Source organism: Bufo gargarizans, chromosome 10 (assembly GCF_014858855.1).
Source record: "Bufo gargarizans isolate SCDJY-AF-19 chromosome 10, ASM1485885v1, whole genome shotgun sequence".
Lineage (NCBI taxonomy): Eukaryota > Metazoa > Chordata > Amphibia > Anura > Bufonidae > Bufo > Bufo gargarizans.
The window spans coordinates 31,478,935-31,623,113 of NC_058089.1; the positions used below are offsets into that span (position 1 = coordinate 31,478,935).

The window sequence follows — 144,179 nt, forward strand, 5'->3', positions numbered from 1 at the left end:
TCAGGTATGCTCTCCATTCACTGCGGGGCCTGGTTCTTGAGATAGGAGCATGTCCCACACCAGTCTGACATTTATAGCATAACCTAGCAATATGCCATACATATTCCAGATGGTAATACCTCTTTAATAACAGGAACAGAGATGTGTAGTGCCTACTGTCCCCCCTCCTCCCACCTGTATCTGTCAGAAGTTTTGCCTTGACATAGCTGCTAAGGCTACATTCGCACCTTCATTGTACCAGCAGAGGAACAGCCTTCCACAGTTCACCATATTGGCATAGCTTGCCAGCCTTCGGACGGACTAAAAGTCCTGCATGCACAACTTTTTGAGACGAAAGCCGGCATTACGGTGGAAAGCAGCAAGATTCCATTGTCAGTGGGAATCCCACAGTTTGCAGCATTATCCAGCTAGAGTTAAAAAGTTGCAGGTGTGACTTTAAAAAATGGTTGCATCTCCCCTTATTTGCTGTACTTGCCTCTTTTCTAAAAATGATGTGACAAGGGTGGGAAATGGGGCGTGGTCATATGCAGCGACAAATTTATCTTCATTTACGACAGTTTTCTGGGGTAAAAGAAGCCAGAAATCTACGGCAGCTCCGAGTGGTCGTAGATTTCTGGTTAGGGGCACGGACTGCAGGAGGATAGGCCTAAGGCTACTTTCACACTGGCGTTTTGGCTTTCCGTTTGCGAGATCCGTTCAGGGCTCTCACAAGCGGTCCAAAACGGATCAGTTTTGCCCTAATGCATTCTGAATGGAAAAGGATCCGCTCAGAACGCATCAGTTTGCCTCCGTTCCGTCTCCATTCCGCTTTGGAGGCCGGACACCAAAACGCTGCTGGCAACTGAGCCAAACGGATCAGTTCTGACACACAATGTAAGTCAATGGGCACGGATCCGTTTTCTATGACACAATCTAGCACAAAAGAAAAAGGATCCGTGTCCCCCATTGACTTTCAATGGTGTTCAAGACGGATCCGTCTTGGCTATGTTAGGCTACTTTCACACTGGCGTTTTTGGCTTTCCATTTGCAGGATCCGTCTAGGGCTCTCACAAGCGCTTTGCTGTCCGCTTGACAAAACTGAGCCAAACAGAACCGTCCTGGCACAATAGAAAATGGATCGTCTCCAATTGACTTTCAATGGAGTTCATGACGGATCCGTCTTGGCTATGTTACAGATAATACAAACGGATCCGTTCATGACGGATGCAGGCGGTTGTATTATTGTAACGGATCAGTTTTTGCAGATCCATGATGGATCCGCCCAAAACGCGAGTGTGAAAGTAGCCTTAAAGATAATACAAACAGATCTGTTTTGAACGGATGCAGACGTTTGTATTATCTGAACGGATCCGCACCAAACGCAAGTGTGAAAGTAGCCTAATTTGTGACAAGACGTGCACCTCGTTATAAATTATGTGCATCCTCCAGCGGCACAGGGGATATCAAGACAGGCATAGAAATCTCCCCCATTGTGTTCACCTATTTAAAGCACATCATTCTGACACTGGGAGTACCCCCTACAGACACGTGTAGCTCCTGCGCTACCGGTACCATAGGCTGAGAACCTATGAATTCTGATCCCAGCCTTTTACGCCATTGTAGAGACTGAACTCCGGTAGGATATGAAGACCAATAGATACACATTGTGTAAGTAATATTTATTTTCACTGAGATGACGAGGACCTGGCAGTGGGGGAAGATCACAAAGACTAGGATAATGGGGCCAGCATGATTTGGGTTTAAAACTGCTCAGAGAGCAGGTCACATAACCTCTGGGAAACTTCTTCTTTACTTGTGCGGATGGTGAGCCGGTACATCTGCGGAAAAAGAATACGTCTGGGTTATAAGAATACACTGCAGGTTCAATCATCACTGGGCTTACCATAACTGGTGTAAAGTAGAACTGGCTCAGTTGCCCATAGCAACCAATCAGATTCCACTTCCTTTGGAAAATTAAAGGTGGAATCTGATTGGTTGCTATGGGCAACTGAGTCAGGTCTACTTTACACCAGTTTGAAAAGTCTCCCCCAATAAGTACAGAATAAGGTCTACAAAGTGCTCCTACACAGGAGCAGCAGGAAGGTGTGCACCGCCTCATAGCAAAAGGGAAGTTGGCGAGGAGAGCTGATAAATGTTGATTGATGGAACAGCCCTTTAACTCCTTAAAGGGCTTCTGTCAGCCCACTAAACCGTTTTTTTTTTTTTTTTTTTTTTGGTTAATATTAATCCCTTCACTGCAAGCTCCCTGTACATAATGCTAAATATTAATTTTTGTTCAGTAGATTTTGTTAAAAATCAAGTTTTATAATATGTAAATTACCTTGCTACCAGCAAGTAGGGCGGCTACTTGCTGGTAGCAGCCGCATCCTCCTCTCATCATGACGCCCCCTCCGCCGTTTGATTGACAGGGCCAGGGAACGGGATCGTTCTCTGCTGGCCCTGTTTGAATTCAAAACATCGCGCCTGCGCCGTACCTGTCTTTAATCGGCGCAGGCGCACTGAGAGGCGGCCGCTCTCTCGGCCGCTCCATCCTCAATGCGCCTGCGCCGGGTGTAGATGTGACGTCATCAGCGCAGGCGCATTAAGGATGGAACGGCCGACAGAGCGGCCGCCTCTCAGTGCGCCTGCGCCGATGACGTCACATCTACACCCGGCGCAGGCGCATTGAGGATGGAGCGGCCGGGAGAGCGGCCTCCTCTCAGTGCCCCTGCACCGATTAAAGACAGGTACGGCGCAGGCGCGATATTTTGAATTCAAACAGGGCCAGCAGAGAACGATCCCGTTCCCTGGCCCTGTCAATCAAACGGCGGAGGGGGCGTCATGATGAGGAGGAGGAGGATGCGGCTGCTACCAGCAAGTAGCCGCCCTACTTGCTGGTAGCAAGGTAATTTACATATTATAAAACTTGATTTTTAACAAACTCTACTGAACAAAAATGAATATTTAGCATATGTACAGGGAGCTTGCAGTGTAGGGATTATTATTAACCAAAAAAAAAAAAAAAAAACGGTTTAGTGGGCTGACAGAAGCCCTTTAAGGCAACACCCTTTTTGGGTTTTAAAGACGTGGTGATTATTTTCACTTTTTCGCCTCTACATTCCAAAAGCTGTAACTTTTTTCTTAGTTTTTGCTGATGTACAGTAGCTGTATGAGAGGCTTTTGGGGTTGTATTTTTTACTGTCAGTTCCATCCCTTTTTTTTTTCTAACACACCATTCATTTCAGCTAACTTTTCAGAATAATCTGTGATGTGTATACAGGAGCGATCGCACAACATCTATTAGGCCTCATGCACATGGCCGTTTTGCTGTTCAAGAATTGCGGATCCGCTAAATACAGATGCAGTCCATGTGCTATCTGCACTTTTTTTGAAGTCCCACTGACATCAATGGTTCCGTGGTCTACATTTTGCGGACATGTTCTATCTTTTTGTAGAATGGACATACGGATGTTTTACTACTTTTTAATTTACAGTATTTTTGTGTCATAGTTTTATTTTTTTTGCAGCATCAGATAACTTTTTCATTGGAACTATTCTTGGCACTAAGGCTACATGTCTTCGTTTTATTCCGGCCGCCTCTCGGCATGTTTGTCAATGGGGCCAGAGCGAACCTCCGGCGGCACGTGTGCACTAGCGGCAGCACGGATCTGGCAGGCTGTTCACCCGCTGGAACAGTCTGCCGGAGAAGGCTGCCGCTAGTGTGAAGGACTATTTGATCACTATTATTATGTTATTTCGGAGGCAGGATAAAAAGCGCAGTTCTGGCATAGTTTTAATTCATTTTGTAGAGTTTTATTTCCATAATAAAGCCTTTTCTCTGGTTTAAAAATGTCGATTTTAGTTTTTTATATTTGAAGTCCCCCCCAAACTTATTTTTCATCATATATACTTTGCTTTATTAGTCTTACTAGGGGGCCTGTACATGTGATCCTTAGGCCTCTTTCACACGGGCGTCATGTTTTTGGCCCGGATAAGGATCTTGTGCGTTGCAGGAAAATGCACGATTTTTCAGCGAGAGTGCAAAACATTGTAATGCGTTTTGCACGCGCGTGAGAAAAATCGGCATTTTTGGTACCAAAACCCGAACTTCTTCACAGAAGTTCCGGTTTGGGATTGGTGTTGTGTAGATTTTATTATTTTCCCTTATAACATGGTTATAAGGGAAAATAATAGCATTCTGAATACAGCATGCATAGTACAATGGGGATGGAGGGGTAAAAAAATTATAATTTAACTCTCCTTAATCCACTTGCTCGTGCAGCCCGGCTTCTCTTCTGTCTTCTTCTTTGAGGAATAGGACCTTTGATGACGTCACTGCGCTCATCACATGGTCCATCACATGATCCATCACCATGGTAATGGATCATGTGATGGACCATGTGATGAGCGCAGTGACGTCACCACAGGTCCTTTTCCTGTGCACAGCAAAGATGAAGACAGAAGAGAAGCCGGGCAGCACGAGCAAGTGGATTAAGGAGAGTTAATTTTTTTATTTTTTTTTAACCCCTCTAGCCCTATTGTACTATGCATTCTGTATCAATAATGCTATTATTTTCCCTTATAACCATGTTATAAGGGGAAATAATAATGATCGGGTCCCCATCCCGATCGTCTCCTAGCAACCGTGCGTGAAAATCGCACCGCATCGGCACTTGCTGGTGGATGCTTGCGATTTTCACGCAACCCCATTCACTTCTACGGGGCCTGCGTTGCGTGGAAAACGCACAAAGAGGAGCATGCTGCAATTTTCACGCAACGCACAAGTGATGCGTGAAAATCACCGCTCAAGTGCACAACGCCATAGAAACTAATGGGTCCGTGCGGGTGCAATGCGTGAGGTGAACGCATTAATCCAGCCAGCAAAGGAAGCAATATGGACAATCACAATACGTTAGTAAGTGCCTTGTAGTAACTTTCTCTACATAATAAATGCTATTCAAAAAGCCTGTCAAAATAACGGTAGTTACATCTGTGTTTATCTCAGGAAGTCGGGACCCTCTATTATCGAGAGCCACTGTAAGGTGTTGCTTTCATTCAGTAGAACTTGGTGCAACAAAACAATTCATGATCAGCTAATAGTCTGTAATTTGGGGTGGCCAGCTAAACCGCACCCCCGCACGGACTTTTGCCAATTGACTGAATAGTAATGAGTCTATTTAAAAAAAGATGGGGTTCTGTTGATGAGACAACCTCATAAAAGCTCACTGACTGCTCTTCACCATCACAGTATAAAAAAAGTGTCCACTATATGCCAGCACTACATACCTGCGCCTGCATGTTTGGTTCCAGGCGTAGCAGACATCCCACTTGTCGAGATTTTGTCTGAATAATTCCAGCTGCCACAAAATTGGACGGGTTTGGGTCAACATTTTCTAAGAGAGCAGGCCCAAAACCAATGAGCTAAAAATAAAAAATAAAGGAAAAAAGTTGGATTTAGCAATACTATTTTATCCCCAAGTGCAGGGATATGCAGAATACCTCTGGAAAAAACTAAGAAAAATGTATAAAAAAACTGTATGTACTGTTTGAAAAGGTGTCGGCGACAGGCTATTAGGAGATAAACAGTGACACCTGCAGGACCCTGGTGGACACTACAAGCAATTCTACTCAGAACTACTGTATACAGTTATCTAAAGAGGAGCTGTCGCCTCTCCTGACATGTTTTTTTTTAGTAACTACGTGCATCACCATGTAATAAGAATTCTGGATCATCTTTTCATATAACTATGTTGTGCCATTTTTCAATTACTCCTACTAGAAGATAAATTGGCAGCAATCTGCAATAAAGGCCCATCTGGCTGTTACCAGCTGTGCGGAGTCTGAAAAGGGCAGCTCTGATTGGCTAGTGTCAGGTTGTGCAGGGACAACCCCAACTGGTAACACACAAGTTGGACCTTGATGGCAATTCTTAAACCTGTAGCAGGACTAATAGAGGAAAGGCACAACATAGTCCTAAAAATATAAGCCTAGAATTGGCCACACATTAGTAAATTATAGTAAATCACTTGCAGCGTGCATCTGAGAGAGCTCCCGTCCTGGCCTCTGTAGCACTGATAGGATTGCATAGCATTATACCGATTTATGATGCTATGTAACCCTAATAGTTCTGGAATGTATTGTATAACACTGACACATTATGTCAGTGTTAGGGCTCGTTCACACGAACGTGTGAAGCCCTGTGCCCCTGCTGTGGACCGCCAATTGCGGTCCGCAATGCACGGGCACCCTGCGTGGGGATCGTGGACCCATTCACTTGAATGGGTCCGCGATCCCTCCATTCCGCAAAAAGATAGAGCATGTTCTATATATTTTTGTGGAACAGAACCCCAGGAAGCACTCTGTAGTTCTTCCATAGTGTTCCATTCTGCATCTCCGGATTTGCGGACCCATTGAAGTGAATGGGTCCGCATCCGTGATGCGGAATGCACATGGAACGGTGCCCGTGTATTGCAGATCCGCAAATGTGGTCCGCAATACGGCAACGGGCAGCACATGTTCGTGTGAACGAGCCCTTATACAATACATTCCAGAACTCTAAGGGTTATATAGCATCATAAATCAGTAAAATGCTATGCGATCCTATCAGTCCTACATAGGCCAGGATGGGAGCTCTCACAGACACACGCTGCAAGTTCAACACATTGAACTCGCTCCTGTGAAACCAGACCAAAAGGGCTTCCATCATCAGATTTGTACCTATGACACTGGCTGACCTGTAACATGTACGCTTGGCATCTGTGTTAGGCCTCTTTCACACTACAGTATTTTGCGTTCCGTATACGGTCCGTTTTTTGCGTTCCGTATACGGTCCGTATACGGAACCATTCATTTCAATGGTTCCGCAAAAAAACGGAATGTGTTCCGTATGCATTCCGTTTCCGTATTTCCGTTTTTCCGTTCCGTTGAAAAGATAGAACATGTCCTATATTTGGCCGAGAATCACAGTCCGTGGCTCCATTCAAGTCAATGGGGCCGCAAAAAAAACGGAACACATACGGAAATGCATCCGTATGTCTTCCGTATCCGTTCCGTTTTTTGCGGAACCATCAATTGAAAATGTTATGCCCAGCCCAATTTTTAATATGAAATTACTGTATACTGTATTTGCCATACGGAAAAACGAAACGGAACGGAAACGGAACCACAACGGAAGCAAAAAAACGGAACAACGGATCCGTGAAAAACGGAACGCAAAACACTGAATGCAACATACTGTAGTGTGAAAGAGGCCTTAGTCCCATGTTCATATGTGCCCTCATTGCTGACAAAAGGTTATATGTTTTAACATATGCAAATGAGTCTCAAGGAGCAACAGGGGTGTTGCCATAAACCTAGAAGCTCTGCTCTCTCTGCAACTGCCACATACTCTGCACTTTTCTTGACAGGGCCAGACGTGTTGACGTTTACCCTGCCTGGCCCTGTCAAAGTGCAGAGGGCGCAGCAGTTGCCTCTAGGTGTAACGGTAACGCCCCCATTGCTCCTTGAGGCTCATTTGCATATATTAAAACATAATTTTTCTCAGCAATGTGGATACATATGAACATGGGACCAACACAGATGTCCTTAGCTGCCAAGTGCACATGTAACAGGTCAGCCAGTGTCATAGGTACAAAACTGCTGACAGATGCCCATTAAAAAAAAACACAAAAAAAACAAAAAAAAAACAGCTGGCTTCTCTCAGTCCTGGCAATCAGCTATTTTCATCAGGGGAAGCCACAGATCACTGAACAGGACCACCAGGGCATGGGTGGTATAGGCGACTATAAACAAACTTTTAATTGGCAGAAGATGTCTTCACCAACCTTTGCTTTCACAAGCTCTTGATCTATTGGATTTTTTGCCTTGAAAATATTCTGGACCTCCTGGTTAGGGCTGTTCATGAAACAAAAAAAAATATGGTAAACCAAATTCGGAAGAAATCTGATCCACTGCGAAATGGACCACATAATAAAGTCGGGGCTGACGCTTTCTCTAACTACCTGCTGAGCTGCTTCCAGCGCTGGAAAAAGTCTTGAGCTTCCATGTCAGTCGGCTGAAAGAACTTGTTGAGGGTTATGGGAAGCTTCACTGAGAAATTCTGGAGAGCGCCTCCATATCTAAAAGATGATAAATCATCATAAATTTAGGTAAATGGATGCAAGAAGTGGAAGATTATAGGGGAGGAGCATCCAGTCACATACGGGAAAAATCGGTTATTGACAACAGGTAAGCCTGGGGCTGATTGACAGCTTTCTCCTTAAGGCTACATGCAGACGACCTTGTTTGGGTCTGCATTTGGGTGCACATTTTTTGCGGCTTGGAGGCGAACCCATTCATTTCAATGGGGCCACAAAGGATGGGGACAGCACTCATTGTGCCCCTCGGCATCCGTTGCTGCATTTCTATAATGGGCGGCCCGTTCTGCAAATTGCAGAACACACATGGGTGGCATCTGTGTTTCGCGGATCCGCAATTTGCGGACTGCAAAACACAGCGCGCCCCTGTGCATGTGGCCCAAAACTGTGCCTAGGGTGAAAACTGTCAGTCAGTGGCGAGTGGGTGAGGGAGCTGGCAGCTGAGAAATAATGACTCCTCCAAAGCGTGAGCACATCATGGAGAAGACTGGGCAGTTGGCTTGTGCTGCACCTAATAAAATGTAGACTTCAAGGTGACCAGTAGGTGACACTCTGCTATTATCAGGGTGCCCGTCACTACTTTATGCTGCCCTCAAATAAGCCATCTTAAATCTGGTGACAGATCCACTTTCAACATTGCATTTCTTATGTGGAGCACAATAATGGGAACCCCTGGTAATACGACACATGCTTTTTTTAATACAATATTTTTCAGAACTGGTTCCTTAACCTAAAGAGAAAACGCCATACATATACATCAAATAGCCATGGGCTTTAATGACCACATAGGAACATATGTTCAAAAAAATGAAAACTGTACAAGTAAAAAAAAAAATATAATTATCACCCATCACTGGCACTCCAATTCCCTTCTCCTCCGCCTCCAGCTCCTCCAGGAGCAGAAGTGTGATGTGACTTGCACGTCACCACTGCTGGCCAATTAAAGGCCTCAGCAGTCATGTGATGTGCCTGCAGATGTCACCGCTGAGGCCAATGGCTGACCAGCCGCAGCAACGTGTTTGTAAGCAGCACAACACACATCCGGATCAGCTGGGACCAGAAGTTTAGTGAAGGAACTGGAGAAACCAGTGACTTGTCTTTTTTTGTTTCCCTGAACCCCACTTGGCCATAATAAAAGAGGATTTAGGTTTTCCCTGAGCAGGTTGGCGCTGACTGATTGCTATAGAAACTGAGGCCGTGAGACTCTTCTCTGTACAGACCGGTAACATACACCCCCCACAGACTTACTGAAGAATTCTAATATACAGTGGTAGCTCTCACCTGAACTGGATGCTCAGAAAGGGAACATCCACAAACTCCTGCAAACATTCTATATTGATCACCTGCTGCACCTGGGCTCCCCCGTCTACAGTGGTCTCCACCGGCTTAGACTGGAGATTCAGATATGGACATAACTGTCAAGGAGAAACTATTACATTTGTGTGTGTGTGGTGGTGGTTGTGGGGGGGGGGGGGGGGGGGCGAATTCATCAAAAGTAGTACAAGTCAAAAGAGGAGTCCCTCAGAATGACTTGAAAATCTAGAAGGCTACATACTCCCCCCAATCCCCGCCACTCCAATACCGATACTCCCCAGAATAGTGACTGGCTGAGCACATTTCCTGTGTCAAGAGGGAGGAGGAGGTTGAGACTGGTGGGGAAGCTGGAAAGGGAGATCAGGGAAGAGAGTATAAATTTATTTTAAGACATTCTGAGCCTTTTTTTATATGACCAACTGGACAACCCCTATAAAGGAAAACTAAACCTAAAAAATTATGCTAAAAGTAAACAGGAGATAATCTTGCCCCAACAGTTTATCATGTAAAATAGTAATGTAGAAAAACAGAGGGGAGGGGGGAATCTGCTGCAGCCAGTTGCCTTACACAGAAACGCAAGGATGCGGAGGAAGAGGGAGACTTGGCTGAGCATCTGAAGAACTTTTCTTTACATATTTCTCAGTTTTGCATTTTCTACGTTTAGTGTTCTTTTAAAGAAGTACGCCCAAAAAAAGGAGATTTTTGTATAACTTACCAGTTAAATCTCTTTCTCGCTCTTCCTTGGGGGACACAGACCTTGGGTATAGCTCAGCTCCCTAGGAGGCGTGACACTAAGTAAAACTGTTAAGCCCCTCCTCCATCAGCTATACCCTCAGCCTGGAGATAGAGGCTACCAGTTGCGTGTCCAAGTAGTGAAAGGATAACAACCAATAACGGAAACAACCAGCCAGCAACCCAACGGGGCGCCAGACCATAACCCTGTAACCAAACACAGAAGGGTGGGTGCTGTGTCCCCCAAGGAAGAGCGAGAAAGAGATTTAACTGGTAAGTTATACAAAAATCTCCTTTTCTCGCCCATTTTCCTTGGGGGACACAGACCTTGGGACGTTCAAGAGCAGTCCAAGAAGGGAGGGACCACAAACCCAAGGCGGAACACCACCAGAGCATCAGGAAACCGCTGCCTGCAAAACCAGGCGGCCCAAAGCAGCATCTGCTGATGCATGCGTATGCACCCTATAGAACTTTGTGAAAGTGTGCAGAGAGGACCAAGTGGCTGCTTTGCACAACTGTTCAGCCGAGGCCCGATGCCTCTGCGCTCAGGAAGCTCCGACTGCTCTGGTGGAATGAGCAGTGACGCCGAAAGGCGGAGGTCTGCCCTTGGCTCGATAAGCCTCAGACACCGCCAGTTTAATGAAACGGGCAATAGCCACCTTGGAGACCGCCAACCCTTTGCGCGAACCCTCCGGAACCACAAACAGGGAGTCCGTGCGCCGAAAGGACCCGGTGACCTCCAAGTAAATCCTCAACGCCCTGACCACATCCAGACGGTGCAGTTCCCGTTCTCTGGGGTGGGAAGGAGAGGGACAGAGCGACGGAAGGACGATGTCCTCATTGATGTGAAAGGCGGAGACCACCTTTGGCAGGAAAGTCGGGACAGGCCGAAGCACAACCTTATCCTGGTGGAAGATCAGGAAAGGTTCGGAGCAAGAAAGAGCCGCTAACTCCGACACCCGTCGGAGAGACGTGACGGCCACAAGAAAGATGACCTTGCAGGACAGAAGGCGAAGGGAGACCTCCCGTAAAGGCTCGAAGGGGGCTGATTGGAGCGACGAGAGCACCACATTCAGGTCCCAGGAAGGAACTGGAGGGCGGTACGGCGGAACAGAGTGAGCCACCCCTTGTAAAAAGGTCTTAATTGGCCCTAGAGGGGCCAGGGGACGCTGGAGAAGAATAGACAGCGCCGAAATCTGACCCTTCAGAGAACTGAGGCACAGCCCCAGGTCCAGACCCGACTGGAGGAAGGACAGGATTGTGGGAAGAGAAAACCGGAGAGGTGGGATGCTCCGGGACTCACAGAACCCCAGATAGGACCTCCAAACCCGATAGTAGATCCTAGAGGATACGGGCTTACGAGCCCGGATCATGGTGCGGACTACGTCCGCGGAGAAACCCCGTCGCGTTAAGACGGCGGTCTCAATAGCCACGCCGTCAAACGTAGCGAGCCTAAATGCTCGTGGAAGATCGGTCCCTGAGAGAGAAGGTCTTCCCTGGAGGGCAGTGGCCACGGTGCGTCTGCCAACAGCAACATTAGGTCGGCGTACCAAGACCGGCGGGGCCAATCCGGGGCGATTAGAATCGCGGGGACGCCCTCTGCCGCGATCCTCCGAAGAACCCGTGGCAGGAGGGGAAAAGGAGGAAAGACGTACAGAAGGGAGAATTCGCGCCACGGAAGGACGAGCGCGTCGGCGCCGTATGCCTTCGGGTCCCGTGCCCTGGCCAGGTATAGGGGGACCTTGTGGTTGAATTTGGAGGCCATGAGGTCCACGTCGGGGCGACCCCAGCGAAGACAAAGGGCTTCGAACACCTCTGGGTGCAGGGACCATTCTCCCGGGTCGATGGTGGATCGGCTGAGGAAATCCGCCGCCCAGTTGTCCACCCCCGGGATGTAAATCGCAGATAAGGCCGGCACGTGCGTCTCCGCCCAGAGGAGAATGAGGGTCACCTCTTGCATCGCTGCAGCGCTGCGAGTGCCTCCCTGATGGTTTATGTATGCCACAGCCGTGGCATTGTCCGATTGGATCCGAACAGGGTGGCCCCTCAGCAGATGGGTCCAGTGTCTGAGGGACAGAAGAATCGCCCTCAGTTCCAGAATATTGATTGGAAGTCTGGACTCCGATAGAGACCAAACGCCCTGGACGGACCGGGGAGGGAAAACCCCCCCCCACCCCCGTAAGCTGGCATCTGTGGTAATCACCAGCCAGTTCAGTGGAAGGAAGGACTTCCCCCTTAGAGGGATATGCAACCACCAGCCGAGGGAAGCCCGAGCCAGGGGAGGCAGAAGAAAGGTCCTGTCCAGACTCCTCGGTGATTTGTCCCAGGCCGACAGAATTGCCCTCTGAAAGGTGCGGGATCGGAATTGTGCGAACGGCACCGCTTCGAAACAGGCAACCATCTTTCCCAACAACCGCATGCTGGATCTGAGGGAAGGGCGGTGATGACGGAGGAGACTGCGAACCGACCCGCGAAGGGCCAGACGCTTGTCCGACGGAAGGCGGACCTCCGCCAACTCTGTATCCAGGAGCATCCCCAGGAAGATCAGCCGTCTGGAGGGGGTAAGGGAAGATTTGGGGTGGTTGATAATCCAACCGAACCGCGTCAGGGTCTCCAGAGTGAGTTCCACACTGCGGGATGTCTGAGAGAAGGAGGGTGCCTTGACCAGGATGTCGTCCAAGTATGGGAGAAGAAAACACTTCTTGAACGTAGAAGGGCCAAGACAGGGGCCAGGACCTTGGTGAACACTCGAGGAGCCGTCGCCAGACCAAAGGGAAGGGCGACGAATTGGAAGTGATCGTCCCCCACCGCGAAGCGCAGGAAGCGGTGATGACATGGAGCAACCGGAACGTGGAGGTATGCATCCTGAATGTCGATTGAGGCCATGAAATCCCCTCTTTCCAGGGAGGCCACTGCGGACCTGAGAGACTCCATCTGGAATCTCTGCAGTCGGAGAAAACGGTTCAGGCGTTTTAGGTCCAAGATCGGACGCACTGAGCCTTCCTTCTTGGGAACCACAAAGAGGTTCGAGTAGAACCCCCTGAACCTTTCCGTCGGAGGCACGGGGGCGACGACACCCTTGTCCATTAGAGAGTGAATGGCCGCGAAGAAGGCAGCCACTCGTACGGGATCTCTCGGAGGACGGGATCGGAAGAAACGGTCTGGCGGAATGGACGCAAATTCGATTTTGTATCCGCAAGATACAATCTCGAGCGCCCATGCGTCTGAGATGTGGGCCCGCCATACGTTCCTGAATAGGAGAAGGCGGCCCCCCACCCGGGTGGGTGGGGGCGCACCTTCAGGCAGAGGGCTGCTGGCCTGTGGGAGCCCGTGCAGGCTGGGACTTGCGCCAGGTAGGTTGCGTCCGAAAAAACGGCTTCTTGCGTCTATCCTGGGCTGGGCCAGAGGAAGAAGAACTGGCCGCGGGTCTAGACCCGGTGGGCTTGCGAAAGGACCGAAAACGGGACGAACCAGCGCGACCACGGGGGGCGCCCATTGCGGGGAACAAGCTCCGCCCCCTCCAGCGCTTGAAATGTCTCCTGTGAAGGAGAACGTAGCTCCGCCCCCAAAATGACGCACGCGTAAGCCCCGCCCCCTGCCGGGACCGCTAAGCCCCGCCCCCCGTTCTCGGCGGGAAGGGGGAGAGAGAGAAGAGAAAAATGGAGTCAGCCCCGAATGAGGGGGGGGGGGGGGGGGGGGGAGAAAGATAGCAGCGTGGGGGGGAACGGCGTGGGGGTGCTGAGGATGCTGCTGTGCTGCATTGTCCTGCAGATGAGCGCTCAGAATGAGCGACCACGGGTGCCCCCCTTACCCAGAGGGGTAGATGCTGCAGATAGGGACGGGGTATGGGCTGGAATAGCCATCTCACCGTCCGACGTCTTCACCCTCAGTCCTTTCCAGCAGGGTCGCCCCTTCAGCCACTGGCACCGCAGTGGCAGGAAGCTGGAAGAGGGGCTTGGCGTGCGGGCGACCCCCTAGCTGGCGGGATGTAGGGGAGCCATTGCTGCCCAGATCCTCCTATTGCTTCTGTGGGGGAGGCAGCAGTGCAGATAAGTTGGCACTGGCGCAGCTCAACCCCGGGAGAGCAGAGAGGTCTAATGCGTCTCTGGTATCCCTAGGAAAAAATAAAATAACAAAATTAGAAGAAAAAGTAAAAATAACAAGGAGAAAACAGCCCTGCAGTAGCAGGGAGTGTCTTGCCTCCTTGGACACTAAGCTAAAACTGGTAGCCTCTATCTCCAGGCTGAGGGTATAGCTGATGGAGGAGGGGCTTAACAGTTTTACTTAGTGTCACGCCTCCTAGGGAGCTGAGCTATACCCAAGGTCTGTGTCCCCCAAGGAAAATGGGCGAGAAATTATATTCTCTGATCTGTTAGAAAGGTTCATGATGTAAACTGTAGTGAAGGTAATCTTCATACCAGTGACTGTATTTGTGAGTTATAACCTCCCTTCTGATCCTCAGCTGTGACATGTGACCAGCACTCTGAATTTCCAAATAATACAACTTCTGATGTGTGGACAGGAAGTCTCTTTCTCTATGTATTCCTATGGGGGTGTCAATGTCAGTCTCATAGGAATGAATAGAGAAGTGGAGATCAAAGTGCTGGTCACATGACAAGGCAGAGACACAGAAGGGAGGCTATAACTAACAAATACAGTCTCTACAGTTTACATCATGCACCCTTCTAACAGGTCAAAGAATAAACATTTTGTGGAAGTGCTTCTTTAAGTGCCACATTTCTACATCAGAAAACCACAGAAACATGGTAGAATACTGAAAGGATATTAGCCTTTAGCTCGTCAGAGCACACTAGTGTCGGAGTGAAGTTCTGGAACTGGCTGGACAGCTTGTTGCCATAGAAGATAAACACGCGACCTATTAAAGGCAAAAGAAGAATTTGGAAACATGAAAAAAAAAAAATAATGTATGTCTCAAAATGCCTGTACTGTATGTTCATTCCACAATACCCAACAGCCCCACTTAAAGGGAACCTGTCACCTGGATTTTGTGTATAGAGCTGAGGACATGGGTTGCTAGATGGTAGCTAGCACATCCGTAATACCCAGTCCCCATAGCTCTGTGTGCTTTTATGGTGTAAAAAAAACGATTTGATACATATGCAAATTAACATAAAAGAGTCATATCTAACTTGTGTGACCAGAGAAGAGTCATATTTTCAAGCTCTGACTCATCTCAGGTTAATTTGCATATGTATCAAATAGTTTTTTATACACAATAAAAGCACACAGAGCTATGGGGACTGGGTATTGCGGATGTGCTAGCGGCGATCTAGCAACCCATGTCCTCAGCTCTATACCCCAAATCCCGGTGACAGGTTCCCTTTAAGCATTACCAGAATGCGGTGTTATTATGAAGAACGCATTAATAATACTACCAAAGGAACATGGGCCGCAAAGCACAGCCTTGTGCACCTCGATAGTTATGTATTTTGCCAGCCATGGACCACATGTAAAAATCTGTTCAAGCATGTAAAGGATTCACGAGAAGCAAATAATCATGGATACATTCTCATCCCAGATCAATGGTGCAAACGTGGCAAGCCCACAATGATGCCAGGGCACTCGGGAAGAAGAACTAGAATATACAGTACATGGCCGGAGGTGAAATCCTATGACAGAAATTCTGCATGCTGAAAAGCACATTCACGTACTCCCTTTGTTAATGTTCACTCATTCCAGCACTTTCTTGCAGCTCATTGATGTTACACTGTAGCAAAAAGAATCTTCAAAAATCCTGTTCAAAGAATGCTACAAATTTTTATATTTTTTTTAAAATGGCATCTATCAGCAGATTTGTACCTATGAAACCGGCTGACCTGTTAAGCTACTTTTACCGTAGCGTTTTTGCTGGATCCGGTAGGATTCAACAAAAACGCTTCCGTTACAGATAATACAACCGTCTGCATCCGTTATGAACGGATCCGGTTGTATTATCTTTAAGGTCCCTTTCACACGAGCGAGTTTTCCGCACGGGTGCAATGCGTGACGTGAACGCATAGCACCCGCACTGAATCCGGACACATTCATTTCAATGGGTCTGTGCACATGAGATTTGTTTTTCACGCATCAGTTCTGCGTTGCGTGAAAATTGCAGCATGTTCTATATTCTGCGTTTTTCACGCAGCCCTGGCCCCATAGAAGTGAATGGGGCTGCGTGAAAAACACATTGCATCCGCAAGCAAGTGCGGGTGCGATGCGTTTTTCACTGATGGTTGCTGAAGAGATGTTGTTTGTAAACCTTCAGTTTTTTTATCACGCGCGTGAAAAACGCATCAAAACGCATTGCACCCCCGCGGAAAAAACTGAACGCAATCGCAGACAAAACTGACTGAACTTGCTTGCAAAATAGTGTGAGTTTCACTGAACGCACCCTGAACGCATCCGGCCCCAATCCGCAATGCCCGTGTGAAAGGGGCCTAACATAGCCAAGACGGAACCGTTTTCTATTGTGGGTCATAACAGATCCATGTGGCTCCACATCCCAGGACAGAAAGCAAACCATAGCATGCTGCCGTTTGCTCTTCTGTATGAGAACGGAACGGAATGCATTTTGGAACACTCCATTCTGTTCAGTTACGTTTTGTCCCCATAGAAGACAATGAATGGGAACAAAACGGAAACTTTTTTTCTGGTATTGAGACCCTATGACGGATCTCAATAGAGGAAAATATTAATGCTAGTGTGAAAGCGGCCTTACATGTGCGCTTGGCAGTTGAATACATGCAAATGAGCCTCTAGGAGCAATGGGGGCCTTGTGGTTACACCTAGAGGATCTGCTCTCTGTGCAACTGCCAAGCCCTCTGCACTTTGATTGACAAGGCCAGGTGTGATGATTTTTTCACTGCATGGTCCTGTCAAAATGGAGTGAGCGGAGCTTCTAGGTGTAATGGCCACGCCCCCGTTGCTCCCAGAGGTTCATTCGCATATATTAAAACATCATGTTTCTCAGCAATGCAGGCACATATGAACATGGGAACCAACACAGATGCCTTCAGCTGCCAAGCGCACATGCCAGTGTCATAGGTACAAAGCTGCTGACAGATGCCCTTTAAGGGAGGTTTCACTTACATTTGGGGTCATTTATGAAACTGGTGTAAAGTACAGCTTGCGTAGTTGCCCATAGCAACCAATCAGATTCCACCTTTCATTTACCAAAAGAGCTGTCAAAAATGAGAAGTGGAATCTGATTGGTTGCTATGGGCAACTACACAAGCTGTACTTTACACCAGTTTCATAAATAATCCCCAATGTGTTTTTAGGAAAAAGACCACAGTTTTTAAGGCACTTTTTTTATGCAGTAGAGACAAAGTCAGAAGTGGATTCACAAGGCAATTTCCAGATTGAAGCAATTGTACCCAAGAACGAAAGTGCACAAAAAATAATAATAATAATGAATCGCTCACCAAGATTTTGTCGGTATTCTGACTTTAAGCCAATCTGTAGCAGTTGATTCTCAAAAAGGACACCATTATTTTTGCAGATGAACCTTTATTAAAAAACAAAACAAAAAAAAAAAAACTTTTACAGAGGAACGCTTTGCCTCGTCAGTCAATTGACTGCTAATGAAGATGAGAGCAGAGGTAAACCAGGCTACATTTACTAAAGTGCAATTTGGATAATCCATAAACTCCACCAAATCATGAAGATCTTCTCCAGCAGTCACCCCTCCATGAACAGCACTACATGTATCACAGCGGAAGACACATTCAGTATTGTCCAAGAAGCTGAAGACTTAAAGGGATCACCAACGAGCAGTGTCCCATTTGTTGACCCAAACCATACTTTAGTAAATCCACTCCAAACTGAGATAGTAGAGTACCGAAATAGGCGTTATACCAAGAGAAAGGGAAGAGACATCTTTGACCAGGTGGAAGTAATGCATCTACAAGAAAACCTTCGTAACGCAATGGGGTGGACAGTCATCCCACTTTTTTCTTTGATCGTCGGCAAACATGGGGGTTAAGCAATACTTTATTGCATGCAAAAATTATCATGTGCCCCAGGGGAACATGTGAGACCCCCAATGTTCGGGGATTGTTACATGGTTAGATGAAATACTTTTGCATGTAACAGTTGCCTGGTTAAAGCAGCAGTGACTTTTACCCAACCTAAATCACTGTGAATCCCCATGCTACCGCTAAGCAGCGCTCCTGGGTACCTACAGATTTATACAGGGAAGAGCACAGTGGATTTAAAAAGGCTTCATCCCGAAACCGCAAATGAAGATATTACTATGGTGGGGGGGAATTTGGCGTTCTAGAATGCCCTCCACCAGTACCTGTATTCCTCATGAAACAACAGTTCTGGAGCAGCTTTTCTGAAAACTCTGGGTTGTGCAGGTTCTCTGGTATGAACAAACTGACAACTTGGCGTTACCATTCCTGTTGTCGAAGGGTGTTGTCAATACAGGCTGACCGGTTAGTACTAAATGGACGCTCTCCATAGAGGGACACACTTCGCAACCGGTAACACTCCGTTTTCAATGTATTCATAAATGTCTAGGAGGAATAAGTGAGGAACAGCACAACGCAGAGTTATAAGGGCCCTCTTACACTGGCTGAGGAGCAGACCAATTATAAGGAATGAACATTCATACAAACAGTCATTCCTGATGACTGGTCCTTGCAGAGTTGCCTCGTGAAAAGCTCAGTTGTCGGGCGATCGTGTCTTTCATCAGTGGGTATCGCATTGCCCTATGTAAGGCTACTTTCACATCTGTGTTTTCCTTTCCGGTTTTGAGATCCAGCAAAGGATCTCAAAACCAGAGGAAGAACGCATCCGTTTGAATAATACAACCAACTGCATTTATGCAGAATGGATCCAGCTGTATTATATCGAAACTTAACATGCCACACCACTGAAAAAAAAACACACACCTGGCACCATTGACTTACACGGTTTTTGATGCCGGATCTGGCATGTTCATTTTTCCATGCCGCACAAAAGAACGCTGCTTGCATGGGGACGCAACAAAGAGGAACGGGATGCATTCTGGAGCACTCCTTTCCGGTTTGTTCAGTTTTGTCCCCATTGACAATGAATGGGGACATGGGGACAAGACTGAAGCGTTGTGCTGCGGTTTTAACAGCCTGTGCCAGATCTCAAAACCAGAAAGGAAAAAGCAGATGTGAAAGTAGCCTAAGCAAGGTGAATGCGGGATGAACTATCATAATAATAATAAATGGACATGTTTTTTTAAGCCCAAGGCTACATTCACATCTGCGTTTGAGGCTCCGTTCAGGGCTTTCACCACAGAATTTGTCAAAAATTGCGGAGACAAAAGTCGTGCGTACAGGACGTTTTTCTCCACTAAAACAATGTTCTCATAAATGGAAACCTAACGGATCCAATTATAATAAAGGGGATCCATTAGGCTCCATTTTTGTCCGTTATTTTAAGTCTTCTGCTCCTATAAGGAAGCAGAACGGAAATAACAGCGGTGATGTGAAAGCAGCCTTAGACTATGTTGGGTCTCCTCCTACAAACCGTCTACCCTTGACAGGCAGAACATAAACTTCTACAATCCATTTACCACTAAGACCACCGGCTGCTATAAACTACATGACTATCACATACCATCCCAGAAGTATGCCGATATCAGGGGTGGACTAGGAACTTAGTGGCCCCATTTTGTAGTTGGGTCAAAACTGATGGAAGGCAGGGCCAGCAATACCATATTGTGGCACATTATACCACCCCAACAGAGCCAAATACCACAGTCCATCACCAAATACTGCCAGCAGCACAAAGTATATCCCCAAAAATGTCCACTGGCCGGCCGTGAGGAGAGTTCAGGCGGCCCCTGGGCATCGGCTCACCAGGAAATTTCCCTGTATGGTCTATGGCCAATCTGCCGCTGGCTGATACAATCGCGAGTTATCAGTTAAGCCCGCATATGCTCACTTGCTGAGTCGCATTAGATTGGGGAGGGCATTTGGTGACCCTTGCTTGTATAAATCGGACCACTTCAAGACAGAGGCAACATACAGAGTTTGCAGAATACACAACACTGTCGTGAACAAGATACTGGAGGCCAAACTTGAAGGCATCATTTGCCTTGTGGTCGTGCACTTTACAGAAACACACACAATGGCAGCTTGTGCTATTGCCAAATAGAAGGTGCCTTGTGGTCGTGCACTTTACAGAAACACACACAATGGCAGCTTGTGCTATTGCCAAATAGAAGGCTTTTTAGTAAAATCTACAATGACTTGTTAAGACCCCTCTCTCTATAAGTAAATTTAGTTTTTTCTTGCCTCTGCTGCTTTAATACCAAAGAAACCAAAAAATGAGGAGGCAGACTGCAGCAGGGGAAGAGGAATGATACTGGATGGGTCTTTCTGATCAGGGTGATTTTGCTTACTTGTAGAAGAAATCATCCGCCTCCTGACCAGAAGGGTCTGGCTCTCCAGAAGCCCCTTCTGTGGACGTTGGGACATCGCTGTATCAGGCATCAGCAGGAAAGAAAAGAACCAAGGGAAAAGAGGCAGCAACACGGAGTACCATTAGTTCCCCTAAACCCAGCGTGCACACTAACAGAACTTATATTTACACCATAGGGGGTCATTGGTAATCCAGGGGGGGGGGGGCAATTATCCAAGAGATTCACATAGCTTATGATGTTTCAGTCACAAGAATGAATGCCTTACCTTTCAAAGTTCTCCTCCGACCCTGTAGCGTCACCGTCAACGGGAAGTGATGTATCGGCAAAGACATCCACAAGCAGGCTACCAGATGTAGCAGCAGCGGGGGCACCAGGGCTGGAAGTGGAGGGAGCTCCCAGGCCCAAGAGGTCGGCAGAAGGAGAAGGAGTAGACTGTGGAAGTAAAAACAACAGAATGAGAATTCGAGAGTAAACCGTGGCGGGTCAACAAGAACAATCTATGCAGTGTTATTAGTCACACTACAAAACCCATGCCACCATTAATATATACAAGGGCACATTTATCATGCCTTCACTCCAGAATTCTGGTTTAAAAAATCAAATTATTGCATTTTTACACCACTGTGGGTTTTCTTTATTTCATACTGCCCCCTGCTCTTGAACAATCTCTTTAATGGTCCACACTTTTCCCAGGTCTCACAACAATTGTTCTGCCCTGCACATCCAGCCCCTACCACCACCACCTCCTCAAAAAGATTTTCTATACTTGAAGTTAACAAAGATGCTAGTATACTGTATGTCATCTTTTGCATTGATTGCTGGAACGTCCTCTGGTGGCCTCCCATCTAAGGCTACTTTTACACCAGCGTTTCTCAATGGGGACAAAACTGAACTTTAGGGAACGGAGTGCACCAGAATGCATTGCGTTCCATTTCATTGCGTTCCCATGACGCACACAAAAGTGCTGCAAGCAGCGTTTTTGATTGTGTCCTGGGACGCGGAGCAAGACCAATCCCGTCATGACTCACAATGTAAGTCAATGGTGCCGGATCAGTTTTCTCTGACACAAAATGAAAATGAATAAGTCCCCCACCGACTTACAATGGTTTTTAGAGACTGATCCGTTATGGCTATTTTAGAGATCCATTCACAACCGGATCCATTCATAACCGATGCAGATGGTTGTATTATCATGATGGAAGTGTTTTTTGCTGATCCATAACAGATCCAGCAAAAACGCAGATGTGACAGTAGCCTAACACTCTTTCGCCTCTTTAATTCTACTGCCCAGTTAGGTCAGCTGTCCCCTTTGCCAATCCCCACTGTGCAAAATACAAGGCCGTCCAGAACCTGTACCCTGCATACGTCCCTGACCTACTCTCCTGAGACTTCTCTCCTCACAAGGCCTCCTTTGCCTTCCTTTTTCTGCTCCTCACACAGTCGTCTCCAAGATATCTCCCATGCATCCCCCATACTCTGGAACTCACTATCTCAACAGATCAGTCTCTCCCCGACCTTTAAAATCAACCTGAACACCCAGTTAGAAAAGGTTATAACCTACAACAACCCGGGAGCCACTACACAACCATACGGGCTACTTCTACCCTCACCGACATTTTCACTCCCCCATCCATTGAGGAAGGTAGGCCTTCACGGACAGGGTCTTCTCTCAATAAGCTGGCAGGTTTCCATGAAGGAAAGTAAATTACGAGACAGAATTAGAAAACGTGCATTTCATTCGGAATATCAGAAGCAGAAAGCAAAACCAAAATGCATGGACTGCAGTCAGACAGCCACATAGAATGGTTTGGCATAAATTCTATCCTCAAAACAGGCAAACAACTTTTCAAAAAGCCTGAAAGGCGTATTTAGTATCGCAATCCATTCCTACTATGAAAAGAGAACCTGGAATGAGAATAAGACATCTGGTGCAGGATGGCTCGCTGCAGAAGATGGGTACTGGCTGCAAGGTGTAAGGGGTGCCAGGAGAGATAATGGACGGGGGCGGACTGTGCACACAAGATGTTCTTCAAACACGTTCATGGATGAAAGAGGCTGCAGTTCAATAAGATAAGGTAAACTGGAAATGTACAGTACACAGATTAATAGCAGAAAGGTATACGTAACACCCGTCTAGCCTGTATTTCGATCTGTTATAATCGGGTACACCTTTTAGCTAAAGCATACCTGCGGTTATGATTGCCACTACCTCCCTGTCACAGCCAGGGGAGCAGACGGGTCCTGTCCTGCAAAGAAGCTTTGCAGCAGAGGACCCAAGTGCTTTAAGGAGGCAAAGGCGACCGGACATCCCGCCCTCCTGATCACATCTCCCACCATTATTTGAACCTTCTGGCTGGAGAAGCATCCACAACCATGAGATTAGATTGACTTCAACAAACAGAATACGGATTATTTTCCTGCAAACACTGGGAATTACAGTGTGACATACCGATGTGCTAACAGGGGCGGGCTCAGTGCCCCCATTTACGTCCGAGCTGTTCTTCTCCTTCTTAGTGTCTTCCAAGTCAGCGACTGTATTAGGACCCTTCTTCTTCTTTAACTTAGCCAGGATGGAGGACTCTCTCTCCGGGAAAGGCGGCATCTCCTCCAAAACTGTAGCCTGAAACGGGAGTCATTACTGTGGACTGAGGGAAGTATCAGCTACAACCCGTTCCCCAACCCTTTACATAACATACCAAGATGTCGTTGCTAGCTATGGAGCTCAGCCGCAGATATTCGACAGCTCTTTGCTGAAGCTCCACGTCGGCGTTCCTCAGCTGGCTGTCGCTTCGGAGCACATCCTGGATAGTGGGCTTAATTTCGGAAAACAGGTTGATAAACTTGATATAGGCTGAGAGGAGCAGTGCTCGAGTGGGGACACTGCATAGGTGAAACTTGGAGTGCAGCAAATTAAACTGGATGAGAGGGCTGCAGAGACAAGAGCAAGGATTAGCGCTTCTTTAGAGATCAGCATTATGCATGAAATCTACCTGCTTACCGCCGCAAACAACAGAAACATTACATGATGTACAAATACTAGTAATAGCAATGCAAAACACAATTCCTTAAGGGCTCAGGCACATGACCATATGTATTTTGCAGTTCGCAAAAAACAAACAAAACAAAAAACAGATGACATCCGTGTTGCATCCGTTTTTTTGTTGCGGATCCATTGTAACAATGCCTGTCCTTATCCGCAAAACAGACAAGAATATGACATATTCTATTTATATATTTATTTTCGGAACAGACATGCCCCATTGAAATGAATAGTTCCGCATACGGATCTGTAAAAAAACGGAATGGAAGAAAAATATATTTGTGTGCATGAGCCCTAAAATTTCATAATTAAAGTTTTGTTTTGTTACTATGCACAGCAATATCGATGTCTACAATGCACATATTCTATGACTAAGCGTGCGCACTTTCGGCTATCCATGCGCCTGGTGTAAAAACTACTCCAAATTTGTTGGGGCCAATGCCTCCCCAGTGGCAATGACGGGGTAAAAACACCCATTCCACAAAACTTTGCTACATAGGAGTTTACAAAGTCACAAAATTGAGTCCTGGACTTTTTTTACGCCCAAAACTGGCAAAGGGCTGCTAGAAAATGACCCCCTTAGGCCTCTTTCACACAAGCAAGTTTTCCGAACCAGTGCAATGCGTGAGGTGAACGCATTGCACCCGCACTGAATCCGGACCAATTAATTTCTATGGAGCTGCGCACACGAGTGGTGATTTTCACGCATCACTTGTGCGTTGCGTGAAAATCGCAGCATGATGGACCATGAGACGGACCATGTGATGAGCGCAGTGACGTCACCAAAGGTCCTTTTCCTCCCAGGTCATCAAAGAAAAAGAAAGAAGAGAAGCCGGACTGCACGAACAAGTGGATGAGAGGAGTTTAATTTAAAAAAATAATAATAATAAATATTTAACCCCTTGTGGTAATGTGAACAGTGCTGGAAGGTGTGTTGTCCCACTTCAGGTAGCTCAGATGGGTGAGACAGATAAAATCCAGAGAGTGGCAGTAGTCTCAGCAAAGCATAGTTTGCGGAGACATTTTTGTATACATTTTCTGGGCTGGATTTTACTTGGACTGGTGGCTAGGCTTGGTAGAGGGAGTTGCCAGTCCACACCCTTCCAGTACGGGTTTTCCTTTCTACCTGAGGTGATCGCAGGTGAGGCCTGCTGTAATCAGGCTGGCATAAAGCGCCTGAGAGTAGGTCAGTCTGAGGAGGGAGAAGTGTCTGTGTGGTCTCAGTCAGGAGGACTGAGGGGCCAGAAGGCTATGCAAAGCCCGATTTCTTCCCTGTGTGGACTGACACTTGATGAGCGGAACCTGCTAAGGCTTGGAGCCTGAGACCCTAACACTAAGCGGTACTTAGAGGTGAGTGAGGGAAACCTATGTGTTTAGGTAGAGCCCAGACAGGCAGGAGTTTATTTTGTACAACTGTTTATGTTTACGTGGATGTGCCGCAATAAAACACAGTTTTGGCCCTTAAATCCTGGTGTCTGAAGATGTCTGAGTGTGACCACCCTGAAAGAGAGACGATCCCTTACACCCTCCATCACTATTTTACTAAGCATTCTGTATTCAGAATGCTATTATTTTCCCTTATAACCATGTTATAAGGGAAAATAATAAAATCTACACAACACCTAACCCAAACCTGAACATGCCGATTTTTCTCACGCGAGTGCAAAACGCATTAAAACTCTTTGCACTCGCGTGGAAAAAATTGCGCATTTTCCTGCATCCTATCCGGCCCTCACAAGGGACGCCCAAGTGAAAGAGGCCTTAGACCTTCTTACACCCGTGTTGAGAGCAGCACTGCATCTAGTCAGTGTAGACCAGGCATGCTCAACCTGCGGCCCTCCAACTGTTACAAAACTACAACTCCCATCATTCCCGGACAGCCTACATCCATCAGCCTACAGCAGGGCATTGTGGGAGTTATAGTTTTACAACAGCTGGAGGGCCGCAGGTTGAGCATCCCTGGTGTAGATAAACACACTGCTGCTGCATCTGAGGATAGGGGTAGTGGTGTATAAGGCTGTCTGTTCTCATGAAGGAGCAAATATTTGATGACAGAACTGAGAGTGGAAGAACATGATCAGCATGCTTTAGGCCCAGTTCACACATCAGTTATTTGATCAGTATTATTTCCATCAGTTATTGAAAGCCAAAACCAATAGTGAAGCCTACTCATAGACAATGGAAAGAGTTCCTCCTGTTCTGTGTTTTTTACCCACACCTGTTTTTTGCGCACAATAACTGAATTAAATAACTGACCAAATAACTGAGTGTGTACTGGGCCTAAGTTGTTCATTACAACCAGGCTCAGAACAGTGGGCAAAGGTGCAGCGCTGTTGAGTGCGGGGAAAGATCATAGCAGACAGTGCACATCTCTTCATGAAAAGCTGACCAGTACACGAGGAGCCTGTAAGTGGGGAAAGCTGCCGACAAGTACATGATGCAGATGACATTATGGTAAGAAAGAGCATCACTACTCATGTACTGTACTGGAACAATAGGTACGCATTAAAGGGATTTCTAATAGGTCATCAGTATCAGATTGTGGGGGTCTGACACCCGGGACACCCGCCGACCAGCTGTTTCAGCAGGCACCGGCAGTAGCACCGCAGGGTCGTACATTGTATAGTGGCTGTGCATGGTATCGCACTCAGCCCCATTCACTTCAAAGGGGCTGAGCTGCTCTTACGCTGGGTTCAGACCTGAGCGTTCGCGATGGAGCGCTCTGTATGCGCGATTGTACGGGCGTTTGCAATCGCGCATACAGAGACAAGCGAACGCCAATTGTCGCGCGTTCCCGCTAAAGTCTATGTACGGGAACGCGCGTCAAGACGCCCCAAAGAAGCTCATGTACTTCTTGGGGCGTCGTGCGTTTTACAGCGTGATCGTACGCGCTGTAAAATGCTCAGGTGAGAACCATTCCCATAGGGAATCATTGGTTCTTGCCTGTTGCGCGTTTTACAGCGCGTAGGAACGCGCTGTAAAACGCTCAGGTGTGAACCCAGCCTTAGACCACGTGATGGATAAACGTGACGGCGTATGGCCTAGGAAAAGCAGAGAGAAGGCTGCGGTGCTCACAGGAGTGCTGCTGTCTTCTCAAACAGCTGATCAGCGGAGGTCCCGGGTGTCGGACTCCCCCCGATCAGATACTGATGACCCATCTAGCCTAAAGCAATAGGCACCTGAACTTCAAGCATCTATTTTGCTAAGAAAAGTAAAAAAATTAAAATAAATATAGCATAATACAAACATTTATTTTGTCACATTTAGAATAGGTTTCACTAAAGTTAATTTGTAAGTTTAGGTAGACTTTTATATAAAAGGTCTAGTAAGACCATATGTGAAACGTGCCCAAACTGTCTGTGATACAAAGCCTAAGGCTGGGTTCACACCTGAGCGTTGCGCAAACGCGCGTTTTTGTCGCGCGTTTATATGCGCGTTTTTTGTAATAGTAAACGCGCGTTTGACGCGCGTTTGGGTGATTGACAGCAGTGTTGCCCAAAGAGTCTATGGCCCAAACGCGCGTCAAACGCGCCAAAAAAAGCTCCTGTACTTGTTTGAGCATCGGGCGTTTTACAGCGCGATCGTACGCGCTGTAAAACGCCCAGGTGTGAACCATTCCCATAGGGAATCATTGGTTCTTGCCTGTTGTGCGTTTTACAGCGCGTAGGAACGCGCTGTAAAACGCTCAGGTGTGAACCCAGCCTAAAGAGCCCGTTGTACGGCCCTGGACATGAAATCAATCAGTGATGAGATTTTGACTGAATAAATGATGCTGGAACATGCCTGGCCGGTGTTGTGCTAATGATCAAAGGCCCACAAGTCACATGTAAGGGAAGCCATGTAGTGCTACAAACCTAGATCGTGGATCACCAGCAATAAGGTTTCCAAACTCGCCCAAAATATACCCTCCAACCTTGACCAAATTTTCGTGGCAGGCAGGAGCCTGCAAAGCCTGAAAATGACAAGAAAACCTATATGAATGAGTGAATGAACTAATACACTCCAGTTACACAAAATGTGCACTCTCTTAGGGCATATTCACATGCAGTAGAGATTTATCGCAGATGTTTCGACAACTTCCATTCATCTGAATGTTTGCAGAAACATATGCACACATTGCAGAAACAACCCCATACACAATAAGGATTTTTTTCAGTTGCAGGAATTTCTACAACAAATCAGCAATGTGTGAACATACCTTTAGGTTTATTCCAACACAGTAAAAGCTGCTTTCAGAGATTTTAAATGAGTTTTCTGGGGTTTTGATACTGATGAACTATCATCTGGATAGGTCATCAGTATATGATCAGTGTGAGTCCAACACCTGGGACCTCTGCCGATCAGCTGTTTGAGAAGGCACCTGTGCTCCTATGAGTGCCGCGGTCTTCTCGCAGCTTAATAAGCACAGCGCCATACATTGTATAGTGGCAGTGCTTGGTATCACAGCTCAGCCCCATTCACTTTAATGGGCAGAGCGTGATACCAAGCACAGCCACTACACAATGTATGGCGCTGTGCTTGGTAAGCAAAGAGAAGGCTGCGCCACTCACAGGAGCACAGGTGCCTTCTCAAACAGCTGATCGACAGAGGTCCCAGGTGTTAGACCCACACTGATCAGATACTGATGACCTATCCTGAGAATAGGTCACCAGTATCAAAATCCCAGAAAACCCCTTTAATACTAATGGATAGGTCATCAGTGTGTGATCAGTGGGAGTCTGAAAATAAAAAACCAAATGATCTTCAGTGCTGAAAGATTATGCGATATGTTATGTTGTTCCAAGGACTCAAAGTGTTTAATTTTTATGGGACTGGCAGAGATATAGCAATATATTCAGCTTCACTTCAGCAGTACCATAGGGTTACATGGAGCGACAGTTCCTCTGCGAGACCGTCCTTCCATTCACCACTCATGATCATTGCAGTCAGACCTCCACCAGATACTTATCACCTATCCTGTTGATAGGTGATAACGTGATATGGTGGGACAAACCCTATAATCATAGCAGTGGTTTAATGGCGTACAGCCAAGAAGCAAAAAGCAGAAAAGCCATTACCCAGCGAGATGGACCTTGAAATAATTTGTACAACTCGGTTGTAAACACCCATTGATATGTCTCACCTCAAAGACAGTCTTGGCTGCATAACCTTGCACATCATCTCTGTTGATGACAATCTGGATCACTCTGTACCAGACCTCTTCACTTACATAGTCCCCTGCTATACGAATGAGGTTGAGGATAGTGTCCACATACCACGTGTAGTCCACAGCATACTTCTCTGCTAGAATTGCCACCTTTAACACCTGCAATGGAAACAAATTTTAGGTCTTGCACTCCCATCCAAAAGGTGTTTGATTACACATTAACAGAACACACCCCATTCAATTGAGTAGTGTCACACAGGGTCACTCACAATCTCCTCCCGAATGGAGTAATCGGCGGTCTCCAAGTAGTTCAGCATCTCAGCTACAATCTGCTGGGCGTTGCTCCGGTCACACATGGCATAGAGGAGATCCACAGCTCGCTGCCGCACACTAACGTCCCTTTCTGTCTGTAGAGTAAAAGACTGATGATTAATCCCAGTGTAAGACACCCTTTAAAAAAAAAAACAACTAGGAACACAGAATATGCCAAAAATACCCAATAGGTGTGGGTCCGACCTCTGGGATCTGCTCGTATCTCGAGCATGGGGACATGTTTCACACTGCCGTTAATGGAGAGGTGGCAACATGTGCAGATCTCTGCATTCACTTCTATGGGAGTTCTAAATATAGTCAGGTAAGGGTGGGTTCACACTTGCGCTACATGGATCCAGCCTGCCCGAGTTCTCTGGATCAGGCCTAGCCAGATACTGCTGCTGACTATAATGGGATCCGGCAGCTTTCCGGCATAATTGCTGTTTTTTTGACCAAACAAAAACCATTGTCTACAACGTTTTTTGTCCTAAGAAAAGCTGGCATTTTGATGGAAAGTGCCCGATTCCTATTATAGTCAATAGGGTCCGGCGGTGAACTCGGCAATTTTGGGATTTCCCATAGAAGTGAATATGCATGCCTGACCACCTCTCCATTTACAGTGGCAGGAGATGGGTCCTGTTCTCAAGGTAGGAGCAGTTCTCAGTGGTGGGACTTGCACCTATCAGACGTTTATAGCATATCTGTCCAGATGGGAATACCCCCTTAACTATCATATCGGCTTCTAATTTACTTGAAAGATAACGTTCAGTCATCATTTTTTAGTTTATAAAACCTGTACCCATATAAAAAGGGTCCTCTAACTTCAGCAAATTGCATTTATCATGTAGAGAAAGTTAATACAAGGCACTTACTAATGTATTGTGATTGTCCCTTTGCTGGCTTGATTCATTTTTCCATCACATTATACACTGCTTGTTTCCATGGCTACGACCACCCTGCAATCCAGCAGTGGTGGCCGTGCTTGCACACTATAGCAAAATGCGCCGGCCTCTCTGGTGGCCGGAACTGTGGGAGCACACCTGGGCAGTGGTCGTAAACCCTGGAAACGAGCAGTGTATAATGTGATGGAAAAATGAATCCGGCCAGCAAAGGAGGCAATATGGACAATCACAATACATTAGTAGGTGACTTGTAGTAACTTTCTCTACACGATAAAAGCTATTTGCTGAAGTGACAAAACCCCTTTAAAGGGCACCTAACAAAAGAAAACATAGCAAAAACCCAACCCTTTAGCATACAAATGCTGCCAATACTGGGCTGACATGTGGTAATGCAGTAACATCCCCTCGTGGCATGGTTGCAGAAGGCCACAGAGCCATGTGAAGACCAAACCAACTGAATGGGGAACACTGCACTATAATGTAGTCTGCCTTCTGTAGGTGGGTCTTTACTGTGCTATACAGATATATAAATGTCAGTTTTTCCTGATCCATACACAGCAGAATAATGATAGATCTATTGCCCACTCACCTTTAGTGCATTGATTACAGTTTCAATATGGGTCTTGACAGCTTCGTGCGAGAACTCCGAACTAGCCAAGGTACACATGCTCTCCAATGCCAGGTAGCGCAGGTTGGTCTCCCGATGCTGCAGGAACTGGCCCAGCTGATTGCATGCCCGGACCAGCAGATTGGGCTCACTGGAGAACAGGACAGAAGAGACACATGGGCTATGTGTAATGATGGCCTGGTAGTCTGTAGTGCTGAAATCTCCCTTCGGAGCTGCAGAATTGGAAAGACCTGAATGCAGGTGGCATTTAAAGCTACAAGAGAGGTTGACTGCTATGGAGTAAGGTGGTCCTCATCAACCTCTCGCTCTGTAAATGCTGTTGTCCTCCTCCAGTAAGCCCCAATATACAATATCTAGACCACATCAATGTGGAGGGTGGGATCTGCTCTTTTCTTAAAAACTCAAATTAGATTGATTTCAATATATTATTATTGATTTCAATAATTTGGTGATGGGCAAAGGGAATGTTGTATATTCTTGTCAATGGTAGGAGCAGTATGCTAAGCCTACGAAATGCTGAATTGTCATCTGTGACCTAAACCTTCAAGTAAAAGTTTACCCAAAACCTGGCTTTACCTGTCATGGTAGATGATAAGGCTGATGGCCTCAAACAGCACAGCATTCTTGGCATTTGAGTGCTGCACCTTCTTGGATTTTGGAGGTTCCTGGGCCTTATTTAGAATGGTCTCCAAGCATTCAGTCAGACGTCCTCGGACTGCAGGATCCTCTGCAAGGCAGTTGTGTGTCAGCATCACTGAACATCCATCATACACAATCAATACTAAGAAGCTTCATCTTCGGCACCACGTTAGCTCTGAGCATGTTAGCTGGAGTTATGGAAGAGACTTGCTTCTATGAATTACATACAAAGCAGTAAAATACCATCACTTTCAGGGATTTCTCCATGAAAGATATTTATGGTATGCCAGTGTCTAACTGGAGAAGGGCCCAACTGCTCGAAGAGAAGTGGACAACTCTCCGAAAAAGGAGATGTCTCGGAGCTAACCTGATGGTGCTGTATATCTGAGCGCCATGACCGCATCGAACTGCTCAATGGTGGTGGTACTGGAGGTCAGACAGGCGTGTTAAGTCTTCCCCGAACTTCCGATCTCACAATAATACACACAGTTATAGAGGGACTCACTGTCAATCACTGATAGGACCACCTTTTTAACTTCAAAGCTCAGAATGAGAAGCAACTTAAATGAAAGAAAGTTTTACTGAGTCTTTTCCCATAAAACTATACATCGATCTTCCAGCCCCTTCTGCTCTAAAATATGCTGTATCTAGACTGTTTAGCATTTTTGGGGTCACAGGTTCCCTCTAAGGGAATATGAATTCCCCGCAGCTGCCATGCTCCATTTTTGATGGATCCACAGGATTTACTTTAAGCTGTTAAAAACAAAGCAGGGCGCACCATAGGGTAATACCGTTGGTAGACAGATAAAATAAATGGTTCCAGTACAGGGCTCACCTTTTGTGGTTGTGCTATTTGTAGGCACAACTCTAGTAAAAGCTTGTCAATGACTGCGATGGAGTCACGGTTCACTGGTGGATCTGCAGCCGCGGAGGGATGACTTCTTGTCGGAGATCCCTGAAGTCTCCAAGAAGTGGTAGGATACAGATATAAATAGATAAAATATCCCAGGGCGCAAGAATCCAGTCCAGATAGTAATAGTAAATAGAAACGTATTTATTGCAGAAGTACAACGCGTTTCGGGGAGTAGTATGAAGGGGAACTACTCCCCGAAACGCGTTGTACTTCTGCAATAAATACGTTTCTATTTACTATTACTATCTGGACTGGATTCTTGCGCCCTGGGATATTTTATCTATTTATATCTGTATGCTCCATTTTTGGACCCACTGCAGCTTATAGAAAACAGATCTATACCAAGGAATCACACACAAGGCCTGTACGATGTATACTGTATGTTCACATCCTCCAAAAGGTAACAGTTAAAGGGGTATTCTGTTTTTATTTGTTTATATAATAGAAAATAATAACATTTTCAAATAAACATGTATGTAAAATGTTGCTTACATACCTTTTTTATATCAGGTTGATGACCCCCTAGTTTTACAGCAGAATGATATACCCTATGAGTCAGTCAGTCCTGTAAAATGCACTCATAGCCTAACTAACACAGCACCACTCTGCGATGCCATCACACTGTGACACCCCATAGACATTCAGTAAGTAACAATCTTGCATGACATATGTGCTGGGTCAGCGTACAAGACACTTCCGTGGGATAACTGCATAGGACTAATGGTCCTTTGCGGCTAATATAACTACTTCACTGTATGTGTGTTTACAAGGCTGCCTGTTTCCAGGTGATTTGTAAAATGGCTGCCTGTCTCTAGGTGATGTGGTCATGTTGATTACAAACACATACAGGGCAGACAAGGAGGACAATGTTAGATGTTTTTCTACACTGACAGACATGAGCAGATGCTGTAGGCAATAAAATGGTATATATATATATATATATATATATATATATATATATATATGTATATATATATGCTGACTCTCAAATTACTATTCACCTCTTAGATATCTGGACAGTTAACTGAATGCCATAGGTCACATGACAGGCTTGAGGGTCACATGACTGACACCATCTTTGTTCCTATTCAAATCTTCTACAGATGCATTTTACAGGACTAAACTGGGCAGTCCCATTATTTTTTCTTTAGCGAGAGAGGCTATTGTGCTGATATAATAAAGGTCTGTGAGCAAAATTTTACATACATGTATATTAGAAAATGGTAAACTATTATCTAAACGAATAAATGTAATCATTAAAACCGGCATATCTTTTTAAAAGCAGAGGGAGGACTACTCTGCAATCACACGCAGCTTGCAGAGCCAAATCTTTGGAGTGTCTACAATATACACAAAGAGCAGATCAGACAAGAAGCAGATGACAGGTCAGAGGAGTTTTCAGAAAACAAAGATAAAAGAAAATATCGTACATTGCGCTTAATAAATATTTAGAGGTCACAGACGAGACGTGTAGTCCGAAAACTAAATTAAATGTTCCCTTCAACTTCTGCATTTTTTGGTAAAACGTGGCAAGGTTTCGCTTCAGACTGCAATCTATAGGTCTATTTCACACAAACTATATGGATTGTGTCCGGATCTGTTCACGGAAAAACTGATGGTTTTGCACGCTGGTGCAGTCAGTTTTGTCTGCGACTGCGTTCAGTGTTTCAGGTTGTTTTTTTTTTCGTGCTGATGCTATCAGTTTTGATGCATTTTTCACACGTGTGAAAAATTGAATAATTACAAACACCATCAGTAAAAAAAACTTTTTGCATCCAGATGCAAAGCGTTTTTCATGGGACCAGGGCTGCGTGAAAAACACAGAATATAGCACAAGCTGCAATTTTCACGTAACGCAGAGATGATGCGTGAAAAACAACGCTCATGTACGCAGACCCATAGAAATTAATGGGTCAGGATTCAGTGCGGGTGCTATGAGTTCACTTCACGCATTGCACCTGTACAGAAAACTTGCTCGTGTGAAAGGGGCCATATGTACACAAGCTTCATTGTATGAGGCAGGACTATGCAGACTTCTGCACGGACTGATATAAGTCAACACAAACTTGCCACAGCCTTCTCATTTCATAGTGATTAGAAGGAGTCTCACGGCCCAGACCATAATGATTGAGCACTGGTATGTCCCTACAACTAGAGATGCACAAAAAGGGGTATTCCGGTAAGAAGACGTTATCTTCCATCCACAGGGAAGATGAACTACTAGAGCTGTGGCGGTCCGAAGAACAAGAATCTTGAATGGTAGACATCCCCCCTCCAATCTGGTCAGAACTCCCTAAAAGGGTATCTGAATAGGGACTTAATTGGAAAAGCCTCAAACGTTGCAGTGTGATAAATAGGTTGGACAAGAATGGCGTATCAGCAATGCTTCGTTTCTGGTAACTATGAGATCATTAAACCAATCAACACTGCCTTTCCTAAATCAAAGAGGTAATGGGTCAATGGGTGTTTTCTCATTTAAAACAGCTATATGACCAAAATCTAAAATTAGGTACATACAGTCTGTAAAAAAAAAAAAAAAAAAATGATATATATATATATATATTATAAAAAATAAACCTCTCACATTCTGAAAATCCCGCCGCTCCTGTGCCATGGATCTGCCATTGCTATTCACGTGACTGCTACTGCCAATCATTAGCCTCAGCTGTCAAATGTGCAAGAACATCCCATCACTGCAGAGGCTGAGCCATCACCTACAGTTCTTACACATGTTACCTGCTGAGGCCAGGTACTAGCTGCAGCAGTCACATAAATAGCAATAGCATGTCATCACCACCTGTCCTGTTGAATCAGGAGCCGCGATGCTGGAATGGCAGAACTTTCATAAAGCGAGGAATTAATTCCCCGGCTTTTATGTAATTTTATTATTTATTTTTTATGGACAACCCCTATAAAAGGAATTTTGGAGAGAAAAAGACCTGGTATTGTTTTCTATCTGCAGACAGAATTTGAAGCGGTGTCTGCCTCGCAGAAATGTCTCACATACAATTAATAGGATACTGCTGCTATCTTGGGCAGCAAAATCAACACTAGTTCTCACCTGGGGGAGGGTAACACTGTAACAGCCTTAGCAATTTCACAGACAGCCAGGGAGCGGGAACAAAATAGTACGTATAATCCTGAAGATCTGTGGAGGCCGATGTGACAATCTGTGAAAACACATACAGGAAGTGAGAAAATGTGAGCGCGATGATCCATTTATACTTAAAAGATGCAGCTGAAGGCACAATTGTCAACGTAAAAGGTTCTCCAGGTTTGAAACCATTTTCAGCAGCAGACCGGTGGGGGGGAAAATACCTTCTCCTCCTCTCACAGTTCCAGCACTTTTGGGTTGGCCGTTCTCCAGTTCCCGGCTTGTCAGCTTGCAGAGTGGACAGAAGTCACGTGTGCCTCTGCAGCCAATGACCGGCCACAGCAGTGTTGTGTCCGCCAAACGGCACGTGACCCAGTGACACATCACTGCTGCAGCCAGTCATTGGCGTGAATGCTGCAGGGTCCGTGACAACAAAAACTCAAGTGCGAATTGCAGCATTTTTTTTTTTATCAGATCTTACTTATTGTTTTTCATATGAAAAAAATAAATAAAGGAAAGTATACAACAATCACAATTATGGCAAATGTACAAGTAGACATAACGTACAGAATAAAGATGACATTTATCACAATTGTACACTGTCATACATTGATCAGTATAAAATCCCAATACCTCTCCCTCCCCCCAGAATTTAAGCATTTTAATGGCTCCGTGTGCTATGCGGATGGAAATTCCTGCCATCTAAATCAGGCCTTAGTTATTATATAGTTAGTAGCCATGTTAGTGTTGTTGTGTTCCAAAACGCGGCAAACAGATAGTCATGAGTTTTTTCATGCTGCTAACATGTATTATGTTATGCCGTGAATACTCGTTTTATGCAATATTTTCAATAACGTTTTTATCAAGTTGGGTGGCACTGAATTTTGGAATTAGCTGTAAGAGGACATAGGCCCTCGCTAATACGCTGTGACACCTTCAGTCATCTGACGTGCCAGCAGTCACTCTTACCAATCTGATATTGAGAGCCTAAGGATGGGCCATCAATATTATAGGCCTAGAAATCCCCTTTAAGGGGTTGTCCCAAGTGGACATGTACAGCATATCAATCCTATCTGCTCTGGGACAAATTCCTATCTCAAGAAAGGGGCCTGCCATGAATGGAGAGCGTGCCGTGCTTTTCGTGGGACTTCCATAAATCGCCAACTCAGTGCCCGCCTATGTTTACAAGTCCCACAGCTGCAGAAAGCTGTGCGTGTGGGTGATGCTCTCCATTCACGGCAGTGCAAACACTGTGCCAATTTGAAGGAAGTTTACAAAGATGGCACCAAAAAGTTCCTCTGCAGAGTCTCAGATGTCAGCCATTGTTGCTGCGTGTTCCTCATCACCCCAGACGTCATAAACAGTGAGAAGAGATTTGTCGTTACCCTGCTCAGCCGGGACACTGCGAGGGAGACGGAGGTCTTGAACTCCTCAGGATTCTTCTGTGCCAAGGTAGTGATCAGACTGGTGGCTGCCGTTACTACACCCTGCAAGACAATGCAGAAAACCCCGGGTAATAGTTAGTGACCGTAATATATAGACACCCAGACCGCATCATATTTAGTTTTAGTCTTCTAGCCTTTAAAGTCTTGGTTTTACCATCTCACAGTGTTGGCATATTGCTAGGGTTTGGCAGTCAGGTCGACTGTTGGGACCCTAACCAATACTGAGAGTGAAGAGGTTGCAGACCTATGACCGGTTTCCCATGCATACCGGCGCTTCCTGCCACCAGTTGTCCAGCGGTCTGCAGCCAGCCACATTCCCTTGAATAAACCAGCGCTGATGCCCCTTTTATTCTCTGGATTAGAAAAGGAAAGAGAGTGGACCTGGCAGCTGGACCCCCACTAATCAGAAAGTGACGGTATATTACTAGGATATACTATCACTTTATGTGATGGGTTCCCCTTTAATATTTTTCCCCAGAATCTATGGCTATTGAAAGCTATTCTAGATCCATGATAAGGATGCCTCTCCCTGGGAAATCTTCAGGTATGTGAACAGACGCCATTGGAGGTTTCCATTTGACAAGCACGGCAGGAATGGAAATAAAACATAACAATAAATACATATAACATCTTTCCTAAAGGGGGTTCTTCAATTCTAAAAATGCACCCCCCCCCCCCCCCCCAACACCACCACAATGCTCGGGTCCCTCCCTTAGATCATACTTACCCTGCTCTCTGGCACCCACGTCATTCAGGATCCCTGCACGGCCGTCACTGCATCTTCCGGTCGCACAGATCAAAACATCTCATGATGGGGACGGGTATGATCTGAAGAAGGGGCCCGGGCATTGAGGGAGCCATTTTTTAGAATTGGATAATCCCTTTAAGGTTGTAGTGTCAACTGGAGCTGCTTGCATGGGGGTGGTCCCATCTGCAGGAACCCTTTGTGATTAGCTGTTGTAGATGGCGGGGGGAGCTGCTTGTGAGAATGTCTTATGGCACTGTGCCCGTGTCCACAGAAACAGGGGAATCTCAGAGTATTCCTCTGCTTTGACTTATAAGTTCACAGACTCTAGCAGGCTAATTATATCTTATCAGTTGAGATTGCTCAGATCACAACTTCTTAACACTCTATATGCCAGGAACCTCGCAGAACGGGCTCCCACTCTAGCAAAACTGACTCGTGCATGGATGACATGGGCAGCCATTTATTTAAAAAGCTGCCAAGTAACGCTAAATATCCCCTGACCCCAGAGAGTTAGAGAAGTCAATTTCGGGGTCTTTCCACTTCAGACGTTCCAAAAAATGTGCTTGGTGCCGACTAGGGGATATACAAAGCCTTGTATTGAGTGTAAAAGGGTATGGGGGTTGTGGGACATTTCATGTCATGTTTGTCAATGGAGCTGCATTGCAACATGCTGGGACTGCGATGCAAAAAATACAGACATGCTGGATTTTGTGTTGCAGGTCACACATGACTTTGAGAGTACGGCTACATTTCATATAATGTATTTCAATGGTGTTGCAATGCGAAAGTCGCAAAAAATCCATCCAAGTCGTATTTTTTGTGACCGCCGTGTTGCACGTCACATTGTGACACTATTGAAATACATTATATAAAAATATATATAACCAACTGGTTAAACACCCCCCTGTACCCTTACTGCAGACTGCTAGCAATTCATTCATATCTTCTGGTAGAAATAATACAGGAATGGCACAACATGGAGCCATGAGAATAGAGGCTTTAGAATTGTTATTATATGGGAAATGCATGGGGCTATTAAAACAGACATGTCAGGAGAGGGGACGGGTTCTCTTTAATATTTGTGACATACACTACATGTAGAAGTGCACAACGGGGTTAAAAAAAAAAGATTAAAAAAAAAAAGATTTTAAAAAAAAAAGATAAAAAAAAAAAAAGAAACGGGTCCAATTATCACAATAATCTTACCAGGTGCTGATCATTGAGAAGATGAACCACCCTAGAGGTCCACTCATTGGTGAGGACGAGATCTGGAGATGTGCGATAGAGGCGTAGCAGGCAAAGGGCAGCACTCTGTTTAACACTGTCCATCGTATCCCTATTGGGTGTAAGAGGCACATTAGTGATTTATTAGTAGTTGTACAATATAATATACTGCGGCAGCAACATAAACTGTACGGTATCGTCAATATTACTGACACAATCAGAAAACATGTCGCCTTCTGACCGCAGACACAGCGTTGTCCTGAAAGTCCTAGCGTGGATTCGAGCCAAATACAACATGGAGCGTACGATCTACCTGGCTTGTATTTGGTAATAAGAATCCACCTGACACAATACAGAACTGAATGGCAGTCCAGGCTGCGGACCTCTAATTTCATAAGTTATATGTCTGTCATGTGATGGGAGGGAATGTGGATGAAGGGGAAGGGTATGGCTAAACTTGAGACAGGAGAGGATGCCAGAGGTGGGACCTGCAGCTATCGGACATTTATGGCATTCCCTAGAGATATGCCACACATGTCCAGATGGATAAGCCCTTTAGGGTTATTCTGTTTTACAAAAGCTCTAAACTTTCTTAGTTTGCACAGGAGCCTCTTTCTTTGTCTTCCGGAAGGTCTCCTTTAATTTACCAGAAGAACAAAACTCACAATTTGGCACATACAAGTAAATCTTGGATCATAAAATAATACGTAAAAAACAAACCCCTTATACCCCATATATTTGACAACTGAAACAGTCAAAAGGCCACCTGCAGGTTACATTGACTGACACCTTCATTCAACTTTGCATCAAAGTTTAATGAGAAGATGTCAGTCTTCAGGTGCATTCACACAACCCTATGTACTTTGCGGTCTGTAAAAATATGGATGACGTCCATGTTGCATCCATAGTTTTATTTGCGGAAGACATCCGTGTGCTGTTCGCATCAATATATCCATTCCGTAAAAGACAGAACATGTCCTATTCCTTGGCCTCTTTCGGTTTTATTTCAACGGGTCCGCAAAAAAAATGGAATGTACTCCGTATGCATTCCGTTTCTGCATTTCCATTTTTCCATTCAAAGATAGAACATGTCGTATTCTTAGGCCTCTTGCACACAGACTTTTTTTTCCCCCCGTTTACATTGTTTTTTGCGTTCCGTATATGGAACCATTCATTTCAATGGGTCCGCCCAAAAAATGGAAAGTACTCAGTATGCATTCCGTTTCCGTTTTGCCGTTCAAAGATAGAACATGTCCTATTATTGTCCACATAATGGGCAAGGATAGTACTGTTCTATCAGGGGCTAGCTGTTCCGTTCTGCAAAAAACGGAATGCACACGGACGTCATCCGTATTTTTGGCGGACTGCAAAATACTGAAAAAGCCATACGGTCGTGTGCAAAAGGCCTTAGCTGTAAATGCAAACCACGGCCCCATTGAAAAAAAACAGATGCAACAGAGAGATCATTCACAGTGTGTGAATTAACCCTTATTTATTTTACTCACTTAGGGTACTTTCAGACTAGCGTTTTTCTTTTCTGGCGCTGAGTTCCGTCCTAGGGGCTCAAATCCGGAAAAAAACTGATCAGTTTTATCCTAATGCATTCTGAATGGAGAGTCCGTCCCTCAGGATGCATCAGGATGTCTTCTGTTCAGTCTTTTTGACTGATCAGGCTTTTCAGAAAAACGTAGCATGCAGTATTTTTACCTCCGGCCAAAAATCCTGAACACTGACTGAACACCGGATCCGGCCTTTTTCCCATTGACTTGCATTAACGCCGGATCCGGCGCCGTATGTTCAGTCAAACCGTATCCGGCTTTTGCATGTTAAACCCGAAAAATGTGAAAAAAAAAAGTTAAAGTCCATAAATGGCGGATCCGTTTTTGCCAATGCATTTTTTCATTGTGATCAAAATCCTGATCAGGATTCAAATGTAATCCGTTTTCACACGTTTTTCCGGATCCGGCGGGCAGTTCCAGTGTCGGAATTGAACGCCGGATTCAAACAACGCTAGTGTGAAAGTAGCCTTAAATAGCGCTGACATATTCCGCAGCATTTTACATACATTATCCCTATATCCCCATTGGGGCTTACAATCCAAGGTCCCTATCAGTAGGTCTTTGTAGTGTGGAAGGAAACCGGAGAACCCGGAGGAAACCCATCCAAACACGGGGAGAACATACAAACTCCATGCAGATGTTGTCCTTGGTCAGATTTGACCTCTCTCTTATTACTTGCTGCTTAAAGGGTTATACTATAAAAAGTACAGTATTACTGTACAATGTGCAAAAATAGGGCATTTCAAATGAGGTATTATAGGTAATCAGTATTAAAATCTCTGAAAAAACCCTTCTAACCGCTCCCCAGTAAGAAGATCTAAGGGACTCACCCTGCGACAAGTATCCTGGGAATCTCTCCAGCAAAGGCTTCCGCCATCTCTCGACTCCCCACATTGGCAATGCAGTGCAAGGCCAGTCCCATGAACGTGGGGTTGCGGCTGGACAGGTCATTCTTGATGGCATTGTTAATTAGGCGGATGAGTTCACTGTTGGAGTTCACCAGCACGGAGATGAAGAGGTAACCCTGAAAGAAGAAGGGGCACATGAAAACCACGAACATGGGATGAACTTACCAACGCCTCAAATCCAGTGTAAAGGATGACTAGAGTCCTCCAGAACGGGGTCACGCCAGAGAACGCTTGCCATCATTCACCATGGATGATCTGTATGTATGCACCACAGTAAGGCACACGGCTAAGGCCAATCCTAGACATGGAGGATGGGTTACAGATTTTTAGTGCAGTACAATGAACTTCCATTCACATACAGACTGGAGGTCATGCAGTGATTTGCAAATCTGCTGCGTTATTTTGCTAAATTGCAGCAAAATGGCAGAGCAACACATGGAGAGTTTCCAAGACACTCTTCATCTGAACTTACCCTAACCGTAAAATGAAAAATAAATAAAAAAATAAAAAACATAGAATCACTTAGAATTGCAGACAATCTACTTTTGCAATCCATAAAGTAGCCTCTAGGCCATCGGACAGCAAGTCCTCCCCACTATAATTTATCACATAATAATCAATAGATATTGGGTTTTTACATATTTCTTGTGCCAGTCCATCAGATAATCAATACCCGTTAACACTGGTAATATAATCGTCTGTACCCCCACACAACCACTGAAGCTCAAAAGATCCATAAACTATCAATATCAGATCAGCTGGTGTCTGACTACTAGCATCCCCAGTCTAATAGCCGACTCCATTAATGGGAATGTGTCATCAGAAAATGACCTATCGTTTCCCTTTTTTTTTAGGGTACTTTCACAGCGTTTTTCTTTTCTGGCATGGAGTTCAGTCCTAGGGGCTCAATACCGGAAAATAACTAATCAGTTTTATCCTAATGCATTCAGGATGCATCAGTTCAGTCTTTTTGCCTTTTTTAAGGACAGAGATAGTACCATAGCATGCTGTGGTTTTATCTCCATCCAAAATTCCAGAACACTTGCCGGAATGCCGAATCCAGCATTTTTTCCCATTGAAATGCACGATCCGGCCCGAGTGTTCCAGCAAAACGGATCCGGTATTGCGGGCTGCGCATGCTCAGACCGCAAATAAAATGCCGGATCCGTATTTCCAGATCACACCGGAGAGACGGATCCGGCATTTCAATGCATTTGCCATACGGATCAGGATCCTGATCAGTCTGACAAATGCCATCAGTTTGCATACGTTTTGACGGATCTGGCAGGCAGTTGCGTCGACTGAACTACCTGCCGGAATCCTCTGCCGCAGGTGTGAAAATAGCCTTAATTTCCACGTCTCAATCTGCATTTTTAGAAGTATATAATCCTGCAGCTTTCACACTGGCCACTAGGCCTAATAGGTCATGATTATCTGTTCTGTACAGGTAACTCTTCAGTAGCTAATATCATTATCATCGCAGCCAGAACTACAATGACAAGCAACACCTGACACAACCCAGGGGTTGCCCCCTATCCACACCACAGGGGACAACAAGCGTCTGATTCTCCCCCCCCCCCCCCTGATCACTGGTGCGCCACTGATCACAGGGCTAGTGTTTCCCAGTCTGAATGGAGTGGTAGACACACATTCCGCTCTATGACGCTGTTGGAGATAGCAGAGTACGAGCCCTTGGCCATCTCCTTCGGCACTTACAGAGTTGAATGCTGTGACAGCACACACTCCATTCTCTCCCCACCAGGGCCCCCAATGGTCAGACCTATCCCAATGAGAGGTTTAGGCCTCTTTCACACAAGCGAGTTTTCTGCGTTGGTGCGATGCATGATGTGAACACATAGCACCCGCACTGAATACGGACCCATTCACTTCAATGGGTCTTTGTGCATGAGCTTTTTTCACGCATAATTTCTGCGTTGTGTGAGAATCGCAGCGTGTTCTATATTCTGCGTTTTTCACGCAGCCCTGGCCCCATAGAAGTGAATGGGGCTTCAGTGGAAAACTCATTGCATCCGGATGCAATGCGTTTTTCACTGATAGTTGCTAGGAGATGTTGTTTGTAAACCTTCAGGTTTAATTTTTTTTTGCATGCTTGAAAAACGCATCAAAATGGATTGCACTCGTGTGGAAAAAACAAACACTGAACGCAAATGCAGACAAAACTGAACTTGCTGGCAAAATAGTGCGAGTTTCACGCAACACATCCTGAACGCATCCTGACACAATCCGTATAGTTTGTGTGAAAGAGTCTTTGTAATGGGAACACCCCTTTATAGGGTGCTGTCGCCCATAAAATCTGATTCAAAGAAAGCATAGCGCCATGTAGGATAGGTTCCACCCCAAACAAAACCATGCCCTTCTTTTGAGTCCACATGCGTTCCGCAATATTCGGAACTGGTGCGGACCCATTCATTCTCAATCGGGCAGGAATGGATGTGGAGAGCACACTAGGTGCTCTCCGCATCCGCATTTCCGGAGCGCGGCCCCGATCTTCCGGTCTGCAGTTTTGGAAAAAAATATTACATGTCCTATTCTTGTCCACAATTGCAGACAAGAATAGGCAGTTCTATGGGGGTACCGGCCGCGTGTATTGCGGATCCGGAATACACCACGGATAAATGGACCCTAAGAGATTATCATGAGAAAGGTAGAAAGGTCTGATTATGTTTCAAGGCGCTGACCCTACATGGCGGTATGCTTAGGCTAATTTCACACCAGAGTTGTGAGATCCGGCAGGCAGTTCTGGTAGGGAGCAGCCCGTCGGGTCTATCTGGATCTGGCATTGCTGGAAGCCACTGTGTTGCTGTAAAAAAAAAACGCTGGAACAGTCTGCCGGATCTCACAAGGCTGAAACTCATTTTGGAGGTGACAGACTCCCTCTAATGTATAAAGGCTGTGTTGGGGAGCTACACCACTGTATTAAATGTACAAAATACCATCAGTCAAGACATCTGGAATGTAATACAGTTCTTGGCAGCAGCTGTGAACCTCTGCCTCGGGCCCCCACAGATGCCCACCATCCCGGTGACGAGACAATGAAGGTATGAAACCGTCCTGCCATTTACCAGCCGCCTCGCCAACATCTAAGCAAAGAGGAAGAACTTACAATCTGCTTCTCTGTGTACTTGTTGGAGCTGAGCAGGTTTACCGCCTCCATGTGGCCGAAATCAATGTCATGGCCGAGTAGGAAGATGAACAGCAGCTTGCAGACATACTTCTTCTTGCTGTAGCCATCCAAAGCTTTGTCTCCTGCAGAAGAAACAGAAATAAAAATGAAGGGAACGCCATTAGTGCCGCCAGGGTTCAAGCCGCAGAGGGATCCGGAGAGGACCGCATACTGCCGCAGAGGGATCCGGAGAGGACCGCATACTGCCTCAGAGGGATCCGGAGAGGACCGCATACTGCCTCAGAGGGATCCGGAGAGGACCGCATACTGCCACAGAGGGATCCGGAGAGGACCGCATACTGCCACAGAGGGATCCGGAGAGGACCGCATACTGCCACAGAGGGATCCGGAGAGGACCGCATACTGCCACAGAGGGATCCGGAGAGGACCGCATACTGCCACAGAGGGATCCGGAGAGGACCGCATACTGCCACAGAGGGATCCGGAGAGGACCGCATACTGCCACAGAGGGATCCGGAGAGGACCGCATACTGCCACAGAGGGATCCGGAGAGGACCGCATACTGCCACAGAGGGATCCGGAGAGGACCGCATACTGCCACAGAGGGATCCGGAGAGGACCGCATACTGCCACAGAGGGATCCGGAGAGGACCGCATACTGCCACAGAGGGATCCGGAGAGGACCGCATACTGCCACAGAGGGATCCGGAGAGGACCGCATACTGCCACAGAGGGATCCGGAGAGGACCGCATACTGCCACAGAGGGATCCGGAGAGGACCGCATACTGCCACAGAGGGATCCGGAGAGGACCGCATACTGCCACAGAGGGATCCGGAGAGGACCGCATACTGCCACAGAGGGATCCGGAGAGGACCGCATACTGCCACAGAGGGATCCGGAGAGGACCGCATACTGCCACAGAGGGATCCGGAGAGGACCGCATACTGCCACAGAGGATTCCACTTAGTTGGATTCAATTCGCTCATCTCTAGTTATGGACATGGGACAGAATAATGCAAGTCACCTGTACATACTAAATGGTAAAACACTGGATAACACTGACATGGAAAAGGACTTTTAGTGGACAGCAAACTGAACTGTAAAAAACTGTGTCAGGAAGCTGCTGCCAAGTTATCATTATTAAAGATAATGATAACTTATCCTCAGGATAGGTCATCGTTATATTGGCGGGGGTCCAAGTCCCGGCACCCCCGCCAATCAGCTGTTTCAGGGAGAAGCCGCGCTCACCGGAGCTCTGGAAAGCATAGAGGCAGTGTTTGGTATTGCAGCTCAGCCCCACTGACTTGAATAGGGCTTAGCTACAACTAGGCCATGTGACCGTTGTACAGTGATGTCATTGACCTAGGAAGAGGCTGTGGCGCTCTTCTAACAGCTGATCAGCGGGGGTCCCGGGTATTGCACCCCTGCAGATCTGATACTGATGATATATCCTGAGGAAAAGTCAAATATTCTTTTCCTAGATAACCCCTTTAAAAAAAAAAAAAAAAAAGTCTGCCACCAGTGACCTCCCTATCTGGCCGTTTACATAGTTGTAGTTAACCAGATTCTTTTAGTTACTGACGAGGGGACATCCTCTGGGTCTGGAGGAAAGAAGTCTTCTACACAAACAGAAGAGGATTCTTTACGGTAAGAGCAGTGAGACTATGGAGCTCTCTGCCTGAGGAGGTGGTGATGGTGATTGGTGAGGTCACTAAAAGAGCTCAAGAGGGGCCTGGATGTATTTCTGGAGCGTAATAATATTACAGGTTATAGTTATTAGATTTCCAGAGAGGGGCTGGATGGATGCCGCTTGTAAACTTAGAAAAAGCAGAAAACAGCCCGGCATCTCTGGATCCAAAAATCAGGGATTTATTCGAGAAAACCCATACATAACAAGTAGTGAGAAAAAGATCCAAACAAAGCCTACGCGTTTCAGACAGCTTCTGTGTCCTTGTTCATTGCAGAAGGACACTGAAGCTGTCCGAAACGCGTAGGGTTTGTTTAAATCTTTTTGCAACCACTTGTTATAGATGTTTTTTATAAAGCCCTGCTTTCTGGATTCTGCGATGCTGGACTTTTTTCTACTTCCTCTCACGTGCGTACCTGGTTGTGTCGCTATCAAACTTCTCTTCCTGAAGAAGGAATTTCAATGAAAGTAAGAGGGTCATGGTTTAAAGGAAGGTACACAGTGCTCTGTGTAAAAGCGGGAAAGCTGATGACAGGACCCTTTAAGTATGATTAATTATTAAGCATTATAAAGCGTGTGCACATTACAGGCAGCACTGCGGCACGCTGGCGCTCTGACAGTGAGGACTCACATTCCAAGCAGCAGGGAGAGGTCAACTTGGTCACTGAAAAGAAAATAAAGCGCTGACTACTCCTAGAATAGTGAAAAACTGCACAAGTCTCCGACTTAGGCCTGGTTCACATCTCCGTTTTCAGATCCAGCAGGCCGTTGCGGCACAGAGCAGCCTGCCGGATCTCCATTGACTGCAACGCGGATCCGGCAGTCTTCTGTATTTCAGCCGGAAAGAAACCATTGCATGCAATGACTTTTGTGCCGGATCGAGCAGACGGATCTCCGAAGCCGAGAGGTGAACAAGGCCCCCCCCCCCCCCCTTTTTACATCCGAGGCGCCTTTATAAAGAATGTCTAAGGTACAAGTCCTAATGCAAGAGCTCTTATTAAAGGGGTCCTCTCACTTCAACCAATGGCATTTATCGTGTAAAAAAAGAATTCGAGGCACTTACTAATGTATTGTGATTGTCACGTTATACACTGTACAGGCATTGTTGCTGCTGAGATACGAGGTGGCCACCAGGTGGCACTTTGTTCCTAGAGTGTTCAAGTACGACCACCACTGCTGCATTGCAGGGTGGTCGTAACCCCTGGACACGAGCAGTGTATAACGTGATGGAAAAATGAATCCAGCCAGCGAAGGAAGCAATATGGACAATCACGATACATTAACTTTCTCTACTTGATAAATGCTCAAATACAGTAATTTACATCACTAGAAGTTCTACAATTACAGTATCTTGTATCAATTCCTCATGAATGTCAAGATCTCTGCTTGCAGTCTTCTCTGTTTAGCGGTCATGTGATGGGCACAGCTCGTTACCAGGGCGCTGCCTTGTGCTCCTTTTGGATCCATCCCATGATGACCAGGGCACATTTGTATCCACTGGGAGTATACAATGAAATCTCCTACTGAATGACAGCAAGCACAGATATTGAACACTAAAAGGAATTGAGAAAGAAGGTAATTCAGACAAATTTGTGACTTTTCATTACACAAAGAACAACTGAATCTAAATATAAATCTGAGCAGTGTCAACCCGAGGTCCATCTACAGGCAGTCTCAAGGACCTGCCTGACCTGAGACCACCGTGGCGTTGGGTAGGTGGGCACAGATGTGTGCTCATCAAAATATACTTGCTACAGCTGGGTTCACACGGGCGTTGCGGGTGCATTGCGGGAAAAAATGCGGGTGCGTTGCGGAAACATGTGAGATTTTTCCCCGCGAGTGCAAAGCGTTTTAATGCGTTTTGCACGCGTAGCGAGAAAAATCGGCATGTTTGGTACCCAGACCCTCACGCATTGCACCCGCGCGGAAAACTCACACGTGTGAACCCAGCCTAAGAGTCTCAGATTTTATCATTAGTGAGGGCTTAGTCCATATTTTATGTTTGCATCTATTGTTTTAGTGCGTTATTTTCCGTGACTTTGGCTAAAAAACCTGCAGGAAAAATCTGCCTCAAATCCTGCTCCAAAAAACTGTGTGTGAACCTACCCTTAGGCCCCTTTCACAAGAGTGAGTATTCCACTCAGGTGCAATGCGTGATGTGAATCAGGACCCATTCATTTCAATGGGGCTGTGTACATGTGCGTTGGTTTTCACTCGTCACTTGTGCGTTGCGTGAAAATAATGCAGCAGGTTCTATATTCTGCGTTTTTTCACGCAACGCTGGCCCCATAGAAGTGAATAGGGCTGCGTGAAAATCGCATCCGCAAGCGTGGATGCGATGCGTTTTTTTCACGGATGGTTGCTAAGAGATGCATGTATACCTTCAATTTATCATGCGTGAGCAAAACGCATTAAACCACATGCGATAAAAACTGAACGCGATCACAGACAAAACTGAATTAACTTGTTTGTGAAATCGCGCATTTTCAGTGAACGCATTCGAAACGCACCTGGACCTAATCTGCTCACGCTCGTCTACAAAGGGCCTTACTCAGAAATCCTACTTCAAAATCATATAAACCTATATATCACAGAGCTCGGCTGCTCTCCCTCCGTCCTGCTCTGAGGGCAGAAGAATTCACCTGACAGGGGCACTTTATACTGCTCTGGTAAAATGAAAGCAGAGCTCTGATTGGTTGCTATGGGCAACCAAAACAGTGCGTCATATATAAGCCTGCCCAGCCCGGTGTAGTGTGGTCTGACCTGCTGTACACGTGCTCCGCTCTCACAGAGTGTGACCACCATCAGAGGATGATAAAAAAAATGTCCGTCTGTGTAGAATAATGTGTGAAAAATGACCAGGCACAATGCTGCAATTATAGGCTGTAGGTATTACGTGGCGGGTAAAGCTCCTTTAGGACAACGTATACACCATTATATGAAGGAAGCGCTCCTGACAGGCGCACACATCTACTACAGACACCAACTTGTGGTTCCAAAGGTTAGGAGAGGGACATGAACTGCTCCCTGGTCTTATCACACGTCAGGCCTGGAGTCGCTCGCCTCTCACTGAGGGCAATTAGTGAATATTTAAAGAAAGTTTAAAGTACAGGTAAAAGATTAAAAATGACACACAGGCACAGGCAGACGGGTGCGGGGCGAGGGGAGGACAAATGGCTGGAGGAATTCAGAGCCACTTAAGACACCCCAGGAGATCTTCAGCAAGAACGTCCATAGACGAAAGAAAGCGAATAGTTAGGGGCCGTTCACACTGCGGGTTTTACCACAGAATTTTGGCTGAAAAGAAAAAAAAAAAAAAAGACACCGACGGCCGCGTCCTTTCTGCCTTCCATTCATTTTAATTGAAAGCAGCACTGAAAATCACAGAGCAGCCGCCTAAAGCTGTGGCATGTCTGTTCTCGGCGAACCTCCGCAAGCTGCCGAACCTCCGCACTGCCTTCAAAGGGAGGCAGAAATGATGCGCCTGCCAGTGGGTTTTCAGCGAAGCTTCTGCGGTAAAACCGGCCATGTCCACGGCCCCTTAGGAGCCGGCAGCGCATTTCAAGGCACATTGAGAGCCAGCTGCTACTATGGCCATGTTCACATCAGAGTCTCCGTCACAGATTCCGCCAAACAGAGAGGCAGCTGAATGGACCCCATTGCAGTCAATGGCTCCGGCACTTCCGTTTTTTTTTTCTCTTCTACGCTAACAGAACAGAAATAACTAGCGCAGATGTGACAGACAGTGAGCTTTTAGGGAAACGGTGGTGACCTGCTTCTCTGCAGGTTGGTATACCGCCTCGCGTGTGTCTTATCGGCTACACTTTTACATGGGCAGATATTCTGCCCCATAACAAGCGCTGACTAACCATAGCAGCACGTCGGCTGGCGCTCATTACCCACCAATCATCTCTAGTATGGGGACGAGCAATCGCTAATACAACTGTTCATCCACATAGGCTGTTCATTTGTTACGCCATACTGCTGACAAACTATTTTCGGTCCCACATACAGGATGAGAAACCCCCCCAAAAAATCAGCGCTGGGTCACGGGCTGCATGTTTACCTGGGACAATGACCAGGAACGAGCATTGTGCGCTCCCGATAGTCAGCTTGTGTACAAGGCGACCCAGACTAGCTATAGACTTTATATAACGCTCAGCCCAATGCTTGTTTTATCCAAGGGCTATTACTCCCCTTACACATGCATGCTGAGCTTAGCCGAGCATACATGTGTTCTCAATTAGAGAGGGGGGAAAACCCCTGCCAGACACCTCGGGGCATGTTGGAATCCAACAGCCTGATCTTTCTTTCTCCTAACATCAAGGCAAAGTCAGAAAAGCCCCACACACATGAGACAGTCGGATGTTTCCAATGAAATTGGGGGGTTTGGGCAACATTCTGTACATAGAAGGTGTTTGAGGATTGTATTATAGATGGACTCACCTTAGGACAGGCCATCAATATCAGACTGACTCTGCAGCCCGCCAAGCAGCGCTGTTCCTAGTCACGTCAATCTAACCAGCTCCGCTGACTACACAATGGATGGAGCTGTATAGTTTTGGCACCAAGGCTACCCCAAAGCATGGGGGTGTCGGACCCCTGCTGATCAGATATTGATGGCCTAACCTGAGGCAGGCAATCAATAATAAAATCCTGGAATACCCCTTTAAGACATACTGTGTTAGTGTCGCACAGACTTTCTTGCTGCAGTGGATGCATGTGCCCTTGTCTTGGTGGCTGCTCTCCATCTCCTGTCACCAGTAACTGCTCCACAAACGTGCATGCTCATGGTCAACGTTAGGTCTCATGGACACCACCCGCAAGTATGGACTCTTCCAGGGCACCCTTTAAAGGCCATCAGTCAGCAGATTTGTACCCTCTGCAACTGCCACGCCCTCTCCACTTTGATTGACAGGGCCAGGTGCGATCACGTTTACACTGCCCGGCCCTGTCAATCAAAGTGGAGAGGACGCGGCAGTCTAGAGGCTAATTTCCATATATTAAAACATCATTTTTCTCAGTAATGCGGACACATATGAACATGGGACCAACACAGATGTCTTCAGCTGCCAAGTGCACATGTAACAGGTCAGCCAGTGTCATAGGGAAAAACTGCTGACAGATGCCCTATATTGTGCATTCTTCCATGTGCTTCTGATTTCATCTTATCATCTCACATCATTCATCTCAGGCCAAGAGGAACGGTGAGGAAGGACATGTCTTTACACAGTACAGAGCCATATGGATGCACCATATGGCAGCACACTGAGCGCCTACGGTTCCGGAGCATTACACGGTACTGCCCAGGCTGCCATTAAACCATGAACAGCAAAACACGAAAACCCCAGGTTCTTTGGGATCACAGATAAATGAGCGGATCCCTCGCCCTGCTCTCAGCACGTCGCGTGGAGACAGACAACAGTTTGACTTCATAGGCACTTTCTTCTCAAAGGAAACCTTGGGTTATCTGGTAGCGCTTCCTGTTTTTTATGTTCGGAGGAACTTCTCTGCGTGTCCCTCTGATTTGCACAACCTCAGCTTTTTTTGGGTGGATGCCCTCTGACCCCCACCTTAGCAATTCCTGCACTCACAGCTTCCTACTTAGGAAAAGAGCAAATCAACAGAATTCTTATTTTCCTACTAGAAGCAAGGATAACCTCAGCACGGACCGGCTTTCTGGAGATTTTTCGCGGAAATCTGAGCGGTCTAATGACACTTTACAGTAAGGAGATTATCTGACATGTTCTACACCCCCGTGGGGTAAGCCTGTGCGGACCATGGATACGGTAGTCTCATATCAAAGCTGGGCAGAATCAGACCTAGCAGAGCCGAATTGGTCATTTAACTGCCTCTTATGTGCACTGCTATAACCAGGCACCCTCCCAATCCATTGCGCAATACGACAAACACGACTCTCCTACATCGGCAGTAAAGTGCAGTCCTGCTGGCAGTCAATTCTTCATGCAGATAACAAGCTAAGATACCAAGGAAGCCACCTGATGACTCAGAAGGGCACCTGAGGGTCTTATCTACTTGCAGCAACTAATAAGACGCCCATTTGATATTAATAGGTTGTGTCTGCCGAGTGCACTATGGAGAAGGAGCTTGTTCTGCCCGTGGTGGATGAGTACATGCTGCTGCGCCTCTGCCTGCTGCTGCGCCTCTGCCTGCTCATCCTCCCTTGTTGCTATGGCACTGAAATCTCTCGTCACGACTTCAGGATGCTGCTATTCTGGAATCAGATTAACTCCTCCATCTCCCAGAGCGCAGCACAAGCACTTTCCCTAATCATGAAGACAGCCGATGCAAATCTGCTTTTCTGGTGCACAACGCGTTTCACGTATATATTTACTATGCGGGGAGGAAAACAGCATGTGATGGGGACAGCGATACTTCATCGCGTTCGGCCGCAGTCTCATCGGGGGTGACACGTCAGGAGTCACAGCTACACCTCCACAGTACATACCCTTAAACTTCGAGCGGATGTTGGCCAGTTCCTTGTTTATCCTTTTTATTTCCGCTTCTTTGCTTTTACCTGAAACGAGAAAAGAAACGGGTTCATAAACTTTTCTGATTGCGATTTATCGTCATCGGTGGAGAACTCCTTTAAAGAAAATCGGTCATCTCACCCGACATGCCTATTTAGGAAATACTTGCATTTGCCAAGAAATAAGAATTCTGGAGCATTTTTTTCTCAGAACTCTACTTTGTGCCGTTCCTCTGCTATTCCTATGAGAAATGTATGAATACATGGACAACTTGGTGTCACCAGTTGACGATATGTCCATACATACTGTCCAATCAGAGCTAACAATGTCAGGTGGTATGGGAAAACACCTCTGTGAGAAGGGGAAAGGTGACATACCATGTTACTTGTACTAACTATACAGGAGGAATAACAGAGGAATGGCACATATGCTTCTCAGCTGATATATTATGGAGAATACAAGCTTTACTAAAACACACTGCCTCCATAGTTTGCATTCCCCACAAAAGAAAAATGCTGGTGCATCTTTTCTTAGAATTCTGCATTGCATTGGCCCTCTGTTATTCCTCTTGGAAATGGTTATCATTTTTCCTTTAAATAAGGTGACTCCCTGTACAGCCTGACACCTTTAGCACTGACTGGACAGTGTCAGGCTGTTTAGGGACACTCCATACTAACTAATGGTAACAACCAGTTGTCAATGTACTCATACATTTCCAGGAGGAACAACAAAAGAGAAGCATATGCTCCAGACTTTTATCAGGGAAAGCAAGTATTTACTAAAACAGAAATGTCCAGAGAAAGAACAAGTCCTCGTTACCCAAATATAACTGAACTAAAGCTGTGCCTGCCATCAGCGCCGCGCCAATCAGGACTCATGAATGGAAAACACGATAAAGACTAACTAATTGAGATCGGTGACTAGAGTCCGTTTCCGCAGCTCTCTGCTTTGGCCAATAACCCCCCGTCCGCCCGCGTCCTACGTGCTTCAGCATTACATAAGAGGCTGTGGCTACGTGAGATAAAATGAAGGCCACTGAAAGCTCCTGTAGATAACTGCAGGCAACTGTCAAATGGAAGAAAGCCAAAGAGACAAATACTGAACTGCCTGGGAGTGACAGGGCGGCTCGACAGAAATACAAACGGTTAAACCCAATGAACAGGCATAAAATATGAGACCACAGACCATACAAGCGCGCATCACTGAATATTATTAAAGGGATATTCCAGTTTGCAGTTTGTTTATATAATAGGGAATCATACAATGTCCTAATTTACAAGTCTTACATATACAAACCTTTCTTATATCAGACAGCTGATCCCTACATATTATATATACAGTAGTATAGCCCATGTATCAGTCCTGTGGAATGTATCCATGGTCTAAGGGTCCATTCAGACGGACGTAAGCGCTCTGTGCTGCAGACCGCAAGGCAGGGGCACCAGCCGTGTGCACTCCGTTTATGGACTCACTGATTGAATGGGCCGCAATACAGGCACGGAACCCTTACAGTCATCTAAATAGATGCATATTAGAAAATTCAACATCATATTCTCTAAAAACTAAAATAAATAAATGTAATCATTAAAACCGAAATACCTCTTTAAGAGTAAAAACCCAATATTCACTCTATAGCAGTTTCCGATGGCTGCCAGATTACCAAATAAACAGTTTCTACCCTTCTAAGGTCAAAGTTTATTTACACCAATTTCTCATTTTTCTTTGAGCCTTCAACAACCTTGAAAAACCCAAGACAATAGGGATAAACTCAGAGTAAGACCTCTTTCACACGAACGTAAGGGTTCCATTCCCGTGCTGCGGGCCGCATACGGCAGTTCTGCAATACACGGGTCACCAGCCGTGTGCATTACGCATCACGGATGCGGACCCATTCGCTTGAATGGGTCCGCAAATCTGAAGATGTGGTGCGGAATGGAACCCCACGGAGTGCTTCCGTGGTATTCCGTTCCGCAAAAATATAGAACTTGTTCTATCTTTTTGCAGAACGGACGTAACGCGGACCCCATTCAAGTCAATGGGTCTGTGATCCACATGCAGCTGCATCACGGTCGGTGCCCGTGCATTGTGGACCACAACTTGCGGTCGGCAGCACGGACACAGAGCCCTTACGTTCGTGTGAAAGAGGCCTAAGACCTGTATTACACCAACAGATTATCTGACCAATCATTGGTCAGATGGCCGCTTACACACACAGATCTTTTGTTATACTCACCAACTATTGGTGTGATCGGACAGAAATTGGTCAGATGATCTGTTGGTGTAAGCCTGCCCCCCATACACACGAGACGGCCCTTGGGGGAATGAGCAGTGGTCTATGAGCATGCAGCAGTTTCTGTGGGGGTGACATGCCAGACCATCTCCAACAGAGATGTGAACAAAGCCTTAGCTGCCACGTCCATTGTCCATGAACAGAAGTGGCGCTGTTTCTGGGGGAAAAAACTAAACATATCTAAACCTGGAAAACCACTAGCAGATAGGCATAATGAACACGTGGAAAGACTGTACAGGTCTTCCTGCCCATGTTTTATTTTTTTTATTATTTGTATTTGTTATTATTTGTATTTATTAGTTTGATCTTGATCTGTAGAAAACTTCCGCAGGCTCTTAGATAACCCACGATTTCTAACCAAAAAAGCTTGCAATGGGGTTTCTAAGCTTGATATAAATGGAACAGACACTGAACACAAACGGATTTCTCTAGGCCTATATGGCCCTAAGCGGTTCCTTCTGTATACCCTAATGCTGTCATTCATTGCATGAAAAAGCAAAGGGAGGGAGCGCAGGAAAGCAATGTCAACGGAGGCATCTGGGGCGGCACAGCAATGGTTACCCACTCTGAGGCCTCTTAGGAGATATTGTGGGAGCTGGCACTGGAGTGGGAGGAGAAGGCGGCCCGATGGATAGAAAACTGCTAAGATCGGCCACACAGGTCAAGATGGGTGAAATAAAGCAGTGATCATGGGGCAGGTACTAGTCTAGACTCTCACGGGAGCACCAGGCTCTCCTCAGCTTGGGAGCAATAGCTTGCATTCCAATCCACTGCAAAAACAGAAAAGACAGATGGACGTATTCGCTCCCAGGGACAGACTGAAGAGGAACATTGACGTATTGTGCCGCAACGCGCTGAAGCCACGTCTGATGACATTTATCACTGGTACAGCTACGAGGCGGCAGAGTGTAATTGCATTTTCTGCTCCGCAGCAATGTTAGCCCTAATGTGCTAAGGAGAAAGGGACATGCTGATCCTACTTTTCTGTCTATAGAAAATCAATGTTTGTCAGATGTGGGCTGTGGCTAACATAGATGAAACCTCCCTGGTCTTCAGAAGGGTCGGAGGGTACTTATCCATACAACAGACCCCTGAGGGTCTGGGAGTCATGTCGTTCTATTGAGTCTGGGACCCCAATCGATCATGGTGCCCCATACCCCCTGCTGCTCCTCTGAAATGACCGGTCGCACACGCTCCATTCATTTCTATGGGAGTTCTGGAGATCGGTGAGCGCTGTACTCGGATATCTCTGGATCAGCCACTTTGGTTATTTCAGGGGAGCGGCAGGGGGTCTGTAGGAGGTACAGAGCCCCCATTCTACTGATTAGTGGGGGTCCTAGCAGTAGGACCCCCACTGAGCTTCTACCTACCGGAATACCCCTTAAAGCCCTTGTAGCCATTTATTATTATTCTGTATTGCATCAGAAATACAAAATGAATAAACTTTCAGTGTAAACAGATGACTGCACATTTCCTATGTGTCTCCCTGGTTACAGACAACAAACGAACCTCGTGTAGTCTGACCCTGCAGTCGTATCCTATCTACCCCCTACTTCTTGCTGACCGACCAAATCTATGTTAACCAGAATTTAGGGGCAGATGGAAGTCAGTATGACCATGGCAGATCAGACTACACAGGGTTTCTTTGTAGTCTGTAACCATACCGATGCAGAGCAAAAAAAAGATACAAGACGAATACCTGGAAAGTTACAAAGTTACTTCATTTCTGACGTACAGGAGCAATTCTTAAATGCAGGATACAGCAGAACTTCCTAATCAGTGGGGGTCTCAATGCTGGGACCCTGGTCATCGGAACGGAGCAGGTTTGCCGTTTCCTTCACAGTGCGGCTAGGAGCATTGTTTTCAGGATCAGCAGGGGTTCTGACGTAGTACAGATGCAGCAGAGCTAATAACACGTTAGGCTACTTTCACACTCGCGTTTTGGGAGGATCAGTCATGGATCTGAAAAAACGGATCCGTTACAATAATACAACCGCATGCATCAGTCATGAACCGATCAGTTTGTATTATCTGTAAGTTAACATATGGATCCGTCATGAACTCTATTGAAAGTCAATAGAGGATGGGTCCGTTTTCTATTGTGCCCAATTGTGTCAGAGAAAACAGATCCGTCTCCATTGACTTAAATTGTGTGCCGGGACGGATCCGTTTGGCTCAGTTTCGTCAAGTGGACACCAAAACGCTGCAGGCAGCCTCCAGAGCGGAAGGGTGACTGATAGGAGGCAAACTGATGCATTCTGAGCGGATCCTTTTCCATTTAGAATGCATTAGGGCGAAACTGATCCGTTTTGGACCGCTTGTGAGAGCCCTGAACGGATCTCATAAACGGAAAGCCAAAACGCGAGTGTGAAAGTAGCCTTAAGTAGATCTGATAACTCACCCAGTGTGACTGTTAACTCTGCTAGATCTGTACTCATACTGAGCAGAATGTTATGACATATCACTCGGCTATACCAGGGGCGGATTGGCCACAGACCTTACAGGGACATTTCTGGTGTGCCAATGCCCACGGGGCTGCCCGAGTCCTCCTCACGGCCGGCCAGTGGAAGTTTTTGGGGGATGTATTTTGTGCTGCTGGTGGCAGTATTTTGTGATAGACTGTGGTATTTGGCTCTGTTGGGGTGGTATAATGTTCCCCAATATGGTATTTCTGACCCTGTACTACTTTTTTGCGGTGCGGACGGATAACGGAGCCATTCAAGTTGAATAGGTCTGGATCAGTTTGCAGAATCTGCAAATTGAGGTCCCCCATGCACTGAACGGCCATATGCATGAGCCCTTACACTGTTTGCTCTATTTCTATGACCCGACACAAAACAGAACGCTGCCTGAACAGAAGACGTCCTGATGCATCCGGGTCTCTTTCCATTCAGAATGCATGAGGACCGAACGGAAACGTTTCTCCGAGATCCTCTGCCGCATCTCAATACCAGAAAACTACAAAGCAAGTGTGAAAGTGGCCTTAGGGATAAGAATACCTTATTAATGGCCCTTGTTAAGCTGGATGGCAAGCAATATACCCCATGGATGCTGCACACAGTAGCCTGCTGTAATGGTCCTAACTTTCTATATTTCCTTCATCATAGCCACTTTTCACTCTATTTCGCCAGTCTCCACATCAGTGCTTACCATCTAGTAAACTGCTAAACATACAGCTGGCACCTCCACCAGGAAACGGTCAACGGGCGGCGCGACTGCTGGGGTTGCCATGCGCACGCAGCTCTGTGACCGTGCCGTCAGTGTCTACGGCTGTTTGGCCTTCTATCTGATCTACTGTAAAGTAGGACATGCTGTACTATATCTGCGATCAGCCTGGCTTCGTCATGGTACACCTGCCCTGGCACCCGGCATCAGCTAAGGCCACCCGACCACGCAAATGCCTCTCCAAAACAGGATAATGCTGCAAAGTGCTCTTCTAAATGACTACAATTATACTGTGTGCCATGTTATTCTCTGTTGCCAGAGGTCACATGGGAAAACTGAATTATGTTTTATGGGGAATTATGCAAATATCCTACAATTAGGCTCTAAGCAGCTGGTTAATGTCAGCGGCAGACCTGCTGAATGGCGGCTGTAACATTACATGTGCAGTCTATTGTATGGCCATGGTATCATTCTATTCTACACCAGTGTATCCAATTACTACAGGGCTGATAAGCAGCTATCCCATCACACAGGCTGCTTATCCATGGCTCATAATACTAATACAATGCGCGCGTGTGCGTGTGGTGTGTGTGTGTGTGTGTGTGTGTGTGTGTGTGTGTGTGTGTATATATATATATATATAATTTTTTTTTAAATTGCTGCGAAGTATTGCTACGTTCAGATCACTGTTTAGCTTTATGTTCTAATCCATCACAAGAACAGAAAAATATAAAACGGTTTGCATCACTTCAATCAGAAAAAGTCCTGCATACAAGGGGGGGGGGGGGGTCATTTATTAAGACCGACGTTTTACAAGCCGGTCTTAATAAAGACCTGCACTGGCCTCTACATAACTTCGGCAGATCCACCACCGCTTCTAAACGTAAGACGGCTTCCTGTCCTAAAACAAGTGTAGAAAATTATGAATGAGACGGACCTGAAGGCCCGCCCCCTTTCCCACCACGCCCCCTTTTTTTTTTAGACCTGGCGTGCGCGGGGAGAAGTTGCAGATTGCACTGAAAAAAATCTGAGCCAGAAATACGCCTAATGGAATGAACAGAAGAGAAATCTAAATCCAATCAATATTCGGTGACCGCCTTTTGCTTTTAAAAGAGCATCAGTTCTTCTAGGTATGTTTCCAAATGGTTTTTGAAGGAACTCGGCAGGGAGGTTGTTCCAAACATCTGGCAGAACTAACCACAGATCTTCTGCGGATGTAGGCTTGCTCAAATCCTTCTGTCTCTTCGTGTAATCCCAGGCAGACTGGAGGATGTTGAGATCAGGGTTTGGAAAGGCCATATCATTACTTCCAGGACTCCTTGTTCATCTTGACACTGAAGATAGTTCTTAATGACATTGACTTTATCTGTGAGGTTATTGTCCTGCTGCAGAATAAATTTGGAGGCAATCAGACGCCTCCCTGATGGTATCATATGATGGAGAAGTATCTGCCTATATTTCGGAATTCGAATGGAAGTAAGCATGATGTCTCATCCGCTGCACTAAGTGTCCCTGGCCAACCACTGCATCTATGGTCCTCAACCGTTGCTCGTTTCATTATGCTTCTTCAAAAGAGCTTGATACAGGCTTATCCATCATGCAATAAATTAGGGAGCCGTCTGATTGCCTTTAAATTTATTCTGCAGCAGGACAAGGACCTCACAGATAAAACCAATGTCATTCTTTAGCAGGAAAACAACCCCAAAGCCAATGTCATTAAGAACTATCATCAGTGTAAAGAAGTACAAGGAGTCCTGGAAGTTATGATATGGTTTCCACAGAGCCCTGATCACAACAGCGAGTCTGTCTGGGATTACATGAGGAGAAATAAGGATTTGAGCAAGCCTACTTTCAAACAAGATGTGCGATTAGTTCTCCCTGCCAAGTCCCTCCAAAAACAAGTGTACCTAGAAGAATTGATCCCACCAAATATGGATTGGATTTAGATTTTTCTCTTTAGTTTTTTTACTTTGCATGTTTTAATTGATGAAAGTAAACTATTAGTACTTCTATTTTTTCTACTCTGCAGCATTTTTTCCACACCTGCCTAAAACTTTTACACTGTACTGTATATCAGCAGCTAATTACAAGCTCCAAATACAGGTCAAAGTAAAGCACCTCAGGATATAACGACGCTCACCCTACAATTTGCATGCATCCCTTTGGCTATGAAGAGCTTGACTTGAAGATGTGAGCGAAGCGGTGTACAGATAGAAAGTATAGAGTCTGTACACCACTCTGCTTGTGCCTCAAAGGACCGGAGGGGATCACACCCATAGGGGAACCGCACTCCTCTGCAATCAGGGGGGCTCAGGAGACAATCCCCAAGGATGAAAACCTGCAGCATGTCAGAAGTAGGGCTGAAACGATTACTCGATTGAATTGAGAAATTTGACACACAAAAAAAATCATCAATGCAAATTTTTGGCATCGAGGATTCGTTAGTGTCATGTGACCATAGAGCGGGAGTGAAGCGCTTGCTATTACTCACCGCTCCATGGTCACCCGCCTGCCCGCACCGTGCTGCACTTTTCTCCATAGTGCCCATAGTTAGGACACAGTGCAAGTAAGTGCTGGTGGCACTGGGGGGGAGCTGGTGGCACCGGGGTGGGGGGGAAGCTGGTGGCACCGGGGGGGAAAGCTGGTGAGTTTTTATAAAGAAAAACGTTCCTTTTGTTATTAGAGTAGTCAAATAATCGTTGAATAAATGGATAGAATACTCGATTACAAAAATAATCTATAGCTGCAGCCCTAGTCATACCTTTTCTGAAACTACAGATGCACTTTAGGCTACCTGCACATGGAATGGGGTTTTCAAACAGATTATCTGCGCAGATTTCTCTGTGGTTCCACACCAAAATACACGTTAGGCCTCATGTACACGACCATGTGTAATTTGTGGTCCGCAAATTGCAGATTTGCAAAATATGAATACCATCAGTATTGCATCTGCATTTTTTGAAGACTTCAATGGGTCCATGGTCAGCATTTTGCAGCCAAGTATAGCACATGTTCCATCTTCAATGTGGAAAGCACACGGATTATGGGATTATGTGCTTTCTGCATCTGTATGAAGATAGGATATGTCCGCAAAATGAGGACCCATTAAAGTCAATGTGTTTGGGAAAAAAAATTACAGAAAGCATCCATATTTTGTGCATCCGGTCGTTTGCATGAGGCCTAACTTTAGGATTTTGTTGCGGCTTTGTCCAGATCCCACTCAGCAAAAAACTCTGCACAGCAGGTTAATTTCCACACAGATAAAAAAAAGGCACAAAGTGTACATGAGATGTCAAATCTCATTCACTTTGCTAGTATTGTATTAAGCAGCGATTTTTTGGCGCGGACAAAAACATTTGTAATCTGCAATGTGTGCATTTACCTTAAAGGGGTTCTGCACTTTCATTTAACTGATGATCTATCCTCTGGATAGATCATCAGCTTCTGATCGGCGGGGGTCCGACACCCGGGAGCCCCGCCGATCAGCTGTTTGAGAAGGCAGCGGCGCTCCAGCAGCGCCGTGGCCTTCTCACTGTTTACCGCCGGGCCGCCCGCCCGCCCACTGACGTCACGACTTGTATCAACTAAAGTGGGCGCGGCTAAGCTCCATTCAAGTGAACAGAGCTTAGCCGCGCCCACTCTAGTTGATACAAGTCGTGACGTCAGTGGGCGGGCGGCCCGGCGGTAAACAGTGAGAAGGCCACGGCGCTGCTGGAGCGCCGCTGCCTTCTCAAACAGCTGATCTGCAGGGGTCCCGGGTGTCGGACCCCGGCCGATTAGAAGCTGATGATTTATCCAGAGGATAGATCATCAGTTAAATGAAAGTGCAGAACCCCTTTAAGGGCTCTAGCAGACGACCGTATGTATGTTGCGTTCCGCATCTGCCAAAAATACGTGTGCATTTTGTATTTTACAGAACGGAACAGCTGGCCCCTAATAGAACAGTCCTATCCTTGTCCGTAATGCGGACAATAATAGGACATGTTCTATTTTTTGCGAAACGGACATAGAGTGGACACGGAACGGACACTGAAAGAAAATACGTTCGTGTGCATGAGCCCTAAAGGGGTTTTTCAACAGTTTTTTATTCCAACACCTAACATTTTCCATCAGCCGATTCTCAGCTGAAGATGGCACCAGAAACAGAACAGGACATGGGAGTCGGAAGCAGACGGCTCCATCCACTGTATAGAGGCCATGCAGTACTGCAGCTCTGGAGGCCTAGGAAAGCATAAAACATTTAAAGCAGTAAAAAAAAAAAAAAAAAATGTATGGCGCGTTTGTGCTACAAACAGAAAGTACTGAAACATTTCTGCCATTATAATTACTATTACACCTCTCATACCTGACCAGAGAAAAGTATATATGAGTGATTACAGTCCAGAGCTTCATTCATAATTCTGTTGGTTGTCACTCGAACAGGTATTCAAGCTGTGACTGATGATGGACACCAACAGCCCCCAAAGACATAAGTAACAGGATCTGTTCCAGTCCAATATTTTGTGGAGGGGAATGGTGCTGCATGCTGTGCTTTTTTTGTCAAATATGATGAAAACCGCAATTAAAGGCCTCATGCACATGACCTTTGTGTTTTGCGGTCGGCAAATTGCGGATATGCAAAACACAGAAGGTGTCCGTGCAAAACGGACAAGAATAGGAGAGGTTATATTTATTGGGTGGACCACGGAACAGAGCAACGGATGCCGACAGCACACGGAGTGCTGTCCGCATCTTTTGCGGCCCCATTTAAGTGAAAATACTGCGGCTCGGATGCGGACCAAAACAACGGTGGTGTGCATGAGGCCAAAGACAGGATCTCACAAATAGAGTTGAGCGAACCTGCTTTTTTGCAGGTTCGGGTTTTAAGTGAATTACGTAAAAGATTCAGTTCTTGAGGGAATCCATCACATACTTTAATGCCGGCATGCCAAACGGAATGCCTTTAGAGGCACGCCGTCATAATACAAGTGTGTGGCCAGCAGAACGGACCCCTCGGAGCTGGCCGTTCACTTGTATTATGCGGCATGCCGGCATTGAATTACATGATGGATTCTGATAGAACGGAATCCATTACGTAATTTACTTAAACCCCGAACCTGCCAAAAGGCAGGTTCGCTCAACTCTATTCACAAATGATTTATAGAAGGCTGTGTGACCCCGAGAGTCCTGGAATCTCCTAAATTACACTGACCTAAGGCGGTCTGTAATCCAGGACTCTCAGCAGATTGGGAATGCAGCTCTGGGATCATCACTCACACTTTTACGGTGACTTCGAACACTGCGGATTTTGTTGCAGAAAATTCCACGACTGAAAATCAGTTAATTCATTTGAATGGTGCAGCAAGCACAAGGAATTCTACAAGCCCCATTCAGGTGAACGGATATCTGCAGCGTGTGAAGGCAGCTTTAGGGTCCATTCCGCATCCGTTCCGCAAATTGCGGTCAAATTCCGGTCCGCGGCTCCAGAAGAAAAAACTAGAACATGTCCTATTCTTGTCCACGGACAAGAATAAGCAGTTGTATGGGGGTGCCGGCCGGGTGTATTGCGGATCCGTAATACACTACGGACGTGTGAATGGACCCTTAGTGTGGCAAGAAAAAAAAAAAACACCAATAGAGAGATTTACCAAAGCTGCTATAAAGCAGAACTGGCTTAGCTGCCCACAGCAACCAATCAGCTTTTACCTTTCATGTTTCAGAGCCCCTTTGGAAAATGAAAGATGGAATCTGACTGGTTGCTATGGGCAACTAAGCCAGTTCTACTTTACACCAGTTTTGATAAATTCCCCCCTCCCAAATGCCTCGAAAGGGTGTCTTTAGTTTATCTGTGAAGATATCTGTGGCCCATGTGTCCATATTTTTCCCCCTCTGTGTGTCATCTATACTCCACCGATACCACTAGGCTTAAAGGGGTTATCCAAACCCTATAAAAAACCCCTCCCCCCCCCCCCCCAATGCCTGGGCCCCTCATATAGATTATACTTACCCCGTATGTGTAGTTTCTGATCTCCGCACAGAGGTGACGAGGGTGCCGGGGAGTGGGGTAAGTATATACTGTATATGAGGGGCCCGCGCATTGGGGGAAGGGCATTATAGGGGCTGGATAACCCCCTTTAAAAAAAAAATTGCAGAGCATATCCTCGCAATGATCGGTGAAAATCATGGACCAAACACGGATGGCATTGTGGTTTTCACGGATCTCTAAACTATAATGTGCATGAGGGATCACAGACAAAAATAGTGTGTGCTTCCGTGGTGTTGCCATGGATCTACGGTCCGTGTAACACATTAGCCATTGTATATGTGTGCTGTCTGTGATCCACTGACCTGTAAAGATCTTACTGATGAGGATTTTGTGACATATTTGCAGATTTTGATGCAGAATTTCATATGGCATTGACAGTCTATGATAAAATTCTTCAAAATCCAAAATCGGCAACACGTGTATAAAACACTGCTGAGAAAGGACATATGTACCACATGTGGCTGACTGTCCCCATAAGAGTACATGGTGTGGTGTAGTTTACTATGCATGTACTTTGTACATATCTGTACTTTACTCCGTGTGTCGGAAAGATTATAGCAATACCAAATCTATATGGTTTTTACTTTTGTAATTACTGTAAGTTGTGTCACTGGAGTCAAACGGCCCAGAACATTATCATTTGTCAATCAGCGGCAGTGTGAGGGCTGGTTTTCTGCGGGACAAGTTTTCACGGGTCTCATTTTAGGGTAAATACTCTGACTTCTTGATTACTTTTTAGAATGCGTTTTACAGACGAGTAATGAAGACAAAATAGTAATTTGGGCTTTTTTATGGTATCAATAATGTGATCATTATACTCTACAGGTCGTTATGGTTGCGACAATATCAATTATGTCATTTTTTAAATTTTCTTTTAGGCAAGTATTGGCTAAATATTTTTTCACTTATTTTCTTTATAGTTTTGTAAATGCATTTTTTCCCCTTTTCCCTCAGTCCCATTAGGGAACTTAAACCTTTAGGCCCCTTGCAGACGAGCGTGTCTGGATTAGGTCCGGATGCGTCCCGGTGTATTGCGGCAAACCCACGCGAGTAGGAACACAATTGCAGTCAGTTTTGACTGCGATTGCGTTCCGATGTTCAGTTTTTATCGCGCGGGAGCAATGTGTTTTGCACGCGCGTGATAAAAAAACTGACTGTGGTACCCAGACCCGAACTTCTTCACAGAAGTTCAGGTTTCGGTTAGTTGTAGTGTAATTGTATTATTTCCCCTTATAACATGGTTATAAGGGAAAATAATAGCATTCTGAATACAGAATGCATAGTAAAATAGGGCTGGAGGGGTTAAAAAAAAAAAAAAAAAAAAAAAAAAAGTAACTCTCCTTAATCCACCTGTTCGCGCAGCCGGCATCTCTTCTGTCTTCATCTGTGAGCAATAGGACCTTTGATGACGTCACTACGTTCATCACATGGTTCACCAAGGTGATGGATCATGTGATAAGCGTAGTGACATCAAAAGGTCCTATTGCTCACAGACGAAGACAGAAGAGATGCCGGCTGCGCGAATAAGTGGATTAAGGCGAGTTACATATTTTATTTTTTAACCCCTCCAGCCCTATTGTACTATGCATGCTGTATTCAGAATGCTATTATTTTCCCTTATAACCATGTTATAAGGGGAAATAATAATGATCGGGTCCCCATCCCGATCGTCACCTAGCAACCCTGCGCGAAAATCGCACCGCATCCGCACTTGCTTGCGATTTTCACGCAGCCCCATTCACTTCTATGAGGCCTGCGCTGCGTTAAAAACACACAAAGAGGAACATGCTGCGATTTTCACGCAATGCACAAGTGATACGTGAAAAATCACCGCTCGTGTGCACAGCCCCATAGAAATGAATGGGTCAGGATTTAGTGCGGGTGCAATGCGTTCACCTGACGCATTGCACCCGCGCAGAAGACTCGCCCGTGGGAAAGGGGACTTATGTGCTCTCCGCATCCGAATACCTGTTACACAGACATGTCCTATTCTTGAGCGTCATTTCTACTGATGGATGTGAGAAAAATGCGGATTGCACAAGGACAGTGTCCATAGTTTGCAGATCCGTGGTTTGAGGACCACAGAACGGACATGGTCAGGTGCATGAAGCCTAAAGCAGAGCAGACCCTACTAACGCCAATGCAGGGAATTTATCATCGTGATACATTACAAGGGAAAGCCGAGCTCTCACCCACATCTCATACAGCATATCTGGGAGGACAGCCACGTCCTCAGGGCCACAGTTCGCCTAAGCTTTCCACACAGACAGGCCTCAGGTCAGCAAGGCCATAATGTGGTGAGGTTTAGAGTCGCCTAATCTGGGATTACGACATGCTTCATGAGTCACAATATTCAGTAGTACAGAACGGCCTTGTTACACCAGGGATATGTAATGCACTATCCTACACAGGAAAATGACCGATAATCCTTGGGAGTAAAGTGAACCCCCATACCCTGATGAAGCGAGGCTCTATTAACTCCTGAATGGCTGGACTACACTGTAGCAGTGAATCTCATTCACAATGCATGCTTTTTCAGTTAGGGGGCTGCCACACATCCAGGTTTTTTTATACAGTTTTGGAGCCAAAATCAGATAGAGATATAAGTTCTCTACTTTTTTTTGCAATCCACTCCTGGTTTTTGGCATGGTTTAGGCCTCGAGCACACGATCGTTGTTCCTTTGTGGTTCACAAATTGCGGATTCGCAAAACACGGATACAGGCCATGTGGATTCCAAATCTTGCAGAACGTAACAGCTGGCCCCTAATAAAACCTAGTACGTACTGTGGACAAAAATAGGACATGTTCTATTTATTTGCGGAATGGACAAAAAAAATGACGTTTGTGAGCACGAGCCTGTAGGAAGGCACAAGGGTCCATTGTTGACGGAAGGTACGTGTCACCGAGGTTTCTGGCCTCGGTGAAGTAAGAGTCGGTATTTTCAAGTGTCAGCGGCAGCTAGTGCTGGTTGACACGTTGCTATTTTAGTATGGCTGCAAGCTGATCCGGGCCGACTCTTACTGGGAGTAGCCAAAGTGCTGGGTGGGTGGCTGCTCCCCACGCTTCAGCCCAGGTCTTTACTGGCCTATATCAAACCCAGCCAGCAGTCTCAGCTGTGTGTGGATTACTCCTCTCTGACAGTGGAGTGCTGTCAGTCCCTGTGTGTTTTGGGATCTGAAAACTTGTGCCGTGCAAAAGGGCTGGGAGCCGTATGCTGAGAAACAGGCCCCTAAAGCCTGCCATGGACCAGCAGGTGGAGAAACTGCAAACCAGGTGCAGGTTTTTGTTCTGTGGACTTTCCATGGTATGAACAAACACCTAGACTGCAAAATGTAACTTTTTGTTTTTCCTCAGGCCTTACGCACACAACCGTGCCGTTATTTCCGGTCCGCAAACTGCGGACCCGCAAAAAACGGAAGCCGCCCGTGTTGCCTTCCGCAATTTGCGGAACGGAACGGGAGCCGGCAATATAAATGCCAATTCTTGTCCGCAAAGCGCGGACAAGAATAGGACATGTTATATTTTTTTAGCGGGGCCGAGTAACGGAGCCACGGATGCGGACAGCACACGGAGTGCTGTCCGCATCTTTTGTGGCCCCATTGAAGTGAATGGGTCCGCATCCGAGCCGCCATAACGGCGGCTCGGATGCGGACCCAAACAACGGTCCTGTGCATGAGGCTGAACTGTTTAAAGATTTTGTGGTTGCCTCTACACTGCATCCGCTAGCCTGTCTACCAGAGCAAATCCCCACAGCCCTTACAGTTTTATAGCACAGACTTAAAGGGGTATTCCCATCATATACAATGGGGGCATGAGAACTGAGAGGGAAGATGAATGGAGGGTGCACTGAGCATGCGCAGCCGCCTTCCATTAATTTCTATGGGGCCGTCGAAAATAGCCAAGCGCTGGCTCGGCTATTTCCATCTGCCCCATAGAAATGAATGGAAGCAGGAGCCGCGCGTGTGCGGTGCGTTCCCATTCACTTCTATGGGTGCAGCAGGGAGCAGCGCTTGGTGGTGGACGGGGTCCTCCAGCCACAGTTCTACCCGCTTCGTTCTCGGTGGGACCCGCACCTATCAGAAAATGGAGGCATATCCTAGCGATATGCCCCCATGTCTGTGATGGGAATACCCCTTTAATTGCGGAATTGAAGACAAGATTAGGGCTGCAACGATTAATCGATGTAATCGATTATATTCGATAACTGGATTCGTTGTCGACGAGTCCAGTTATCGAATAATCGCCGATTCGTTGCTATGCGGGCGGACGGTCGCTGCATCTTTATTTTACCTTTTTACAATGACGCTCCTGTAACAGCCAGGCAGAGCGGACGGCGGCGTAACGTCACTCACTCACGTGACACGCCTGCTCCGCCTCCTTCATTCATGAGGTGGGCGGAGCAGGTGCGTCACGTGAGTGAGTGACGTTACGCCGCCGTCCGCTCTGCCTGGCTGTTACAGGAGCGTCATTGTAAAAAGGTAAAATAAAGATGCAGACGTGATTAGTCCGACTTATAAGCATCGGGGCCGGGGCTGTTATGGGGAGGGGGGAGGATCTGTCTATGGCACTGCTATGGGGAGGGGGTCTGTGTATAGCACTGCTATGGGAGGAGGGGGGGGTCTGTGTATAGCACTGCTATGGGGAGGAGGGGGGTCTGTGTATAGCACTGCTATGGGGAGGAGGGGGGGGTCTGTGTATAGCACTGCTATGGGGAGGAGGGGGGGGTCTGTGTATAGCACTGCTATGGGGAGGAGGGGGGGTCTGTGTATAGCACTGCTATGGGGAGGAGGGGGGGGTCTGTGTATAGCACTGCTATGGGGAGGAGGGGGGGGTCTGTGTATAGCACCTGCTATGGGGAGGAGGGGGGGGTCTGTGTATAGCACTGCTATGGGGAGGAGGGGGGGGGTCTGTGTATAGCACTGCTATGGGGAGGAGGGGGGGGGTCTGTGTATAGCACTGCTATGGGGAGGAGGGGGGGGTCTGTGTATAGCACTGCTATGGGGAGGAGGGGGGGGTCTGTGTATAGCACTGCTATGGGAGGAGGGGGGGGTCTGTGTATAGCACTGCTATGGGGAGGAGGGGGGTCTGTGTATAGCACTGCTATGGGGAGGAGGGGGGTCTGTGTATAGCACTGCTATGGGGAGGAGGGGGGTCTGTGTATAGCACTGCTATGGGGAGGAGGGGGGTCTGTGTATAGCACTGCTATGGGGAGGAGGGGTGGTCTGTGTATAGCACTGCTATGGGGAGGAGGGGGGTCTGTGTATAGCACTGCTATGGGGAGGAGGGGGGTCTGTGTATAGCACTGCTATGGGGAGGAGGGGGGGTCTGTGTATGCACTGCTATGGGGAGGAGGGGGGGTCTGTGTATAGCACTGCTATGGGAGGAGGGGGGTCTGTGTATAGCACTGCTATGGGAGGAGGGGGGTCTGTGTATAGCACTGCTATGGGGAGGAGGGGGGTCTGTGTATAGCACTGCTATGGGGAGGAGGGGGGTCTGTGTATAGCACTGCTATGGGGAGGAGGGGGGTCTGTGTATAGCACTGCTATGGGGAGGAGGGGGGTCTGTGTATGGCACTGCTATGGGGAGGAGGGGGGGTCTGTGTATGGCACTGCTATGGAAAGGGGATCTGTGCACTGTTATGAGGAAAGGGATCTGTGCACTGTTATGCCCATAACAGTGCACATATCCCCCTCTCCATAACAGCGCCACCCACAGATCCCCCTCTCCATAACTGCGCCATCCACAGATCCCCCTCTCCATAACTGCGCCACCCACAGATCCCCCTCTCCATAACTACGCCGTCCACAGATCCCCCATAATAGTGTCGTCCACAATTTGTTTTAATATGGCCTTTGAACATATTTTTTCAAGTAAGATCATATAAACCTCTCTGTTTTGTAATTTTGTAGTTTTTGCCGATTAATCGATTAATCGTAGAAATTAATCGGCAACTAATCGATTATTCAAATAATCGTTAGCTGCAGCCCTAGACAAGATAGGCCTTTTACACAGACCGATGATCAGGCCAATTACCAGGGATGAGCGCTTGTATAAAATACTTCTTCCCAATAATTGCCCTGTGTGAAAGGTGCCGGCGACCACTCAATGAAAGAGCCAAAGCTGTCTGAACAGTGATCTGCTGTGCTGGAACAATGACTTTCTATGGGGACAAGCATTCGCTGGAATGATTGTTTGTCCTCATTTTTGGAGGCGATTGCTGCATGGAAATGCAGTCCTCATCTCCTGACAATCAGGAAATTATCAGGAACGTCTGGTTCATTTCCAATAGTTAATATATCGGTCCTTTTAAAAGGACCTTAAGGGGGTACTCCGGTTATGTAAAGTTAGCCCTTATCCACAGGATAGGGGATTACTAGATTACTGTTAGATCAGTGGGAAACCCAGAGAGAAAGGCAGCAATCCAATGACATAAAACTGTTGTTGGATCCTCTATAAACCAGAGAGATCGGCAAATACCGTACCTAAAGCCTGGTGGGCAACCCGTTGATTGGACTACCTGATGAATGCAGCAATTTAAACTAATTTCAAAGGGATCTTCGGCTATAGGAAGATGAAACCAGCTAGTTCTCCACTGCCATGAGTGCCCTGGGCCTATGCTAAACCAGATGGAACATGTCACAAAGGGAGGCAAGTGGAGTGAGGACTGACCCGGTCTACGTCAGGGAGGTGGTCCACAGAGCAACGAGGTGGGGGGCAAAGAGTTTGTAGATCAGCAACAGTAGAGCCAGACACGTCTCCCGACTCCTCCATACAAATACAGGCTTATCCTCTGGGAGAAGAGAAGGATGGGGCACTGAAATCTAGATGATGTCGGTGGACAGCCGGGAGCTCCTCATACATATAAGGCTTGTTGCAGACTAGTGTTAGCGATACGGCTGTTCCCTGCCGGACCTCTGCGCACTCCGGCATTTCCAGAGGTCTGTGAGGCTCTGTACGGCCCCATTTACCATAACATCCAATGGTCCCACCAAAAACGGGGATTTCAACTAACAGTATTCTAAGGCCTCAAGCACACAACCGTATTGTTGTTGGTCCACATTTTTTGCAAATTTCACAAGGGTTGTCCAGCTTTCAAACACTTTTGGGCAGCCCCTCCCTCCCCGCTGGACTCCCGGAGGGAAGCATACAGTACTTACCTGCCCTCCTCCACTCACTACCAGCTCCTTCGGTCCCCACACGCTGACCCCCACTCATCAACTTCCGGAAGGGGTGGGGGATCCCGTGTGCCACTACAGCCAATCACTGTACATGTCACAACCAGCCATTTCTGCATACCGGAGATGAACCTCCAGAACCATACACAACGCTCTGATGAAGTGAGGTTTACTATCCTCAGCCTCCACAGGCAACCTCAGGAATCAGCACACTGTGTGAACAAACCCCTATTTCACCATTTTTCTGTGGAATTCCCACACAAGGGCATTTTCATGAAGGGTCTCAACTAATCTTGAGTTTAAAGTTAACAAATCCCAGATTAAAAGTTTTTAGCCACAAGATCAGAAGGATGAAGCCAAGCGTGCAGGAAATTAGAGGCTTTAGAACGTAAGGCACATTTTGACATACATGTTACTTATGAAGAGACCCGATCAATGGATCCACACCGATACCTACAACTGGTTCCATCAGATCGGTGCGGACATCTTTAAATGGTCATTGTACTTTTATAGAACATTGTGTCAATGAATAGTACAGGCGAATATAAAAAAATATATATATAAAAACTTAGTAATATATCATATCAGAGAAAAATGCCTTGCTCTAAAGTTATTATCTCTCAACAGTTAATAGTTTTTGGTGATCTTTATCTACTTTTAGGTCTTTTGTGAAAAACATAGTTTTAGGTCAAATTTATGCAAATGTATAGAAAATTTCTGAAGGGTTCACAAACCACTGTACATGTCAGTGAAGAATGCATGAATAAACATAATGGGCTCTTTACTTTTAACTCCCCTGCACACATTTTCAGTGGGCATCTTGTGGTTTACTAATGTTAAAGAACTGCCACAAAACATTTTATTCTCTGACCTGCTAGAAAGGTACATGATGTAATCTGTAGTGAAGGTAATCTTCTTACCAGAGACTGTATTTGTAAGTTATAGCCTCCCTTCTGATCCTCAGCTGTGTCATGTGACCAACACTGACTTTCCAAATAACACAGCATCTGATGTGTGGACAGGAAGTCTCTTTCTCTATGTATTCCTATGGGGGCGTCTATGTCAGTCTCATAGGAATGAATGAGAAGTAACTGACCTTCTGTCCTGTGTCAGTTGGAGATCTGGTCACATGACACAGCTGAAGATCAGAAGGGAGGTTATGACTCACAAATACAGTCATAGGTAGGAAGATTACCTTCACTACAGTTTACAGAGAATACAGGTCAGAGACAAAAAAAAAAAATGTGTGGGAGTGATTCTTTAGGCTAGGTCTACACGACGACATGTGTCGCGCGATAATAAGCACGACAGATAGGGCACAACTACACTGCAACTTTTGTTGCACCAATGTCGCGCAACAATTTTTATAATGATAGTCTATGGTGTCGCAATGTGCCTTGCGACATGCTGCGACTGTGAAGCGACAGTCGCAGAAAAATACATCTCAAATAGATTTTTTGCGACTGTCGCGTTGCAGCATGTCACAGTGCGACACCATAGACTATCATTATAAAAATTGTCGCGCGACATTGGTGCAACAAAATGTTGCGCGACAAATGTCCTGTAGACCTAGCCTAAAGGGGTTGTGCAGTCCGACTCCTTTGCAGCAGTAGTGCAGTGGAACTACAACTGTTCATCACATTCACTTGAAAGGAATGGAGCAGTTGTAATGACATTGTGCCGCCTCTACAAAAGAAATGATGCGCAGGTAATTCTGAAGCAAAAGCAGCGCTTGTACAAGCACTGCTACCTCTTCAAACAGCTGACTGTGGGGTTACCGGGAGTTGGACCCCGCCAATCTGATATTGATTACCTTTCCTGAGACTAGGTCATGCACGGCACAATCCCTTTAAAGGAATCCTCTAAATTGAACAAAACAATTGTAATGAAATGTGACAGAACACTATAAGAAGCACCACTTAACCATTTATTCTTCCCCTACAGCTCCGGCATTGTTTACTCAACTGCAGCAGTGACATACCCGTAGACCAACGTGACCGCTGCAGCCAATCAATGGCCTCAGAAGTCCCATACCATATTTGAAGTATTAGAATGTATTGGCTCCTATGAGCCGAAGTTCTTACTTCGCGAAGTCTCGTGAGATTTCACATAATAACGTCATAAATCAATTTAACTGTAAAAAAAAAAAAACATTTACCAAACTTAGGTTTGGTTCCAAGGTACCGCTCATCCGTACCGTACACCGCTGAGACTGCATCACAGTAAGCAGTCACAGACGGAATGAGGGCGCACTCACACAATGTGGGTTTTGTTGAAAAAATTTTGGTGACTGAAAATCAGTTCCATTGACTTGGATGAGACGGCAAGCACATGGATTTCTGGAACTGATTTTCAGTCATGGAAATTTCTGCAACATAGGCTACATGCACACGACCGAATGTGGTTTGCGGTCCGCAAAAAAAAAAAACAACACACACAACACGGATGACATCCGTATGCCGTCCATTTTTTTGGGCGGATGCATTGTAACAATGCCTAAAACGGACAAGAATAGGACAGGTTATATTTTTTTGGCGGGGATACGGAACAGACATACAGATGCAGATAGCTGTCCAGACCCTTTGAAATTAATGGGACTGCATCCTATCCGCAAAAAAAAAAAGGAACAAAATACGTTTGTGTGCATGAGGCCAAAATCTGCAGCGTGTGAAGGCCCCCTAAGTGGGTAAAATATGGTATTTTTTTTTTTTTTCCTGACATTACTTGCTGTGGTCATCAGCGAAGGAACAATGGCCGCCATCCATTCACTGCTATGGGGGGTCCGAAAAAGCAGAGTGCTGGCTCCATTATTTTCGCAAGTATCTTAGTGGTGAATGGAGAGCGTACTGCACACGTTCACCAATATGGGACTGTCAAATAGTAGAGCCAGTGCTCAGATCTTTTTAAAACTCACATTACGGTAAATGCAGGGCGGTAGCGAATGCGCAGTGCGCTCTCCTTCAGTTCAGGGGGGCCCATTTTGGATATAGGAGTAGGTGCCTGAGGTGGTATCCATCTGACATTGATGGCATAGCCTAGCCATATGCCCCCAGTGGATGAGATGAGACAACCCCTTAAAAGGGCACCTTACTACTATGAGGGAAAGGAACGGTGTTACTACTCGGTACACTGCTGTCCCAACATCGTACAGTGTTACGTAAAAGGGGGCGGTGGAGCCGGAGCCAGTGCAAACGTACCAACTCTAACTCCGGCTGCAAAGTAAAAACGTATTAAAAGGGTTTTCCGGTAGTTAGATATTGATGGCCTAATCCTCAGGGTCTGACAGCCAGCACCCACACCATTCAACTACTTTGGGCAGCCACCGGTGTCATGAAACTGTACAGTAGATGGGACCGGAAGCAGAAGGCGCCGTACACTGTGAAGTGACCGCGTTGGGTGCTGTAGCTCCCATTCAAGTGCATAGATTACGGCGCAGACAACTGATCGGTGGGTGGGAATGACAGGTGGCGGATCACCAGCTATCATGAGGATAGGCCACCCAGATCACACATTTAAAGCCCATCTGTCAGCAGATTTGTCCCTATGACACTGGCTGACCTGTTACATGTGCACTTGGCGGCTGAAGGCATCCGTGTTGGTCCCATGTTCATATGTGCCCGCATTGCTGAGAAAAATTATGTTTTAATATATGCAAATGAGCCTCCAGGAGCAACGGGGGCGTGACCATTAGGCCTCTTTCACACGACCGTAGGGCTTTTTCAGTATTTTGCGGTCCGTTTTTCACAGATCCGTAGTTCTGTTTTTTGTTTCCATTTCTGTTCTTCCGTATGGCATATACAGTAATAACATAGAAAAAATTGGGCTGGGCATAACATTTTCAATGGATGGTTCCACAAAAACGGACCGGATACAGAAGCCATACGGAGTACATTCCGTATGTGTTCCGTTTTTTTTTTTTTTAAAGGACCCATTGACTTGAATGGAGCCACGGAACGTAATTTGCGGGCTATAGTAGGACATGTTCTATCTTTCAAAGGAACAGAAATACGGAAACGGAATGCATACGGAGTACATTCATTTTTTTTTTTGCGGAACCACTGAAATGAATGGTGCCGTATACAGAACGCAAAAAACAGCCCGCAAACGGGAACAAAAAAAACGGTTGTGTGAAAGAGGCCTTACACCTAGAGGCTCAGCTCTCTCTGCAACTGCCGCACCATCTCCATTTTGAATTATAGGGCCAGGTTTGAAATCATCATCACACCTGATCCTGTCAAAGTGCAGCAGTTGCAGAGAGAGCAGAGCCTCTAGGAGTAATGGTAACGCCCCCGTTGCTCCTAGAGGCTCATTTGCATATATTAAAACATCATATTTCTCAGCACTGCGGGCGCATATGAATATGGGACAAACACAGATGCCTTCAGCTGCCAAGCGCACATGTAACAGGTCAGCCAGTGTCATAGGGACAAAACTGCTGACAGATGCCCTGTAATATTGTAGAATAGTTTATTAAATGTACAGTTTGCTGCATATTTACTTTCACGGGAATGTAGGTAACCTTAGAAATGTTACTCATATACATACAGTATCTCTTATGTTCTATTAATCTAAGGGACTCATTTATGGAAATAAAAAATATAAATGCTACTTAGCGGGGCTCGGGGGTTGGAATTTGGTCAGATGTTTGGCTCACCAACTCCGCACCCTTGGTTAAAAACCATTAAAGGACATGTTCACAAAGTGGAATCTTCCTGTAGATTCCTGCGCATAATCTGTGCTGAAATGGATGCGAAATCCAGCGCTAGCCGTGCCTCATTGATTCGCACACCAATTCTCAGCTGCAAATTGGAGTGCAGGAAAAAGAAAAATTACCGAACTGTCACTTCCTGCCACGACAGGTGGCCACGTGGATTTATCCCATTGAATGGGGCTAACCCACCTGCCAAAACGCAGCAGGAATCTGATGGTCGGCTGAGGCTTTCTGCAGCTTTCAGACTGAAAAATCTGCCATCTGAACCCGGCCAAAGGGAGATTTGGAAAGGCAAATATCAAGGAACGCCCTTCTCCACCAAGATCTGATCGTCTTAGTGATGAAAGAAGACGTATGGTGGACTGTACCTCCCATCATTTACAAGGATGCTCCCTTCCCCCACCGCCGGGTCCTTCTGTCCATCCAGGGGTCCGCTACTCTGGATCCAGACCCTCAGCCATTGTTAGGACCAGAAGAGGTCTCCAATGAAACCAGTCCTTGAGATGTCTTCTTCTTCTTAGGTCTATCGGTTTCAGGAAAAGCTGGGTGGCCGACCAATAATCCTACCTGGTTATGGGACCTCAATGATGCATCACTGGACAGAACTGACAGTCGGGACTTTAGGAAAGATGGATGACACCCCAGGAGGTTACCCAGCTTTCCCGGAGACATACCTAATAACTGATACAATAGGGTGATTTTTCTCCAGCACACGATCAGCCCTGTGTGAATACAGAATTGATGTATGGGTCTTTGGGATGGATTTCGGCAGTGCACATCTCGTCTACCTGCATAGGACACACTGACGGGCGGCGACGGATGACGCTTGTGATGAAAAATCTGCATCGTTGTTGCAGAAATTACTTTGCATCAAAATATTGCAACATTGTAACAGATCAGATTGTGAATCAGCCATTTTTATATCCAGGATGCAAAGATCACCCCCCAAAAATCCCATTATAAAGCCTATAGGACAGGCCTGGATGTATGGATGGCACACTGGCCTGACCTTCACTGCATTCCCATAGGATACAATGGCCTTGACTGGTACAATGTAAGTGCCCCCTCAGCAGGGCCACCCGCAGAGCGCCCCCTGCCGGCTCCAGTGCCAGTAACGGTCCAGTGATGTCTCCCCTCAGCCCGTATCTGCCCCGCTCTCCCGAATACTCACAGTTCCTGATGTCTGAGATAAACACGGCCAGGCCCCGCATCCCATCTCCTTGGACACGGCGGGCATCTTCCCCACAGAGAAGGGGGGGCAACGCCCGGAGCCAACGAGAAGCTAAGGAGCCCCGGAGCCGGTGCGCTTAGCTGTAACGTGACCGGGTTTACAACTGGATGTGTCTCTTCTCCGGCCCCGGCGCGCCCCCGGCTACACCTAGCAGCGCGAGCAGGACACGGGACCGCGCACTGAGCCGGAGAGAGAGCACAGGAAGCGCGGTCACGGAGGAGGCGCGGGAGCAACGCCTTCTCCTCGGCTTATATAGAGGGGGCGTGGTCCTGCCAGGTGTTGACCGTCACGTCATTGGACGAGCAGCGGACATATTTGCATATCTGCATCTGGAATCAGGATGTTGGGCCCGGCGGCGGCGGCAGGAGAAGAGACGCGTTACCGCGGCGCATTGATACTCGGAATATTTACTGCCTAGGCTGTATGGGGCTGGGGATACAGAGGGGGTAGGGGGCTATAAAGGTGCACGTCACTTGTAATGTGAGAAACCGCACCGAGGCACTGGCTGCAATACACACAGCGCCATACCGCTATGCTTCACATGGGAACTCAATGAAAGCAAACCCAAAATCAGGGGAATACCTCCTGTCATGTCCATTGGCTGTTGTGCCAAGGACCACAGTGCTAGCATAGAGATGAATGGGGCCGCAGTGGGACTCGCACATTTGCCGTATTAAAGCAGTGTTGAATTTCTGGGGTGGCGTTGCAGCCCGCGGGCAAGTCGCGCTGAAATTCTGTTCGTTTCTATGCTAGCGCTGCTACACCGTTATTCTGGGGCCCACAGCCAAGATTGTCATGTGGCCAAACCCTTAGGGCTCATGTACACGACCGTATTTTCTTTCAGTTATTTTTGGGAGCCCGTATGCGGAACCGTTCACTTCAATAGGGCCGCAAAAAAAGGGGAAATGACTCAGTGTGCATTCCGTTTCTTGTTGTCCGCAAGTCCGTTCGGCATAAAAATAGAACATGTCCTATTCTTGTCCATTTTGTGGACAAAGACAGGCATTGTTACAATGGATCCGCAAAAAAACGGATGTTACACGGACCACAAAACACATACAGTCGTGTGCATGAGCCCTTCTCCATTTCCCAGAAATCTAGGAGATCCTCCTCTCTAGTGATAGTCGCTCTTACTGCAGCGTGTATCGGGTACACCTAGAGAAGCGCTGCGCAGGTAGATCCAGTATGGACCGGAGGACGCTGTAACATGGAGACTGCCTGTGATTGATCTGAGGCTGTTCTTTATCCGGACTCTGGTAAATGTCTGGGACCCCGGTCTAAGGGGTCAGATGGCGAGTGATTCTAAATCCTTTTCTGTGACTAACAGGGGGATGATTATATGCACAGAAGTCCATGTTAGCGTTTACCCACTTCTGTGCTGGAGGATCTGCAGAAGCTTCTGTTGCAGATTCCATCATAAATGCAGGAGAGAAGAGCGCCACAATGCTGTGTCCTTTTATACGGTAAAATACAGGGGTTTCTAATGGAAACCAAACCCTGCTACAGTCAGTGCGGTAGGTCAAGAGGCGCTCCTTTCTGTCATTAGTTAGGCCTCTTTCACACGGGCGTCATGGATTTGGGCCGGATAGGATGCGGGTGCGTTGCAAGGAAAATGTGCAATTTTTCCGCGCGGGTGCAAAACATTTTAATGTGTTTTGCACACGTGAGAAAAATTGGCATGTTTGGTACCCAATCCCGAAGTGTGGGTTTGGGTTAGGTGTTATGTAGATTTTATTATTTTCTCTTATAACATGGTTAGAAGGGAAAATAATAGCATTCTTAATACAGAATGCATAGTAAAATAGGACTGGAGGGGTTAAAAGAGATAATTTAACTCACCTCATCCACTTGTTCGCGCAGCCCGGCTTCTCTTCTGTCTTATTCTTTGCTGTCCAGGAGGAAAAGGACCTGCGGTGACGTCACGGCGCTGTCACGGCGCTCATCACATGGTCTGTCACATGATCCATCAACATGGGGGATGGATCATGCGATGGACCATGTGATGAGCGCAGTGATGTCACCACAGGTCCTTTTCCTCAAAGAAGAAGAAAGAAGAGAAGCCGGGCTGCACGAAGAAGTGGATGAGGTGAGTTAAATAATGTTTTGGTTTTTTTTAACCCCTCCATCCCTATTATACTATGCATTCTGTATTGAGAATGCTTTTATTTTCCCTTATAACCATGTTATAAGGGAAAATAATAATGATCGGCTCCCCATCCCGATCGTCTCCTAGCAACCCTGCGTGAAAATCGCACCGAATTCGCACTTGCTTGTGGTTGCTTGCGATTTTCACGCAGCCCCATTCACTTCTATGGGGCCTGCGTTGCATGAAAAACGCACAAAATAGAGCATGCACACAACGCACAACTGATGCCTGAAAATCACCGCTCATGTGCACAGCCCCATAGAAATGAATGGGTCCGGATTCAGTGCAGGTGCAATGCGTTCTACTCACGCATTGCACCCATACGGAAATCTCGCCCCCTGTGAAAGAGGCCTTAGGGCTGTTGTCACTGTGATTTCGTAGTAAAGAGGTCACAGAGAGGCACGGAGCATTATCAGTCATGTTAATGCTCCGTGCCTCTGCAGTCTGCATCGGGTTTTGGCACTCTTTCACGGAGCGGATGCCACGCACGGCATCCGCTCGCGTGAAACAGCCCTTAGAGATTGTCGCTTCCCTTATCTTAATCCCTTATTTTATTTTAAAGGGTTTCTGTCACCAGAATTAAAGGGGTATTCTCATCTTAATGATCACTGTTAAATCTGTTAATGATTTAACAGTGATCATTTTTCTAAATATATTTCATTAACAAATTCCCACCCCTCAGAAGTAAATAAACATATACTTACCTGACTGTTGTCTTCCGTCTCCCTTGGTTACGGCCACCGCTCTTCTCAGGAATCGCGGTGGCCGCGCGTGCGCAGACGACCTTTTCTCCCGGCCGGCTGTGCGCTGTACTGAACGCGTTCAGTACAGCGCGCGGCCGGCCGGGAGAAGACTTCAATCCAGATGGAGCCCGCCCCCTGCCGAGTGCCGAAACCAGGAAGTGGACAGCGCAGCGGGAGCAGGTAAGTATGAAATAGAGTCTTGAGAATACCCCTTTAACCCCATTAAACTGGCTGACATTAGCGATGTGTTAATGTCAGCTGAACCTAACTAGTCTATTCCTACTTTTATCTACGCCCTCGTTACTCCAGAAATATAACTTTTATAATATGCTAATTAGCCTCTAGGGGAAGGGGGGTGTTGCCCCTGCTCCTAGAGGCTCCGTTCTCCCACCTCTGGCCACGCTCTGCTACACTAGATTGACAGGGCCAGGCAGCCTTCATCTCCAACTGCCAGCCCTGTGCGCTGGGGAAATCTCGCGCCATTCAGTATTCGGCACAGTGAGGAAGCCAGCAGCCAGCCATACTGAACGGGACGGCGCAGGCGCAAGATTTACACTGCAGACAGGGCCGGCTGTAGGAGACCAAGGCTGCCTGGTCCTGTCAGTCTAGTGTAGCAGGGCGTGGCCAGATGTGGTAGAACGGAGCCTCTAGGAGCAGGGGCAATGCCCCCCCCCCCCCCACATTAGCTAATTAGCATATTATAAAAGTTAGATTTCTGGAGTAACAGGGGCATAGATAAAAGTAGGAATAGACTAGTTAGGTTCAGCTGACATTAGCACATCGCTAATGTCAGCTAGTTTAAAAGGGTTAATTCTGGTGACAGAAACCCTTTAATTATTTTAATTTACGGTAATTTATGGGAATATTTTTTCTTTTTTGCCAAAAAATATTCTGAACAAAAAAAAAAAACAACAACATACAATGTCTTGGTATACATATAGAGAGATGTACCTGGGATGCCATTACATTGGGCTTAGGAATACATCCTACATGGGGAGAGTACTATTGAGGTTTTAAGTCAGAGAAAATCCTCCAATTACTACCAGTGGGCTCTGCGGCTCACTGTTTAGATTGTCTGTCTCCAATACAGAAGGTCCTGGGTTCCAATCGAAAAAATGAGACAAATAAACGTAACATTTACAGGTGTGTCGCCAAGTGCTGTCAGGCAATTTGTGAGTTTCAACATAACCCTCTTCCTTTTCGTTGTGACGTACAGTACTGTAGTGTCGCCATGCTGCTATCTTTGGTGACTTGTGGTGTTTTGCGGCCAAGGTCACCATGTAGTCCCTCTTCTATACTACTGACCTATCTTTAAGTCAATCAGCTGTTTTCACAAGATCCAGCACAAGAACCACAGATTGTGAAAAGGTAGGTCATCAGTAAATCGTTTGAAGTTATCCTATTGCTGTTAGGATAGGTGGGGGTCCTACTGCTGGGACCCCACCAATCACAAGAACGGGGGGCCCATACTCCTGCAGCCCCTCTGAAATGACAGGAGCGGTCAGTCGTACATTTGCCTGGCCGCTCCTATTATTTCTATGGGAGGTCTGGAGATAGGCGAGTACAGCGCTCACCTATCTCAGGAATTTCCATACAAATTAATGGAGCGGCCGCATGGATGCACAACCGGCCACTCTATTAATTTCTGGGGGGGCTACAAGGTGGTACAGAGCCCCCATTCTCGTGATTGGTGGGGGTTCCAGCGGTTGGACCCCCACCGATCTAATAGTTATCCCCTATCCTGTCGATAGAGTATAGCTTCAAACAAGTGGAACTTCCCTTTAAGGATCACTATATACAAGTAAAATGTATGGTAATTTTTTGGGGCTGTAAAAACACCAAATAACTAGATATTTTTTTTCCTGGCATCTGTTTATTTTTCCTCTCTTTTAGTTGTTTTTGCAGTGTGTTTGCTTACTAGTGTTTTCTTCAAGGCATTTGTCCCCTATAGAGAAAGTGATGTAAAAAGGACTGAGAAACACCAGCATGCTGTGTTTTTAATAGAAGCACAAAAGAGAAAAAATGCCACCTAATGGAATAAAAATGCCAGGGGCAAAAAAAAAAAAAATGCCCGTATGTCCTGCGTTTCATATTTCCCCTAGACCTTTAGCTAACATCTGGAGCTCTTATTTTACCATTAAAAAAAACAACAATAAAACACAGATGCAGAAAAAAAACTGTCACGTATAGAGCTCTTGCATTACGTTTTCTGGTACATAGAGGTTTCCCTCGATCCTGTTCTCCCTTAGATTGACAATGGGCTCTAATACTGAGGGCATCTTCTTCGTAAAGGAGCTCTGTAGCATGGAGATGCCATGGAGTCAAAGGGTGTTTTGGCGCCAAGCACTTGGGACTTACTTGTCAGTCAAGTGGTCGGAGCAGTGACACAAACAGACAAGCACCAAGAAACAATAAACACGTTTACCCAGTGTAAGAAGGTACAAGGAATCATCATGGATGATAGGTACGTGTCACCGAGGTTGGAGTAAGAGCCGGTTTTTATGTGTCAGCAGCAGTTGCTGTTTGACACCTTGATACTTAGTATGGCTGTAATAGATGATTTGGGACGGCTCTTACTGGGAGTAGTCAAAGTGCTGGGTGGGTGACTACTCCCCATGTTCCAGGCCGGGTTTTGCCAGGCATAAAAAACAGCCATCACTGCCAGGTAGGAAGGATTACCTCCGTCTGACAGTGGAGCTGAGGAGGTCTGTGTACTGTGATCTGAGGGCTGTGTTGGGATACGGATCCCTGTGAGGGCGAACAGGCCGCCTAACGCCTGCCTGTGGACTTGACAAAGCAGAACTTCCAACAGAGTTTGAAGTAACACCCAGGAGAAAAGGTGACTGTTTTGTATATGAACTTTTCATGTGTGTGAACGATCACCAAGCAACTTGCGTTTTTGTTTTGCTTTCATGTGTGAATAAACACTGATGTTTTGAACCAAGAACTTGTATTTTGCCTCTGTGCTGCACACGTTAAGGCTTCGTTCACATCACTAAACGGGGCAGGAAAACGGAAAGGACGGATTCGGCACATAACTGAGCCGAACGGAGCCCACCGACCTCATAGACTATAATAGGGTCTGTTAGATTTCCGCTCAGAAGAAGATTTTGGAGCGGAGACAAAAGTTGTGCATGCAAAACTTTAGTCTCCGCTTCAAAAATCTTCTGAGCGGAAACCTAACGGACCCCATTATAGTCTATGGGGCCCGTGGGCTCCGTTCGACTCAGACATGTGCCGAATCCGTCCTTTCTGTTTTCCAGAGCGAATCCCCACATTTAGTGGAGGATGTGTGCAAGTGCAGGGAAGCTGGCGTGAATGCTGATATATTTTTTTGGTTTGCATTTTTGGGCACGGTTGTATGTTGTACCTCAAACCAGTGGTATTACAACCCGTAACCCACAACAAAATAGAGGCTGTTGTGAAGGCCCTCGTGGAAGCTAATCTACAACAGCGAGAGACCAACCTGCACCAACGGGAGGCTAATAAGCAACAGCAAGAGACCAACCAGTTGCTGCTACAACACGTGATGGCCTTGCAGATAGCAGGAGCAACCCCAAGCGTCCACGATGCCCGGAAAGCAGTCCGTGCAGCGATCCCTTAGATGACACTAGCAGACGACATCGAAACCTACCTGGAGATGTACAAGAAAGTGGCCACCAGGGAAAAGCTGCCCCAAAACCAGTGGGCTGAGGTCATCGCTCCTTTCCTGGCATGAGAGTCCCAGCGTGTATATTTCGACTTGCCGGACGATCAAGGGTCCGACTATCCGGAGGTAAAGGGTGAGATTTTGGCAAGACTGGCGGTAAATGTGTTGGGCCGGGGATCCAGCAGGTTCATCAATGGGGGTTTAAGCCGGCTGAGCCCCAGCAAGATCCCAGTATTATAACTTACTCCCCCTTTTGCAAAAGTGGCTACAGCCTGATGTGCTGAGTCCCACGACTATGCTGGATAGACTATTGGCTGACATATTCTGGAGGGTGCTGCCACCCCCTCTCCAGCTCTGGATCAGCCAGGTGTCTCCTGGAAATGGTGGACCCAGTGGAACGCTATAAGGCCACTAAGAATCTTAAGGGGCGTTCTTTCAGGAGGTGGACAAGTAAACCCCAGAACTCCCCAACCCAGGCCCAACGGTATGAGCCTGCGAAACCCACCTGGGAGGTTCCCACTATAGGCCGGACCCAGGTAATCTGCTGGCAGTGTCAGGAACCTAGCCATATAAGGGCTGAGTGGTGGTTACCGTTAGTCACTGTATGCTATTAACTGCGTGCCACAGGTACCTCGGAGGCTCTAGACCACTTGTGCCAGGTGGAAGTGGGAGACACTCAAGCTGAGGCGCTGATGCACTCAGGGAGCTTGGTAACCCTAGTAAGAGCTACCCTAGTGCGGTCCGCTGAGTATACTGGACAGAAAGTTGGGGTGATGTGCATTCACGGAGACTAAAAAGACTACCCCACAGCGCTGGTGACTCTAACCATGGTAGCCGGCAGGTGGACCCACAAAGTGGCAGTAGCCGCAAACTTGCACAACGAACTCATAATAGGGAGATACTTTCCGGGTTTCCCGGCCCTATAGCTGGGTTGTGAGAGTGACTGGTACCCCTAAATCAGGGGTGAGCCCAGGAGATTGGCCTTGTTCAGGAGGACGGCCAGAACCCTGGGAATCTGAGGCCGAAGGGCCAGCAGTAGGGGTTACCGCCACCTCGGTGGAAGAGGGGGAGACAACCCTGCGTAGGGTAATGGTGGGAGATGTGGTGGAATTGCCACCGGGACCTGAGTTGGCAGACCTCCACGTCTCCGGGGAGAATTTCGGTACAGCCCAAAGCCGAGACCCAACCCTATCCCGGGCTTGGGAGAATGTGGTAATAGTTGATGGGGTACCCCAACAACCTGTGGCCGAGGCCATGTTTCCCGGTTTTGTTATCAACCAGAATATGCTATATTGGATAAGCCAGCTGCGGGGTGAACCCATTGAACAGTTGGTGATGCCCAGGGCTTATCAAAAACTTGTGTTAGAGTTAGCCCACCAACATGTTCTCGAGGGTCATCTGGGACTGCAGAAGACACAGGATCGGATACTACAACGGTTTTACTGGCCCGGTGTGTTTATAGAGGTGGATAATTTTTGTAAGTCTTGCCCGACCTGCCAAACAACTAGCCCCCAGCACCTGTTCCGCAGTCCCTTAGTGCCTCTCCCGATTATCGATACTCCATTTGAAAGAATCGCTATGGATCTCGTAGTTCCAGTACCGAAGTCCACTAGAGGGCACCAACATATCTTGGTAGTCCTAGACTACGCCACTCAGTACCCGGAGGTGGTGCCACTGCGACATACATCGGCCAAACTCATTTTAAAGGAGTTAATGGAGATGTTCTCCAGAGTGGGGCTACCTAAAGAGGTTCCGACTGACCAGGGGACTCCTTTTATGTCCAAGGTCATGCAGGAACTCTGTAAGTTGCTTAACATCAAGCAGATACGGACATCCGTCTATCACCCGCAAACTGACGACCTTGTAGAAAGGTTTAATAAAACGTTAAAAACCATGTTAAAATGAGTAGTGTCTAAGGATGGGAAGGACTGGGACCTCCTTCTGCCCTATCTTATGTTTGCAGTGCGTGAAGTGCCCCAGACCTCTACTAGGTTCTCACACTTCGAACTCCTATATGGCAGACATTCATGTGGTCTGTTGGATATAGCCAAAGAGGCGTGGGAGCAACAACCCACACCATATAAAAATGTTATTGAATATGTTACCCAGATGCAGGAACGTATGGAAAACGTGTTGCCGCTGGTAAAGGAACATATGGAGGCAGCTCAGCGAGCTCAAAGTCGGGTGTATAATCAGCAAGCTCGGGTACGCATCTTTAACCAGGGAGATCGGGTTTTTGTTCTGGTATCGACAGTGGACAGTAGGTTACTGGCTAGGTGGCAGGGACCCTACGAGGTACTCGAAAAGAAGTAAACTACAAGGTACACCAGCCAGGGCGGCGGAAGCTGGAGCAGGTGTACTGTACCATGTGAATTTGCTCAAACCTTGGAACGATAGGGAGGCCAATACTGACGATAGCCCGCAGCCGAGTTTTCTAGGAGGAGAGGTTCCGGCCCCTCAGTCTGATGTAAGGGAAGCGTTTGCCACAGTGAACATTGCTGACAGCCTCTCCTCTAAACAGACTCAGGAGGCCAGGGAGTTCGTCAGTAGGGACATGGACGTGTTCTCAGACCTCACTGGACACACTTCCATAATCCAGCATGACTGGGATTACACCGGAGGGGCTATACCAGTATATGGTGTTACCCTTTGGTCTGCATTGCGCCCCCGCCACTTTCCAAAGGCTGATGAACATTGTGCTGCGACCACATCGTCGGTGCGCTTCGGCTTACCTGGATGATATTGTTATCCACAGTACCAACTGGGAAAGTCACCTACCCAAAGTACAGGCTGTAGTAGACTCCCTTCGGAAAACTGGTGTATATGTAAACCCACACCAAACATAGGAACAAGAATGGTGGGGAACATGTTGGACATAAATTGTCTTCCTATTATATCCTCCATGTTCCCCACCTTTTTTGTTCCTATGTTTGGTGTGGCTTTACGTTCAGGGTGTGGTGATTGTCTTGTTTGTAGTTACATGTCTGGTCTGTTGGTGTTGTTTGTCCCAGCATGTATGCAAGGCATTACCGTGTGTGTTGTGAGGAGGCTTCTGTGTTCCTCGGAGGGGGAACAGCGTTTACCACCTGCCTGCGAAAGTGGGCTCCATGGTTTCCCAGAGGGGTCAACCGGGTGAAAGGAGAGATTCTGTTAACGGTGTGGTTCACAGTGACTGGTGTCGCCATTGTTGTGTGAACCGTTACCTGTGTTGGAATCTCTCCTCGTCCACTCTCTGTGGTTACGGAATTTTGGGCCGTTTTGCTGGTTGCATCTCTGTTGTGCTGGCTGTGGGTTCAGCATGGATCGCCTCCCGTTTTGGGCATTGATGCTTGTCCTCCAGAAGATTAGGGATGCTTTAGGAGATGACCTGCTCCCTTATCCCAGTCGCTGGCCTAGTTGTTTTCTTGTCTGCTTCCCATTGTACAGTGGGGGGTTTCCCCCACTCCCCACTGTGACAGTATGTTCCACAAGATGGCCCTCAAGCACTGGGCAGATAGTAGAGAACTGGCAGGAGCACACAGCAAGACTGGAGGAACACTGAACCCAGCCAACAGGCCACAGGCAATATAAACTTCGTGGCCACACCGAGGACACACCTAAATCCCCACCAGCTAGATAATTAACCCCTCGGCACCAGACAGGCAAGGCCCCAGGAGAAAGGAGGAGGCACCTACATGCTGAAACCACGACACATTGCCACTGGCAACAGCATGCATGGCAACCGTGTCACGGCACACACCAAAGGCCGTGACAGCTGGACTAACCACTAACCCCCAAAAAATGCGCGATGGGTTTAGAGGAGACAAAATACCTGGGGTATGTAATTGGGCGCAGAGTGATCAAACCCCAAGTAAACAAAATAGAGGAGATAAGAAATTGGCCCTGACCTGTCACTACTAAACAAGTAAAGTCATTCCTAGGAATGATAGGCTATTACATGACATTTATTCCCCACTTGCTACTGTTTCCGCACCATTGACAGGGTTATTGAAGGGACGCAAGTCAGTGTCGGTCCACTGGAATGACCAGGCAGAAGAGGCTTTCTCCGCTTTGAAGTCGGCCCTGTGTGGGTCCCCGGTTTTGGTGATGCCCGACTTCAAGCGGGAATTCATAGTACAGACAGACGCCTCCGAAGTAGGCCTTGGTGCTGTACTGTTTCAGGAAGTCAACGGGGAGGAGCATCCTGTTGTCTTGCTAAGCCGCAAGCTCACCCCAGCCGAGACCGGGTACAGTATAGTGGAGAGAGAGTGCCTGGCTATCAAGTGGGCACTCGAGTCTCTCCGCTATTATTTGTTGGGGAGAACATTCTGTCTGGTGACTGACCACTCCCCTCTCAAGTGGATGAGCCAGGCCAAAGAGAGAAATGCCCAAGTCACCAGGTGGTTCCTGTCCTAACAAAACTTTAAGTACTCCATAGAACACAGGGCAGGCCGGTTGCAGGAAAACGTGGATGCCCTGTCCCGGGTATAATTTATGGCATGTGTTCACACCCTCAGGGTTGAACAAAGGGCAGGTGTAAGAAGGTACAAGGAATCATTGTGGATGATAGGTACATGTCACCGAGGTTCCTGGCCTTGGTGGAGTAAGAGTCGCTTTTTATGTGTCAGCAGCAGTTGCTATTTGACACCTTGATACTTAGTATGGTTGTAATAGATGATCCGGGATGGTTCTTACTGGGAGTGGTCAAAGTGCTGGGTGGGTGACTACTTCCCATGTTCCAGGCCGGGTTTTGCCAGGCATAAAAAACAGCCAGCACTGCCAGGTGGGAAGGATTACCTCCGTCTAAAAGTGGAGCTGAGGAGGTCTGTGTGCTGTGATCTGAGGGCTGTGTTCGGATCTGCGGCTTGAGCCGGGCTGGAGGGCTCAGACCCCATGAGGGTGAACAGGCTGCCTATTGCCTGCCTGTGGACTTGATAAAGCAGAACTTCCAACAGGGTGTGAAGTAACACCCAGGAGAAAAGGTGACTGTTTTGTATATGAACTTTTCATGTGTGTGAACGATCACCAAGCGACTCGCGTTTTTGTTTTTCTTTCACGTGTGAATAAACACTGATGTTTTGAACTAAGAACTTGTACTTTCCCTCTGTGCTGCACCCGCTAATCCTAACTACCAGAGTGAATCCCCACACCAGATAGATGATAGTGGAAAAGTTGGAAGAGATTCCACATCTGCTGCCATGTTACAGTTGGGATCAGACACATCGCTTAAGCCAAAGAAGCCAGAAAGAGAGTGACAGAATAGGCTGTGCCAGAGAGAGAGAGAGATAGAGAGAAAGTGACAGAATAGGCTGTGCCAGAGAGAGAGAGAGAGAGTGACAGAATAGGCTGTTCCAGAGAGAGGGAGAGAGAGTGACAGAATAGGCTGTTCCAGAGAGAGGGAGAGAGAGTGACAGAATAGGCTGTTCCAGAGAGAGGGAGAGAGAGTGACAGAATAGGCTGTTCCAGAGAGAGGGAGAGAGAGTGACAGGATAGGATGTGCCAGAGAGAGAGAGAGAGAAAGTGACAGAATAGGCTGTGCCAGAGAGAGAGAGAGAGAGAGAGAGAGAGAGAGAGAAAGTGACAGAATAGGCTGTGCCAGAGAGAGAGAGAGTGACAGAATAGGCTGTGCCAGAGAGAGAGAGAGAGATAGAGAGAAAGTGACAGAATAGGCTGTGCCAGAGAGAGAGAGAAAAAGTGACAGAATAGGCTGTGCCAGAGAGAGAGAGAGAGAGAGAGAGAGAGAAAGTGACAGAATAGGCTGTGCCAGAGAGAGAGAGAGAGAGTGACAGAATAGGCTGTGCCAGAGAGAGAGAGAGAGAGAAAGTGACAGAATAGGCTGTGCCAGAGAGAGAGAGAGAGTGACAGAATAGGCTGTGCCAGAGAGAGAGAGAGATAGAGAGAAAGTGACAGAATAGGCTGTGCCAGAGAGAGAGAGAGAGAAGTGACAGAATAGGCTGTGCCAGAGAGAGAGAGAGAGTGACAGAATAGGCTGTGCCAGAGAGAGAGAGAGAGATAGAGAGAAAGTGACAGAATAGGCTGTGCCAGAGAGATGGAGAGAGAGTGACAGAATAGGCTGTGCCAGAGAGAGGAGAGAGAGTGACAGGATAGGATGTGCCAGAGAGAGAGAGAGAAAGTGACAGAATAGGCTGTGCCAGAGAGAGAGAGAGTGACAGAATAGGCTGTGCCATAGAGAGAGAGAGAGTGACAGAATAGGCTGTGCCAGAGAGAGATAGAGAGAAAGTGACAGAATAGGCTGTGCCAGAGAGAGAGAGAGAGAAGTGACAGAATAGGCTGTGCCAGAGAGAGAGAGAGGAGAGAGAGAGAGAGAGAGAGGAGAAAGTGACAGAATAGGCTGTGCCAGAGAGAGAGAGAGGTGACAGAATAGGCTGTGCCAGAGAGATAGAGAGAGAGAGAAAGTGACAGAATAGGCTGTGGCCAGAGAGAGAGAGAGGAGTGACAGAATAGGCTGTGCCAGAGAGAGAGAGATAGAGAGAAAGTGACAGAATAGGCTGTGCCAGAGAGAGAGAAAGTGACAGAATAGCTGTGCCAGAGAGAGAGAGAGAGAGAAAGTGACAGAATAGGCTGTGCCAGAGAGAGAGAGAGTGACAGAATAGGCTGTGCCAGAGAGAGAGAGAGATAGAGAGAAAGTGACAGAATAGGCTGTGCCAGAGAGAGAGAGAGAGAGAGAAAGTGACAGAATAGGCTGTGCCAGAGAGAGAGAGAGTGACAGAATAGGCTGTGCCAGAGAGAGAGAGAGAGAGATAGAGAGAAAGTGACAGAATAGGCTGTGCCAGAGAGAGGGAGAGAGAGTGACAGAATAGGCTGTTCCAGAGAGAGGGAGAGAGAGTGACAGGATAGGATGTGCCAGAGAGAGAGAGAGAGAAAGTGACAGAATAGGCTGTGCCAGAGAGAGAGAGAGAGAAAGTGACAGAATAGGCTGTGCCAGAGAGAGAGAGAGAGAGAGTGACAGAATAGGCTGTGCCAGAGAGAGAGAGAGAGAGATAGAGAGAAAGTGACAGAATAGGCTGTGCCAGAGAGAGGGAGAGAGAGTGACAGAATAGGCTGTGCCAGAGAGAGGGAGAGAGAGTGACAGGATAGGATGTGCCAGAGAGAGAGAGAGAGAGAGAGAGAGAGAGAGAGAAAGTGACAGAATAGGCTGTGCCAGAGAGAGAGAGAGTGACAGAATAGGCTGTGCCAGAGAGAGAGAGAGAGAAAGTGACAGAATAGGCTGTGCCAGAGAGAGAGTGACAGAATAGGCTGTGCCAGAGAGATGGAGAGAGAGTGACAGAATAGGCTGTGCCAGAGAGAGGGAGAGAGAGTGACAGGATAGGATGTGCCAGAGAGAGAGAGAAAGTGACAGAATAGGCTGTGCCAGAGAGAGAGAGAGAGAGAGAGAGAGAGAGAGAGAGAGAAAGTGACAGAATAGGCTGTGCCAGAGAGAGAGAGAGAGAAAGTGACAGGATAGGATGTGCCAGAGAGAGAGAGTGACGGAATAGGCTGTCAGAAGGGAGAGAGTGACAGGAAAGGCTGTGCCAAAGAGAAAGAGAGAGAAATTGACAGAATAGGCTATGTCAGAGAGAGAGATTGACAGAATAGGCTGTGCCAGAGAGAGAGAGAGAGTGACAGAATAGGCTGTGCCAAAGAGAGAGAGAGAGAGAGAGAGAAAGTGACAGAATAGGCTGTGCCAGAGAGAGAGAGAGAGAGAGAGAGAGAGAGAGAGTGACAGAATAGGCTGTGCCAAAGAGAAAGAGAGAGAGAGAGAGAGACAGAGAAAGTGACAGAATAGGCTGTGTCAGAGAGAGAGATTGACAGAATAGGATGTGCCAGAGAGAGAGAGTGACAGAATAGGCTGTGCCAGAGAGAGAGAGTGACAGAATAGGCTGTGCCAGAGAGAGAGAGAGACAGAATAGGCTGTGCCAGAGAGAGAGAGAGAGTGAGTGACAGAATAGGCTGTGCCAGAGAGAGAGAGAGAGAGAGAGACAGAATGGGCTGTGCCAGAGAGAGAGTGACAGAATAGGCTGCGCCAGAGAGAGAGTGACAGAAAAGGCTGTTAGAAGGAGAGAGTGACAGAATAGGCTGTGCCAGAGAGAGAGAGAGAGAGAGAGATACAGAATAGGCTGTGCTAGAGAGAGAGACAGAATAAGCTGTGCCAGAGAGAGAGAGAGAGAGAGAGAGATACAGAATAGGCTGTGCCAAAGAGAGAGACAGAATAGGCTGTGCCAGAGAGCGAAAGAGTGACATAATAGTCTGTGCCAGAGAGAGAGAGAGAGAGTGACAGAATAGGCTGTGCCAGAGAGAGAGAGAGAGAGAGAGAGAGTGACGGAATAGGCTGTGCCAAAGAGAGACAGAATAGGCTGTGCCAGAGAGAGAGAGACAGAATAGGCTGTGCCAGAGAGAGAGAGAGAATAGGCTGTGCCAGAGAGAGAGAGAGAGAGAGAGGCATAATAGACTGTGCCAGAGAGAGAGAGAGAATGACAGAATAACAGAATAGGCTGTGCCAGAGAGAGAAACAGAATAGGCTGTGCCAGAGAGAGAGAGAGTGACGGAATAGGCTGTGCCAGAAAGAGACAGACTAGGCTGTGCCAGAGAGACAGAATAGACTGTGCCAGAGAGAGAGAGAGAGAGAGTGACAGAATAGTCTGAGCCAGAGAGAGAGTGACAGAAAAGGCTGTTAGAAGGAGAGAGTGACAGAATAGGCTGTGCCAGAGAGAGAGACAGAGAGAGAGAGAGATACAGAATAGGCTGTGCTAGAGAGAGAGACAGAATAAGCTGTGCCAGAGAGAGAGAGAGAGAGAGAGAGAGATACAGAATAGGCTGTGCCAAAGAGAGAGACAGAATAGGCTGTGCCAGAGAGCGAAAGAGTGACATAATAGTCTGTGCCAGAGAGAGAGAGTGACAGAATAGGCTGTGCCAGAGAGAGAGAGAGTGACGGAATAGGCTGTGCCAAAGAGAGACAGAATAGGCTGTGCCAGAGAGAGAGACAGAATAGGCTGTGCCAGAGAGAGAGAGAGAGAATAGGCTGTGCCAGAGAGAGAGAGAGAGAGAGAGAGAGGCATAATAGACTGTGCCAGAGAGAGAGAGAGAATGACAGAATAACAGAATAGGCTGTGCCAGAGAGAGAAACAGAATAGGCTGTGCCAGAGAGAGAGAGAGAGTGACGGAATAGGCTGTGCCAGAAAGAGACAGACTAGGCTGTGCCAGAGAGACAGAATAGACTGTGCCAGAGAGAGAGAGAGAGTGACAGAATAGTCTGAGCCAGAGAGAGAGAGACAGAATAGGCTGAGCCAGAGAGAGAGAGGGTGACAGAATAGGCTGTGCCAGAGAGAGAGAGAGAGAGAGAGAGACAGAATAGGCTGTGCCAGAGAGAGAAAGAGTGACAGAATAGGCTGTGCCAGAGGGAAAGAGTGACAGAATAGGCTGTGCCAAAGAGAAAGAGAGAGAGAAAGTGACAGAATAGGCTGTGCCAGAGGGAAAGAGTGACAGAATAGGCTGTGCCAGAGAGAGAGAGTGACAGAATAGGTTGTGCCAAAGAGAAAGAGAGAGAGAAAGTGACAGAATAGGCTGTGCCAGAGGGAAAGAGTGACAGAGACAGGTCTCAAGCAGGGTAGAGGCAAGGAAGGGGTGGATAGTTCAGTCCACATCCCTATTCCACCACAGGCGAGACCAGCTGGAAGTAATCAGGCTGGCACAAAGCACCTCCCAGACTGTCAGCAAGGGGGAGTGTGTTGCCTGTGGACAGAGGCCTGGAGGCTCTGTGTGGTCCAAGCCAGGAGGGCTGAGAGACCACGATTCCCCAAGAGACACTGGACTGGAGACAGTGGGCGTACTGTGCTCTGTACAGCCAGGAGGCTGGGGGACATTGGCTCAGAAAGCCGCACGTGTTCACAAGGTGTGAACAGGGTCTTAGGTGAGTCAGGGATCTATTTGTTTAGTTAGAGCCTGGACGGGCGAGTGTTTATTATTTTATCATTTTGTTGTTGCTGGTGTTGCACAATAAATGCACTGTTTGGACATTATATCCGTGTCTGGTGAAGTAACCTGTGAGAGTGACCCCCGAAGAAGAGCTAATCCCCCACAGCTGAGAGAGAGAGAGAGTGACAGAATAGGCTGTGTCATGTCATTTATAGCATTGGTGTCCTCATATAGAGCACATGGACCTTTTGGGTCCCTTCAAGCTCCAGGACCCAGGTGCAACCTCTGAACCTTCTGCAGTTATGCTCCTGCATGGGTGTGATGTTCAGATGACACTTGGTCACCGTTCTTTTAGATCTAATTCACACAGACCATTTTTGGTATAGGTTTTACATGGATTCTTTAAAGTGAGTACCGGAGAAGATCAAAAACTTAAAGAAATATATATAAAGTGTGTATACTTAACCTCTTTTTGGCTTATGGAAAATAATTTTAAAAAAATATGCCTATGAACAAGGTCTTTAAAGGGGTTCTCCGGAAATTAATACAATAAAATTACTGAAAATATAAATATTTCTTTATTATAAATATATTCCCAAATACCTTTCATAAGTTATGATGGCTCGTTTTGTCTGAGGAGCAATCCTCTGGGAAATAAAATGGCTGCCGTCCTATTAGTGGACATAGAACCTGTCTTAATCACACAGCAGGAAGAGTTACATCACAAGACTGAGGTAAAGAGCTGCCTCATCTTCTTCTCTGCTCTGCTTGTCGGGGATTATGATCCTCACTACAGATGATAACATCTTCAGCTGAATCTCTGTAGGAATGTCATGAAGTCATGAAGTACAGAGGAGGGTGAGGTGTGGATAATGAGCAGCAGCACTTGTACGCAGTCTCCATTTCCACAGACTGTCCTGTCTATCCTCTCTGTACTTCATGTCTCCTCATGAACTCCATTCCTACAGAGATTCAGCTGAAGATCTTATCAGCTGTATTCAGGATCATAATCCCTGACAAGCAGAGCAGAGAGAAGGATTAAGCAACTTTTTAATTCAGTGTTGTGAAGTAACTTGTCATCCTGTGTGATTAGGACAGGTTTTGTGTGTACTAATGGGGCGGCGGCCATTTTGTTTTCCCTGATGATTGCTCCCCAGACAAAACGAGCCATTATAACTAATGAAAGGTATTTGGGAATATATTCATAATAAAGTAATATGTAAGTATTTTCAGTGATTTTATTGTATTAATTCCAGAGAACTCCTTTAAATAGTCGCTGCAATCGTTCCATGAACATTGAATGAAAACATTCAACCCCGGTGACATTATTACAGCACTTATCTGGACAAGTCTGTCAGCCATTAAAATGATTAAACCTTTGTTCTCAGTTCAGTACATTAATGAACATATGTCCAAGAATATTAAAATTCCTGAAAGTTGACAAAGCAAAAAGTACACAGTTATGTAAATTATCAGCAGCGTTGTTCTGAAAGAGCTGACGGAGGAAATAGACTCAGCAAATTCTCCGGAGCAGAAAAATACCATATATCTGTCAATAAATGCCTTGTACTTAAATTTTAGGGGGAAAAAAATCCTCTTTGTGCACAAATTAGTGAAAAGTATAGGTTCAGGAGCAATTCTAGCCGTGCTGTTACCTAAGAAAGTGGGTTGTGAAGAGGGCTCTCCAAACACTCTACTTTCTTAGTCCTCTTAAAGGGGTTTTAACCCCTTGACGACAACTGCCTTACATGTACGGTGGATGTTGTCGCTTTAAAGAGCCTGGGTCAGCATGATCAACCCTATTAAACCAAGCATACTCTCTTCGTAAGGTAGATCATGCTGATTACAGCAATACCTTTCTTTTGTCTCCATGTTAAACAGCTGCAGAGAAATCTGTGCTTTTTATTCATATGCAAATAAGCACTTTGGAGCACCAGGGGGTGGGGCTGAGTCCTTGGAGCACTGCTTTTATAAGACGTCCCCTTCATTGATAGGACTAGACATCAGTATGATGAGGGCAGAGCTGTGTCCTGGCATGTGCATATCATAAATGCTACTTACTATAGCCTTACCATGTTGAAAATAGATGTTTTCCATGCTTAGAAAGCTGATATATTACTGGTTTATTCACAGTCACAATATATGATTATAAAGAATCCAGTAATATGTATTAGCTTTCTAAGTATAGAAAACCACTATTCTCAATATGATAAGGCTATAGCCTAGAGGAAATTGGTCAGCCTTGCAGGTAGATATCCCAGGAGAGAATTCTAGATTTTTTTCTTGCAATTTTTGTCTCCTTCATTTAAACTATAATAAAAGGCTAAAGGCTTACTGTATTGAGAATATAGTTTGTTTTTTTTATACTTAGGAAGCTAATACTTATTGCAGGTGTCTTTAGAATTATATAATGTGCCTGTGAATAAACCAGTATTAGCTTCCTAAGCATAGAAAACCACTGTGCTCAATGTGATAAAGCTATAGCCTGGAGGTAAAGTGTTCTGCCTTCTATATAGAGGTCTCAGGTTTGAATCTTGTTCTCCCTCATTCATTGTGTAATAAAAGTTGACAAAAGTTAAAATGTTATGTTCAAAATGAGCTGATGCAAGTAATAGTGTACTTGCTAGGCTGTAAGTAGTGTTTATGATATCGTGCTATGATACAGCTCTAGGATGTATCTTACTTCTTTCCTAATTCTTATACATGCAGTAATACTCCCCATTTTTAGTTTAGTTTAAGATCTGTTTCTGAGATATGGGAGTTCTGCCCTCAACATGCTGATGTCTAGCCCTGTTAATCAAAGGGGGAGTGTGCAGAGCACAGGGGCATTACAAAAGCAGTGCTCCAAGGATTCAGCCCTCCCTCCTGGTGTTCCAACTTGCTGATTTGCATATGAAAAACAACACAGATATCTCTGCAGATGTTTAGCATACAGACAAAAGAAAGGTATAAGTTTTTACAGCATGATCAACCCTACCAGACAGTATGCCTAGTTTCATAGGGTTGCTCATGCTGACAGAGGTATCTCCATTCAATAGAAATGTCCGCAAAAATGCCCCCATTTGTCCCCCTTCCCCCACCCATACAGTATGAATGTGCTCCTTTGTGTCCATCTTTGTGCCTCTTCAATGTTGCAATATAACCCGGGGGTGCCCCATTAGAATAGTAATGTCCTCCAGTGTGCCCCATTAGAATAGTAATGTCCTCCAGTGTGCCCCATTAGAATAGTAGTGCCCCCTCCTGTCCCCCATTAAATCAGTAATCCCCCCAGTGTGCCCCATTACAACAGTAATTACCCCAGTGTGCCCCATTAGAACAGTAACGTCCTCCAGTGTGCCCCATTAGAATAGTAAATGTCCTCCAGTGTGCCCCATTAGAATAGTAATGTCCTTCAGTGTGCCCCATTAGAATAGTAATGTCCTCCAGTGTGCTCCATTAGTAGTGCCTCCTCCTGTCCCCCATTAAATCAGTAATTCCCCAGTGTGCCCCAGGAATAATGTCCTCTGGTGTCCCCTTTTAGAATAATAACGTCCTCCAGTGTGCCCCATTAGAATAGTAATGTCACCCAGTGTTCCCCATTAGAATAGTAATGTCCCCCAGTGTGCCCCATTAGAATAGTAATGTCCCCCAGTGTGCCCTATTAAAATAGTAATGTCCTCGAGTGTGCCCCATTAGAATAGTAATGTCCTCGAGTGTGCCCCATTAGAATAGTAATGTCCTCCAGTGTGCCCCATTAGAAAAGTAGTGCCCCCTCCTGTCCCCCATTAAATCAGTAATTCCCCCAGTGTGCCCCATTAGAACAGTAATTCCCCCAGTGTGCTCCATTAGAACAGTAACGTCCTCCGGTGTGCCTCATTAGAATAGTAATGTCCTCCAGTGTGCCCTATTAGAATAGTAATGTCCTTCAGTGTGCACCATTAGAATAGTAATGTCCTCCCGTGTGCTCCATTAGTAGTGCCTCCTCCTGTCCCCCATTAAATCAGTAATTCTCCCAGTGTGCCCCAGTAATAATGTCCTCTGGTGTCCCCTTTTAGAATAGTAATGTCCTCCAGTGTGCCCCATTAGAATAGTAATGTCCCCCAGTGTTCCCCATTAGAATAGTAATGTCCCCCAGTGTGCCCCATTAGAATAGTAATGTCCCCCAGTGTGCCCCATTAAAATAGTAATGTCCTCGAGTGTGCCCCATTAGAAAAGTAATGTCCCCCAGTGTGCCCCATTAGAATAGTAATGTCCCCCAGTGTGCCCCATTAGAATAGTAATGTCCCCCAGTGTGCCCCATTAGAATGGTAATATTCTTCAGTGTGCCATATTACAATAGTAATGTCCCCCAGTGTGCCCCATTAGAATAGTAATGTCCTTCAGTGTTCCATATTAGAATAGTAATGTCCTTCAGTGTGCCATATTAGAATAGTAATGTCCTCCAGTGTGCTCCATTAGTAGTGCCTCCTCCTGTCCCCCATTAAATCAGTAATTCCCCAGTGTGCCCCAGTAATAATGTCCTCTGGTGTCCCCTTTTAGAATAGTAATGTCCCCCAGTGTGCCCCATTAGAATGGTAATATTCTTCAGTGTGCCATATTAGAATAGTAATGTGCCCCAGTGTGCCCCATTAGAATAGTAATGTCCCCCAGTGTGCCCCATTAGAATAGTAATGTCCTTCAGTGTGCCATATTAGAATAGTAATGTCCTCCAGTGTGCCCTATTAGAATAGTAATGTCCTCCAGTGTGCCCCATTAGAATAGTAATGTCCTCCAGTGTTCCCCATTAGAATAGTAGTGCCCCCTCCTGTCCCCCATTAAATCAGTAATTCCCCCAGTGTGCCCTATTAGCACAGTAATTCCCCCAGTGTGCCCCATTAGAACAGTAACGTCCTCCAGTGTGCCCCATTAGAATAGTAATGTCCTCCAGTGTGCTCCATTAGTAGTGCCTCCTCCTGTCCCCCATTAAATCAGTAATTCCCCCAGTGTGCCCCATTAGAATAGTAATGTCCTTCAGTGTGCCCCATTAGAATAGTAACGTCTCCAGTGTGCCCCATTAGAATAGTAACATCCTCCAGTATGCCCCATTAGAATAGTAATGTTCTTCAGTGTGCCCCATTAGAATAGTAATGTCCTCTAGTGTGCTTCATTAGTAGTGCCCCCTCCTGTCCCCCATTAAATCAGTAATTCCCCAGTGTGCCCCAATTAGAATAGTAAATGTTCTTCAGTGTGCCACATTAGAATAGTACCGGTACTTCCAGTGTGTCCCATTAGAATAGTAATGTCCCCAGTGTGCCCATTAGAATAGTAATGTCCTCCAGTGTGCCCATTAGAAATAGTAACATCCTCCAGTGTGCCCCATTAGAATAGTAACGTTCTCCAGTGTGCCCCATTAGAATAGTAATGTCCTCCAGTGTGCCCCATTAGAATAGTAATGTCCTCCAGTGTGCTCCATTAGAATAGTAATGTCCTCCAGTGTGCCCCATTAGATTAGTAATGTCCTCCAGTGTGCCCCATTAGAATAGTAATGTCCTCCAGTGTGCCCCATTAGATTAGTAATGTCCTCCAGTGTGCCCCATTAGAATAGTAATGTCCTCCAGTGTGCCCCATTAGAATAGTAACGTTCTCCAGTGTGCCACATTAGAATAGTAATGTCCTCCAGTGTGCCCCATTAGAATAGTAATGTCCTCCAGTGTGCCCCATTAGAATAGTAACGTTCTCCAGTGTGCCCCATTAGAATAGTAATGTCCTCCAGTGTGCCCCATTAGAATAGTAACGCCCTCCAGTGTGCCCCATTAGAATAGTAACGTCCTCCAGTGTGCCCCATTAGAATAGTAACGTTCTCCAGTGTGCCCCATTAGAATAGTAATGTCCTCCAGTGTGCCCCATTAGAATAGTAATGTCCTCCAGTGTGCCCCATTAGAATAGTAACGTTCTCCAGTGTGCCCCATTAGAATAGTAATGTCCTCCAGTGTGCCCCATTAGAATAGTAATGTCCTCCAGTGTGCCCCATTAGAATAGTAATGTCCTCCAGTGTGCCCCATTAGAATAGTAATGTCCCCCAGTGTTCCCCATTAGAATAGTAATGTCCCCCAGTGTGCCCCATTAGAATAGTAATGTCCCCCAGTGTGCCCCATTAAAATAGTAATGTCCTCGAGTGTGCCCCATTAGAATAGTAATGTCCTCCAGTGTGCCCCATTAGAATAGTAATGTCCTCCAGTGTGCCCCATTAGAATAGTAACGTTCTCCAGTGTGCCCCATTAGAATAGTAATGTCCTCCAGTGTGCCCCATTAGATTAGTAATGTCCTCCAGTGTGCCCCATTAGAATAGTAATGTCCTCCAGTGTGCCCAATTAGATTAGTAATGTCCTTCAGTGTGCCCCATTAGAATAGTAATGTCCTCCAGTGTGCCCCATTAGAATAGTAATGTCCTCCAGTGTGCTCCATTAGCATACTAGTGTCCCCTACTGTCCCCCATTAGATTAGTAAGATCTCCCATTGTGCCCCTTAGAACAGTAATTTCCCCCATTGTGCACCTAAGGCCTCATGCTCACGACCACATTTATTTTCGGACAGGTTTTACCACCTATGATTTCTTTTTTCAGATGGGATGGTCCCAAAATGGCCACTACAGTCACTGTGGGCAGACCTCCTATCTATTAGGCTTTGCAATGCATATCCAAGTCATATGCCACCGATCACTGACAACCCCTTTAATATACAGAAACACCTATCATTCCGCATGTCCTCTCACTGGCTCTTAAACTACTCTTAGGCTGCATTTACACGAACCAACAATCTCCAGATTATTAGGAACAAGCGTTCCTGCGAACTGTCATTCCTGACAGTCTGCCCATGTAAATGTGCCGCCGATCACCTGATGAACGAGGGCGATCCTGCCGTTCATGTAGGCACCACCAACCATATTTTCTGGGCAGCAGATCGTGTGGTGTAAACAGCGATCTCCTGCTCAGAAACCATGAATCTGTATGAGAATGAGGGATCGCAATAGCCATCCCCCATCCTCATACTGTGAAGGAGATCGCTGCATGTAAATGCACAGTCTCCTTCACTGAACGAGCAGCCGACTGTCGGGAAGGAATCGGCTGCAGAATCGTTCACCTCCACCTTTAAACTGGCCTTGCATATTTAAAGCAGTTAAAGGGAACCTGTCACCAGGATTTTGGGTATAGAGCTGAGGACATGGGCTGCTAGATGGCCGCTAGCACATCTGCAATACCCAGTCCCCATAGCTCCTGTGTGCTTTTATTGTGTTAAAAAAACGTTTTGATCCATATGCAAATGACCTGATATGTGTCCTGTATCCGGAGATGAGTCCAGCGGAAAGGAGCCCAGCACCGCCCCGCGTCCTCCGAATCTCCTCCTTGCTGGCTGACGTCACAGAGCTGGAGTGCCAAAATCTCGCGATGCGCGAGCTAGCGCATGCGCAGTGTCGGCATCATGTTCATTCCCTGTGCTGGCATCAGCACAGGAAACGAACTACACATGCGCTAGCTCGCGCATCGCGAGATTTCGGCGCTCCAGCTCTGTGACGTCAGCCAGCAAGGAGGAGATTCGGAGGACGCGGGGCGGTGCTGGGCTCCTTTCCGCTGGACTCATCTCCGGATACAGGACACATATCCGGTTCATTTGCATATGGATCAAAACACAATAAAAGCACACAGAGCTATGGGCACTGGGTATTGCGGATGTGCTAGCGGCCATCTAGCAGCCCATGTCCCCAGCTCTATGGCCAAAATCCTGGTGACGGACAAGTCTTAGGGTACTTTCACACTAGCGTTGGAAGAATCCGGCAGGCAGTTCCATTGCCGGAACTGCCTGCTGGATCCGGAAATCCGTATGCAAACGGGTATCATTTGTTTCCGGATCTGGATACGACTGACAAATGCATTGTAATTCCGGATCTGTCTCTCCTGTGTCATCTGGAAAAACGGATCCAGCATTTTTTTTTTCTTTACATTTTTATAGGCCTGCGCATGCGCAGACCAGAAAACCGGATCCGTCAATGCGGTAATTTCATGAACACCGGTTCCGGCAAGTATTCCACAATTTACAAATACCGTAAGAGTGACTGAACTGAAGACATCCTGATGCATACTGAACGGATTGGTTTCCATTCAGAATGCATTAGGAGACGAAACTAGGGATCGACCGATTATCGAAAGTACCAATATTATCGGCCGATATTAAGGATTTTGCACATTATCGGTATCTAACCTTGCCGATAATGCGTATAAAGCGAATACTAGTGAGTGCTTATGGAAGAGCTTACTAGTATGCATCGGGTGCCAGGAGCAGGGAAGAAACACAGCAAGCGCTTCCGATACTCACCCTCCCTGGTCTTCTTTGATGGGGCCTGCGCTGCACTGCCCTGACCCCGTACAGCATCAGATTGTAGTGCGTGACAGTGCAGCGTGGGCCGGAGAACACAGCGGACCCTGAGATGAAGACGAGCCGCGGCGCAGGAGAGGTAAGGAGTTTTTATTTTATTCATCTGAGGTCTGATAGGGGTTAAATAAAGTCTGATCTGAGGTCTGATAGGGGCTAAAGTCTGATCTGAGGTCTGATAGGGGTTAATTAAAGTCTGATAGGGGTTAATAAAGTCAGTGAGAAGGGGGGATGGTGTGGAAATTGGCATTTGGCACTAGTATATTATAAATGTAAATTATAAATTGACTACCAACTGAGGGCTTTATTCATTTATAATTTACCGTACATTTATAATATACTAGTGCCAAATGCAAATTTCCACCACCTCAGTGACTACCAACTAATACATAAAACATCAGTATAAATTATCGGTTATCGGCCTGAAAGTTCACCGATTATCGGTATCAGCTCTAAAAATCAATATCGGTTGATCCCTAGACAAAACTGATGCGTTTTTTTCCGGTATTGAGCCCCTGTGATGGATCTTTCACGCTAGTGTGAAAGTACCTGATGAGGCAGACCCAGCCGCTGTACCATCTGTGACAAGCGTGGACTGCCATCTAGTGGTTGGTTTGTACAATTCTCTTTATTCCCAGTAGTTCTGTACTCTGCCTGCAGTGCCGATCAGCATTCACATCAGTCCCTGTTCCCGATGGGGGTCAGAATTTAATTGCCCCATCCTAAACTCACACACAAGGGCCAATTTCAAAGTCTATCACTCTTTATGGTTGGAATTTGCAGGGCTCAAGAAATACAGTATTAACGGTTTATCCCATGAGTAATATAACAAATCAAACATCAGACATCATACAGGACTAGGGCAGCAACGATTAATCGATGTAATCGATTATATTCGATAACTGGATTCGTTGTCGACGAATCCAGTTATCGAATAATCGCCGATTCGTTGCTATGCGGGCGGGCGGGCGGTCGCTGCATCTTTATTTTACCTTTTTACAATGACGCTCCTGTAACAGCCAGGCAGAGCGGACGGCGGCGTAACGTCACTCACTCACGTGACACGCCTGCTCCGCCTCCTTCATTCATGAAGTGGGCGGAGCAGGTGCGTCACGTGAGTGAGTGACGTTACGCCGCCGTCCGCTCTGCCTGGCTGTTACAGGAGCGTCATTGTAAAAAGGTAAAATAAAGATGCAGTGATTAGTCCCACTTATAAGCATCGGGGCCGGGGCTGTTATGGGGAGGGGGGAGGATCTGTCTATGGCACTGCTATGGGGAGGGGGGTCTGTGTATAGCACTGCTATGGGGAGGGGGGAGGATCTGTCTATGGCACTGCTATGGGGAGGGGGGGTCTGTGTATAGCACTGCTATGGGGAGGAGGGGGGGGGGTCTGTGTATGGCACTGCTATGGGAAGGGGGATCTGTGCACTGTTATGAGGAAAGGGATCTGTGCACTGTTATGCCCATAACAGTGCACATATCCCCCTCTCCATAACTGCGCCACCCACAGATCCCCCTCTCCATAACTGCGCCATCCACAGATCCCCCTCTCCATAACTACGCCGTCCACAGATCCCCCTCTCCATAACTACGCCGTCCACAGATCCCCCATAATAGTGTCGTCCACAGATCCCCCATAAGTGTCGTCCACAGATACCCCATAAGTGTCGTCCACAGATCCCCCATAATAGTGTCGTCCACAGATCCCCCATAATAGTGTCGTCCACAGATCCCCCATAATAGTGTCGTCCACAGATCCCCCATAATAGTGTCGTCCACAGATCCCCCATAATAGTGTCGTCCACAGATCCCCCATAATAGTGTCGTCCACAGATCCCCCATAATAGTGTCGTCCACAGATCCCCCATAATAGTGTCGTCCACAGATCCCCCATAATAGTGTCGTCCACAATTTGTTTTAATATGGCCTTTGAACATCATTTTTCAAGTAAGATCATATAAACCTCTCTGTTTTGTAATTTTGTCGTTTTTCCCGATTAATCGTAGAAATTAATCGGCAACTAATCGATTATTCAAATAATCGTTAGCTGCAGCCCTATACAGGACAATCTCTTTCTAACAAACTTAGGGTCCATTCAGATGTCCGTAGAATGTGTCCGGATCCGTTCTGCAATTATGCCTTGTGAAGGTTCCCAGGTCTGTCATGGCTGGCTGCCTGAAAAGCAGCGTTTTGGTGTCCGCCTCCAGAGCGGAACGGAGCCAAACTGATGCATTCTGAGCGGATCCTAAGGCTACTTTCACACTTGCGGCAGGACGGATCCGACAGGCTGTTCGCTATGTCGGATCCGCCCTGCGGCTATTTCGCCGTGCCGCCGCTCCGTCCCCATTGACTATAATGAGGGCGGAGCTCCAGCGGTGCACGGCGAAAGCCGCCGGACTAAAAAGCCTGACATGCAGTAATTTTAGTCCGGCGGCCTTTCGCCGTGCTGCGCCGGAGCTCCGCCCCGTCCCCATTATAGTCAATGGGGATGGAGCGGTGGCACGGCGAAATAGCCGCAGGGCAGATCCGACATGGTGAACAGCCTGTTGGATCCGTCCTGCCGCAAGTGTGAAAGTAGCCTTATCCATTTAGAATGCATTGGGGCTGAACTGATCCGTTTTGGGCCGCTTGTAAGAGCCCTGCAACGGATCTCACATGAGGACCCAGAAACAGCAGTGTGAAAGTAGCCTTAAGTGTTCCGGCAAAACAGATCCAGCTTTCCGTTCTGCGCATGCGCAGACCTTTAAAAATGCAAAAAAAATATTAATACCGGATCCGTTTTTCCAGGTGACACCGGAGAGACGGATCCGGTATTTCAATGCATTTGTCAGACGGATCGACATCCGGATCCATCTGACAAATGCCATCAGTTTGCGTCCGTATTGACGGATCCGGCAGGCAGTTCCGACTTGCCGGAATTCTCTGCCGCCAGATTTATAGTCTATGCGCTGCACAACACTGTGTCGGATTCAGGATACCGCATGTGTGAATACGCCATGTACACCGGATCCGGGATGCCGCAAGTGTGAACGCGCCCGTCGAGAATTGCCAAGCAAGCATCAATCAATAAGCAAAACAAGCTCCGCAGTCATGTGACGTGATAGACGTACCACGCAGCCAATCAGAACGCCTTCACGCGCTAGGCCCGCCCCTTCACGTCTAGTAAGCTTTCCCGATGCCCTTAGGGCAGAGCTAATTTTTTTATATTTTTTTTTGTATATGTGAAGCTTTATTAGAAGCGGACAGTGACGTCTCCTGTGAGTCAGGTTAGTCTCGCGGAAGCTGCGCTGTGATGGACACATGGAAAGTTATGGTTTCTGTTTGCGGGGGTCGCGCTGCTCTAGTCACCGACTGACCCTTTAGCTGCTCCACCTGCAGCCAGTGTCACATCCATCAGTATACTGGGAAGGACGGGGCAAGCTGTCTGCACTGCAGTCACTACATCAGGGGGATGCATGCTGGGTATAGGCATTGCCACTAATCTAAATTCCCAGTCATATGGGTTTGTCCAGGACTACAATAAAATGGCTGCTTTGTTCCAAAAACAGCACCACCCCTGTCCTCAGGTTGTGTGAGGTATTACAGCTCAGCCCCAATCCCTTCAAAGGAGCTGAGCTGTAATACTGGGCATGGCCATGGACAGACTCAGTAGAATAAAGCAGCCATGTTTCTCTAATGTGAGACAATCCCTTTAAGCCTTCCATCTGTGCCTAGTCCTTACATACAGTCGTCACATTGCAAAAGTCATGGCTGATAAACCGCATGTGTCTGTACAGGAGGAGGGTAGAGCTCCACACTGAGCACCTGCAATAGAGTGCAAGCTCCCTTGCAATTTCTACACGTGTCGTGCAACAAAACGAGTACAACTATACGTTGCGACATGTGTTACAATGATAGTCAATGGCGTCGCACTGTCACATACTGCAACCGTTTGGATGGATTTTTTTTGCCACTGTCGTGTCGCATGTAGTGTTGAGCGAACTTGTATTTTCGAATTTGCCGTACAAGGTATGGGTTATCTAAGAATTCCGTTATGGATTCCGCTACCACGGAACATAACTTATATAGTGTAATCCATAACGGTATTCTAGGATTACCCGAAGCTTGTACACGAGTTCGCTCATCCCTAGTCGCATGTTGTGTGACACCATTGACTATAATAAAAAATGTATCCGTAGCCTAAAGGGGTTGTCTGGACATAATTCTCTGCCCAGTCTGACAGCGGGCATGTAGCGACACGTGCACGGTAGGTGGTACAGTTACTGAGATAGTCGTCTGACACCCACTGGAGGGTCATTATTTTAACAGTCTTTTTGCTACCATTTATGCCAGCGTCGCTGCCGAAAGATGCTCCTAAGTCCTTATTCACATCTCCATCAAGCAGATCCACCATTACTGGATTCCCTAGTTCACCGCTGTATCCGCGTTAGGCCTCATGCACACGACAGTATTGCTTTTTCAGTGTTTTGCGGTCCGTTTTTTACGGATCCGTTGTTCCGTTTTTTGTTTCCGTTGTGTTTCCGTTTCCTTTCCGTTTTTCCGTTCCGTTTTTCCGTATGTCATATACAGTATACAGTAATTACATAGAAAAAATTGGGCTGGGCATAACATTTTCAATAGATGGTTCAGCAAAAACGGAACGGATACGGAGGACATACGGATGCATTTCCGTATGTGTTCCGTTTTTTTTGCGGACCCATTGACTTGAATGGAGCCAAGCACCGTGATTTGCGGACAAGAATAGGACATGTTCTATCTTTTCACGGCACGGAAATACTGAAATACTGAAACGGAATGCATACGGAGACACTTCAGTATTTTTTGCTGAACCATTGAAATGAATGGTTCAGTATATGTTCCGTATACTGAGCTCAAAAAACGTCCAGTATACTGAACGCAAAATACTGTCGTGTGCATGAGCCCTTAATGAGATCCAGTGGTGATCCAGATGCTTGTTGACATAAATGCCGTGTTTCGGCTGGACAAAAATTGTTGTATGCAACGGTTTTCAGTCTGGCTGGGTATGCTTGATGGAGATCAGAGCAAGACCTAATTTATGAACAGGCGTGGGCCTCGTCGTGAATTAGGTACATCTTTGGTAGTCTGTGCGCCCGCCAGAAAAAAAAAACTACTCCCTGGCGTACTTTCTCGGCAACTTTAACACCAAAAATTAGTAATTTTGCCAGGGCCAGCCTCCCGCTGCTCCCTTTACAAGCCTTTGTGTCGAATATGGCATAAAAATGCCAGTCCAACAAATATTGTTGCTCAGATGTGTAAAAGGATATTTAATACTGATGACCTATCCTCAGTATAAGGCTCCATTCACACGTCCGCAAAATGGGTCCGCATCCTTTCCGCAATTTTGCGGAAAGGGTGCGGACCTATTCATTCTCTATGGGGACGGAATGTGCTGTCCGCATCCACATTTGCGGATCCGCACTTCCGCATCCGTGCTTCCGTTTCCGCAAAAAAATAGAACATGTCCTATTCTTGTCCGCAATTGCGGACAAGAACAGGCATATTCAATTATGTCGGCAATGTGCGGTCCGCAAAATGCGGAAAGCACATTGCCGCTTTCCGTGTTTTGCAGATCCGTGTCTCCGTGTATCCGCAAAACACATTGCGGACGTGTGAATACAGCTTAAGGGCTCATGCCCATGAACGTAAGGGTTCTGTGCCCGTGCTGCGGTCTGCAATGAATGGGTACCAACCATCGTGCAGCAGCATGCGGATCGCGGACCCATTCACTTAAATATGGGTTTGCTATCCGCATCCAACGGTCCGCACAGCATGCACTACTTTTTTGCGATGCGGAGTCACAGCCAGAAACCCCACAGAAGCACTCCGTCGAGCTTCCGTGGGGTTCCGATCCGTGCTTTCACACTGCATCTCCGGGTTTGTGGACCCATTCAAGTGAATGAGTCCGCATCCGTGATGCGGGGTGCATACGGCCGGTGCCTTGTGTATTGCGGACCCGCTGTATGCGGGACGCAATGCGGTCATGGCGGGGCAACGACCGTGTACATGAGCCCTAATTCATCAGTATCTGGTGAGGGTCCGACACCCGGGACCCCCACCAATCGGCTGTTTTGAGAAGGCAGCGCTGCGGCCTTGTCCATGTTCACCAAGCACAGCGCAGTACATTATGTAGCGGCCATGCTTGGTATCGCGCTCAGCTCTATTCACTTGAATAGGGCTGAGCTGTTCCTAGGCCACGTGAACGATGAACGTGTCATCACTGGCCTAGAAAAAGCAGAGAGAAGGCCGCAGCGCTCACAGGAGCGTCGCTGTCTTGAGCAGCTGATCGGCGGGGGTTCCAGGGTCGGCCCCCCACCGATCAGATACTGATGCTCTATCCTGAGTATAGGTCATCAGTATAAAAATCTTGGAAAACCCCTTTAAGAAGTCACAAAAAATGGTTGTGCGGCAGTTTTAGGCTTTTTGCACACGAACATGTGCGCTCCGCGGCCGTATTGCAGACCGCATTTGCGGATCCACAGAACACTGACACCATTCTGTGTGCATTCTGCATCACGGATACAATCCCATTCACTTCAATGGGTCCGCAAATCCGGAGATGCGGAATGGTGTGGAACGGAAGCATGGAACGGAATCCTACGGAAGCACTACAGAGTGCTTCCGTGGGGTTTCGTCCCGTACTTCCGTTCTGCAAAAAGTTAATGGGTCTGCGATCCGCTGCGGCTGCCCCACAGACAGTATTCGTGCATTGTGGGCCGCAGCACGGCCACGGGGCGCACATGTTCTTGTGCAAGAGGCCTTACACCAAAAAAGGCCCAAAACTGTTAGTAAGTGACCCCCTACTGAATATCGTGTATGGGTCTCATTAAAGGGGTATTCCGCAGACGGAACACCGTGTACTGTCCTTATCCGTTTGTCCGTTCCATTGTTTCCGCCAAAATATAGAACATGTCCTGTTATTAAACACAGAGAGAGAATGCACCAAACAGATATAACACTGACTATGCTGGCAAGACATGAATGAAGGTATTAAAAGCTGAGACTTTTGCCAATATATTCCAGTCATGGAGATATCGGAGCCCATCATGCACCACGTCACGGTTTCTCAGCATAGCAAGGGGTCCTAACCGCTGCTCTAACTGTGGTGTGAACACGGTCTGGGGGTGATATAATTCTGCTCGCAGCCAAGCTTCCCACAAACGCCCAGCATGTATACTGCGGTAGTACTATGTGAATGAAGCCAGGCCGCGAGCCACATAGTCAGTGTTATATCTGTTTGGTGCATTCTCTCTGTGTGTTTTATATGATTGCTACATTCTGTGTAGTTTGCTCTTGTGGTGCATGTGGACCGCGCCGATATCCTCCATTGTATGCATATTTTGCTGGGGTTAGTCGATTACTGCGGTCCACATGCGGTCGGGCTGCTCCCCCAATAAAAGACACGCCACAGTGTCAGGGGTTTGGCAGCTCCTCCAGAATTGCCACTATATTTTTTTGTTTTTTGGTTTCTGCCATGTCCTGTTATTGTCCACATCACGGAAAAGGATAGCACTGTTATCTGTTATGGCCAAGATAGACTGTTCTGCAAAATGCTGAATGCACACCCCGATATCCGTGTTTTGCGGACTCGCAAAACAGGCAACGGTTGTGTGCATGAGCCCTAAGGCTATGTCTGTGGCACACTTTAATAGACAGGTCAGAGGGCCTCTGTTAGGCCCCAGCTGTCATGGCACCACATCGCTACACTGCGATTGCATTCACAAGGAACCAATGGAGCCCACTCCCTGTAACTGCCTAGATGCCGCAGTTACTGTTGACTGCAGCATCTATGGAGTTAAAGGGGTGCTTCAGGCAGTATATAGTGATGACCTGTCCTCAGGATAGGTCCTCAATATCTGATCTGCGGGGGTCCGACACCAAGCACCCCGCGTACCAGCTGTTGGAAGAGGAGTCGGCGCTACATGTGAGCGCTGCTTCCTCTTTATTACACTGCACGTCGTCTCCCTTGCAGTGGAGGCGCAGTGTAATTACAAGTACTTGCTCTGTTGAAGTGAAAGGAGCGAGTACTTGTAATTACACTGCGCCTCTGAGACTTGGCAGAGGAATTATCGCTCGCATGGAGCGCTGCCTCTTCTACATACAGCTGATCGGCGGGGGTGCTGGGTGTCGGATCCCCGCAGATCAGAAATTGATGACCTATCCAGAGGATATACTTTCTGCATAACCCCTTTAAGTGTCTCGGATAGGAGAGCTTTCCGATCCCTGTCTTTACATCAGGAGTCAGAGACAGGGGAAGAAAAAAAGAGAGGGTTAGTCACTGGGCCTTCAGGAGTGATGGTCCAGGGGTAACTTCGCAGGGCGCCAAAGGTAGGGCAGACTGGGTGTGATAAGATTGTGTATTATGAAAATAATAAAATTATATATCTTAGGAATATATATATTGGTCAAAAGATAATGGTAAAAAGATAATGGTAAAACAGAGAGGGGCCGGCTGCCAGTGGTCTCAAACCACCCTGATCTCTCAAGGTGGGTGATTGAAAAGGAAACAGTGGGGTTGCGCGAAAGCGCAAAAAAGGACCACAGGGGGGCGCCAGTAACCCTAATGTCTATGGTTATGATTGTGTAAAGCACAAAGGTAGAGGCTTATCCTTTTGTGTACACTCACCGGATAATGTAGTTGATTGGTATACAATGGGTATACAATAGGTTGTTAGTGGTTAAGAATAAGATAACAGTAGCGATAAAATATATACAATCGAGTTATAAGATCCCATAATGGGTTGTAAAATCAAATCAAAATTTTAAATCAAAATTTTAGTGACTCACTTCACCCAGGAGGGTAATGTGGGATAAAGCTCAAGACACCCACATCACACCTCCTGCGCCTGGATCGCCAGTAGAATCTCAGAAACGAACAGTGATCACTCTGGAGTCCTTGTTCGTTCTTTCTTTCAATCTTTTATTTCAAAGCCAGGGTGGGGGAGTGAGGAGCTCAACGCGTTTCGGGGCCTCTTAGTGGGTCCCCTTCATCAGGAGCAAAGATCATTACAACATGGTACACATAGGGTTTAAGTAGCAATGAAGGAACAAGAAAAGACCGCCAAAACGGTTTGTAAATTAGTCACTTCCGGTATCTCCATGCGTTCCACTGTGGAACGCACCGGAAATGACGTCCTGATAGTTACAGGGTTGGTAATTTGTTTCCTATATAGTTAGTGCAGATGTCCCAATGTTAGCCCGTTAAAATTATCGGCACTTGGATACCCGTAAGGCTAGTGGAGGATCTTGTTATGTGTCCTCACCGCTTTTTAGCCTGTTTTCAGTCTGTGCCAGGCTTCCGTGGTGTGCTGTGTTCTTGCAGCCTGGGGTCTCCGTTCAGTTCCTGCCAGGATTAATGACGCCGGCAGCAGGGGCTGAACATACAGCACGGACTGCACTGATACAGACCAAGGGAAGTCTCATGTGCGTGATAAGCATTGCCTGTGCAGGCGTTTATGATGCTTGTAGAGGCTTTATGGCCACCTCTGGTATTAGCATTGACACTTTATTATGTATTGAGTTTAGTGATAGGTCGCCCCTTGGTGGATATTGGTTCCCCTATTATACTTTGCTTGATTTCTAATTGTATTTTTTGTATAATTCAATCAAGTTGTTGCTGCTTTTTGTTGTGCAGTGTCCTTGTTTATAGGAGATGTCTTTTCCCAGTGAAGCCACTTAAAGGGCTTCTGTCACCCCACTAAAGTCTTTTTTTTAATTTTTTTTGGCTACTTATAATCCCTATACTGCGATATATCAATACATAATGTTATTAATAATTTTGGTTCAGTAGTTTATTAAAAAAAGCTGACTTTTATCATATGCAAATTACCTGTCTACCAGCAAGTAGGGCGGCTACTTGCTGGTAGCAGCCGCATCCTCCTTTCATAAAGACGCCCCCTCCTCATGTTGATTGACAGGGCCAGCGAACGCGCTCGTTCTCTGGCTGGCCCTGTCTGCATTCAAAATCTGGCGCCTGCGCCGTACCTGTCTTCATTCGGCGCAGGTGCACTGAGGGGAGGACGCTCGCTCGGCCGCTCCATCCTCAATGCGCCTGCGCCGATGAAGTCACATCTACACCCGGCGCAGGCGCACTGAGAAAGGAGCGTCCGAGCGAGCGTCCTCCTCTCAGTGCGCCTGCGCCGACTAAAGACCGGTACGGCGCAGGGCTGACAGAAGCCCTTTAACCACCTCAGCTCCCCTAGCTTAAACCCCCTTAGGCTGGGTTCAGACCTGAGCGTTTTACAGCGCGTTCCTACGCGCTGTAAAACGCTCAACAGGCGAGAACCAATGATTCCCTATGGGAATGGTTCTTACCTGAGCGTTTTACAGCGCGTACGATCGTGCTGTAAAACGCCCGACGCCCCAAGTACATGAGCTTCTTTGGGGCGTCTTGTCGCGCGTTCCCGTACATAGACTTCAGCGGGAAGCGCGACAATGGTGGTATTGGTGGTATTTCATTGCTGCTGACATTTTTTACTTTTTTTTTATATTAATCGAAATTTACAGAAAGTTTTGCAAAAAATGAAATTTTTCCAATAAAACTACATTTCTATATAACTTTTTCTCTAAATGTATTGTTCTACATGTCTTTGATAAAAAAAAAATGCAATAAGTGTATATTTATTGGTTTGGGCAAAAGTTATAGCGTTTACAAACTATGGTACAAAAATGTGAATTTCCGCATTTTGAAGCAGCTCTGACTTTCTGAGCACCTGTCATGTTTCCTGAGGTTCTACAATGCCCAGACAGTAGAAACACCCCACAAATGACCCCATTTTGGAAAGTAGACAGCCTACGGTATTCGCTGATGGGCATAGTGAGTTCATGGAAGTTTTTATTTTTTGTGACAAGTTAGCGGAAAATGTTTTTTTTTTTTTTTCTTACAAAGTCTCATATTTCACTAACTTGTGAAAAAAAAAATGAAATTTTACATGAACTCACCATACCCCTCACGGAATACCTTGGGGTGTCTTCTTTCCAAAATGGAGTCACTTGTGGGGTAGTTATACTGCCCTGGCATTTTAGGGGACCTAAAGCGTGAGAAGTAGTTTGGAATCCAAATGCGTAAAAAATGCCCTGTGAAATCGTAAAGATACTCTTTAGAAATTCTAACCGGCTGGTAGCTGTGGGGATCTGCTTCTCTGTTCTCCCGCAGTGTGTAGTAGTAAATCTCACGTGCAGCTACTGCAATGAAGTTAGGCTTTAATAGGCCATTAATGGATTGAATTCTTTAGCTGAGAGGAGTCCAGAGTTTGCCCAGAATAGTTGCCGTGCATTTCCTGCAGATCAGATCCGTGCCCTTGTATCCCACCCTATAGCTGAATATAGACGCAGACGCAGCAAAGGGTCTAGATGGCCAGACATCGCCTCCAGCCCCGTGCCAGGCTCCCTCCCACTCTTCTATAGCAAAAAAAAATAAAAAATCCGGGCTCTGCTTTGTATCTGCTTTGTCACTGTCCTCCCACTCTTGTTGCAGTGAGTCAGGTCTGAAACGATGAAGCTGCTGACTGCCCTGCTCGCCGTCACTGTTGCTTACCACTTGGCCGATGCCACTTTGTCAAAGACCGACACCAAGAAGGCTGCTTCCAAGTCACTTGAGACAAAGGTAAGTTTCCAAATGCTATCCATTCTTCCACAATGACAATACCGTGAGCGTAAAATGACACCTAAAAATTAGCGGAAGTAATTGTAAAGGTAAGAAGGGATGCAAATGAGCCCTTAGCAAGCTCCGCCTCTAATGCCACGAGATGTAAGGCATCCTATAAGTCATTGTGGAATGAGGTGGCAGCGGACTGTTTTGAAGGGGTTGCCCAGTCTGTTTTTTATTTTATTTATTTTTTAAACAAAGGGTCAGAATGGCGTAAAACTATACACAGATCTCGCTGAGCACCATCGAAACACTTAACGTTTGTACTGGATCCGTCATGAATCGTCTGCATCCGTTATGAACGGATCCGGTTGTATTATCTTTAAAATAGCCAAGACGGGTCTGTCATGAACACGATTGAAAGTCAATGGGGGACGGATCAGTTTTTTATTGTGTCCGAGAAAATGGATCCGTCCCCATTGACTTACATTGCGCACCGCATTGCAAATAGAAAAACGCTGCTTGCAGCGTTATTCTGTCCGTGATCGGGACGCAGCCATTTTTTTTGTATTTTTTTTTTTTTTTTTTTTTAAGTGGAGGAATTTTTTTATGTAAAAAAAAAAATATTGTGCTCCATCTCACCCACTTGGCTCAACTTCTATGCTGGAAGAGTGGAACACGTGCTTGCTCTGATCACCATATTTCATCTTGTATTCACACCAGACATCTGGCATCAGTACATCGCTAAATCACCCCCATTTTTATGGCTCTACATCTCTTGCTTCCCGTCATATATTATATTGTAAAACTGGACTTTTACATCCACCACTAGGGGAGCTCAGTGCATAGGAATTTATACAGTTACCACTAAACTCAATGGAAGCTTGTAAGATCTCTTTGCCCTGAGATTCCCCTAGTTCCATCTGCAGGAAAATGCAGTGGATCTACGATGGTAACGGGAGAAGGAGTTCAGTGCTGGGCCTCGTAGGAGACTTCTGCCGCCATCGTAAGCGTGCCGCTGCACTCACTGATTCCATGCCGCTCCCATTCTGACCCTTTCCACGTTCACACACGGCATTCAGCCAATCCTTGTCTAAGGAAGGAGGGGGGTGATCACGCACAGTCACCTCATGTGTGTCGAGAGGAACTAAGGAATAGAGATCAGTGGGGACCGGGGAGGTGTTGGAACGGGAAAGACTGAATGGGGATTGGTGAGACGAGTGGCTATCCTTTTGTTTTACTGCCACTCTGACCCTTTCAAAAATATCATCTCCACAATCCCTTTACATTTAAAAGACCTATGACAATATAATTGCTCGCAATAGGGCAGTGTTCCTCAGTCTGTGGCCATCCACCTACAGGATGTCGAGGCATGCTGGGAGCTGTAGTTCTGCACAGGTCTGTGGAGTGGGTACACCAGAGTTCTGACCCTGACTCTAATTCCGTCTCCTTCATAAGTGGCCAATAGTATAGTAATAACAAATTTCCTGTAGTAAAATAGTAGCATCAGTCTTTATTCTCAATTGTGTAAGGAATCAGGCTACTTGGATAGAACATATAAAGGGAACCTGTCAGCGGCAAAACCTATCCCAAACCGCCAGCAGTACCTTCAAGTAGCCGGCAGTGCGTTTCGAATGATGATTTTCTTACTGCATTCTGATGAGGCAGAAGTATGAAAAACTTTCTTTTATCCTCCGTCCGCGCTATTTTCCAGTCAGGCTTGAAGTCACGGTAACTGCGCCCCCTTCCCTGCCCCTTCGCTGTGACTGACAGCGCTTATACCCCACAGCCGTCAGTCACAGGGGAAGGGGCCGCTGCCCGCTTAACTTCAAGCCTGACTGGAAAATAGCGCAGACGGAGGATAAAAGAACGTTTTTCATACTTCTGCCTCATCAGAATGCAGTAAGAAAATGATCATTCGAAACTCACTGCCGGCTACTTGAAGGCCCTGCTGGCGGTTTGGGATGGGTTTTGCCGCTGACAGGTTCCCTTTAAACCATTTTTTGGAATGCAATTTCTTACATTCCTGACATTTTCTAAATTCCTGTTAGTAAATATTCAGTGCACTATGCATTTAATAACTGGGAAACGCTGTTATACACTTAATTGTAAGAAATCTATGAAATTATCTTCTAAAACCCTATATGTACAGTATGTTCTAGAAAGCCTTAGGGCTGTTTCACACGAGCGGATGCCGTGCGTGGCATCCGCTCCGTGAAAGAGTGCCAAGACCCGATGCAGACTGCAGAGGCACGGAGCATTATCAGTCATGTTAATGCTCCGTGCCTCTGCAGTCTGCATCGGGTCTTGGCACTTTTTCACGGAACGGATGCCATGCACGGCATCCGCTCGTGTGAAACAGCCCTTATTCACACGTCAGCGATTTCCATCAGTGATTGTGAGGCAAAACCCAGACAGACATAAGATATAAGGGAAAGCTCCGCTTCTGTTCTGTGTTTGTGAGCCAAAGCAGGTGCGACTCTAATCACTGACCATGTGAAGAAGGGCTCATGCATACGGCCATTGCCCGGCCGAGGCCATATTGCGGCCTGCATACAGCGGGTCTGCAATACACGGGCACCAACTGTGTGCACCCCGCATCACGGATGCCAACCCATTCACTTGAATGGGTCCGCAATCCGGGACATGCAGTGCGGAACAGAAGCACGGATAGGAAGCACTGTGGACATGTTGTATTTTTTACAGTGCGGACGGGTTACGGACCCATTCAAATTGAATGGGTCAAATTGCGGTCCCCAGTGCACGGAACACGCGCACAACGGCCGTGTGCATGAGGCCTAAGTATGATTCCTTCCATAGCAGAGGCACGGTGAGGGCACTAATGAAAGGTTACTTCGCAAGCGAACAGCGCTCGGCTATTTTTGGCGGCCCCGTAGAAATGAATGGAGGGCGCCCTCCACAACATTCGGTGCCCCGATCTCGATGTACAGTAGGTGCAGGTCCCAGAGGTGGGACCCGCACCTATCAGACAATGGTAACTTATCCTGGCGACATGCCCCCGATGTCTGATGCAGCAGACAAGTTAAAAAAAAAAAAAAAGTGTTTTGCTCACCTTTTAATGGTCCCTCTGTTCCCTCGCTGCAGTTTGTCCCTAGGACTTCCGGTCCCTGTCGGACAGAAAGTGATGATCACGTGACTGCTCAACCAATCACTGGCCTCATTGGTCAAGTGCCGCTCATTATGGGTGTAAAAACATCACTTCTGGTCCAAAGGGAACTGGAATCCCTGGGGACTGGACTTTTAGCAGGGGAGTTTGGTTCATTTTATAAGCCTGTGTGCTCCCCGGATAATTTTAAAAAACTGTTGGACAACCTCTTTAAAGGGGTATTCAGGTTTCATCTATAATACAGTGTAGATGGTGTGCAGGTAAACATTGACGAGTCTGCATCGCTCAGACGAGCGCCAGGCCCCTCTGAATAGCTGATCGGTGAGGGTGTCGGGAGTTGGACCCCCAATGATCTGATGTTGATAACCTATCCTGAGGATAGGTCGTCAGTTTTGCAAAAACGGAACAGCTCTTTAAGTCAGTGGGACTCAGCTGTAGTATTAGACAGCAGCCCATGGACGACATATCTGGCTGTTTCTGGATCAAATCAGACCAATTTTTATAATCCAATAAAAGCCCTTTTAAAGGGTTATCCCATCTTAGACAATGGGGACATATCGCTAGGATATGCCCCTATTGTCTGATAGGTGCGGGTCCCACTTCTGGGACCCGCACCTACAAGGAGAACGGAGCCGGCGAGAGTTGTGGTTGGAGGGAAAGTGCTGCTGCAGCAGAAAGGACCCCCCCCCGAGCTGCAGCAGAAAGGGCATGCCTCTTCAGCTGCTAGCCTGAAACAATTCGAGCAATAAATGGGGAAGCTTTAGATCCATGTGAGGTACGCGGCTTGCTCTGGCTTTGTTAGAAAGAGATTATCATGGCCTATGTCAGTGGTGGGAACCCATGGCACGGGTGCCAGAGGCGGCACTCGGAGCCCTCTCTGTGGGCACCCACGCCCTGGAAAAAGTCAGTGGTGTACCAATACGCCTTTTCCTGCCATTCATCAGCGCAGGGCGAACTATGAACAGTACAGGCAGCGCACTGAATGTAGGCAGGATATTATAGCTATAGATGATAAAGTACATGGACGTTATACTGTACTGGACTGTAGTATTCAGGTTAAATAGATATACCGAAGAAAACCTCCCTCTACCAGCTCCAATCCAGGACTAAATCATATGTCAGTGGATGCGGCGTGTCACGGTGAGTGAAGACTCCCAAAACGGAAAACAAGGATCCAGCACTACCTTTCTCCAGACTGTAGACTTTATTGAAGCCATTAAATTTTACAGATGCCATTAAAAAAGGCTGAGTTGTCTTGACGCGTTTCGGGCAACACTGGCCCTTTGTCAAAATAATAAAATCTCACACAAAGCAACAGGTAAAATACACGTTTGGAAAATCAGGTAACCAATAGTGAATCAACACATACATGATCAGGTAAATATCATTAGGTCTCCACAGGTCCATGACTAATTATTCCAGGAGAGGAAGACGCCTATAATGGAAAAAAAACAATGCTTCATATACACGATAACTTCGAAAATGGCGTCTATCACTGCTCGCCTTACAATAAAGTGCATAATATATCATGATACAATATCCTACTAATAGAAATTAATAATAATAATAAATTACATCCTGTCTTTTATTTAGACCATTCAGGGCTCTAGTTTCTAACATGAAAATCCAGTATGTTTCCCAATTCAGGTTAAATAGTCGTGTTGGCTCCTTGGGATAAATAAGTGGGTTTTGGGTTGCAGTTTGGGCACTCGGTCTCTAAAAGCTTCGCCATCACTGGCCTATGTGATGTCTGATTTTCATTCTCTACATCAATCATGGTATAACCCCTTTAAATGATTTATGGCAAATTTTATTAAAAGCCGCACACTGCCTTTGTAGACCGCCTTAATAGCAGTAAAAGATATTAGTGCCTGCTTTGAGCAGTGTATATTTGCACCGTTCTCTGGCTTTCATATTATTAAATCTGCCTAGAAGAGTAGGCCACACAACCCTCTCCATAAACTATACCACAGTTTTTAGCAAGCATTGCGCAGATTTATTTTTCTTTTGCCCGATTTGCATCTTTTTAAAGCAAAAATAACAACAAAAAGACTGGTGCAGAGATGCTGATAAATTCCCCCCGTACACATGATTATAGGACAAACCTATCAGGGGGCTTTCATCGGGGTAACCACAGTCTTACCAGGTACAGCATCTGTATAGGGGCCTGGGGGCTTGGGTGCAGAAAAATGGTTTCCTTTTGTGAGGAAACCCCTGGGGTGGCTGGCTGATGTCTATCACTTCTATCTTGGAATCTCCTTTCAGTAGAATGTCTGCTCTATGCCAACACTTGCCCTGCTGCTCCTGCTGAAGTAGTAGTTATTCTCCCTTTTGCATTTCTACCATTTAAGGTTGGGCCCACTGAACTCAAGCTGCCACTTTGCTGTGTAGACGTATTTGCTGTCTAGTGAATAGATGACTAAATGCATTACTAAAAGGCAGCTTATTGTTTACAATCTCTGGGAGCCCAATGATGGAAGAGCAGCTCTGGGGAACAAACTGCTGCTCTAACAATTGATGTGTTCTTAGGCTCTTCATGATTCTTATAAACATTATAAAATTCTGTAATCTATGTTTAGTGAGGTTTTCCAGGGAGATGGGGGAAAAAAAAAAAAAAAAAGTACTAAGAATATGGTGTTCCATTGCTGCTCTGGTCTCTGCTGCTCTGCACTTCCTGTATTGGCTTGGCACAGCTGGAAACAGTAGGAAGGTGCTTCTCACTGACCTTAGCTATGCCCCGTCTCAGCTAGTGATTGGTTGATTGGGTCTTTCCTAGCGTTCCATTGTGTTGAGCCAGGACAGAAAGTGTCGAGCAGAAGCAAGGATGGCAGGTGTGGGGGATCGGTGGAGATGAGTTCTTTGTTATTTTTAGCAATTTCTGCCCCCTTAAAAAAAAATCTCCCTGTAAAATTCCTTGAGCTTGTACTATTACAGCAATTTATCCCCTGTCCACAGGAATAGCAGGGGCCCCTACCAATCACGAGAACATGTTCCCATATTGGAATGGACCAGTGGACACCGATTGCTGCTGCTCCATGCAACTCTGTTGGGCTGCCCGAGACAGCTTGTTCTCTGCTATTTACGGCAGTCCCATAGTGTTGTACGAAATGGTGGAATGTGTGCCCGCTGCTCCATTCAAAAGGAGAAACAGCCCCCATTATTGTTACCGGCAGGGGCCCCAGAGGTCCCATCCCCGCCAAACAGACACCTTTTCCCTATACTGTAGATAGCGGATAAGTTGTTGTAATGTGACAAACCCTTTTATGAGAGAACAGAACCGTGTGGCAGGATCCTCCAGGACTGTACTCTGTTGAAGAGTCCACAAGTCTTCCTTGGGGACATGTTCTTGTCCTTAGAGGATTACAGATGGCACAAAGTGGTCTCAATGACCAGTAAAGGACGACTTGGAAAATTGAGCATGTGTGAAAGTCTGTGCTGATATAGCTTCTGTTTCTGTGTGATAGACTCGCCTGTCTGATGTTCCTGTGCAGTCCCGAGGGTTGGTCACCACTGATGTCAAGGCAAAAGACATTGTGCTGGATCACCAAAGTTACTGCAGCAAAAAGGTGAAGGAGCGCCATGTTTCTGGGGATGTACTGGGATATGTCACACCGGTAAGTAGTGACTCCTAAATTATGTATTCACACATATTGTATAAGGTAGCCATAGATACAAAGATAGTGATACAAGGACCTTTCTCTTTAACCTGCTACGCATGCACTGATCAGCCTAATATTAAAACCAACTGATATCGTGTAGGTCTCTCTGACCTGTAAAAGCATGGACTCCTCAAGACCTCTGAAGGTGTCCTGTGGTACTGGCACCAAGATGTAAAATGCCAAGTGGGCGCTCCATGGATTGCACTTGTTCGCACTTGTTTGTCCAGTGCATCCCACAGATGTTCAACCATATTAAAAGGGTTGTCTCATCATAGACAATGGGGGCATATCGCTAGGATATGCTCCCATTGTCTTATACCTATATTGAGAATGGAGCCCCACAAGGGGATGGCTGGAGGACTCCGGTCCGGCCAACACTAATCCGGTTCCCCATAGAAGTGAATGGGAGCGTACCGCTCTTGATTGGCCATCACTCCCATTCATTTCTATGGGCTCGATGGAAATGGTCGAGCCAGCTCTTGGCTATTTTTGCCGGCACTATAGAAAATGAATGGAGGGCGGCTGCGCATGTGCAGTGCGCCCTCCTTCACTTTCGGTGCTCTGTTCTCGATATAGGTGCGGGTCCCAGCGGTGGGACCCACACCTATAAGACAATGGGGGCATATCCTAGCAATATGCCCCCATTGTCTGTCATAAGAAAACCTCTTTAGATCTGGAGAATTTGGACGTCACGTGAACACCTTGAAGTCTTTCTCATGTTCTTCGAACAATTCCTGGACAATTTTTGCAGGGTGACAGGAAGTATTATCCTGCTGAAAGAGGCTACTGCCATTAGGTTGTACTTCGTCTGCCACCATGTTTAGGTGGGTGGTACGTGTCAGTAACATCCACATAAGTGTCAGGACCCACGATTTTCCAGTAGAAAATTATTCAGAGCATCTTCTGCCGCTGGTGGCTTTTGCCTTCTTCCCGTAGTGCATCATGGTGTCATCTCCTTCCCCCTGGAATGACATACATTAACCAGGAAATCCACATGGTGTGTAAGAAAATGTGATTAATCACATGATGCCACCTTCTTCCATAGCTTCCGTTGTTTTATAGTCCAATTCTGATGCTCACATGCCCATGGTAGGTGCTCTTAGCGGTGGACAGGGTCATCATGGTCACTGTGATCAGTCGGGAATATTAACTTTATCAGCAGTTTGAATTACAGTAGTGCTTTGGGATAGGAGCTGACAGAGTTGCATTCACTTCCGACACACATTATTAAACCTGTGACCCCGTCACCGCCTCATTGGCTTTCCATCATTGGACCACTTTTGGTCAGTGCTGATCACTGCATACTGGAAACACCACGCAAGACCTGCCATTTTGGAGTTGCACTGATCTAGCTGTGTAGCCTCACAATTTGGCCTTTGTGAAAGTTGCTCACATCCTTACACTTCTACCCATTTTTCTTACTTTTTTGAAAAATACATCAACTTCTAGAACTGATTGTTCACTTGATGCCTAATGTATCCCACCCCTTGACAGGTGCTATTGTCAGAAGGTAATGAGTGTTATTTATGTTAGGCTACTTTCACACCTGCGTTTAGGTGCGGATCCGTCTGGTATCTGCACAGACTGATCCGCACCTATAATGCAAAAGCTTAGATCCGTTCAGAACGGATCAGTTTGCATTACCATGAACAAAAAAAAATTATTTTTTTTTTTTTTTTTTTTTTTGTTCATGATAGTGCAAACGGATCCGTTTTGACTTTACATTGAAAGTCAATGGGGGACGGATCTGTTTGAAAATTGAGCCATATTGTGTCAAATTCAAACGGATCCGTCCCCATTGACTTGCATTGTAAGTCTGGACGGATCCGTTTGCCTCCGCACGGCCAGGCGGACACCCGAACGCTGCAAGCAGCGTTCAGGTGTCCGCCTGCTGAGCGGAGCGGAGGACAAACGGTGCCAGACTGATGCATTCTGAGCGGATCCGCATCCACTCAGAATGCATTAGGGCTGGACGGATCCGTTCGGGTCGCTTGTGAGAGCCTTCAAACGGAACTCACAAGCGGAGCCCCGAACGCAAGTGTGAAAGTAGCCTAATCTGTCAGTGGTTTTAATGTTATGACTGATTGGCATAAAATAGCTGAACTTCATAATTTTTTTTTTTTTTTTACAAATCAGGTTCTCTGGTGTGATGACCAGGGTTTCCTCCCTGAGTCCTTCAAGCTTCCTGTCATTAGAGCCACTATAAATGTGTTTCCAGGATAAGAGTTCCTTTTCCTATACGGCACAATTTTCCTTCCATTAAGACATAATCACCTACATGTGCATACATGGTGGATGCTAGCTCTATAAGTTTTTCCTGTGCAGTTAAAGGAAATGGAATGGAAAAAATAATATCCACAAAAAATATCCACAAACAAATTGAATAAAAAGTTGTCAAAAAGTCGTGCCTCAACATGGTCCCAGTAAAAACTACATTTTGCCCCGCAAAAAAACAAGCCCTCATGCAGCTCGGTAGACAGAAATGTGAAAAAGTTATGGAAGTCAGAAAATGACGATGGATAGAAAACTTTTTTATTTTTTAAAATATTTTTTTTTTAAAGAAAATAAAAACTATGCAAATGTGGTATCGCCATAATAGCACTGACTTGCAGCATAAAGATGTCATGTCATTTTTAGTGCACGATAAAAGCTGTAATATCAAAACCCAAACGCCTTGATGGAATTTCACCTCACAAAGAATTTGTTTTCCCATTTTTTCAGTACAAGATATGATGAACTAAATGGTGCCATCAAAAAAATATAACTTGTCCCGCCAACAGTAAGCACTCATATGGCTCTGTGAACTGAAAATTTTAAAAGAAGCTGTGGCCCTTGGAATGTGGGGAGGAAAAAATGAAATTCAAAAATGGGCCTGATCCTTAAAGGGTTAAGCTGCAGCAATGCTGATGCAGGCGGTGTTGTCATGGGTAGGGTTGAATTTTGATTTGATTTTAATACCATGAAAAAGTATTGCGATACTCGATACCATTCGAAAAAATAAAACACAAAAAAGCCGCGTGCATTCCGCATTTTATAGAAACATAGAATGTGTCGGCAGATAAGAACCATTTGGCCCATCTAGTCTGCCCAATATATCTGAATCCTATGAATAGTCCCTGGCCCTATCTTATATGAAGGATAGCCTTATGCCTATCCCATGCATGCTTAAACTCCTTCACTGTATTTGCCGCTACCACTTCTGCAGGAAGGCTATTCCATGCATCCACTACTCTCTCAGTAAAGTAATACTTCCTTATATTACTTTTAAACCTTTGCCCCTCTAATTTAAAACTGTGTCCTCTTGTGGTAGTTTTTCTTCTTTTAAATATGCTCTCCTCCTTTACCGAGTTGATTCCCTTTATGTATTTAAAAGTTTCTATCATATCCCCTCGGTCTCTTCTTTCTTCCAAGCTATACATATTAAGGTCTTTTAACCTTTCCTGGTAAGTTTTATCCTGCAATCCATGGACCAGTTTAGTAGCTCTTCTCTGAACTCTCTCTAGAGTATCTATATCCTTCTGGAGATATGGCCTCCAGTACTGCGCACAATACTCCAAGTGAGGTCTCACCAGTGTTCTGTACAGCGGCATAAGCACTTCACTCTTTCTACTGCTTATACCTCTCCCTATACATCCAAGCATTCTGCTGGCATTTCGTGCTGCTCTATTACATTGTCTTCCCACCTTTAAGTCTTCTGAAATAATTACTCCTAAATCCCTTTCCTCAAGATACTGAGGTCAGGACTGTGTCAAATATTCTATATTCTGCCCTTGGGTTTTTACGCCCCAGGTGCATTATCTTGCACTTATCCACATTAAATTTCAGTTGCCAGAGTTCTGACCATTCTTCTAGTTTTCCTAAATCCTTTTCCATTTGGCGTTTCCCTCCAGGAACATCAACCCTGTTACATATCTTTGTGTCATCAGCAAAAAGACAAACCTTACCATCGAGGCCTTCTGCAATATCACTTATGAAGATATTAAACAAAATTGGTCCCAGTACAGATCCCTGTGGAATCCCACTGGTAACATGACCTTGTTTTGAATGTTCTCCATTGACTACAACCCTCTGTTGTCTGTCACTCAGCCACTGCCTAATCCACTCAACAATATGGGAGTCCATGCTCAATGACTGCAGTTTATTGATAAGTCTTCTATGTGGGACAGTGTCAAAAGCCTTACTAAAATCTAGATATGCGATGTCTACTGCACCTCCACCGTCTATTATTTAGTCACCCAGTCAAAAAAATCTATAAGATTTGTTTGACATGATCTCCCTGAAGTAAACCCATGCTGTTTTTCATCTTGCAATCCATGGGATTTTAGATGTTCCACAATCCTATCCTTTAATAGGGTTTCCATTAATTTGCCTACTATTGATGTCAGACTCACTGGTCTATAGTTGCTCAATTCCTCCTTACTACCTTTCTTGTGAATGGGCACGACATTTGCCAATTTCCAATCTTCCGGGACGACTCCTGTTACTAATGATTGGTTAAATAAATCTGTTAACGGTTTTGCCAGCTCACCACTAAGCTCTTTTAATAATTTTGGGTGTATCTCATCAGGCCCCTGTGACTTATTTGTCTTCACTTTAGACAGCAAACTTAGAACATCTTCCTCTGTAAAGACACATGCATCAAACGATTTAATAGTCATCCTTTCTAGTGGAGGTCCTTCTCCTTCTTTTTCTTTTGTAAAAACTGAACAGAAGTATTCATTAAGGCAGTCGGCTAGCCCTTTATTCTCTTCTACATACCTCCCGTCCTTTGTTTTTAATTTAGTTATTCCTTGTTTTAATTTCCTTTTTTCATTTATATATCTGAAGAATGTCTTATCCCCTTTTTTCATAGACTGAGCTAGTTTTTCTTCTGCCTGAGCTTTAGAAGTTCTTATAACTTGCTTGGCCTCTTTCTGCCTAATCTTGTAGATTTCCTTATCTTCATTGCTCTGGTTTTTTTTATAATTACAAAATGCTAGCTTTTTATTTTTAATGATTTGGGCCACTTCTGCTGAGTACCTACAGTGGTCTCTTCCTTTTTTTGCTTTTACTGACAAGTCTAATGCAATTTTCTGTTGCCTTCAATAATGCACCTTTTAAGTAGTCCCATTTCTCCTGGACTCCATGTAATCCGTTCCAGTCTGATAAGGACTCATTTATGACTAATTTCATTTTTGAAAAGTTTGTTTTTCTAAAATCTAAAACTTTTGTTTTTGTGTGGTGGGACTCTTTCACAGTTCTTATATTAAACCACACTGACTGGTGATCACTAGATCCCAAGGTTTCGCCGACAATGACATCATATACCGAATCCCCATTTGTGAATATCAAATCCAAAATGGCCTCCCTCCGGGTTGGCTCCTCAACCATTTGTTGTAGGGATAACCCCAGTAGGGAATTTAGAATATCTGTACTCCTGGTAGAACTTGCTATTTTGGTTTTCCAGTTTATATCTGGAAGATTGAAATCTCCCATAATGATAACTTCTCCTTTCATTGTCATTTTAGCTATTTCTTCAACTAGTAGATCATCTAGTTCTTTAACTTGACCAGGTGGTCTATATATCACACCTACACGAGTTACTGCATGATTAGCAAACTGCAACGTAACCCAAACTGACTCTATGTTGGCCTCACCAACTTGTATTAGGTTAGATTTAATGCTATCTTTCACATACAGGGCCACTCCTCCTCCTTTCTTGCCTTCTCTGTCTCTTCTGTATAAAGAGTACCCTGGTATGGTTATGTCCCAGTCATTTCTTTCATTAAACCATGTCTCCGTAACAGCCACTAAATCTACATTCTCAGATGCCATTATTGACCCAAGTTCATTGATTTTTTTTACCTAAACTGCGAGCAAGAAAATTATTTTAATTAAGACTGTTTTCAACATTTCTTAATTTTTCGTTTCTGCGTCATGACGGCTATGAGGCAACCCATTGAATCGTTTACGCTCTGGGTCAACCATTATCAGGATTGGCAGATATGAGTTGTGTTTAATGCTCTCTTTTGATTAGCCGATATGGATATAGAACCGTCCTATTCAATTTTTTTTGGGGGGGATTAGGTGACTAAAAACTGGCGAATCACATGTTTTTTATTTATTTTTCTGCTACTTCATTCACCAAATGGGAGATATTTTTTTAAAATATTTTAATAGTTTTGACTTTTTCGGGCATGGCGATACGTAATATTTTTTTTATTGTTTATTTATATGTAAAATTGGGAAACGGGGTGATTTAAACTTTCAATATTTTGGTGGGTTTTTTTAAGTTTTTTTTTTTTTTTTTTTTGTAAAACATTTTATTTAATAACTATTAGCCCCCTTAGTGAAAGCAAAAACTCCAGCAATGAAGTGGTAAACTTGTTGAGTTTTATTAAGGAACGCGGCTGTACAGATCAAGTGTGACGTTTCGGCCACATACGGCCTTTTTCAAACTACAGCAGATAAACAAAACATGAAGTAGACATGAATAAAAGGAATATACCAGGGCAGTGGTGGTATATGTACAATGTTAGTGACAAAATGCAATAATACAGTGATACAAATATTGCAAAGCTTTGGTCCAGAAGTGTGTGGGTCCCGTGGTTCAAGTCAGGTGGAGTCCAAAGAATGGGGATCCATATACACATGTTAAGGAAAATAACAGTCCGTATCTTCCATAAAATAACATCTCATATCAATCTCATGTGATTTTAAATATATATATATATATATATATATATATACACACACACACCGTAATATATGCAATATGTATACTATACAGAGTTAATGGAGCCTATAGGTAAGCTCCTGTAGTGGCAACCGGTAGAGGTATGTTCATATACAAGCAGTTGTATACATCCACCTTAATGTATAGTTAGTTCAATGTGCCCCCTTAGTGAAAGAGTTAATAGGATCAAAAGACCTATCTTACATTATTGTAGAAGGACCAAAGTAAGGAGACCATTCTGGGAAATGAAATTACCTGGTGCCGCTGCAGGAAGGTGGGAGAGGTGCAATTGCACTGTAGGGAAAGTGCATGGCGGACGCAGGGAAGCGCGCCCTATTTGAGGCAGCACGCCGGCCGACTGTCACGGTGGGGAGTGGGGAAAACCCCCCACCGTACAATGAAAAGGGTAGCTGCTAGGCTAGTACGCCAGAATAAGGGAGCAGGTCACCTCCTAAAGCATCCCTAAATCTGGCCCTGTTCTCCTAACTGTATGAGCCGACCCATAAGGTAGGAGGGCCCATACGCTGGAACCTCCGAACCCTGAAATTCCTGAGGTTAGGAGACAGGGACCAGAGACAACCTGGCTCATCCAAGACACGGATGAACCAGAGTCTCCCCAGGCCTAGCAACAAAGGGAAATGGGAAGCCCATACACAGCTAGAGGATCGGCAGGTAAGAACAACAAGACAACTCACTTACCTGCCAAAGCCTCCACAACTGGAACCTGTGCATCAGTACAGGAGCCCGAACACACAGCAGGTCACAGTACAGACAACCCACGCAGGAGTAATCCAGCATACCAACTCTGCCAGAGCCCCCCCATCAACATACAGGGCAAACGTCAAACATACATGTAGGGACAAACACCAACAACAGCCCAGACATGTGACAACCAAGAAGACGTACAACACACCCTGAACACAAACCCACACCTAACAAATAACAAGTGAGGTAGGTACCCAGAAGCAAACATAAGGAAAGACAATTCATGTCCAATAAGGTGGCCCTCAAGGACTGGGCAGAATCGCCCAGGCAAGGAGCAGAGCTCCATCACCAGACAAGACTGTAGTACAACTGCCCCCAGCCTGCAAGCCACAGGTATATAACAAGCTTGCGGCCACACCATAATCCCCACTAGCTAGATGATTAACCCCTAGCACACTAAACAGCAGGGAAGCACACCTTAAAGGGGAATTGCACGTGCAAACCAAAAACTACACGTTGCCACCAGCAACGAGTCTGCACGGCAAGTGGGATCAGAGCGTGTCAAGCCTCATTTTGAAACAACCAGAGGCTGGAGCGCTCCTTTGTAGAGAAATCGAGTAAGCGCAGGAAGAAAGGACAAGAGAGATGCATGGGGTAGTAGGAATAGGATGGAATAACAGGGAAGATGGAGAAAGACAGAAATGAGAAATGATGAGAATAAAAGGAGAAATGAAAGGAATAAGGAGGGGAAAGAAGTGGAAGGAGAAATACTGGTTGAATATGGATAAAGAAAAAGAGAAATGCTAGTAATAAAATGGAAGGAGTAACAGAAAGACAGGAGGGAAGTGTGAGGGGGGTGGAAAGGAGGAGGAGTGCAGAAAGAAGGGTACTCCAGAGGGCACCAGGATACTAATCAGTTGATCTGGAAGAAAGGGGGAAAAAAAGATTGTTCCATGTCCATAAGAAACCATCATGTTTACAGATTAATACAGAAGAGAAAGATCATCAGAGGTCCGATTAGGCCTTGTATTTTGTACTCTCTGTTTAACCCCTTGGGTTCTAAACTGTCAGGTTTGTGTCCAGTACACCTCTCTCATTTTTAATAATTTGATCCGATCGCCCCCCCCCCCCCTCCCTCTTCTACACAGTGCTATATGTTCTATAACCTGAGATTTTAACTGTGCGTGATTATGGCCTGCTTGGTCAAAGTGTAGGGGAGCCGGTAGTAATAGGTGCTTCTGTCTGATGCTTGATTTGTGTTGACAAATGCGTTCACTTTTTGTGCCGTTTCACCAACATATACTCTCCCACATGGACATTTGAGTAGGTATACCACAAAGGTGGAATCACAAGTGAAGAAACCTCTGATTGGAAAGCTTTTACTAGATTGTGGGTGGTAAGTGTGCGCCCTTTTGGACATTAGAACTCTGTAGACAGTGTATGTACGGGGTGTTCCTGTCCTCTGTGTGCCTAGAAAAGCTTGTCCAGGGACCTTAACAGCGGACCCAATATCGGCTTTGACTAGTAGGTCATGTAGGTTTTGTGGACAATGTGTAGAGGCCAATATTGGGTTTTTAAATTCAGCAACCAGGGGGTAAGCTTTCTGTAGAATGGGCCGATGGTTTCTGATACTGTTAACTATCTTATTTATACTCGGATGGAAAGTGTGTACAAAGGGGATGCGTGCAGTTTTCTGAGTCGGTTTGGGAATTTTGGGTTTCCCTGAGAAGCTGTGGGTATCCTCTTTCTAAGAATCGGTTTTTCATTTCAGAAATTCTCTGTAGTAGGGGTTCTGATTTGACTATACGTTGTATACGTTCAAACTGGGACAATGGGAGAGATTTTTTGGTATGTTGTGAATGGAGTCCACATCGATAGAGTTCCACACATTCTTGAATTCTATCTACTCCGAATTGCAGTTTACCATTCACCACAACGTTAATTGCATTAACTTCCTGGATACCATGGTGACAAAAGAACCGACGGAGACTCTCTCCACAGATTTATACAGAAATCCGACTGATCGCAACAACCTATTACATTATTCAAGCTTCCATACACATGAACAACTAGAGGGCGAGCGTACAAATAATAGGGCTCAGCCAATTCCTCTCAAAATGCAAATACAAAAATCAGTATTTTTGTACTTCCATACACGTCATATTTTTTTGCGGTGCGGAACCACGGAAAGGAACACCACGGCAGCACTCCGTAGTGCTTCCGGTGTTCCATTCCGTGACTCCGTTCCGCATCTCCGGAATTGCAGACCCATTCAAGTGAATGGGTCCGAATCTGCGATGCAGGGTGCACGTGGCCGTGGATTGCTGACCCGCCTTTTGCGGGCCACAGTACGGCCGTGGCTGCCCAACAGCCGTGTGCATGAGGCTGAGTTCACACTTCAGTTATTTGGTCAGCCAAAACCAGATGTGGGTCAAAAACACAGAACAGGTGCAGATCTTTACATTATACCTTATCTCTGAAGGCTTCACTGCTGGTTTTGGCTGACAATAACTAATGGAAATAACTGACCAAATAACTAAAGTGTGAACTCAGCCTAATTATCTTATATACATATTGATCAACAGTATCCAGAAAGTGGCCAACCCCTTTAACTGGTTTTCAAACTTCTTTTCAATGTATTCAAGCATAGGTTAGGGCTAATTTCACACGAGCGTGGTCATCCCGGGAAACACACTGTGATGTGATGGCTGCATGTCCTGAATGGAATATTGCTCCTCTGACCAGAACTCACAGCACCATAGATCATTATGATGCTGCGAGTTTGTGTCACGGCCACGGTTATGGCCATGACTCCTTGGGAGCCGCATACAGTTGCCCGCGGTTTGGGTAGTTGTTTCAACCGCAGCTTGAGGCATGTTGTTGTTTGCCTCAAGTGCGGTTGCCGCGGACAACAGTGATGTGTGCGGTTCCCTGGGAGTTGTGTGCGTGTGTGTATGCACGTTTGTATGTCTGGTGTGCACTTTGTGTTGTCTGGTGTGCACTTTGACATCTTCCTTTCTCTGTGGCTGCCCGTGGCAACGTTTGGAATGTTGTACATGTGGTGGCAGTGTCCCGGCCTTCGGGCTGTCTCCCAGGACGGCTGCCACCCATGTCGTTGCCTGCGGCAACAGCCACAGGGTGATCTTAGTTTGGTCACTTCCCCTTTATGTTGAGTTTCCCTTTCCTGTGGTGCTGGAAGGGTTAACTCCCTTCCCAGTGTGTGTGTGTGTGATGTCACTGGGTGTGTCCGACTGTGGGGTGTGGCTTCTTGGCCTATATAGCCTGGGTGTTTAGCATGGCTCAGTGGGTTGCTTCAGCCATGCTTGCTGGAGCAGCCTCCTGTGACCTCCATCTTCCTTGCCAGTGAGAGCCACCCCTGTGGTCATAAAGTATTGTTGCTATGTTAAAGTATTGTCGTGTTGTTGATGTCTTTATGTGTAGCCACTACATCACCTGGCATCGCACGGCTGAGGGTTTCCCCCATCCTCAGCCGTGACAGTTTGGATCAGAGGTGTAGTGTCCGGTCTGAGAAATGCAGTCATCACACGAAACGTGACCGTTTCCCAGACCGAACACGCTCCTGTGAAGTTAGCCCATCTGTGAGGGAAGATCTACTGGCTGTGCCCCATGACACAGTATCGGGTATCAAACTATCGATACCCAATCAATACTTTTAGACCCAGATCGATCCAATACCAGGATTTGCTATTTTCTGATACTAGGCTGCTCTACTGCCGCTCTCTGCGCGCATCATATTCTCCTGGGCCGGCACAGTGGAGAAGGAGGCAGTCCCTACCTCCCCACTGTGACGTGGCTGCCGCTGCCACCAATGAGAGGATAGTACTGAGGAGGAGGGGAGGCACTGTGACCACTGTGCCACAAATGAATATAATAAACCCTTAAATACAAATGTAGGCTGCGGGTGCCAGCCGTATCACATAGCTGGCGTCAATAACACGGCACGCAATCCCGCGAACCCCGTAAATTAACCCCTCAGAGAGGGGTTAATTGACGCGGTTTGGCAAGAGCCCTGTCATTGAGGCCAGGTATGTGATACGGCCGGCACCCGCAGCCTACATTTGTATTTAGGGGTAAATTATATTTACTGTTGGCACAGTGCCCCCCTCACCACCCCAGTATTATATCCATTGGTGGCAGTGCCCCCCCCCCAGTATTATATTCATTGGTGGCAGTGCCCTTCCCTCCAGTATTATATTCATTGGTGGCAGTGGCCTCAGGGTCCCCTCTTTCTAACTAGCAGACTTGTGTGTTCATTTTACCTCATTGTGCCAATATTGTATGTGAGTGAGCAATAGAAGTCCTACTCACAAGTTGCTGGTACGGCCATGTGCACGAGTCCTTAGCCAGGGCTTTGCAGACAGTGGTTTACATGTTTCTTTTCAAAGCTATTTCTTAGTATTTGGCCCATGATAACATGCTAAAATTATGGAATAAAAAAAACACCCACCAGTATCCTGTGAACACAACCTAACGGGTACAGTACTGCTATTTGATGGTGCACTTCTAGGAATGTCCACAAGATGTCGCTTTTGTTCCACGCCCAGTAATTACAGGCATTGTGCTGCAATGTGCTGAAAGCAAGAAAATTGTAGAGTCAAATACAGGTGATGAATAACATCTAAGTATCACACCAAGACGTGTCCTCAGTAATGACAGGTATTAGCAAATACACAGTGCTCTGATTAGCGGTTTAGTTATTGGCTGGTGACCGAGAGAGACACATCTTACGTGTGCCACAGAAGACCTCTAATAATGAGCAGGGTACTTTAGGGCTTGTAAATTTTTTAGGTAATTGAATTTTTATTGTGGTTGCTGGACTTTACATATGACGTCACATCACTAGTTTTGGGCAACCAATGTAGCTAATCCTATTAGAAGGTTCCGTTTTGGTGTCTCTCATTATATGACATGCGGTTCGGATCAGTGCATTGACTCTGTGTGACATCTGGTCTCAGCAAAGTTAGCTGGTAATTCCAGCCTTTAAAGGTCCATCATATATTGGCGTTCATTCCTGAGTTGGCTGAAACCTATTATATTATGGATGCAAATGAGCTCTCCCTGGTTGCATAAGAGGCAGAGCTTGCTAAAAGCTCATTTGCATCCCATCTTCCAAGAATTGCAGAGGAGCATGTATAGCCTATAAGTCTCCGATTAAGGTGGTCTCTGTAAGGAGACATAGTACCCTCCAAATATTATGGGTGCAGAAGGCTTGGTGCTATGAGCACACCATGGGTAGCCCTTCCGACTAGCACAGGGATAGTTAGTTTACCTTAACAGATCAGACCAAACCACCAACCTGCTGACTCCCAACATCTAGTTCTGCAAATAGGAATCCTCCCTCTAAGTAAGCATTTGGTAGGTGTAAGGCTACATTTACTGACATGATCCAGTAAGATGCCGAGCTACCCCATCCTCTGTCCCTATCTACTTGCGCGATCCGTCCTAGTTGACGGCCTACAACTGGTCGACAGTCCCTCCCTGATTGAGGGCTGGGGTCTATATGGGAAATTACAATGGGGACAATCCAGGTCAGACCAGGAGAGACAAAAAATGCACTAAATCAGGAGACACAAACCAGTAAACAAAATCATGCCAAAGTAAATACAAGGAGAGACCCCTGACATCACTACACAACCGGATGAAGGAGCGTGCCCCCCGGTATAACAACCCTGCTTTGTCCCACATGTTCTGATGTATACTTGTTTGGCCCTGGTGAAGGCCCTTTCCAAAAGCATATACATATAAGTGTATGAGATACAAATAATTTAGCTTCCAATTCTTGTCCATTTATGACTTCTTCTTCTTCTTCTTCCCACAGTGGAATGGCCACGGATATGATGTCGCAAAGACATTTGCATCGAAGTTCACCCTCATGTCTCCAGTGTGGTTGCAAATTAGAAGAAAAGGTAGACAGTCTTACCAGGTGACCGGACTGCATGATATTGACCAAGGTGAGTTCATATTCCAGCCCTTTAGTGATCAAAGATCTTAAAGGGGTTGGTCCATCTCAGACTTTGATGACATATCATGAGGATATGCCTTTAAAGTCAGATAGGTGCGGGTTCCATCTCTGGGACCTGCTCTTATATCCAGAACGGGGCTCTCAAAGTGAAGGAGAGCACAATGCTCATGCGCGGTTGCTCGCCATTCACTGCTATGGGATTTCTGAAAATAGCTGAACATGTGTGCGTCTCTATATTCACCTCTATGGGACTGCGGGAAGTAGCCAAGCTAGCGCGCTGCTATTTTCAGAACTGCAATAGAGAAGAATGGAGGGTGGCCGCACTTGCGCAGTGCTCTCTCCATCACTTTGTTCTGGAGACAGGTTTAGGTCCTAGTTGTATGCCATCTATGTCTTGGACTGAGAAAAAACGCTTTAATGGAAACCTGTCAGCAATGCCATGATACCTGAACCACGAACAGCATGAAATACTGACAGGCTCCATCATTACAAAGAACATAGGGGGAGATTTATCAAAATTCGTGTCCACCTTTCATTTTGCAAAGGAGTGCTGAAAAATGAAAGGTGGAATCTGATTGGTCGCTATGGGCAACTAAGCCAGTTCTACTTTACACCAGTTTTGATAAATCTCCCCTATAGTTTTAAAAGGAGCTGTTCAGTGGGAGCAGTGTCCTCTCCGCAGCTCTCCTCCATCTTCTTCTTTCCATCTGGCTTAGCCTGACTGACAGATCTATCTTTATGTGCATATAGGCATGGCAGGCTTGTTTTAAAGGGGGTTTCTGGGACTTAGATATTGATGACCTATTCTCTGATTAATGTCAGATCGATGGTGGTCTGGCACCCTGCACCCTGACCCAGATCAGCAGACTTGGCTAGCCACTGGGGCTGGAAAGTATTCAGTGGATGGAGCAGGAAGCAGAAGGCTTGATCCACTATGTAGTTTCACGCACCAGCATATCGCAGCTCCGCTCCCATTCACTTGAATGAAAGCTGAACTGCAGTTCCTGGCTCAGACACTACACAGTGGATGGCACTGTCATCCACTGTATAGTTTCTGGTACCAGTGTCTGCCCGAAACACTGATCTGACCCCCACTAATCTGATAATGATGTCCGTACCAGAAATCCCTTTTAATGCTGTGGGAAAGATTTTACTAATACTATAGCTGCAGTAAACTTAGGCTGTCTAGACCTGCACCAAATTTATCTATAGCTGTTTATAGCTCTATGTCTGAAATGCTATATGCTGACATATCACAGTATGATATGAGCGCATAGCTCAGTGGTTAGGTTGCTGGTTTGTACTCAGTGATTTAGATGCTTGCCTCACATGCAGTGTTCTTGGGTTCAAAACCCCTGTCTTTAAAAAATATTAACATTTTATTGAGCCCTAGAAAAGAAACGAATTCAAGTGATGTGTGACCCTGATGTCTGACTCTTCTCTTCTCACTAGTCAGGGTCAGCGTCAATGAAGCTAAAAGTCATTGCGACGCTGACTAGTGAGAAGAGAAGAGTCATCACTTGAATTTGTCTCTTTTCTAGGGCTCAATAAAATGTTAATATTTTTTAAAGACTGATAGGGGTTTTGAACCCAAGAACACTGCATGTGAGGCAAGCGTCTAAACCACTGAACTATAGGTTCAGACATCAGCATGAAGGATTTTCTTCATCTATGTGATTTGAATATTAATATTAAAAGTACAATGAAGCTAAAAGTCATTCTGACGCTGACTAGGGAGAAGAGTCAGACATCAGGGTCACACATCACTTAAATTTGTCTCTTATCTAATGTTTAAAAAGATTAACTTGTCGTACAAACCAGCAACCTAACCACTGAGCTATGCGCTCATCTAATACTGTGATATGTCATCTTATAGCATTTCAGACACAGAGCTATAAGCTCAGCTTATAGCCCCCTGTCTGGAAGGGGCTAACCATCGGGCCGCTGCACTGTTGTGGCAGTGGCCAGATGCTTGAATGGTTAATGTGGGGAACATGCCCCTAACCCCACCCCCCCTGTTCAGGATGGCCGTCTGTGCCCCCTCCACCCCCCGAACTGGATGGCTGGCGCAGTGGTGCAAGTTAAATCCCCCCCCCACCCTCTTCAGGATGGCCGGCAGCGGTCCTGCATCCCTCTCGCCCGACACCCCCCTGTCAAAGGTGGATACATAAACCCATAACCCCCCCTCCCCCTCCCAGTTCAAGATGGCCGGGCGGCGAGCGGTGCAAGTTACCCCCCCCCCCTTCGCCCACCTCACTTCCCAAAAAATGGTATAAAAAGTTATCAAAAGAGTCATATGTACCCAAAGTTAGCACCGATCAAACTGTCACTTCATTCTGCAAAAATTTAGCCCCTACCTTTAAAACAATTGCCCAAAAAATATAAAAAAGACGACTTTCAGAAAATGGAGACACAAAAACATGATTTTTTTTTCAAAAATTATTTTATTGTGTAAAACCAAATAAAAAAAAAGACATATTAGGTATTGCCACATCCGTAACGACCTGCTCTATAAAAATATAACATGATCTACCCAGTCAGGTGAACATTGTAAAAAACTATATTTATATCTTGTTTCATTTAATGTTTGTGTGTGTCGTTAAAAGATATGAACAGTATACCCTATAACAGTGACATCTACAGTACCCCGCCCCCTTAACAGTGATCTCCACATCCCCCCCTTAACACTGACCCCCCCCCACAGTGCTCCGCCTCCTTAAAATGGGACCTCCACAGCAGCAGACCCCCTTAACTTTGACCTTAACAGCAGCCCACCCCTTTAACAGTGAGTTCCACCCCACCCCACCCCCTTGATAGTGACCTCCACATGGGCCCGCCCCTTAACAGTGACCTCTACACCCCGTCTCTTTAACAGTGATTTCCACAATAACCCACCCCCTTAACAGTGACCTCCACAGAGCGTCGTTCCCTTAAAATCTGACCTCCACAACACCCCGCCCCTTAACACTGACTTTAACGGACCGTCCCCTTAACTGTGACCTCCACCATTCCCTGCCCCCTTAACAGAGACCTCCACAGCGGCCCAACCCTTTAACAGTGACCTCCACAGTACCCCATCTCCTTAACAGTGATTTCCACAACATACCGCCCCCTTGACAGTGGCCTCTACGGCAATCTGCCCCTTACCACTCAACTATATAGTGGACTGCCCCCTTAACTGTGACCTCCACAGCACTCCGCTCCCTTAACAGTGTCATCCACAGCGCCCTGCCCCTTTAAAGCTGACCTACAGCAGTGAAGAAAAATGGCTGGGTTCTTATAGAAACCTGATGTAAAACTGTGTGTATGTGGAGACTAAGGGCCTGTGAGCTCATATTGGCTGATAAGGGTCATGTGACTGTGTGTATGGCAGTTGGGATATGAGGAGAAAGACCTGCAGGCTTCTATTGGCTAATGCAGGTCATGTGATGTGCCATATTAGCATTTTTGGGGAATATCTCAGGAACGGTACGTCCTAGAGAGCTGAGACCCAGTCTAAAACCTTTCCGGACACCTGTGTGCCAAATTTCATGATTGTAAATGCGACGGTGTGGATTCCTTTAGCGGACATACATTCATACATACATACACTCAGCTTTATATAATATATATATATTTATTTATGACCATGGCAGCACAGCAGGCCAAATGTAAATATGAAGGTGCAGGCCAATGGATCGGCAACAAATCCAGGACCGTATAAGAATAAAAAATAAAAAAATGGCAGCAGTCTCACAAAAAATGAGTGAAAAAAAACAAACCACTTTATTCAGCCCTGTGGTCGCAACTAGGGATGAGCGAACTTGTGTTTTTAAGTTCGGCGTACAAGGTTCGGGTTATCTAAGAATTCCGTTATGGATTCCACTACAACGGTCTATAACTTATGGTCCATGGAAGCAGAATCCATAACGGAATTCTTAGATAACCCAAACCTTGTATGCTGAACTTGAAAACACAAATTCGCTCACCCCTAGTCGCAACGTTTCAGCTCATAGCTTGAAAAAAGGCTCTGTGAATGAGCTGAAAACATTGCGACCACAGGGTGAAGAAAGTGTTTGAGAGCGCTGTAGTCTCTCTCTGTCATTTATCAAACTGGTGTAAAGTAGAAGTGGCTTCAGATTCCACCTTCAATTTTTCACAGCTCCACTTGCTATGGGCAACTAAGGCTACTTTCACACTCACGTTTTGGTTTCCGTTTGTGAGATCCGTTCAGGGATCTCACAAGCGGTCCAGAATGGATACGTTTTGCCCTAATGCATTCTGAACGGATAAGGATCCGCTCAGAATGCATCAGTTTGGCTCCGTTCCGCCTCCATTCCTCTTTGGAGGTGGACACCAAAACTCTGCTGACAAAACTGAGCCAAACGGATCCGTCCTGACACACAATCTAAGTCAATGGAGACGGATCAGTTTTCATTGACACAATATAGCACAATAGAAAATGGATCCGTCCCCCATTGACCCTTTAATGGTGTCCAAGACAGGTCTGTCTTGGCTATGTTACAGATATATCAAACGGATCCGTTCTGAACGGATGCAAGCGTTTGTATTATCTGAACAGATCCGTCTATGCAGATCCATAACGGATCAGCACCAAACGCGAGTGTGAAAGTAGCCTCATCTGTGTGCGGACTGCTCACACACATTGTATTCAGAACAGAGTGCAGGTAGTGAGAGCTGTCAGTAATGAGATCTATATCCTGCTTATAACACCATGGTTCTGACTGTAGATCGCTGCACTAACATTATCAGCAGAAATATCTATTGTGTCTACAAATAATGGACTTTTTACAGAATGGAAAGTGATCAATAGATCTGCTGATTACAGGCTGTAGCATACAAGTAGTCTGTATGTAAGTAGCTGATAGCTGTGCAGCTATGTGCCATGTAACAGGATGTAGGGGCTTTGGAGCAGAGCTGTGCTGTGTAACAGGAAATGGTGTGGGGCTCTGGAGCAGAGCTGTGCTGTGTAACAGGATGTGGGGGCTTTGGAGCAGAGCTGTGCTGTGTAACAGGATATGGGGCATGACTGTGCAGCAGAGCTGTGCTGTGTAACAGGATATGGGGGTGGTGCTGTGGAGCAGAGCTGTGCTGTGTAACAGGATATGGGGGTGGTGCTGTGAAGCAGAGCTGTGCTGTGTAAAAGGATATTGGGGCGGGGCTTTGGAGCAGAGCTGTGCTGTGTAACAGGATATTGGGGCGGGGCTGTGGAGCAGAGCTGTGCTGTGTAACAGGAAATGGTGTGGGGCTCTGGAGCAGAGCTGTGCTGTGTAACAGGATGTGGGGGCTTTGGAGCAGAGCTGTGCTGTGTAACAGGATATGGGGCAGGACTGTGCAGCAGAGCTGTGCTGTGTAACAGGATATTGGGGCATGACTGTGCAGCAGAGCTGTGCTGTGTAACAGGATATGGGGGTGGTGCTGTGAAGCAGAGCTGTGCTGTGTAACAGGATATGGGGGTGGTGCTGTGGAGCAGAGCTGTGCTGTGTAACAGGATATGGGGGTGGTGCTGTGGAGCAGAGTTGTGCTGTGTAACAGGATATGGGGGTGGTGCTGTGGAGCAGAGCTGTGCTGTGTAACAGGATATGGGGGTGGTGCTGTGGAGCAGAGCTGTGCTGTGTAACAGGATATGGGGGTGGTGCTGTGGAGCAGAGCTGTGCTGTGTAACAGGATATGGGGGTGGTGCTGTGGAGCAGAGCTGTGCTGTGTAACAGGATATGGGGGTGGTGCTGTGGAGCAGAGCTGTGCTGTGTAACAGGATATGGGGGTGGTGCTGTGGAGCAGAGCTGTGCTGTGTAACAGGATATGGGGGTGGTGCTGTGGAGCAGAGCTGTGCTGTGTAACAGGATATGGGGGTGGTGCTGTGGAGCAGAGCTGTGCTGTGTAACAGGATATGGGGGTGGTGCTGTGGAGCAGAGCTGTGCTGTGTAACATGATATGGGGGTGGGACTGAGGAGAAGAGCTGTGCTGTGTAACAGGATGTGGGGGCGGGGCTGTGGAGCAGAGCTGTGCTGTGTAACAGGATATGGAGCGGGGCTGTGGAGCAGATCTGTCCTGTGTAACAGGATATTGGGGCGGGGCTGTGTAACAGAGCTGTGCTGTGTAACAGGATGTGGGGGCGGGGCTGTTGAGCAGAGCTATGCTGTGTAACAGGATGTGGGGGCGGGGCTGTGGAGCAGAGCTGTGCAACAGGATATGGGACGGGGCTATGGAGCAGATCTGTGCTGTGTAACAGAATATGGGGGCGGGGCTGTGGAGCAGAGCTGTGCTGTGTAACAGAATATGGGGGCGGGGCTGTGGAGCAGAGCTGTGCTGTGTAACAGAATATGGGGGCGGGGCTGTGGAGCAGAGCTGTGCTGTGTAACAGGATATGGGGGCGGGGCTTTGGTGCTGTGCTGGTGCATGTGAAATCAACAGGAACACCCACACAGGCTCAGGAGACATCCAAACAGTGAGTGAACCTCATAGAAGAGCATTTCTGAGGGCATGTGAAGGAAAGCTGATACCAGTAAACTAACAAGTCCAATTTTAGTATGTGCTGTATCACAGTAAGATGTGAGGTTATTGATTTTTATGTCACAAAGGTGTCCATAGCCTTTAATCCTCACTTTTCACATACGTCATCTATAAAACATTATAACCCCTTCCCGACATCTGCTGTATATGCACGATGTATGTTGAGACTTTAAAGATGGTGTCCGCTCCAGGGCGGGGCAGGTGCCATTGCCACCAGGAAACTGATCACATAATTTAACCCCTCAAATGTAACCACAACATCAGCAGAGCCATTGGTTGTTCCTAATACCCTGGGTCTCTCTGAAGAAACACATGGTATTAGAACTGTAGTTCCTATGGAGGTCTGCAGGTGGCAGAGCTCCCTAGGGAAAGACTGACAGCAGAATTTTATACATGTTCAAAACCCCTGCAGGAAGTGAAAAAAGTAAAAATAAAATGTAATAAAAATTCAAATCAACCCCAGGCCTCATAGTAAAAATAAACTGTAAAAAATCTTTTTTTTTTTTTGCTGCTTCACATCCCCAAAAAAATGAATAAAAAGTGATCAAAAAGTCATACACACCCAAAATGGTATAACTAAAACTACTACAGATCGCCCCTCAGAAAATGAGCGCTCACAGAGCTCCATAGATGTAAATATAAAAAATGTATAGGATGAAATATAAAAAATGTATAGGGGTTAGAACATAAAAAATATTTTTCTAAAGTTTTTATATATTTTTTTTATAAAATTAAAACTCAAGATTTTTTTTTTTATAAATGTGGTATTGCTGTAATCGTACTTTCCCCAGAGAATGAAGATAACAGGTCAGTTTTACCACAAAAGAAACGCTGTAAAAACAAAACCCATAAAACTGTGGCGGAATTGTGTTTTTATTTTTTCCAATTTCACCCCATTTGGAATTTCTTTTCCATTTTCCGACTACATGGTGTGCAACATTACATTGTGCTATTAGAAAGTAGAACTTTTCCTGCAAAAAACAAGACCTCATACTGCTAAGGGATTGGAAAAATAAAAAAGTTATGGCTCCTGATGGGCAGGGAGTGTAAAATTAAAACGCAAAAAAAAAAATAGTTGCGTCAGAAAAGGGTTCACATAACGTCTTTTAATATTAAAAAGTTATGTCACCAAGTTGACCAATCAGGGTTGGGATCCCCTTTCCTTTTGCAACTGACATCAACAAAAAAACAGGCAGTTTTCATAGTGAATTCCCCTGCCGCCCACTAGAGGGAGCCCCCATACAGGAAATATAGATTGGATTGTACGCCACCATTAATGACCCCCATACCTAATAAACCAAACAAGGTTTTAAATGAAAATCGATGTTTAGCCCTTTCAGCTGTTTAGTATCCAACCGATAAATCCATTGCACTTCTAATTATGAGTGATATTTTTTACAAGGTCACCAAACCTGCATTTATTTTTAACTAGTTCCACCCCTTAAAGCTACAAACCCTCGAATTACCATGACGGGATCTGTTAAAACGTTAGAGAATTCAATGTGTTTCCAGTCCAGTTCCTGATTTGTTCATGTATCCCGGTTATGCTGAGTTAAGGGGAATATTAAAGTGATTATATTGTCTTATGTTTTAAGACGATGTATGTGAGGATTGCTTTTTTGGTTAATTTTTAATAGTTATATTATTAAATTATAGAGAGGAAGAGGTGGGTATAAAGCAATGGTCTTAGATAAGGGACTGTATGCCCTAGATCAGGCATGCTCAACCTGCGGCCCTCCAGCTGTTGCAAAACTACAACTCCCAGCATTCTCGGACAGCCTTCAGCTATCAGCCTACAGCAGGGCATTGTGGGAGTTGTAGTTTTACAACAGCTGGAGGGCCGCAGGTTGAGCATCCCTGCCCTAGATGAAGCATAGTGAAACTCTGGATCGGGCAAGCCTGAAGGTGAAGGCAGTGATTTATGATATCCGCCATCAGCCCTCAGCCTTTATCTCAGTTTTTTATAAAAGAAGGGGTAGACTACAGACTTTCTATAGAAGGAGATACGGGACATCACAATATCCATGTTAATAAATACAGGAACGCGAGTCTGATTTCATCATCTACATTTTCTTTTAGGATGGATAAAAGACATTAAAAAGAATTCTAAGATTACACGGATTGGTAAGTCTTTCTATCACAAACTAAAAATGATTCATCTGAAAGTTAAAGTTCTGTGACAGTTCTCTGGGTTAGGTCCTGCAGCTGCATCTCCCCCCCACCCCATTTCTTCCTTGTACTCTTTTATCTGTTAACTTTTCTGTTAACTTTTAACTGTTTGTTCTGTTCCTTATTTTTCTGTCCACCTGGCTGCAGTGCTCCTCTCCATCCTTCAACTGCCATCAGCCTTAGGGCTCATGCTGAACCATTTATTTCAATGGGGCTGTAAAAAAAACAAACAAACAGAAAGGACTCACTGTGCATTCCGTTTCTGTATGTCCGCATGGTCGTTCCGTAAAGAAATAAAAAAAAAAAAAAAGAACGTGTCCTATTCTTGTCTGTTTTGTGGACAAAGATAGGCAAAGAATTAATGCAATATGGATGTCGCACGGACGTAATCCGTATTTTTTGCGGATCTGTGTTTTGCGGACTGCAAAATGCATACAGTCATGTGCATGAACCCTTATCTATTGTTAGAAGCTGGGGCAGTTACAGCTAGAGATCTGCATCAGAAAGGACACTCCCGCTGAGAAAGTGTACCCTCCCCAAAAAAAATTAAAAAAGCCACGCCCTTTGGCTGCCAGCCTGAAATAAATCTAGCAGAGCAATGAATGTGGAGATCTCTGGATCCATGTGAGGTACAGGGCTGGTTTATTAGAAAGAGATTGTCATGTACTATATGAGGTAGGATTTTCATTTTTTACATTTATCATGAGATAACCCCTTTAACCCTTTTACTACCAGCGCCGTACATGTACGGCGCTGGAGCAATGTGTAAACGTGGCACCCGCTCTCACTTGCGGGTTACATGGCCGGCAGGTCTCTGCTGTTTCAAACAGCAGAGACCTGTGGTACATAAAGGCTTTAGATGCCGTGATCAATCGCGCTTCCTGGCATCCTACCGACATTCCCTGCAGCCCATGGGGATGTTTGTAGTTACTTTTAATGCTCTGAGTTTCGCTGACGAGAGCCACAGCATTCATGCTGCAATTCTTATTTTGGCCACCAGATGGCAGGCCAACATAAGAAATGAGCAATAGACAGTAATAAACTCATTTTAAAAATACATGATTGTTCAAAAATAAACATTTAAAAACCAACAGATTTTATAGGTTCATAATCATTACAAAAAAAGTTAAATAATATAAAAAAAACATGTTTAAACATGATGTTTAAATCATCCCCCTTTTCGTATGATAAAAAAAAAAATACCTAAATAACAAAAAATATAAACATCATAGGTATCACTGCGACCGAAAAACGCTCGTACTATTAAAATATAAAAATATTTTTACAATACGGCAAATGGCGTAATGGGGGAAAAGGGTTAAAATGGCTAGTTCGCCATTTTTTTCATTGCTTCTCTTAGGCCTCTTTCACACGAGTGTGATGGATTGTCTCCGGATGCGTTCAGGGTGCGTTCCGGGAAACGCGCACCATTTTGCAAGCAAGTTCAGTCAGTTTTGTCTGCGATTGCGTTCACTTTTTTCCGTGCAGGTGCAATGTGTTTTGATGAGTTTTTTTTCACGCGCGTGATAAAAAACGGAAGGCTTACAAACAACATCTCTTAGCAACCATCCGTGAAAAACGCATTGCATCCGCACTTGCTTGCGGATGCAATGCGTTTTTCACTGAAGACCCATTCACTTCTATGGGGCCAGGGCTGCGTATAGAACATGCTGAGTTTTTCACGCAACGCAGAACTGATGCATAAAAAAACGCTCATGTACACAGAGCCATTGAAATGACTGGGTCAGGATTCAGTGCGGGTGCTATGCGTTCACGTCACGCATCGCACCCACGCGGAAAACTCGCTTGTGTGAAAGGGGCCTTACCCATTAAAATGTAATAA

At 46.2% G+C, this 144,179-nt stretch overlaps 2 protein-coding genes across 5 annotated transcripts in view; one reads left to right on the forward strand and one right to left on the reverse strand.

The window, feature by feature from the left end:
• Nucleotides 1-1,643: 1,643 nt before the first annotated feature.
• Nucleotides 1,644-77,259, reverse strand: LOC122920283 (AP-2 complex subunit alpha-2). Of its 4 annotated transcripts, XM_044269669.1 has the most exons (24): nucleotides 76,987-77,259; nucleotides 52,427-52,495; nucleotides 44,248-44,390; nucleotides 41,046-41,239; nucleotides 38,639-38,768; nucleotides 36,625-36,726; nucleotides 35,207-35,315; nucleotides 31,170-31,320; nucleotides 30,555-30,723; nucleotides 29,021-29,158; nucleotides 28,728-28,910; nucleotides 27,460-27,557; nucleotides 23,262-23,493; nucleotides 23,015-23,185; nucleotides 22,471-22,620; nucleotides 20,831-20,997; nucleotides 20,545-20,622; nucleotides 17,585-17,667; nucleotides 14,947-15,036; nucleotides 9,396-9,519; nucleotides 7,980-8,096; nucleotides 7,803-7,872; nucleotides 5,266-5,400; nucleotides 1,644-1,817 (listed from the first exon to the last, which is right to left on the reverse strand). In XM_044269669.1, exons 1-24 carry the CDS (start codon nucleotides 77,024-77,026, stop codon nucleotides 1,740-1,742), a joined length of 3,021 nt encoding a protein of 1,006 aa, XP_044125604.1. In that variant the 5' UTR covers nucleotides 77,027-77,259; the 3' UTR covers nucleotides 1,644-1,739. The 4 variants fall into 4 exon arrangements, with proteins under 4 accessions (XP_044125604.1, XP_044125606.1, XP_044125605.1 ...); XM_044269671.1 differs by lacking the exon at nucleotides 22,471-22,620 and having other exon boundaries at nucleotides 76,987-77,258; XM_044269670.1 differs by lacking the exon at nucleotides 20,545-20,622 and having other exon boundaries at nucleotides 76,987-77,258.
• A 27,818-nt stretch (nucleotides 77,260-105,077) lies between these two features.
• CHID1 (chitinase domain containing 1) overlaps nucleotides 105,078-144,179 on the forward strand; it is a 478,064-nt gene continuing 438,962 nt past the window's right edge. The window contains exons 1-5 of the mRNA XM_044269966.1: nucleotides 105,078-105,126; nucleotides 113,355-113,483; nucleotides 120,057-120,206; nucleotides 133,511-133,643; nucleotides 142,247-142,291. Of these exons, the coding sequence (XP_044125901.1) occupies nucleotides 113,373-113,483; nucleotides 120,057-120,206; nucleotides 133,511-133,643; nucleotides 142,247-142,291 (439 nt within the window). The 5' untranslated portion in view covers nucleotides 105,078-105,126; nucleotides 113,355-113,372. The remainder of the gene's footprint in view (nucleotides 105,127-113,354; nucleotides 113,484-120,056; nucleotides 120,207-133,510; nucleotides 133,644-142,246; nucleotides 142,292-144,179) is intronic.

Bases quoted from the DNA above. Each gene is read 5' to 3' on its own strand.
- LOC122920283 (XM_044269669.1), bottom strand. From the start codon at position 77,026: ATGCGGGGCCTGGCCGTGTTTATCTCAGACATCAGGAACT. The intron at 29,159-30,554 runs GTGAGTGGGCAA...TTTACTCTACAG, and splicing joins CTGTAATCAATGCACTAAAG to ACAGAAAGGGACGTTAGTGT. The intron at 20,623-20,830 runs GTAAGGCATTCA...TGCCTGATACAG, and splicing joins TCGGAGGAGAACTTTGAAAG to CGATGTCCCAACGTCCACAG.